We start from the raw sequence: 143,783 nt of genomic DNA, 5'->3' as shown, positions 1-143,783 counted from the left end.
GACAGTTCCTTGATGGAAGGAACTGCCTTAACTGCTTTTCTGATATAAAGTGGATTAGAACGCTTTCATTGATCCCTGCTAGAGCACCACACCTCAATCGAATTGTCCCATTAACAATATGAGATCAAGGGTGAATCTAGGAGAAGAACAATGGATGGAGGCAATCGACTTTGTCAGTTTCCTATTCCCTTTCAATCTGCTGGATTTAAAGTCACATTGTTTCACTGCAATATATATGGATCTAGTTAGTATTTCTATAATCTCTTTATCTTTGATTTCAATTTATATTGCTTGGTGCAATATATATATGTACTTACTGTTTCATAGGATTGCAATATCTCACGCATCCTAACTTAGGATCAGAGCAACATATCAATCCTATATTTGTCATAGTTGATCTTATGTTCATGTTAATTTTCAGACATTAGGATAAATATAGGTTTGCAGTCCTAAATTAGGATGCGACTACAACAGCAATCCTAATCTGCAATCTGCAATATATGTGTTTACATGTGCTTATTCTGAGATAGTTTATAGTACTCATTTTGTGTAACTTCTAACAGTTATGTCCTTGTGGTTTATGGACATGCTTTTGGAACTCTAGCAACTGCTCTTTTTGCATTTCTCTTTGAGAGGTTTATTTTTTCATTCTTCTTGGAATTCTTGGCCGTTAAGATTGAGTCTAAAGTCCCAAACAGTGTTAGAAATTCATGCTGACATCTTCATCATAAGTAACAACTCTGAGAAAAACTTATGAAGTTTGCTTGTACTTCTCATGGCAGGAAAAATGAGAGCAAAATCAATGTTCAGATCTTGCGAAATGTCTTTTTCTTAGGTCTGCTGAGGTGAGTAGAGGAAACCCTTCATGAGTCAGGCCACACTCATGAAGTTTTGAAAAATGCATAAAAGTAAAAAAAAATTAAAAAAAAATGCAAATTATCAAAGCTTGTGAATTTCAGAGTGTTAGGAAGTACACTGTACTACATGGGATTGGAATACACTTCACCAGCTTTTGCATCTGCCATGTCCAACATGATTCCATCGATTACCTTCATCTTAGCTGTTTTGTGCAGGTAATAGTATACTTCTAGTCTGTGGTCAACAAAACAATCAAATAAACACGGTCCATGTAACTTAAACTCTTTGCATTATGATGTGTTCAGGATGGAACAGTTTGATATTTCCAAGCCTGGTACCCAAGCCAAGATTGGAGGAACTCTTGCTGCCTTTGCTGGTGCAACACTCATGACCCTCTACAAGGGCGTTGCAGTAATTACAATGCACACCAAAAGCTCCTATCAAACTGCAGGTACCTCAAAATCATCTACACACGCAGAATGGATCAAGGGCTCCCTTGTCCTTATTGTTTCATATAGTTCAGTTGCAGCATCCTATATCTTACAGGTACTGCTTTGATCACAAACAATACCATATCATATATGAACAACTTTTTCTAAGAATAACGTACAGTTACTTACAAATACTCCTACGCATGCAGACATCAACAATTAAAATGTATCCAGCACCAATCACTCTTACATCATTGACCTGCTTATCTGGGACACTGCTCTCAACAATCATGGCAGCAATTCTAGATCACAAAGCATCTTCTTGGAAGTTATCATGGAACACACTTCTTGCTCCTATGTATAGTGTAAGAACTCAATCACACGTCTTCAACTGTCTATGGCCTATGATGTTTGTTTATGAAAAGTAATTTAATGAGGTGAAATATTTACAGGGAACTGTGATTTTCGGAGTCACATTTTATGTTCAGACCTTAGTAGTAAAAACAAAAGGCCCAGTTTTCATGGCAGCTTTTAGACCACTAGCTACCATTGTTGTAGCTATAATGGGACTACTCATTTTAGGAGAAGCTATATACTCGGGAAGGTATGATTGTTGGCTTAGTTGGACTGCAGAATGAATAAGGTATTATTCAATTACTTTACCTCATGAATTTTAATTGTTTTCAGTGTTTTGGGGGCTTTCTTGATAGTTCTTGGTCTGTATGCAACTCTTTGGGGAAAGAAAAAAGAGAAGGAGAAGAAGTCAATGGATCATGGTATATCTGAGCAAGCTATTGACATCAATTTAGAAAAGTAAAGAAGAAAATGAATCTCACTATTGAAGTTGTAATCTAATGAATGTATATTATAGGTTATATACCTCATGAACAGAGTGTGTCCTTTGTCACTCATCTGTATCAATCCTAAATGGTAATTACTTCAAAATTATATTGTCTTGGAGTCTTTTTAAGCCTACAAGTTTCATACTTGAATTTTTTTTTTTTTTTGTTGGTCAAGAAGGTAAGTTACTAAATTGTATTAGATGATTCAAATGGTCTACTAGAATACAAAATTTACAAAAGATCCCAGCGAAACGAGACACATAGGCCACAGAAATGAAAGGCACATAGCCTAGCAATAAGAGCACATAGGCTCAGCGTGAATAAAATAAAACTCATAATGGCCTTGACCTAATTACGAGACAAAAGTCCAGAAATAAAAAAAGATAAAAAGGAAAAGAAAACTCTTGTTGAAGGATGTCGACATAATGTGTGCCTCTACAAACTAGGGTTTAGAGTTGTAATTGTATTCAATTGTATTCGGATTCTATTACCTATTGTGTACCTTGTAACTCCCTATATAAAGGGCTCCTATTATCAATAATAAACACGATTACAATTCTCCTACAACAACTCTAAAAATCCTAGCAGCCTCCATGTCATCTTCGTCAGCCGCAAAAAACTTCTGCCAGAATATTCATGTCGTCCCTTAACGTGAATCCGCTGCCGAAGCACCAAACATACCACTTTCTCCACCAGTTAAGACACACGCAAGACTCAAGAATGCCCAAAAGTAACCGAGTAACCAAAGAGGGAGTGATGACGGAGTTTCATACTTGAATGGGCATGTATTCTCTTGGCCAAAAAAGAATGGGAATGTATATTTAGCCATGTATCTGTATCAATCCTACGTGTAGACGTTTCTTATGTATGCTTTTTCCAACTCTAGCTAGCAACTGCTCTTGTTGCATTTCACTCTGAGGTTATCATCTTTGTTCTTCTTGTACCTCCTGGTCCCTATTCCCTAAGGTTGAGTCTAAACATTCTATAACTAACGACTTAGGAAAACTGTATTTTCTTAGTTTCTTTCCCACGGCTGGAAAATGAGAGCAAAATGATTCTATGAAATGTCTTCTTTTCTTTTGTTAGCCAGCCTTGAAGAGGGAGATTGAATTTCCCCACCATACAAAGGGGCATTTCCATTATTTCTAATCACACAGAGACGGAGACTGGATAAAGGCTCCCTTGTTCATTCACTTCATTATCAGCTGACAAACAATACTGTCATTATCAGTATACTTGTGGAATAGGATTGGAGGAACAACCTTAGCATATATAATAATTACTTAAATACACATATTTTGCATGAACTAGAACTAGCTTTTCTAAACTCCATGAACTCCTCTGCTTATGATGCAAGGCTCGGGACCTTTTTGCTGTAGGCAACCGCACCATTATATGGTACTCTCCAAGGGCGCAGAATGGAAAGATATTCGTATATATATGCTGCATAGTGTGTCGTGGCATTCCTCACAAAAACGCCCTTCAGTTCCTGCCATAAAAAAATTAATCAATGGCAAGTAAGTGTCTGTAATCTGTACATGTATAAGGTGACAAAATGATTTCATTTATTTTTCTTGGTTTTCATAGGGTCGTACCAAGTTATGTAATATAATACCTGTTGTGGGAAAACACCATCATCCAATCACCATTCATCAAAACATAGGCAGCAGGATGAACAGGAGCAGATAGATTTTTTTTTTTTTTTTAATATTATAGACACATGCTTTGTTATATATCATCTGAATTGAGCCCTCAAATTCTAGCCATTTCTCTCATTGTTGATATGCTTTTAATTGGGTAAGAGGCTAAGAACAACAGAACAACAACAACAAAAAGTAATTCATATATTCCTGTGTATCCTTATTTATACAATTTGACGGAGAAAGGAAACTTAATTTGGAGTATGTAAAAGCAAACTACTTAATTAGCTCACCAAGGATACGATCACTAGGAGCACTTTTCTGGTACTTTGAATGGACTTCACAAAACAAAGTGTTATCTGGCAATAGTGTCTTCTTTTGCACTTCTGTATATTCTTCTCTTCTGCAGGGATTTCTGTATGCAAGATTTTGCAATCCGTCAAGCTTTATTTTTTTTTTTAGAGAAAATAAATTAAACAGTAAAACCTCTAGAGCAACCAGAATTTACATTGTCAAATAATAAAACTTTAGAAGCCTCCATCCTATTGGTCCAAAAAGTATTTATAAAGCTATTGTGACCTAAATTTGCAACTGCATCACCAACAAAATTTGCTTCTCTAAAAAATGTGTTTGAAAGAGATTGATGAGAAGTAAACAACAATCTTCTTTTATGTCTCCAATGGCTTTGATTAATCTCCAAGGCGGGGTTACTACTCCATTGATTGCATCTATGACTAACTTTGAGTCCCCCTTCCACTTCTACTTTCCTGTAGCCCTTTCTTTTCCACAAGTAAGGCTATCACGCAAGGCAATGGCTTCTGCGACCAGTACTGTTGTATTGCCAACACGTCGAGTAGCTGCTGTAAGAGGATTTCTAGAGGAGTCTCTAATATGACATCAATTCGTACAAATAGTAGCAATGCAGCCACTAAGCACTAAGCTAATAGGAGCATTCCACTTAGAAGATACATCAGATCGAAGTGCCATCTTATGCGTTGTTGAGTTGGACTCCCTAAAAACATGAGAAAAGAAAGCACCATGTATAGAAGTTAATAAATCTCTAATATTTTCCACAATCCTAACAAAACCAGAACCATCATCTAGGGTATGGCACTCTAGAGTTCATACTCCATCAAAAATGTTCACCTGATCAGTTATTGATTAAGAAAATAATGCTCAACCACCCTTAGATGTAAATCCAATGGCATAGAGAATTATTATTAAGTTGAGGTGTTTTGTTTTCAACCCTTGGATGTAAATCTAAGGGTTATTGAGCATAAATTCTTTTGTCAGTAACTGGTCAGGTGAACATCACTGCATACTTCATAGTCTATACTGACTTAGAGCCGGCCCTTTTCTTTTTCTTTTTGAAAAAAAAAAAAAAAAGATTGTTTCTGATGAAACGACATGTCGTTTATACAAACTATTGCGGGCAATATTGCAGACGCTTCCCTGCGCGGCTGAGCGCCAAAAACACCCGAACTCCTTCGACGCCGAAATCACAGCTAAAATTGTGGACTTATCGGTTCCTGTAACTAAAGATCAAATCTTTCTTCGATTAGATTGATGGAAGACTATGTTGAAGACGCTAATGGCTTTGCTCACGGTTCCGAGGAGGTGGAGGAGCTCACGGTTCCCAGAGGTGGGCCCCTCTACGTTGAGAATCTGACCGGTCCTCTCACCAGTGTCGGTCTCTTCCAGTCTTCTGTTCTCCAAGAGCTTCAGGTGAGCTTGGTTTTTCGTTGTGCATTGCTTGGTTTGTTGATGGAGTTAATGTAATTGAAGTTGTTTTGATTTTCAGGATTTGGAGGTGGAATTGGCTTCGGGTTCTTCCCAAGTCTGCGACGAAGAAGATATCTCGTAAGCAGTTGTGTTGGTTTTGAGTTTTTAGGTGGTGGGTTTCGGGTTTTTCCAAGTGATTAGTGTTTGGTTGTGCAGGGTGGATGAGCTTAAGATCATGAGTGAGGAGGAGTTGGTGGATATGGCTATTAAGGAAGTACTTAAGGTAATGTCGCATTATTCATGGTTATAGATGCCTCCTTTTGTGATTTGAAGGTGCTTCGAGAGGTAGTATAGTTATGCTTGGTGTTGAAAATTTATGGTTGTTTTATTATTGGGTTGATTGCAGGACGATGAATGTGTTCCCAAATCTTCGCCGGTTTCAGAAGAGCCCTCCGATGAAGGGTCAGTTGTATCTTTTTTTTAACCTAAATTTTTTATACTTTTCTTTACCACCATATTGCATATTGAAGTAGTCTGCACTCCTCAACGAAAGTTGAGTGGAACAGATATTGACTGCAAAAGAAGTTCAAAACAGCTTTGTACATTATGTTTGAGCAATCTGCCTTAGAATACTTTATATACACATTGACCTATAGCAGGTTCATGTGGTTTCTGGATTCTTATGCTTTCAATTATTTATCTATGCCTTTGGTCTTGCATTTGTTGTTTGTCATGGTAGGCCGGTATTTTGACAGATGTTCAATTTTCCTTGACTTTTGCATGCAATTTAAATTTTACTTCTCTCTTGGTGGCTTGAACATGATAGTAAAGATACTCTGTGATTGAAAACCAGTCTTTGCATGACTCTTGCATGTGTCTTACAATAGTCTTCTTTTCTATTTTGAACAAGTGTACTCTTAATCATTTATCTTTCATGTGTATTACCAAATTATGTAGTTACTTATCATTTGATTTTTATAAACACTATTCAGGATAGCAGAACATCCTGAGACACCAAATGGTAAACTCTGTTATACGAAGTCAAGAAAAAGAAAAGGAATGAAGGTAATAATCATACTCTTGAGGTAAAGATATATATATATTACTTCTTTGTGTCTGCTGCAAGTGTATTTATTTTTGGTGATTGTAGGATGATGAAGATCCTTCCGAACTTCCATCTATTCCAGAGGAACCCCCTTCTGAAAGGTCAGTCACATCAATACTTCTTTAAATAGATTTACCTTAAAATTTGCACACATGGTACCTCGTGTCATTGCAGATTCATCAAGGTACCTTATACACGTTAGCTTATGGCACCAATTATTTGTTTTCTAAATTCTTGCCCATTTAATTTTTTTCTTTTCTCTGCAATTGTTTTCTTGTTGAACAATGATTCTGAGAATTGTTCAAAGCATTCCCTTGACTTTTTCTTGCACTTCAAATTGCACTCTTGGTGGTTTTAACTGGATAAGGTTTATTTCACATTTGCGATAGTCTACAAGTGCTCTTGTCACTGATGAGTATTGTCTATATGCTTGTAATGATTGATCTACTATGAAAAGTTCCAAATTCTGTCATCTCTAATTGATTTACTTTTTTATATACGCCATATTCAGGAGAGGAGACAATCCTGAGACATCAAATGAAAAATATTATATAACGTATTCAAGGAGAAGAAGAAGAATATTGAAGGTAAATAGTCATGCTTATGAGTTATGAAAGATCCTTTACTTCTCTGTGTTTGCTGTTAGTGTAATTATGTTGTTGGCAATTGTAGGACGACGAAGGTGCTCTAAATGTTTTACCGATTTCGGAAAAGCCTCTCAAGGAAAGGTCAGCCATATTATTACATGTTTTAACAAATTTGCCTAAAATTCTACACATATTTCTATCATGTAGGGTCATCAGGGTATCTTGTATCACCTTGACATAGTGGGCATCATTATGTGGTTTCTGGATTGTTATCTATTTAATTTCCTATATAGGCATTTGTTCTTTTATCATGGTAGGCGATGATTTTGACATTTGTGCGTAGTAATTCCCTTGAATTTTTGTCGTGTATCAATTTTCACTTCTCTCTTGGTGATGATTCTAGATAGTGTTTACCTGATTCATGCATATGTCCTGTAATTGATTCTCTCCTCCACTTTGTACAAGCATTCTCTATTTCTTTTTAAGTCATTCATCTACTGTGTGGATTTTAAAATTATATCCATATTAATTATTTTGTTTTACATCATATTTAGGAGACCAGATGATCCTCATAAATCAGAACTTAGATCATGCAAAGGAAAAGAAGTGAAGACAAATTATCTTGCTATTAAGGTAAGAATACTATATCTTTCATATCTCCTTGTCTACTGCTAATTTGCTTATCCAAATTGTTGGTGATGGTAGGATGATGAAGATGCCCTCAATCTTTTGTCTATTCCAGAAGAGCCCTTTAATGAAAGGTAGGTCACATCAATACATGTTTGACAAATTTCCTTAGAATTCTTCACATGATATTTATTTTGTATCATTGTATGTCATAGTATACATGTTGATATGTCATAAGTGTATAGGATAATGTAGTTTCTGGATTCTCTGTCCTTAATTATATATATGACCATTCTGTTCCTGTGTCTTGGTAGGCAATCATTTTCACAATTGTTCCAACTGATTCTTTTACTTTGGTGGTTTTAAATTAGTTAGAGAAGAAATTCTATAATTTTAGCACTGTTTTCCTGACTCTTGCATCTGTTTTATACTATTTTGTAGTCTAGTATTCTCTTTGCTTCTGATATATGAATTTTCAAATCATATTCTTACTAATTATAATAATACATTAATTCAGGAGAGCAGATGATCCAGACACGTCAAATCATAAAATTTGTGTAAGGAAATCAAGGAAGAGAAAAGGTATGAAGGCAAATAGTCATTCTCTTGAGGTAAGACATTGTTCACTTCTCCATGCTGCCAAAGTCTTTATCCAAGTTTTCAGTGTGGTATTTGATAATCTAAAGTCCATACCTGGCTTTAATTTGATAGCTTAGGCATTGGGATGTTAAGAAGCAATTTTCTTTTTCTCATTATATGATTTGTAGCTGAAGTTATTATCTTCACTTTCCAGTATCTGTACTTGTATATGTCCATTACAGTGGCTTTGAAATCTTTTTGTGTAGGTCTGTAGTGTCTCTGTATTATCTTGTACTGAACCAAGTCAGCTGCAAGTATATATTGGCTAGCAAGGAAAAAAGTCCTGGGAATTGTATTTGCATCTAAATTTTTGTTCATCACACTAAACAAACATCTCGCTCCACTCATTTCCCCTACCTATTTCCCAAATCCCTCATTACCCTCCTTATCCCCCACCATGCCCATGGCCACTGCAGTGCATGCGTTGGCTTTTGTTGTTCTAAATACAAAGTTTAGAAGAACCCTAGGTGTGTTGAGCAAAAATTAGTTTGCAAATATAAGCTCCCAAATATTTTCCAATTACATTCCTAGTAAGTGTCTTGCAACTTAGGATTTATGTCATGGCATTATATATGTAATGGTCCTTGCTTATGTTTTTTATATCACATTCCAGAGAAATGATACGGAGAAGAAGGCTTTTTGGTCACAAATTGCAAAGAAGGTTGAGTATATTAAAAAAATCAAAGAAAAGCAGGATGAGGATAAAGCAGCTGTGACACTACATTCATTCAAGTTAGTAAGATATTTACAAAACTTAATCAATGATCTACCCCTTTGTTTTGAACTTATTGTTTTCTCTTATGGTGATCCAGCCGTAGTTTGAAAATCAAGGGTCGTGCCAGTGCATCCTCAGGGACAGCTGAAAGGATGAAACCCCTCAGATCTGCAAGTGCAGCAGTGAAGGTTTGCATAGATAATTAGCGCTTTTTGCTATTCCAAATTCACCATATTACTGTAAGAAAGCTTTGACCCCCCCCCCCCCCCCCCCCCCAAAAAAAAAAATCTCTGCATATGTCGGTTATAATTGCAAGCACACGAGATTAATGGAACTAACCCATCTTTAAGTTACACTTGGTTAAGTGATGTAACCTTGGTAGACAACTAGACATGCATTGTTGAAACAAATCTTTGCCTATTCACTTCTTATGCCATTGACCTTCTAACTATCTGTTCATGATGATCGGATGGTCTTATCAAACAGTGGCGTTGACTGTTTTATGACTCAGCTGATTTTTTTTTCCCTTTCCAGAAGAGGAACAATTTTTATTGATAAAAAATAGCAGAAAAAACATAGAAAGAAAGCTAGAGTCACACGTGATAGTGAACATTTTATCTGCTTAACGACTTTACCAAGACTTGATGTGGTCATTTTGATGAAGAAATTAACTTTGCCTATCTCAATTTCTTTGGTTTCTGATGTACAAGAAGTTATAAGTGATTTGCTGACCCTGACATCTAAGATGGTTGGCCATCTTTTCTTTTTACCCCCTAATGAAACACAGGTAAAGTTATCCAGCATTCAGGGTTGCATACCTGTACGCCATCCAGAAGTTGCTCTTTCAATTGAGGTTTATCATAATGTCCGAAACTGGGTCAAGGTATCTTATCTTTTCTGTTTTCTTGCTAAAGCAATATCTTTGGAGTTTATTTGAGTTGTGTGGATCTTACTAGTCAAGTACTAAATAATTCTTTGCATTTTTTTTTTTGGACAACTTGCATTTTTTTGGGCTCCTGTTTTATTGGTCAGTATATATGCGCAAGTGCAACCCATATGCTATATAATGTTAACAAAATGCAGTTCATAGGATTCAAACATTTATCAACTCCAAAGAGATATCCATGCTCAAATCTGGCTGGCTGAAGATGCTTCCATTCACAACCTCTTGACTGGGTACTTTGTTGCAGATTGCACTATTGACTTCCCATACAGAGATTGCAAATCATGGTATCTGTAATTCTGATGGAAAGCTCTCTGGTGTAAATCCTCTTTTTCAATTTGGAGTCGGTCTTGAGCTCATAATTAGCTAGGTTGTTGGGTGTAGGTTGCAGTAACCCTTGTGACTGAGCCATGTTTCCAAAGCTTCATATCCGTAGCAATTGAAGTAAAACCAAAAAAGTCATTGAATAGGAATGTGATTTTTTTTCTCACTCTTTTTGGTTATTATCATTAGCCTGTAATGAATCATTATCAAGCAAATATGACCTGAACAGACTAAAAAATATTCCTATATAATGGTGACTTGAAGAATTGCATTCACATATGATTTAGAAAATGAGATTGCTCAAATAGTAGAGGAAAACTTGAACAAAAAAATGCAATCCCAAGTAATTCACTCTTTTTGTTTCTTCCCATTGGTTTCTGTTCAAATTTCTGCTGTTACTGATACTAGTTTTGCTTGCAGACCCAAGAATTCTTGGTCCTAGGACAACAAACCTTGACTGAGTTGAGGGATAAGATATACTGTTTAACAGACAAGGTGATGGAAACAGATGGCCAGCATAATCATTCAGGATATTTCCTCATAGAAGTAAGAAGTTGTATTCGTTTAATGTTCAGTTTTAAATGAAGATGATCTTTCCACTTAATCCTAGTAAATTGCTTACCCTATGTAGGATACATTCTACAACGATCTGAGGGATCCTTCTGCAATAGATTATAGTGAACCAATATTTGATTGGCTTAGAAATTCAAAAGATGATGCTTTAAAAAAATGGGAGTGTATTTTAGCTGGAAAAATGCAAAAGCACAAAAAAGCAGTTGTAGGCGACATAACTGGCTCAAAATTGCCTCGTTTCCAAGCTGCTGATATGCACAAGACACAGTTTTGCAACTTGAAATTTCAACTTGGTGCTGGATATCTATACTGTCACCAGGTACACCCCTCTATTGCTTTTTCATCCCCTATATTTTGTGTCTTACACAATTTGCTCTATGTGAATATCTTCTTGATTGACGCATTTTATGTTCTATTTGACTGCTCTAGGTCAATTTCTTATAGACCTTTTGTCAAAAGAAACAATCTCCCCTCCACGGTGGTTGAGGACACAATTTGTTGTTAGGATTATATATTGTCCTTCTCTTATGGTGATGTCAAGGGAAATGTTCAATAGGTAGGCAGCCTATTATTATACATATAACAGTATAACAATGTACAATTCTAGATTGTTGGGAAAGTGAGAAAATTACCTAGTTATAGTTTTACCTCCTGGGTGCATTGTTTATGTTTATATGGAAAAGCATAAATAAAGGTTGTAGACCAAGCAACATTTGAAGTGATATAGTAATAAGACAATGAATATAGCGAGCATGAAAATCAATAATACTAGGTTACTAACATTAAGAAGTCTAGATTTCTGATACAAGATAATAGCACCACACTGACCATGGTTTATTGTATTGTTAACCGGGTGGTGACCGCACCACAACGATAATGTCTAGTTTCTTTATACATAATTCCTCTCTACTTGTGTTTATAGTTCTGTTCTTATAACGTGGCTATATAACTAATTGATTTGAGGTTGTTTACTTGGGACCAGGGTGACTGCAGACACACAGTTGTGATTAGAGACATGCGGTTGCTTCATCCAGAGGATATACAAAACAGGGCAGCTTATCCAATACTCTTATTCCAGTTGAAGCTACATGTACAGAAATGTAGAGTGTGTAGGATATATAGAGCTACAAAGATGACTGTCAATGACAAATGGACTCCGGAGAATCCCTGCTACTTTTGCGATAATTGCTACTTCCTTCTTCACTATACGAAAGATGGTTCTCTTCAGTATCAGGACTTCGAAGTGCATGATTATCACCATGATCAACCGCGTTGATGTTCTTGTTGTATTACTAGTCTTGCCCCTACTGAATTATACATCATCTTGTTCAATCATAGTTTTGCAGTGTTGTAGAAAGTAAAACAAAGGTCATCATCATTAAGCAATGAAAAAAGTGGAACTGCAAAAAACTGGCTGAGAATTAAAAATCAAATTCTAAATACCCATTTTCGGCTAATTACAATAGATTATACTCAGATTCTTGTAATCACTTTGTACAGTTGGTCTAATAAGAGCTTGTTAATTGGAAACTAGCTTCCGTTGGATGTAATAAGAATACACCCAACGTTTTACAGTCAAATTTAATTCATCCACTGTTACGTCACAGGACGCTTATGTACGAAGTCCCGAAATAATAGTCCCTACGTTTTATTTTTTATTTATTTCTTTAGGATTTCTGGTTTTCAAGTTTCAGCAAGCAAGGGAGAGAATTTATTCAATTTAAGCAAATATTAATCACATTAGGAAACATAATCAAAGTAGGGAATTTTATGTTTGCTTAGGACAGAGTGTTATCTAGTCAAACTAGGAACCAAAAGCACTCCTATTATATATAGTACAACCTATACAAATTTCGGACAAAGGAGTTGAACAGCTGAGCACAAAGTCACTCTTAAAAAATGACCGACTCTGTGATACAGCAAAGAAACGCCCTCTTAGTTTGCGAAGAGAAGAAGACGGTTACAAGAGACACTATGGTTTGTCCTAAACCTCGCCGTTTGGATGTCAGCATCCTCCTTGGAGAGGGTTCATTTACATAACAAATAGTCTCGCCTCACCCATTTACTAACGGGTCACCACCAAGCAGAGTTGCTAACCCATTAGTTCAGGATGTTCTATTTCGGGATGACAAGCTTGCTACAATGCCACCACTAATTTCGCCCGTCCCTCCTCCTCCTCGAGCCAGTTTTGGGAGCAAACCACGAATGAGGATCGAGGGGTTTAATTGCGGCTAGGTTAGGACTAACTCCCATCTTGACCCTAATGCTAGAATTCTTGAACAGCCCTAAGAATTTATTTATTTTTCCTTAATCCTACACACTGGGAGGAGTTCTGAGACCTGCCACCAGCTGATCTACATTTGGGAATGTTACCTTAACGATGTCGAGTCTTTAAGGATGTATTACTTTGTAAGCTGCTATAATTGAAAAGAATTCATTCATCTTTCTGCAATTTTCCTATGTTGGATTTGTTTACAAAGTAGAACTACCGCATTGTATTGTAAGTTTGGAAGTTTTCAATCATCTAGTTTGTATTTTATAAACTCACAGACCCTCTCTCTTCACTCTCTCTAATTTCACCTTTTTATTTTTATTTTTTGAACAATACTTGTTTTTTTTCTTCCTTATTTTAATCACAAAGTTAGCTACTACAGCTATTTATCCTCAAGGATTAGCTTGGAGTACTTAAGAATCTTCGAACCACTTGTTTAACCGACTTGGATAGTCATCACTCAAATACTGCCACCTATCCATCATTAAGTAGATCTGATGCAACGACATCAATATATGTTCATTATTGATGACCAATTAGCTTCACTTTCATCAAGGTAACTATGAGGAAGAAGGTAATTGGACCCTAAATTTTAGTCGGTTCCTTGCACTCCAAGGCAGTTGCTTAGACTAGCCATTATAAATTAACTGGACCATCTGAAACCTTCCTCACATTTTCTTAGTATACGAAGCCCTAGTCAATCTTCTTTCCAGAAACAATTATTTCCAAAAAACCAAGAAAACCAAGAAACATGCAGCAAGAGTTTGCAATGGAGGAGAGCAGAGGCAATCAACTCCCAGGCGAGAGGTTCTGCCCCATGGAGGACGAACTAGTCCTCTTCTACCTCAAGCCCATGTTGAGCGGACATAAGGTGCCTGGCAGAAACCTCGTGGTATTTGACTGTGACCTCTACGGTCACCAAGAACCTTGGGAGATATGGGACGCCTACAAGACCAGAAGACCAAACGACTTAAGGCTCAACAAGGACATCTACTTCTTAACCCAACACAAGAAGATGAGTTCCACAGACAAGCGCGTACGCCGTACCGTTGGAAATGGCACCTGGAAGGGCGATGACTCCGGCAAGCCAGTAAAATCTTTGGAGACTGGTTGTGTGGTTGGCTTGAAGAAAAGATTTACTTACAAGAACGAAGCATCGGTGCACAACGGTTGTTGGATCTTGTATGAGTTCTACCTTGATCGATCACTCAGAGACAAGAAACAAAAGGTGAAAGACTATGTTCTTTGTCTACTACGAAAAAATGGTGAACCCCAAACCAAGATCGAAAAGAAGAGAAAGCAACGTGAAGAGGAAGAAGTTCTTGAACACAATTATGCTTATGATGATGGAGAAAACTATAGGGAGCAAGAAGAGTTTCTTGAGCCACAAGCGAAGCGACAACAAATTGTACCATCCATTGATAATGCAACAGTACCAATGCCATCAGAAGATGATGCATTCGCAGCTGAACTAGAAGGGTTATTGCCATGCTCTGAAGATGATAATGTACCCTCAAGAGCTGAAGCAATTGGGTTTCAAGGTGAGGAGAATGGGGAAGTGCAACAATTAGCTTCCGAGGTGCAATCATGCCCTTCATTTGGAGATTATCATGGAATATTTAATCCACTACCAGCGGAAGATTTTCTCTTGGAGGAAATGGTAGAAGAAATGGGTATGGTAGAAATGGAAGACCTGCTAGTTGTTAATGGTGCGAATAGTAATATGGATGTGGCGGAAGAAAACGTGCTAAACAGCACCCTTCTTCACACTCCCACATCATCCATGTCTGCGGCCTATGATGGCACTGATATGCCATATTTATCCATGAAAAATGGTTGCACTGATCCAGCTGGAAGCAACAATATTTGTGGAGGATCAATTGGCTTTCAGGGTGGTGCGTACTGGCCTGAGTCTTTAGTGGAGGTCCCAACTGAAGAGAAACAAAAGACAGCTGATGGAGATTGTTCAGATTGGTTGGACTCAATCAGTTTTAGTCCTGAGGAAAACAACTTCCTTTGGAGTGAAGTGCAATGGTGTTCGTAGCTGACCTTGGCATGCAATGCTCTTATTGCGTAGCTCTTACGATTGACAACAATGTCAGTCAATCTAAATTTTGGTTTGTTGTATCTTTTTGAGGAACGTGGTACTCTTTCCTTTGTCCGGGGTTTTTTTCCCAAAGGGTTTTACCCGGAAAAGGTTTTAACGAGGCCACACAATTTGCATTTCCTCTCCTTTGTTACTTACAAATTGTAAGCCGGGTTCTACATTAATGAAATATTCAGAGTTTCATTACAATTAGTAAAAAGAGTCAATATTCGGATTCAACTGTTTTTAAATTCCAATATATCCTGTTACATGAAATATGTTAAGCATGTGATCACTTTTTAAATTTCTTCATATGACTTGCTAGAAGTAAAAGTTGTCTCACAGAACTGCTATTGTTCTACTAACTTTCGTTACGATAATCTTTATAAATGGTTTCCTTGATTTATTGGAGGTTTTAATGTAGGACGTGATTAATCTGATATTCGTATAGCAATTAAATTCATATTTAGTGTCTGAGTTCTGATAAACCATACCATTCAAATGATTCAAATTCAAATTAAAGCTGTTTCTTACCATCTGTTACTTCTGATCATATCGTTTAGATTCAAGTACCTCATCCTTTCTTATGCTTGTTTTTGAATTCTAGGATATTTTCTGTTCTGATAGAGTAGAGTTCTGTTTTGATAAGTTTGTAATCGTCTAGGACTTTATAATGTAAACGTCTATAAATACAAGCCTACTGAGCTTGATTTCTCAAGCCATTCAACACAAAAAGTTAAGTTCTTGACAAGCAATGATTCATTAGGAAAGACCACCCAGTGTACCCTCCCCTTTTCTTCCAAAACAGAGATGAATATTACAAGAGGCAAGTGAAATGACCAGACTAAGACTAGTGATTTGTTATTGTTTATGAGCTGGGGGTTATTACTTGCAATGGGAAAAATATAAAGGCTTAGACAGTGGGAATGTTTTGAAATAATAGGTGGGAGAGATGAGGTTGAGGGAGGGACATGATTGGCTTGTTCAAAAAGGTGGGAGAACAGCTTTCCTTTCCAATGTGCTCGAGCTTCTTACTCTCCCGGAGGCAAAAAAGCTGGGGAGGCCTGCAGGCTTTTCTTTTTCATACCAAAAAAATTGTCATGGCATGAAATAATTGTTCAAGAGCCCACTGCAGCTACGACCTCCTTAATGAAGACACAAGCAACAACTCAGTTCTTATAATGTACTTGTCCTAAAAGTATGACATTTAATATTCTATATGTTAAGAGAGTTGAAGTTTGAAGGTGCATTTAGCCTCCCTTGTGGCTTGTTGGCTTTGAGTGATTCTCTCAAGCCATCTGGACATCAGTGAGACAGACAACGAGAAAGGAAGTTTGAAGGTGTTGTAGTACTTTTCATAGAAAGAGGCTAGTCCAATTGAGTTATTATTTGAAATAGAAAGTTGGTAGCAGTTTTATTTAGAAGTTTCTTGAAAAACAGGAGATATTTTATTTTCAAAACAGATTATATAGCCTTCTCTTGGAGCTTTCTACATGTCAATAGTTGCATATCCCAAATATGTTTGCTGTGGTTTGTGCATGGCTATGTCTTGGATCATGTTTTCCTTTTAGCCAAAGTTTTTCAATAATGGTCTACCTCAACCAGTACTCTATCCACATAATATATGCCTATCAATGAACTAATTATTAATATATAAGAGAAAAGTCATGTATAAGAAATTAAATTGATATTTTAATTTGTACTTGAAAAAGCTCTATAAATAAGATTTCTGAAAGTACCTGCAACCCAATCGAAAACTTAATACAAATTTGAATAAATAGTACATGAACAGCTGTGGTTTGCTTTCCAAACGGGAATCAAAATAAACTCCCTGACCAAAAACCTCAAAAAACTGCAAGCTTGGAAGCATGAAACAAAGCTTTCAATATATATGCTGTGCATAGTTTATACCAAGGGACCACCGGTCCAGTAAAAAGTTCAACCTATCACAGATGGAGTTGAAATGTTTGATCCAATGTCCCGGGATTTCATTTCCAATCCTCTGATACCACCCTGCAGCAAGGTTGAATTATAAGTACCTTTACAACTTTTTGCTGGAATAGTTGGCTTCATGATTCTAGTAATTTTGTGCATGCCTGTGTTTTTTAGCTGGGAACCAAGTGTAAACATATCATCAATTTAATTTATTTTTTTAACGCGAGAGCCTTTTAAATTACGATCTCCTAAATAACTCAGTGTTATTCAAAAAAATAAAAATAAATAAATAACACATAGTGAGCCTCTGACTTAGTATCATTCTTTTCCCACTCCTTTTATTAGTACATGACATTAACTACCATATTCCTACACCCATCAGGTTTGTTGGGGATCTAGTGCTAGGACTGCTAGCTTATAAAGTCCTTGGGAAGGAATGCAAAAATCCTACGAAGGCCATTTTTATGCTTTAGGGTTTTCTTTCAAAGAAAGCAAGCTAGCTAGCGTCACCATTGATTAGCATGGCAGAGGCCCTCGTCCGGCAGCAACAACTGGTTTCCTTGCCAAAACGACCTCGTCATTACGACCACGACGAGGATGTCAACGATATCATAGTTGAGATACTGTCAAGGCTTCCGGTCAAATCTTTGTTACGATTCCGAAGTGTATGCAAGTCATGGAGGGCTTTAATCTCAGATTCTTATTTTGTTAAGAAGCACCTCGGCCATGCAGTCACAGACACATCCAACCGCTCCAGGCTTCTGAATCTCTTATATACTAGTCCCAGAATCGTAGATCTCCAAGGATTGGAGGATCATGATCATATTCGTCAGCGCGATGCTTTTGAAGATGACATTCTTGACCGGTCTCGAATTCTTGGTTCTTGCAATGGCTTGATATGTTTGCAAGCGACGATGTTTCATGGATTATACTGTGATGATATTTTCTTATGGAACCCTAGTACTAGAGTGGCCAAGAAAGTACCGGAACATAATTTTACCAAGGATTCAATAAGTATTCATGGATTCGGTTATGATTCCACCACTGATGATTACAAGCTTATATTGGGAGCTAGAAATAAAGTAGCTAAAAAAACCAAAATTGCTATCTTTACAGTTAAAACAGGTTCATGGAGGACCGTTCAAGACTTCGAGTTTGTTCATTATTTGAATGGGCAAGGGTGCTTTGTAAATGGAGCACTACATTGGCTAGATTCAATGTACAAGTCTACTAGAATCGTTTCTTTTGATTTGGCAGAGGAGAAATGTGACACATTATGCCGTATTGAGTACGGACCAATGTTTAGGATGGGAATTGGAACTATAAGAAATTGTCTATGCTATTACACTTACAGTAATATCAGATCTATGCCAATGACAATATGGGTGATGAATGAATATGGGATCAATAAACCTTGGACTAAGCTCATGAACATTCCTACCAATATTATACCTTACAAGATATCTCTAAGACCAAAGCATGTTGTGGAGAATGGTGAAGTTTTGATGATTTTGGATGGAAAGGACTTCGTAAAATATAATCCCAAAGAAAATAAATATAGGACTGTTTTTCAGGCTCCGACTATTTTGCACAGTGCAGCAGTAGTTGTGTACTTAGACACTTTAGTCTCACCAGAATTCGGTAGCTGAAACATCTGAAACTCCAAGAATTATTTTCAGTCTTTTGTTATCTGTTAAAATTTTGTGTACAAGAGCTTTGAATATTGTAGTTTCTGAGTTATGATCGAATTAAGTTGTGCCTGACATTTTTTTTTTCTCTTGATGATTTGATGTTTACCTGTTCTTTTCAGGAATTCAAGCAAAAGAAGTTCATGAGCTCTCTTAAAAGGACCAAATTAGTGTATTAATTTTTGAGTTTTGAACAGAAATGAAAAACCTACGGCATCAACTTGAGGAAATGTTATACATCAATAATTATATCTTTATCATCATTAACTGAGGTTGATGATTACAAAGTTGCATGTCCACAAGTATAATTCAACCACAAGTGTAACATTGATTGAGAGGAAATCTTTTGTTGCTCTTGATGTCAACACAAAAAGTTAGCAGATGTTAACCAATCTCATGACTTCTGCAGCTAGAGTTTCCAATTTCTTTTTAAAAAAAAAATGATATTTCTAACATTATTCAAAACTTACATCACCTTGTACATGTACTAGACTACTTTTGATGAACTTCTAACCCTCAACTATTAAAGAAACAAAGAAAAAGGGGGACTGGAAGGTGATAAAAGAAGTAAAAATCTCAAAATGATGCATAATATACTTCAGAACATTAAACCCATTCCTTTGGGTTGATGCACGCATCTAATAGTTTCCATTCTTCGCTTCCCTCTTCTGGTTTCTGCACACCAAACAAGATTTACTTGCTCATACATCAAAACTTCAAACCATTTCAGTAATATAGGAAATAGAGTATCATCCAGGAAGCTTACATGGTCGTATTCCCACCGAGCAGTCAGTGGAAGAGAGACAAGAATACTCTCAATTCGACCTCCTGTCTTTAGTCCAAAAGTTGTTCCACGATCATAAACCTTTCGTATACAAGAAAAACATCAGTTGGACCTCATTTACAAAATTATTGATTATTTGAATTTTTTTTTTTTTTCTTTTAACATCTTCAAGACTAGTTTTCATACCAAATTGAATTCAACATATCTCCCTCTTCGCAATTGCTGCCATGCCTTATGGTCCTCTGTAAATGGTGTATCCTTCCTTTTCTCTATAATTGGTACATAAGCAGGGACCACAGAGTTTGCACATTCTGCAAGTCAAAGAATGGATCAACTAGAATTAATGAAATAATTAGTGGAAAATATCAACAGGAAGAGCATCCTATGTTTCCAACCATTTACCAGTGGCAAAAGAAAGAAGCATCTCCTGATCATAGTCATTTAGATCATCAAAAAATATTCCCCCAAGCCCTCGTCTCTCATCACGATGCTGCATACAGAAATGATCATTGAGCATAAAGCAATACCTGATCAGATAACTCTGGCATCTTAAATAAGCAATTCCAAGTGCACAAGTACTTCTATTCATTCCATCACGACAAAAAACAAAACACCATTTTAAGAGTAATGGATGCATATTGGTACATATTCAAGCCAAGCCTCTGATGAATTAGGCAACCTAAACACTATCCTAGGAAAGGCCATATCCCACACTTCCTTGTTTATTTACATTTTACAAGAAACACCATAACAATGCAGTTGTTAACATCTAACATATAGATGCTCTGTAGTTCATATTACGAGGATATTATCAATATATCTGAATTGTATAACTACAGCCGACATGGTCAGCATGAGAGCTCAAAATGATACATGAAACAGACATTATATCCCTAGTTTCAGTCCTGTATGTTTATGTGTCTACAAGGAATTTCTAATGAGTAAACCTTAGTGAAATTGTAAGAGCCTGAGTGGTTTGACAGGACTTAATCACAGAACCACAACCCAAGCAATTGCACTACGATGAGAATTCAACAGACCAATTTCAAAGAACGATACCATAAAGTTTTTATATGAGTACCCAAAGATGATTATCAGTTATTTGGCAGGTAGATACATATTGGGTAGTTCCAAGAAGTTTACCAGATATAAGTTAGTTTACTTACTTATTTATTATTTAATTTTAATATGAGTGCATAATTGATACCTTATCATATCAATACCAGTTAAAGGTTTAATCAAAATACCTTGATATAGAAATAATCATCACACCATTTCTTGAACCGAGGATAGAAGGTAGGATCAAATTTGTCGCAAGCACTTTTCTGAACCTACAGAAGGCCAACATCACTCTGCAGTTAGTTAAAGCCATAACAATTTTCAAAATAGAAAGGATGTTAAAGAAGTGGAGCTTTAAGCTCACAACATCAAGAGGCAAGCTCTGTTATTGAGTACATACTGAATGAAAATGTTTAACATCCTCCTCAAAAATATAAGCAGGCGTCAAGTCAGTTCCACCTCCAAACCACCATTGCCTAGGTGCTCCAGGAGCATCTGCAGAAGGCGAGATATCAGGAGAGTTGAGCATCTTTCTTTTTCATATATTAGGTACATATGCAACTGATGTAAGGCAGATGCAAAAATTCAGAATAGAACAAGAGGAGAAGTATGCTTTATCTTCTCAGGGTACAAAATCAACATGTGTAAGAGCTGAAACATGTTATTGCCATAGTAAATGTTACCATTGTTTCTGCTGCCTCAACTGCTAGTATTACCATCAGTATTACAACTTGGAATAATTTATACAACCATGATCATTATTCAATGTCAACCAACCACGTAAAGGAAGCAACCAAGAATATGAATATTTCTTCTTTTCTTCTAGCATTTTGCAAGTGAGTGAGCACAGTATCCTACATCTTATGTTTTCTGCATTTTACATTATTCACTCCAATATTAACAATGTGCACATTTCTATCCAAATTTTTCTAGAGACAAGCATTTCTATCTGAATCAGCCTTTTGCGAGCAATAACTTATATGGTTTCGCATTGTCTAAACATGATTATGATAAACAATGATACAACCGGAATATCTACTTCATCAGTAACCCCTCTAGAACTGGATTCAAGCCGGCCTACTCAAAACAAGCAATGTACAGTATACAAAACAGTAACTACACACTTCATGATCATACCTTGGGGAGCATCTGTTTCGAAATACCGATAATTGAAATGCAAAGTAGGAGCAAAAGGGTTCTTTGGATGCAAAACCTGTAAAACAATCAAAACCAAAATCCAATTACACAAAATAAACAGCCAAAATGTGCAACATTTCTCACAAACAGAGCAAAAATCAAGCAATCACCGAGCTAATTCCGGCGGCGAAGAACGGCACCGGGCCGGGCTTGTGATCAGTGGGGGCGCCCTTGGCAGCTCTATAAGCCTCAGGAGGCATAACTCCATACACAACAGACACATTAACCCCAGCCTTCTCCCAAACGGCGCCGTTTTGGAGGACTCTACTGATACCTCCTCCGCCGCCCGGCCTCGACCACACGTCCTCCTTAAACTTGCCTCCGCCGTCCGCGGCGGCGATGGCCTCACACACTGTGTCCTGCGCCTCCCTTATCATCTTCTCGAACCGGGCCCGGACTGAGGTCGGCGACGACGACTCGCGGAGGAAAGTATCGGGCTTTTCCGTCTCCGGCGTCTCTTTCTCGATGACTGCGCATCGCGGAGCGAGTGAGCGGGCGCGGCGGAGGCGCGTGAAGCGCGTGGCGGAGTGGAAGGAGTGGTGTTTGGAGTGGAAAGAAGCGAGCTTTGGAGAAGGGGAGGGAGATGGGGAGAGGAGGGTGAAGGAGGAAGAAGCTGAGAGTGCGGCTGGTGGCGGCATTGCGGTGGATTTCGAAGTCTGTGGCTTTGTGTCACATTAGCAATGACTGAGAGGGAGAGAGAGGGAGCAGATTGGAAATGAGAGAGATGGGAATCGTGATATGATAAGGCGCGCCCAGTCAAAAACAAGGGAGAGACTTTGTTCTGTACCCATTGGATTATCCACTCCCAGATTACAATACTGTGGGATTTGGGTCTTTTACTGTTGGCTAGTCAAGGTCAAACAACTGGTAAAAAGTGAAAATTTTATTTTATATTTTTTAAATTTGCTGCAATTGACAAATAAATTTATTTCTAGATCCCCGTACACATTTCTTTATTTTACAATTCACACTTTATATTTTCTTTTTTAGTAATTTAATTTTTCTTTTATGAGAATTTTAAGAGAGTGTATTTCACTCTTCTTTTTGACATTCTTCAATACTTAGTAATGAATCATATTGATTTGTATGATAATTCATGTTCAATATTTGGTGAAGATTCTCAGGACTGGAAACATCATTAAAATCAAAATCAAATCAACTCGGATCAGGTTTCGAGTAGAGAGAGGCAGAGAGCGGCGGTGAAATCTTTTGGGATTTCGTGGTATCGATCTATTAGAGTGCGCCTCTCTCTGCATGGGGTTTGGGTGTTGACCAAAAGATCGTGTTGAGAAGACGATGTAGGGACAACGGAGCTGCGATCTTTCGATGTGTGTGCTCCTTGACAAAGAAGAAGATTTACAAGGTTGAATCCGGCTTTTCTACACGTCGGTGGGTCGGATTCAATTAGAAACCAATGGTGGCTCGACTTGTTTTGCGGAGTCGGTCAAAGAGACTCAGTGAAGGTAGCAGACTCAGGTGAGGCTATGCTTGGGTGCCACAGATCAGGTCGTTGACAATGCATTGAAAGAGCTGGCGACTGTGACAGAATAGTCCTCGCTATTTTTATAAACTAATATCGTCTAATTCCTTATTTAAATAAATAAACACACGTAATCAACTTTACCTTCCTCAATGGAGTATGAGAATTGCAGCAATAGAATTGGACAATAAAAAATTGTGTTTCTAGAAACCTCATTGTGACTCAAGGCACCGCAAGTATCAACTGATCTCTTATGCCAAGGTCTTATATGACCTGTTAAATCTAGCAAAGATGAAGAGCTTCTCATGCAGAAAAAAATTGTAAATATCGAATTGAGCAAGGAGGACATTGTCGGTTTCTTCAAAGACATTAGTATTACCACCACCATTACCACCACCTCCTGCTGCCACTCTTCTAGTCGAATTCCAATACAATTAAGTATCATGTGTTAGCGTGAGCTGGAAAAGCATCACGAGTGTGGTAGACATCATGAGTGTAGTTAGGATATAATGGTAGACATAATGAGTGTAGCTAGGTTTTATATTTATGTAAAACCCTCTATATAAACATATGCAAAACAGATGAATGTGAATTTCAGACAATTAAGTCTCAATCTTGTTATACTTGACTTGGTATCAGAGCAGAGATCTGAAAGGACTTTGTCTCCTTAGTTCTTTGTTCAGATCTTCGTCTCTTCCGAGACCGATCTTCGCCTGCAATCATTCATCACCCATCTCAGAGCAATTTGCTCTCTGCACCCATCAAGCCAGCAGTCTTCATCAAAGCAGGCAGCCTTCATCCAAGCAGATAGGCTTCTCGTCTGTCCTTCATCTGCCCCAAGATCAGACTCATCAAACCTCTCCAACTGCAGATCATTTCAAACCTCTCAACCTGCAGATCGTCTAGACGTCCTCTTCATCTTGTTTGTTCGCTCGACTTTGTCTTCAGCCACAGCCTTCGGCTTCGCTCGACTGCGTCTTCAGCAACAGACAGATCGCCCAGACCGGCTCGTCTTGTGTTCCAGACAGACAGATCACCGAATCCCATCAGTCAGGTGTCTCCCTGCTTCCGGTCGTTACTCTCCCTCCCATCAGTCCGGCGTCGCCCCGCTTCCGGCCTCGTCTTCGTCTATCTCCGACATCAGATCGGCCTTCGTCCGCTGTCGTTTACCGCAGATCGCTGAATCCCAGCAGTTCGGCGTCATCCTCCGTCGTTCTTCGAGGGCGGCGGTGATTCCAGATCATTCTCAGTTCGGCGTCATCCTCCGTCGTCATTCTTCCAGGGCGGCTTCATTCTCAGTTCGGCGTCGATCTCAGTTCGGCTTCATTCTCACAACAGCCAGTCGTGCCCAGACCAGACGCCGTCGTCGCTTTGCCCAGACCAGACCCGACAGATTACTTTAGGCACCCACCCAAAGACCGACAGTTCGGCTTTGTTCTCACATCAGTTCGGCTTCGTTCTCACATCAGTTCGGCTTCATCTTCAGCAAAAGACAGATCGATCCGGTCTGTCTCTGATCGCCGGCGCCCTTCTCCCTGACCTTCGTCTGACATCAGATCGATCTTCGATCTTCGTCTACCTGCTTTCGATATTCGTCCACCTGCTTCGTCTGACATCAGATCGATCTTCTGCAACGCCGAAGATCAGAGATTGGAGCGGAGAAAAGATAGGAGGAGAGAGACGGCAATACAGTAGTCCCTAGTCAAAAGCTGAAAAGGCCAAGCAGTGGTGGGAGTGTGAGATTAAGTGTGAGATCCAACAAACTCAAACCAAGCAAACCTTACAGTAAAAAAAAAAATAAAAAAATTTATTTGTTCTTCTTATTTCTGCTGCATACTTTGGGATTTGTGTGTTGTTTGCTATTGTACTATGGCAATGGGTGGTGATGACAGTGAAGGTCAGAGTTCCAAAATCCATGAGGTTCGGAAGGTTGAAGTTTCTGTCCCACAAAGCTTCACCAACCGCCCTCGTCCTCAATGCTCTTATTGCAATAACCTTGGACATGTTCGAGCGACTTGTTGGAAACTGAACGGGTACCCTAAAAAGAAAGGTTATCGTCCTAAAGCGAAAGCAGCTGCGGTTCAGCTAGTCCACGGACCAGACTTCTATGGTGTGGTCGGACAGAATCATCGTACGACAGGTGGGGCTACTCCTACAGCCTCTATAGCTGGTCGTGGTATAATTGGTATGGCTTTAAAGATTTCTAACTTTGTTGGTTCTGATACATGGATTATTGATTCTGGTGCCTCCGATCATATGACTTATGATAAATCATATTTTACTGAATTGTCTTCCCCACCAGTGTCCTATGTAACCAATGCCAATGGTGAGGCTTTCCCCGTGTTAGGGTCAGGGTCAGTTCGTATTACTCCTTCTTTAGAGCTTCATAATGTGTTATATGTACCTGACTTGTCTCATCACTTGATATCTGTTCCACAGATGAATACTGAGTCTAAATGCTCTGTAACCTTTTATCCTATGTACGTGATTTTTCAGGATCTTCTCACTAGGGAGATAGTCGGTCGGGGGTATATGAGGGGCAGGTTGTTCCATCTGGATCAGACATACGCAGGAGAGAAACCAGGAGCACAGTCCCGAGTCGCTTTGACTTCAAATTCTGATAAGATAAGTGAAATTTGGTTGTGGCATCGCCGTTTAGGGCATCCTTCATTTAGTCTTATGAAAACAACCATGCCTACTCTGTTTATTGGTGTGAATGAGTCTGCTTTACGTTGTGAAACATGTGTTTTAGCCAAGAGTCATCGTGTAACTTATTCTCCTAGAGTGTCTCATAAAAGTGTTATTCCTTTTGAGTTGATTCATTCTGATGTTTGGGGACCTTCTAGAGAGCCCACTGTATCGGGTATGCGATATTTTGTGTTGTTTATTGATGATTGTACGAGATTGTCATGGGTTGCCCTTCTTAAAACCAAAGATGAAGTCTTTCCAGCTTTCCAAACTTTTCGTACTCTTGTTCAAACACAGTACCATAGCACCATTAAAGTCCTTCGTTCTGACAATGGGGGGAAATATGTTAATCATGTTTTCCAAGAGTTTTTTAACACCCATGGGATTGTTCACCAAACCACATGTCCACAAACACCTGAACAAAATGGAGTGTCTGAAAGGAAAAACCGTCATTTACTTGATATGGCTCGTGCCCTTCTCTTTAGTGCTCATATGCCTAAGTATCTTTGGGGCGATGCTGTATATGCTTTCGCCCATCTTATCAATCGTCTTCCCTCTAGTGTCCTTCAGGGCAAAATCCCATTTGAGGTTCTTGCCTCTCACGTCTCCTTACCTTCATTTCATAATCTTCCAGCTCGTGTCTTTGGTTGTGTTGCTTTTGTCCATGTTCCTAAGAACCAGAGGTCTAAATTGGATGCTCGGGCACTTAAGTGTGTGTTTGTTGGCTACGGGGGGTATCATAAAGGGTACAAGTGCTTTCATCCACCTACTCGAAAGTACTATGTCACTATGGATGTTACTTTCTTTGAGGACATGAGTATTTTTCCTCTTCAGATACAGCTCTTCAGGGGGAGAATTCATTTTTTGAAGAGCTGTATCATGGAGAGGGGGAGGAATCAGAAGGAGGAGAAGAAGCAGGTGGTGTTTTGACGGATCCAGTTGAGTTCATTAGCTCGCCGTCTCCAGAAGCTGAAGCTCCAAACATCCAAGCACCAGTTTCTATGGCCGAAAAGGATGTTGAAGACACAACTGTCCCTCCTACCATTGCTTCTACCCCTGACCCACAACTTCCTGGTACTGAAGATCACTCATTTGAGGTATGTCCACCCATTAGTACTAGTAGTAATGAGTCTAATGTTGGGCAATATGTGTTACCAAATAGGATCACTCGGGGTCAGTCAATCAAAAGATATGAACCTACTCGTACTGCCAAATCAAAATACCCAGTAGCCAATTATATGTCCACTAGGAGGTTGTCTAAGTCATATGAATCTTTTGTGAATCAAATATCTGTTGTATCAGTACCTAACAAAGTGCAGGATGCATTGGGGGATCCAAAGTGGAGGAAGGCAATGGAGGAAGAGATGGAGGCGTTACAGAAGAGCAATACTTGGCAACTTGTGCCTCCACCACAAGGCAAGAAGGTTGTAGGGTGTCGTTGGGTGTTTACCGTGAAGCATAATGCAGATGGATCAGTGAATCGGTACAAAGCACGCCTTGTAGCAAAGGGGTTTACTCAGACGTATGGTATAGACTACGATGAAACGTTTGCTCCTGTTGCCAAGATGAACACTATTCGAGTTCTGCTTTCGTTTGCTGCTAGTTTAAACTGGCCACTCCGGCAGTTCGATGTCAAGAATGCATTTCTTCATGGAGAGTTAGCCGAGGAAGTGTACATGAGCCTTCCACCTGGGTATGTAGTTGCTTCTCCTGGTGATTTTGTATGCAAATTGAGAAAGTCTCTGTATGGTCTCAAACAATCGCCTCGTGCTTGGTTTGGGAGATTTTCACAATTCATGCGGAAGGTTGGTTACAAACAGAGCAACTCAGATCATACCTTGTTCCTCAAGCATCAACAAGGGAAGGTAACAGCTCTAATTATTTATGTGGATGATATGGTAATCACTGGCAATGATACTGTTGAGATGGATAGACTGCAGAGACAGCTAGCCTCTGAGTTTGAAATGAAGGACTTGGGTGAACTTAAGTACTTCTTGGGAATTGAGGTAGCCAGGGGGAGAGAAGGGATCTACCTGTGCCAGAGGAAGTACGTTCTTGACTTGCTAACAGAAACAGGTTTGTTGGATTGTAGACCTGTTGATACTCCTATTGAACAGAATCATTATCTAGCTGAGTATCCAGATCAGGTACCTACTGATCGAGCTCGCTATCAGATGTTAGTTGGGCGCTTGATTTATTTGGCTCATACTAGACCAGATGTTGCATATGCAGTGAGTGTAGTAAGTCAGTTCATGCATAACCCGAGTGAGAGTCACATGGATGCTGTTGTAAGAATTTTAAGGTACTTGAAGTCAGCTCCAGGGAGAGGAGTAATGTTTTCTAAACACAACAGCATTCTCGAGGTTTGTGGCTTCACAGATGCTGATTGGGATGGAAATATCACAGATAAGAGGTCAACTTCAGGTTACTTTACCTTTGTGGGAGGTAATTTAGTTACATGGAAGAGTAAGAAACAGAAAGTTGTGGCGCAATCCAGTGCTGAGGCTGAGTATAGAGGTATGGCTCACGGAGTATGTGAATTGTTGTGGCTGAGAAATCTGTTACATGATCTGGGTTTCAAACTCAAAAGTTCTATGCAGTTGTATTGTGACAACAAGGCAGCCATTGACATATCACAGAATCCAGTACAACATGATCGTACCAAGCATGTGGAGGTTGATCGTCACTTTATAAAGGAGAAGCTGGATGCCAAAATTATTAGCTTTCCTTTTGTTCCAACTGAAGAGCAACTTGCAGATATACTTACCAAAGGGGTTTCCAGGAAGGCGTTTTATGACTCACTAAGCAAGTTGGGCATGGTTGATGTATATGCGCCAACTTGAGGGGGAGTGTTAGCGTGAGCTGGAAAAGCATCACGAGTGTGGTAGACATCATGAGTGTAGTTAGGATATAATGGTAGACATAATGAGTGTAGCTAGGTTTTATATTTATGTAAAACCCTCTATATAAACATATGCAAAACAGATGAATGTGAATTTCAGACAATTAAGTCTCAATCTTGTTATACTTGACTTCATGGACACCGTTGGCTACGAAGATGGATAACATCGATCAAACGGGAGTACCTTTACAATCCATCGTCAATTGGGTCAATCACTAGTGTGGTTGTTTTTATGATGATTTTTAACGTTATGCAGATATTCCGCTCTTTCTTACTACAACCAGTAGCCTTCCAGTGAGCACTGATGCTTTTCACATATGTAATGTCTTCCTTGCACCTGTTGTGTAAAATGATAGAAGTAGTTTCTTCTCGTTCTATAAACTCTATTTGGAGATTGTTTATATTTTGAAATAAATTAGGCCAAGATTGTAATTGTCTTCATACGTGGCCTGAGTTTATCACTATATATTGTGTGATTCATAATTTCTTCTATTTATCACTACTGTGTGATTTATAATTTCTTTTACATCCTTGTTAACAGTGGCGGAACCAGGATCTAAAAATGGGTTAGGCTAATTTTTAGTACATAAAAATTTTGCGAACTTCTATTTTTTTGAGGTTTGGAACCCAGTGGGAGGCTCATCCTCACGCCTTTGTTTTTATCATTCAAAACATACAACGGGGGGGACATAAAACCAAAACCCCGTAAATTAAAAGTTACAAGCATAAATCCAAAACTAACTAATCCTCATAACATCATGCATCAAAATCAAGCAAAACACAAAATCAAAACGAATCATAGCCTTACCTACACTCTTTGCTTCTCCTTGTACTTTATTTGGTCCATTACCAACCAAATCTGCAAGAGTTGTTTTGGTCGCTCCAAATAATCTAATCAAACTTGAAATAGAGCGAAGATGTGAACCCCAACGAGTAGCCCCTGCCCGTTGCAAAGTGTTGTTTTGACATAACATTCTTCCAACCTTGAAACCCACACTCAGTGAATGTCGGATGATGGGAAGGATAACTATCAAATAGAAAACAAGGGAAGCAATATGCTTTATCCAACTCTATGGAATACTCAAGCCAAGGCCACTCTTTGAACCATTTGTAATTAAATTTTCGACCTTGACCTCCATCAAAAGAAGATGGATAACTACTTAAGTGAGGTTGATATGGCCCTAAGACCACATAAGCTCTTCGAATATTGTCACGATCATTCAAAGGATACTTGCATATTGGACGTCGTAATCCTGGATCCCGCTCAAGAGAAGTAACATCAAAATTTTCCTCTCTCTCAATTCTTTCATTATGACATTCTTCTAGAATAGATGGAGACGAGTTTAGAGGTACATCGTTCACAGAATTAGACGTCACATTTCTACTCCCACTACCACTTGGTGGAGTATCATTTGTAAACCATGACAAAAGATTTTTGTATCACTTGGGTTTACGGTGATCCGTCATTTAAATCAATACCTATAATATTATATATGTATCAATATCAGAATAATATGCAAAACAACAGATGATTAGTTATGCAAACCATGACATAATTATCCAATTAGTGATTGAAGACTCAACAACAGTTCAACAAGACAACAAATCAACAAATCAACAGACGCATAATCAACAAATCAACAGACGCATAATCAACAAATCAACAAATCAACAAGCCACATAATGACATAATCAAAGTATCAAACAGCAATTCAGCAAAGCAATTTCATTCCAATTTCCAAAGGAAGACTCACAGACTGACAGATCACACTATCACAGACGCACGCACGCACAGCCGCACAGGACCACACCTCCAGCCCAATTTCATTCCAATTTCATTCCAGACTGCCTCGGGCGGTCGGGCCTCCACTCTCCAGTCTCCAGTCTGAAATCTCAAAGCAGTCACGGCACTCACCAAGACACCGACTCGCCGGCCACCGCGTCGACCTCCGGAAGTCCGGAGTCCGGACTCCGACTCTCCGAGTCTCCGATCTGCTTCACGCCTTCACTCAATCTTCCGAATCTCCGATCTGCTCCTCAATTTCAAGCAAAACACATAGGTAAGATACTCAATTTCAAGCAAAACCCATCAATTTTAATATGAAATTGTACCTGTAAATCTGTGGGTTCGTGAAATTTTAGGTTGGTTGACTTGGTTCATGAAATTTCAGATGAGAGTCATGAGACTTGAGAGAGAGAGGACTGAGGAGTGAGGACTGACCGACTTAAGCTTGTTGAGGAATGAGGAGTGAAGAACTGAACTCACTGAAGTCTGAAGGAGTGAAGGACGAACCGACGAGGCGAGTCAGGCGACGAAGTCGAGGGCTTCAATCGACTTGGCCAAGGAATGAGGAGGACGAAGTCGCACAGGCGCACAGGCGGCACAGCTGTTGTCGACACAAGAGTATATATATATATTTTTTTTTTTTCCTATGGGCTTAGGGTAAGAATAGGTATACTTGAGACATTTTCAGCCTAAATCTCGTTTGGGCTACAGCCCAACTAGCCCACTACACAGTTCCGCCACTGCTTGTTAATCATTTTTTCTGGAAAGAGATCAATATGTAGAGCTTCAGCCATTATGTCACACGTACTGAACATAGCCTGCAATCATTGCATTCAAAGCAACCACATTTGTGGAAGTTGTACAAGCATAACAAAATATATATGTACTCTTTTCAGCAACTCGATCCCATCAAGAAGGGAAGGATCAATGAAACTTCATAGAGCCATTACAGCTCATAATTAGGAATCAGGAAGACACAAATTAAAAGCTAGCTGCCAAGGATTTGGTGTGAACCAAAGAGTCTGATTCAGTCCCGTATGCAACTGTTCCTTATTAGGAATATTCCAAGGTTTGATGCTCCTATTTGTCAACGAAAACACCCCAGATTCGCATGTTTTAGGCCAATCGAATGCAAAATAGACAGAGTTTCTTTCGAGTGTTTGATCATGTGAAATACTACCAGAAGAAATGAATTTGTTGTTGGTCTCGCCCATAAACAATACCTGATCGCCAAGGTCAACAATCTCTACCCACTGAGGACCAGTAGAAACATTATTCTCCAACTTCAACACTTGAAATCCTATGGTCTTGCCACGAATATAATCACCCTTATGCAAAATCAGAAACAAGTCTTTTGATTCAGAACCTTTTGCTAGGTAACAACACTGATAGTAGTATCTGTTTTCAACTCCAGACCAAAATAAATGTCTCTGTATTCAACTATTTGTAAAGCCTTATTAGAACTAGACATCAGCATTGTCTAGTTAAGCTGATATTTTTGAGAAGTTTAGAGTTCAAATAAATACTAATACGTTGTATATATAAACTTGTAATCGAAAATAGTTTTATATATATTGAAATCTGTTTGAATTTGAATTTCAAATGGTGTGGTTATCAATATCAATCCAATCTGACAATGATAAGGAAGTTATGCAGCAGTTCCTTAATGGATGGAACTGCATAACTGTTTTGTCTGATATAAAGGATAAACAACGCCTGCATTGATCCCTGCTAGAGCACCACACCTCAATCGAATTGTCCCATTAACAATATGAGATCAAGGGTGAATCTAGGAGAAGAACAATGCAAGGAGCAGTGAATCTAGTTAGTATCTCTACAATCTCTTTATCTTTGATTTCAATTTATATTGCTTGGTGCGATATATATATGTACTTACTGTTTCATAGGATCGCAATATCTCACTCATCCTAACTTAGGATCAGAGCAACATATCAATCCTATATTTGTCATAGTTGATCTTATGTTCATGTTAATTTTCAGACATTAGGATAGATATAGGTTTGCAGTCCTAAATTAGGATGCGACTACAACAGCAATCCTAATATGCAATCTGCAGTATATGTGTTTACATGTGCTTATTCTGAGATAGTTTATAGTACTAATTTTGTGTAACTTCTAACACTATTCTCTCGACATTGGGGTGAAGAGTAATAATCTTTTCAGTGGTGTAGGTATGAAGTCCGCCACCACTGGAATCTAATTGGATGTCAAACAACATTAAAACCTCTAAGGCTCTAATGGGTGTCTACCTACCGCATATAATTTCCCATCAATTATTTCTATATCTCCAAGTTCTAGATCCGCCTTGGCCTCAATGAAGGTCCACGATTTATCAGCGGGCGCACAAAAAGTCAAACCACCTTCTTTTTCAAAGTGAAGGCAAGACACATTACACATAACACCCCGGCCGTGGCAGCTGCCACCTTGTTATTGTTGGTACTGAAGAGGCTACTGCTTTCGTCTCGTAGGAGCACTCAAGTGTGGAATTTGGTGGGAGCATAATTCGAGCTCCTGATACCGGATTCAAGAGGAAAAAGCGAAAACTAAATGAATGTGTACTAGCAGCCATGATCAGCCAACCCTCAATTGATCCAACGCAACTCCCCAAGTAACGTGGGCGCCATCTGTGCCAATGCTCAATTGATACAACGCGGCACTTAGGGTTAGGGATACATGTATGCCATTTGTTTGATTCGTAAATTTGCCGATCACTCACAAAGTAGTCGTCTTTGATGTAGAATGAGTAATGGGAATTGAGTAAAAGCCATGGGAGTTGATTAGCAAGAAGGCAACGCTTGCTGTCAATTGCAGCTCGCCAAGAACGGCACACGTCACGGCAACTGAAATAATCTGACACGAGCAGTCTGTTTGTACCCACATTTGCATGGCCACTCGGACGTAGCTAATGTGCATAGTTATTGAATGATTTCTAGTTACAGTTTGCCACTCAACAAATAATTGGGCCGATTGCCAAAAATGTTGGCCGATGAATAATTGGACAATTCATCTGATCTAAGACGAGTCACATAAAAATAGGCCGATAGAGGGTTTCGAAAGTTTGGCCTTTGGTTATCGGCCGGCCCGTAGTCATTGGTTTATTGTCTAAAAGCCCATTGGCCAATACTCTAATTGGTTTCCAATCCGAACTCAACTTAGAAGGATAATGGCCGATTGTCAGAGAGGCCAATAAGCGATAAAGATGAAATTTGATCAAGTAGTATTTCAGTCGACTTGAAATTCATGTCAGCCGATAAGGAGAATTCAATCCAAGATAGCCTACTTCAAGATTAATTGCAGCCGTTGATGACGTCCATCAAAGCCAATCCGGATAGAGTCCAGCGTCAAGTCAGCCGACGATAAGTATTGAAGCCGAATCAAGATAGAGTCACTGAGGCAAGAAGAGGCCGAATTCCACTCAACTTCAAAGAGTCAAGAGATCAGTTCAAGTCATAAAGCAGCCGATATAAATAGAAGCATCGACAGAAAACACACACACAACTCCAGAAACTCAAGCCATCAAGCTTTTCTTATTTCGTTTTACCTTTTGCTTAGGTAGAATTTCCGTCTGTTTCCTTAGTTTATTTGCTCTGCTAGTTACAATCTCAGTTACTTTGCCTTTCTTGTAGCCTAGTATCGATTTTGAATTGTTCTCTTTGTTTTCTTTCAAACAATAGTTAATAATTTGCAGCCATTCTAGTTTTCAGTTTCGTTGTTATTATCTTTTATTTGCTTCTTATTGTCTTTATGCTTTACTTGTTTGATCGTGCTATTTACTGTTCGTTGTCGCATAGTAGCTATTAATCTTATATTTACTCATACTCTCACAACCGCACCTAATTCACCCGACCTTCAGCCACCAAGTCCTTAATCTAGAGGCATCGAACCACAGCCGAGAATAAGTTCCTTCCTCGGCTAACAATTGCTTGATAAGTCAGATTTACATCCACTACACCTACAGTTGCACACTTGGCCTTCTGGCCGTGTGCTGGCACGCCCCGCATCTATTCATCGAGAAGGACATTTGTTCCTTGATCCCTCGGCTGTATAGGCCGAGGTGATTTTCAGAGGCAACATCTTTTGGCACGCCCAGTGGGACGACATTGCTATTTTCTTAGTAAGGTTGAATGCAAGGGAAGGAGGTTAGTCAACAAAAACAAGACAACCCATATAGTGTAAACAGGGGAAAGAAGTGTCTTCGGTGTGGAGAGTCAGGACATAATTCAACTTTTTGTCCATCACGACCGAAGCTCGATCTTACTCCAATCAGAATGTCACTTGAGTCAAGTGGGAATGGGACTTCAGACGCTTCATCGGTTAAACAATCAGCCGATGAACATAGAGCTCAAGAAGCAGCAAAGACTGCGTCGGCCGAACTAGCCGCAAGACAGGAGGCCACACAAGCAGCGGCAGCCGACGCCGCTGCAAGGCAAGAAGACATGAGACGAGCGGCCGCTGACGCAGCCTTGGCCAGGCAATCTACTGAAAGTTCATCTAGAGACTCGCCACTTAATGCTTTTCAGAGTGCCTCGAATAGTGCAACCACTCCCGGTGCTATCATCTATGCAACACGAGACGGTAGAGTTAGAGATACTGTGGAAACTGATTATTTAGGACCGGCCGGTGTGTCAGCCGAGTATTTGTACAAAGCATTGAATGAGGTTTTTAAATTGCAGACGAATGAACTCGCTACCCGAGGAGAAATCAACAATAGAACGTTGGTAGATCAGTTAGCTACTGTTTTGGGAGAGAACACTAACCGATCTATCGGAGGATTGCAAACATCTCTTGAGCAATTGAACCAAACAATGGCGGCTATGGTGAATGGTCAGAACACTTTGCAAACCTTACTGATACAAAATCAACAAGGACAATTCAACCAAGCACTTCAACCTCCATGGCAGCAAGCTCATGCTTATGTTCCACAGCCACAGGCTCAGTTTCCTATTGGTGGACAGCCGTTTCAAGCTCAACCCCAATTTGGAATGGCCAATAATTATGTGCAACAGCCGATAAATAACAACAACGGTTTGGGAGGACAAAATCCACCTAGGAATGGGTTGACAGTCGAAGAAATAAGGAGAATTTGTGAAGAGACTGTAGGGCCGGCTCCTAGAAGAACGGCCAGGCCGAGATACACCAAACCATATCCGGAAAGGGTTGAAAACAGAGACTATCCGAGGGGATTCAAATTTCCCGACTTTCCTTTATTCAGTGGAGATGATTACCAATCAACTATAGCACATATTTCCCGGTTCACAGCGCGATGTGCTGAGCATTCTAGAGACGATGATTTGAAGTTGAAGTGGTTTGAGAACTCACTGACCGGCCCTGCTCATGCTTGGTATGTCAACTTGGCTCCTAATTCTATTCAAAACTGGGCCGACATGGAAAGAGCTTTCCATGAGCAATTCTACAGAGCCGAACCAGAAGTCACAATCGCTGATTTAGCAAAAATGTATCAAGAAGCACATGAGTCGGCCCAAGATTTCTTAGATAGATTTAAGGCCGCAAGAAATAAGTGCAGAGTCAATCTGGGAGAACTAGAGTTTGTCAGAATAGCTCAGCAAGGTTTGAATTATGAATTGCGCAAGAAATATGAGGGAGTTGATATTAGAGACATCTTTGAATTAACCACTAGCGTGGCTAGATACGAGGCAATCATCAGAGAAGAAACTCAAGCTAGATCAGCCTCAAAGGGAACTTATTATAAGAATCCTACTGTTCATGCTATGGAGGCCAATTTTGAAGGTTTGAAGGTCGAGGAAGAAGATTCGGCCGATATCAATGCTGCCGAATTGTTTATAAACAAACCAATGATTTGTAAAGCCCTTGCAAAGCCAACAAACCCAATCAAGGATAAACCTCAGCCGATAACCTACCATACCAAAGATGGCACACCTTTAAGATTGACACCTACCCGCACTTACACTTTTGATATCACAAAGGCTGACATAATTTTTGATCAACTTCTTGCTGAGAAAGTAATTAAATTGCCAAACGGCCATGTTATACCTAAGGCCGATGAAACTAGAAATAAGTCTTATTGTAAATTTCACAATTCATGGAAGCATTCTACTAACAATTGTGTGGTTTACCGTGATACTTTGCAGGATCTCATCGAAAAAGGAAAGCTGAAGTTTCCGGAGACGAGCAAACCAGCACAGCTTGTCGATACCGACCCTTTTCCAGTCAACATGGTGTACGTCAACTTCCCAAGAGGTCACAGGAAGAATTGGCCAAATATGAACTTGTCTGATCCTAGGGCCCGAAGGAGGTATATGTTTCGTGACCAGAGGAGGGAACCAGTTTATGATAGTCAGGATGAGGATGCATACGATATGACAATGCCACCGGCTTTGAAGGCCTCATCGTCATCTACATCAAAAGTACCGCCGGCCAGCGCTGTGATTCTGTGCAGCCGTTGCAACTGTGAGGTAACCCTCAATAATCTTCTGCAAATCAAGAACCAAGAGTTAGCTACTGATCGACAGGTAAGGCCTGGGTTAAAAGCTCCAACTAATTGTGAAGAAAGTAAGAAGAAAGACTCAGGAGGGAAACATACTGGCAATGAATTAGGGACTCCCACGGCCAATATGGCCGAGGATGAAGTACTTAAGCTCTTTGGCCCTCACAGTCCCAAGGGATGTTATCAGGGACAACAAACTTCCCAAAGTGTGTTTAAGAGGATAAAGGAATCTGAAAACGCCGAAAGCGGACGACTTTCGGTGAGGAGAAGGTTGACTTTTGAGGATGATGATCTTGAGGGAAATTTTGCGGATGGTTTCAATGGCCGAAGACGATCAGGTTTTGACCAAGATGATCGATTTTATGACCAAGATTATTTTGCTAGAAATAGAGGCCGAAGACCTTATAGGACATATCGGCCACCAGTTACTCATGATAATAGGTGGTATGGCCGTGCGGCCAGAGATCAGCCATTTTCCCCTTTGACAAAAACTCAAAAGAGACGTATGCAAAGGGAAGTGGCGGCCGCAAGGCAGCAAGGGTCAGAAGGGCAGGAAGTCAGACGCTCTACTGAAGCAGATAACAAAGAAGCCCCTATAATAAGAGAAGACTTTCATAAGGATTCAGGAGAACCTATGGAACTTGAGACCATCGGTGACCATTTTGAAAATGTCCTTAGCTTCCCAAAGCTACCCCATCTGCAGTTTACTGAAGGAGGGGTTAAGGTCTTCAAACATCTCAACCCTCCATTTAAGTTGGCTGAATTAGAAACAATGAGAAAGTTTCACCAGAAACATTCAGCCCTTGCAATTTATGGGCTTCCAAGGAGTCAAGACTATATTCTCAATACAATAGTAGCAAATTCTGATGCCGATCATGCTCTGATTCGGCAGGGTTTCCATAGCCGATTCATTACACCTGGTTTAAAAGCTTTGTATCAAGCACATCGCAAAGGAATCCAGAAGAAGGATATAGTAGCTCAAATTCCAGTTTCAGAAGCCGACTTTCATTTCCTTAGATGTTTTCATAGAAGTCACTCGGCTGAGGAAACCTATGGCATATCGCCAGAAGAGGCCCAGCTCGCAAGGGAACTTGATGATTATTTAGAAAAGAAAGACTTTGCAACTGAAGAGCAGGCGAAAGCAGATGCCAAAGCTAAGGATATTGAACGACAGAAGGAAGTGCAACAGGCGGCTATGGATAAGACGCCAAATGGAAAAGTCCCTACCATAAGAGTACTGAGAGGACAGGATCAGCCGTTCTCAAATCAAGATCTAGGGATGATGAAAAAATATCATAGGATGTACTCAGCATTGGCCACTTATGGCCTAACTGAGGAGGAAAGCGCGATGATGGAAATGTTAGAAAATGATATGTCTTCAGAGTCATACCTCATCACTGAGGATTCTAGCATCGGCTTAAAAATCAGTTATCAAGCAATGATGGAGAATTATAAACTGGAAGCCAATACTGATAACTTACCTATTTCTGATGCCGACCTGACTTACCTCCGCGCCCACCATAAACAACATCCAGCTGCTGAGATTTATGGATTCACGCCCGCCGAGAGCAAATTACTAGATAATTTGTCCAAATACCTGCGGGCTCGTGCAATCGAGTGGCAAGCAGAGACAGAGAAGGCGTCCACCAAGCTGACAACTGGGGCCATTGAAGAATTGAAGAAAGAGCAAGCCAGTCTCAATCAGAAGTTGAAGGATGAAGAAATGGTAGAAGGTGCTGCCACGAACAACGGTAAGCAAGACGATTATGGAGACGAGGGTGATGAGGAAGTCGATTATGGAGAAGAAGAAGAACAAGGTGACTACGATAATGAAGCTGGAATCGACTACGACATAGGAGATGACACAGCTTTTGACATGGAAACTTTATCCCCATTTTACAAGGGCGAGGCCGCCTTTGGAAAAGGAGAAGGTAATACAATGGACATCAACATGGTTTATGTCCTACCTTCCGAACTCAAAGCTCAACCAGGTCAGTCAAATGAACTGATCGGCGACTTTGTTGCCGATCAACAACCTCGATTTGAGATTGATGAAGCTGTTGCCCAGTTGAAGGATGAAGACGGTCGTGTGGTACTCACAAAACCAACGGCCAAAATGGCTCAGCATTTGAAGCCGTTATACATCACGGCTTACATAGAGGGATATCCAATAACGAAAGTTTTGGTGGACAATGGTGCAGCGGTTAATGTATTACCTACAGCCGTTATGAAGAAATTACGCAGAACTGAATCCGATTTGCTACCTTCGGACATCACAGTGAGCAACTTCTCTGGCGGAAAGAGCAGGCCAAGAGGTATCCTCCCACTCGATGTCACAGTGGGGGAAAAGACAAACATGACAGCTTTCTTCGTGGTCGATTCATCTGCTCATTACAATGCATTGCTTGGCCGCGATTGGATTCACCAGAACTTATGTGTACCTTCTTCCCTGCATCAAGTTTTGATCTTCTGGCATGGAGACAAAATTGAGGTCATTCCAGCAGACAATAATCCATTTCAAGCATCCAACAATGTAGTAGAAGCAAGGTTTTATGAGGACGATATTGGTTATTTCACTTTCAGTGGACGAGATAGCAAGGGCCGACCTACCCAAGTTACGGCCCAGAAAATTGTCAACCTAGGGAGTGAGGATGTTTTTCAAGATGCAGAACGTCCAACCCTGGTTGACCTCTTCAAGGACAATATCAATGTCTAGAGACCCAAGGTCTCTAGAAAGAAAGGCCGCAGTCCGATCTATTTTAGGACGTTTGCTGGCCTATTGGGCCGACAGGATTACCAAGTCTAACTCGGCCATCAACTTGATGGAATATATTGCAGAACAACAGGAAGAAGAATTGCAGTTGGAAGATATCGGCCCAGCCCCGGCCGAATTAGAAGATACTGAAGCCGAAACTCAAGATCCTGTAGACCAAATCAACTTGGGAGATGAAGATAATCCTCGGCTAATCTCTATCAGTAGACTTCTCGATCCAGAACTACGAGCAGCGATGGAGGCTTTATTACGAGAATATAAGGATTGTTTTGCATGGGAGTACCATGAAATGCCCGGGCTCGATAGACGCTTAGTAGAACATGTATTACCTCTTAGCGTTGATTGTAAACCTTACAAACAAGCTCCTCGGCGATGTTCCGCCGAGGTACAAATTGAAATGAAAGAGGAAATTGAACGATTACTACATGCTAAATTTATTAGACCTGCTAGATATGTGGAATGGGTTTCCACCGCTGTACCTGTAAGAAAGAAAAATGGCAAGATGAGAGTATGCGTTGACTTCAGAAACTTAAATTTAGCAACTCCAAAAGATGAATATCCTATGCCAATGGCCGATCTCTTAATTGATGGAGCGGCCAAACATGAAATATTATCTTTCATGGATGGTCATGCCGGCTATAATCAAATATTTGTAGCTGAAGAGGATGTCCATAAAACCGCCTTCAGGTGCCCAGGATTTGTTGGAACCTTTGAATGGGTAGTGATGCCTTTCGGCTTAAAGAATGCCGGAGCGACTTACCAGAGGGCCATGAATGCCATTTTTCACGATTTAATTGGCAAAAATGTAGAGGTGTACATAGATGATGTGGTTGTTAAATCAAAAACCCGATCAGGACATCTAGCCGATCTTGAGCAAACATTCAAACGTATGCGAAAACATAAACTTAAAATGAACCCCAAAAAGTGTGTTTTCGGAGTATCAGCGGGGAATTTTCTTGGTTTTCTCATTCACCAACGAGGAATTGAAGTCGACAAAAATAAAGCTAAAGCCATTATCGACGCACCCGCTCCTTCTAACAAAAAACAGCTACAATCATTCCTTGGCCAGGTTAATTTTCTTAGACGATTCATCTCTAATTTGGCTGGTAAACTACGGCCTTTCTCTTCTCTACTTAAGTTGAAAATTGGAGATGAATACAAGTGGGAGCCAGAGCACCAACAAGCTTTTGACAAACTCAAGAAGTATTTAACACAACCCCCAGTGTTAGTACCTCCACATAAAGGAAAGCCGCTGAAGCTCTACATAGCGGCCACAACTGAATCAATTGGGAGCATGTTGGCTCAAGACAATGATCAAGGAAAAGAGCAAGCCATCCATTATTTGAGCAGAATCCTCACACCCGTTGAGATAAGATATTCGCCGATTGAAAAACTATGCCTCGTGCTCTACTTTTCGGCGATTAAATTACGACATTATATGTTACCATCAGTTGTTCATATAATTTCACAAACGGATTTAATTAAATATATGTTGACTCGGCCGATCATCAAAGGCCGAATTGGAAAATGGACAATGGCGCTTTCTGAATTTACTTTCAAATACGTGGCCCAGAAGTCAGTCAAAGGCCAGGCATTGGCTCAATTTCTTGCTGACCACCCTTCTGTTGAAATTGAAGATATGGAGAACGTTGAAATAGATACTGCACAAGTCGGCCAGATGTATCACGAGCCTTGGCTACTATATTTTGATGGCTCAAGCACCAGCGACTCCGCAGGGGCAGGAATAGTGATTGAATCTCCAACCGGCCAAAAGCATCAATATGCCTTCAAACTGGACTTTAACTGTACAAACAACCAGGCCGAATATGAAGCCTTAATAATTGGCCTGGAAGTATTAGAGGAACTTGGAGCAACAAGAGTTAAGGTGTTTGGGGACTCACTATTAGTCATCAATCAAATGCTCCAGGTTTTTAGATGTTCAAATCTCTCGTTGGCCACTTATTATGCCGCCGCACAACAACTGCTTAGTTGTTTTCATGATGTGGAATTTCACCATCTTCCGCGAGAACTCAATCGTGAAGCGAATGAAATGGCTCAAATTGCTTCCGGCGTCAACATTCCAGCAGGCCAAACTAACAAAATCATCAAAATTGAGAGAAAATCGTTGCCATCTTTGGCCGAGAGAGGTATGCCGGCCGATGTCTTTGAGCTAGACGTGCCACTTAGCGATTGGAGATTTTACATAATCCAACACCTTTTGATGAAAACTGATGGCGGTGGAAGCCGAAAAATTAGAATGTTGTCTAGCAAGTTCACAATTAAAAATGGTGAACTGCTAAGGAAAAGTCCTGGTGATGACCTTCTTCTTCGTTGCCTCGGCTCCGAAGATGCCCAGCTAGTAATGGCCGAAGTTCATGAGGGTATTTGCGGAGCACACCAGGCTGGGATAAAAATGAGATGGCTAATTAGGAGACATGGTTACTACTGGCCAACTATTCTTAAAGATTGTATTGAGTATGCCCGAGGTTGTGCTCCATGCCAACTTCACGGATCCATTCAGAGAGTTCCTTCTTTCCCCATGAATCCAATAGTGAAGCCATGGCCTTTTCGGGGCTGGGCAATGGATATAATTGGCCAAATCTCTCCCCCATCTTCCAAGCAGCACAGATGGATACTGGTAGCCACAGACTACTTTACAAAATGGGTTGAAGCCGTTCCATTCACCTCCATAAGTAGTGCCGAGGTGATCAAATTCATTGAGCAAAACATCATTCACCGCTTCGGTATTCCAGAAACTATAACAACTGACCGAGGATCGGTATTCATAGCTGAAGCCGTCATCAAACGGATGGCCGAGTATAAGATTACAATGCAGCAATCGACACCCTATTATGCTCAGGCTAATGGACAGGCTGAGGCCACAAACAAGGTCCTCATCCAAATCGTGGAAAAGATGATTCAGGAAAATCCGCGTGATTGGCACAATCTTCTATCAGAAACTTTATGGGCTTATCGGACCTCCAAACGCTCGGCTACAGGGACAACTCCTTTTGCTCTGACTTATGGACATGATGCAATTCTACCAATGGAAATGACAGTTAGATCATTGAGAGTCACAATGCAAAACAATCTCACAGCCGACGAATATAGTCAGGCAATGTTGCAAGAACTAGAGGATCTTGACCAGGCGCGGTTGGATGCATATGATCGGCTTCAAGCTCAAAAGAAGGCTGTCGCTCGTGCTTATAATAAAAAGACCAAATACAAGAGTTTTGGCGAAGGCGAGTTGGTTTGGAAAGCAGTGTTACCCATCGGCACAAAGGATCCCAGATTTGGAAAATGGTCACCAAATTGGGAGGGTCCGTTTATTATCGACAAAGTTCTTGGAAAAGGAGCATATCATTTGAGAGATAAAGATGGTGAACGACACGCAATGCCCATCAATGGCCAATACCTAAAGAAATATTATCCCACAATGTGGGAAGCGCGAGCTGCTGAATAATGGTGTAACCAAAAGATGGCCACTAGTTTATAATGTATATATGTTTAGGCCATCTTGATTCTGGCCGATGCAATTAAGCCGAAAAGATTATTTTTATCAGATTTCCAGTTTGTTTGCTAGACCATTATGCTTCACTTGTATTTACTACTACAAGATACTATCTATCCATGACCCAACGATGTTTATGATAATCTACCGGCAAGCAAATAATTAATTAAGTTTTTCATCGGCCCATAACTTTCAAATGTTTATAAAAACCGGCCAATGGCCGAGAAAAGAGCCACATACATCAATCATCATTCCTCGGCTAATAAATCATTAAGAGCTCCCAAGGTACAACTAGTGGCCTGAAGGTCACTCTCAAGTTGCATACACCTAGGCTCGGAAGCTTTCAAATCGGCCTCTATCTTCTTCAGTTGTCCTTGGCTTTGGAAACACTGCTTACTCCTCTGAATGAGCTTTTCCCCCACTTCTTGTCTCTCTTGTTTCAAGGATGCCAATTGTCTTTCCAACTCATTTATCTTGCCTTCAAGAGACTCCACAACCCGTTTTTGTTCCATACACCACCCAAACTCGGGAACCAAGGCTTTCTTCATTTGCTCACAAGCCGAGATTTGTTGTCTCCTCTTTTCTATTTCTTGGTAAGAACCAGCTGCACGGGATATTTGTTGGGTCAACACTTCTAACTTCTCACCAATAAGAGCTACCTTGGGAGGGGCAAAGTATTTGGCTCCAAGTAACAAATCCATGGCCACTTTCACTTTTGATAGTTGGCCTGTTTCCACAAATTCTTTTAATGGCTGCGTTAACGCTTCCTTTACCACCTTCAAAGCCCCATCAATTTCCTCCCTTGATGTCAATTGAGTGGCCGGTAACTGCAAAATGGCTGAGTAGCATTCTGGTTGGATTAGAGCATCGGCCGAAAATGCCCTCATGAAAGCCTGAAGTTCGGCTTCAAACCCTTGATTACCTTCCTACAATGACAGCCACTAACAATCAGTTCTTCAACATAATAAAAGGGAAGTAATCACAAAACATGTTTGGTGCATACTTACTAGTTCGTTAGCCAACACCAGGTGTTGCTCACTAAGCGACGAGGAGGGAATACTGGCTTGCGTTGAAGTTTGGGTGAGCACAAGTGTTTCTTCCATATTCATTGTCACAACTTTGCTTTCAGCCATTCTTTCAAGAGAAATTATCTCCCCCACAGGTTCGTCACTACTTGGTTGGTCATCTTTATCAATGGTTAGTTCAACGGATTCCTCTGTTTCACTAGGAAGGGCATTTTGGACGCTGGCCTTCTGCAAATTCATCATATAAAGTATGTCATATTTATGCTCAAGCTAATAGCCAATTCTTCACTCTGGTGCTGTGTCATACCTTGAATGTCTCTAGGCAACTTCGTTTGGCCACGCACAATTGTTCTTCGCTCTCAGAGGATTGCTCGTTTTGTTTTGCCAGTTGTTTCGCTGGAGGAGATTGAGACGTTGAAGACATGGTAGCACCATCTGTTATTCAAAGGATACAAAACAGAAATGCCATTAGCCATCGGCCATGATTCCTTACATAATGGCCGAATGCAATTCAAATTGATTTCAGCCTACCTTTGGCCGCCTCAGTGGCCGCACTATGGATGGCCTTTCTCTTTGTGCTCCCTTTAGCACACTTCTTCAAAGACTCTTGGCCACCTACAATCAACAAACCCCAAGTTAGTGAACAAACTAACAACATGTGCATAAATGAAAGTACACTTGGGGGGGCAACAACTTACTTATAGTTGGGATTGATCTAGCAACTTTGCTTATTATTTTACCACGCCTTACAGCTTTCGGCTTCTCTTGTGCCCATGGATTCCCTGCAAAAGCCGATCGCCTAGCCGACACCAACCCATCTTTAAAACGGCTACCTACTCGTTTCGCCCACCACTCTCTGAACTGAGAGGAACTCTTGCTAGTTGCTACTCTTGTCTTCATGGGAAAGCTCATGTTGTACACAAACGCCTTGTTATTCTGCTCAATGTCATCCTTGTTGGAGAAAACGGCTCGCAATGAACTATATCGGTTTGACGATTCCGGCACCGGAGCCGGTATAGCTTGATAATATCCCAGCTGACGACTGAAATAGGATGGTGAATATAACTCCACTCCACACTTGAGTGTTTTACCAGACAAGGCACCCCAGAAGAGATCCCTCATACCTATTGCACTCTTCCAAGCTGAACACGCAGTCCCCCATCTCGTCTCACTTTCTGAGGCGTGTTGGCTGATATCCATTGCAAGGTAGGATGGATACTTCCTACTGACACAAACGGCAAACTGTTCTGCAGAAAACTCTGGACACTTGAACAACACCTCAAAACACTCTTCTGCCGAATGAGGAAGTAAATCAAGAGGAGCCAATTGTTGCCCAAGAGTGGTGTCTACGGCCAATGCTAAACCCGGCTGTCTGAAAGTGGGAAAGTAAGTGTGCAGCCACAACTGAAAAATCCACAATGGCCCAGACCAATTTGGGTTCAGTCCTTCGGTCACACAATGGTGCAGACATCTGTATAAGTGGGCAAGCACAAATGGACCAAGAGCTAATGGCTGATCGCTTTCTTGTACTTCTTTACTTGCTAATGCTTCAGCCAATTTGTAATACTCCACATTCACTTTTTTAGAAGTTGTGCACACTAAGTACTTACATATCCAAAAGGCAAGAAACGCAGCATGCTCTACATGAGTTACTTCCATTGTCTCCTGCTGGTTTTCCTCTTTCTCTTCTGGACTGCCAATACTATCAAGTGACTTATTTCCCAAGCCGCTGTTAAACACCTCAATCCATGTATTATAATTGGCAACGGCTGGTCTGCCCTTACTTCGATCTCTTAGCTCACCACCAAGATCAATGTCAAACTTTCCTTCTGCAAATACAATGTCCACCACATGCCCATGTGGCGGCAGGCCTATAATGGCCGCTATATCAATCAAGGTCGGACTAAGTGCACCAAACTGAAGCTCCAGAGAGTTTGTTTGTGAACTCCAAAAACACATAGCGGCAGCCATCAAGGAGCGGTCACAAGGAATAGTAATGGTGGATAGCTTGATGGCGTCATAGATCCCAAGTCGTTTCCATATTTCCCCAAATCGCTTCTCGACTCGTTCTACCCACAGAATCCAGTTGGCCGTTTCACCAGGCCATTTTCCTGGTTTTGTTCCCCATGCTCCCCATGCTTTTCCTTCACTGAAATAACTAGAATCATCCACTTCATGCTGGCTCAAAATTTTTTCCACATCAGCCGGTATATCACTCTGGAAACTTGGGCCAAGTTGACGTACCCCACCTTCATTCTGGACTCGTTGTGTTATTCTATTCATGAAGGCCGAGGCATTCTTTTCAGTGGCTTGACTTAGTGCTTCCGCCAATGCAAATGAGCGTTTGGTGATACTTTTTTGCTTGCCTTCATAATTGTCTTCTCCGGTCCCTTTCGAAGCCATTGCTTGGACAACCAAGTCCTACATGATATAGAGCATAATTGGTTAGCACACCATGTTTCTCAGCGTAAACCAAGTTTCTAGTTATTCGGTGCTATTCGCCGAAAACCACGAAACTTGGGGGGGGCAAAAGCATATTACATGCATATGAGCCAAGACATTCTCGATATAAAAAAAAAAAAATATATATATATATATATGGCCAATTGTACACGGGAATACAATTATGTTTGACTAATTGCATTAAAGCAAGTCTTGGAAAGGTTAGTCAAATGGGTGCAATTGTATGCAAAATGGCATTAAGTGTAACTTCATAGGTTTAGATAATTATGAAGTTATGTCTGATTACACTCTTCATATTTAACTAAAATATTGGTAAGTAAAATGGCCGACACATGGGCCATTGACCCAGGCTCCCATGTCTAATTACTGTGCAAAATGGCCGACTGCTCATTCTTGAGGTTTTTTTTGTTTTGACGTGCAAATGCAGCAGGCGCATATGTGTATATATATATATATATATATATATATATATATATAATGGGGACCAGGGTGAATTATGACTTAAAGGAGTGTGAGATCATGCTTTTGTGTATAAAAAAAAAAAAGAGAACATGCAGCAAGCATTTATGAGCCATAATTACATGGTGGGTCTCATATATTTGGATATTGATTAGAAGTTATGAGTAGAGAGCAAACATGCCGCCAGAAATTATGAGCAAAAGCAATAAAGCAATTATGAACAGCATAATTCAAATAATTGCTTTAATTAAATATGGGTGACTACGGGGCCTTTGAATGACAAAGTCAAAAGTGTTGTTTGGTTAATTGTATCAAGCTAAATCTGGGTACTTGAAAGTTATTGCAGCACATATATAATTGTGTGGTGGACATCACATCATTGCACTACATGTAATTGGATATTGGTTAGAAATATTGAACGGGAGCAATTATGAACAACGAACAGCTGTTATGGGTCAGTGCAAGCTTAATTGCAATCATGAAGTTGTTTATTTAGTTCATGGTATGTGCTTTCGATTGCTGAGAAATTAAAAAAAAAAAACAAGTGCAGAATGACATAATTGCATAACTAGATAGCCCAGAACATGAACTTGCTTTTGAAAACCCAGAGCCGTACCTGCAATTCAATGATGTACCCAGTCACTGTATAGCTCTGATAGAGTGAGATTACTCAAAATCAAGAGATTCCCAGCTATGATTTCATGCTCTGGAACAAAAGGAGGGGTGATTACGCAAAGCCAAATTTGAAATATACAGAGGGAGATTCATCAGATTTGTCAGATCTGAGTTACAAACTCGAATGCAAAATTCAAAATGTGTAATACCTTTCGTGGTCACGAGGATCCGCTCGACTTCATACCCAGATCACTATTAAGAGGAGGAATTGACGAATTTGAAGATATTGGAGCTGCAAGATTCAATTCCAAGCTTTGACAGAGGGCAGCTCGTGTTTTACTAGAAATGGAAGAGTTTATTTTTGTGGTGATAATAGTAGATAAGGAGATAAAGTGATATAAAAGGGAAAAGTGAAAATTGCAAATGGGTCGACCCATAGAAAAATGGGTGCACAGCCAACCCGAAAGAAAGAAGGGAGTAATTGGCTGCCAATTTTTCCTTGTGTTGGCTACCTATTCTTTCAATTGGCTGCCAAGCTTTTGTCTTTACGTTGGCCAACTTGAATTTTTCCTTGTGTTGGCTAACCATCTTTCTTTGTTGGCCAACTTGATATTTTCTTTTGTGTTGGCTGACCCTCTCTCTTTGTTGGCCAACTCAAAATTTGTTCTTGTTGGCTTGCTTTCTTTTAGTTGGCCAATTTAAAATTTGATCTCTTGAGTTGGCTGCCACTTTCAATTTGGGTTGGCTGTCATTTTCTTTTGTGTTGGCTGACTTGAATTTCCTCATGCCTTTGGCCAACTTAAAATTTGAAACCCTTTGTTGACCTACTCTCTCCTCACTTGAATTTATTGGCCAACTTAAGGTTTTCCATGGGTTGGCCAACAAGAGCAACAAATTGACTCCCTTGATGGCTTACTCTCTTTTGTTGGCCAACTTGGATTTTCTCACTTATTGGCCAACTTGAGCTTTTTCCTTGTGTTGGCTTACTCAAAATTTGTTCTTGTTGGCTTACTCTCCCTCAAGTTGGCCAACTTGAAAATAGTCTCCCTTGATGGCTTACTCTCTTGTGTTGGCCAAACTTACACTTCCTTACTTTGGCCAACTTGAAAATTATTGGCCAATTTGAACTTCTTCATGTGTTGGCTTCCTTGAAGATTTTTCATGTGCTGGCTCCCACTAGCCACTCATTTAATGGCTAACTTAAAGTTTTTTTTTTCACTTGTTGGCCAACATGAACTACAAATTTGGCTTCCATGAGCCACTCTCACTTGTTGGCCAACTCCAGTTCTATCAACCGGCTAAACTCGAGTAAGTTATTTGTTGGCCTTCATTAGCCGATTTGCCTCTTCATTCTTTTGTTGGCCGATTTGATTAATAATCATTGGCTTCCTTGTATCTATTGCATTGTTGGCCACCAAAAGCTATTTTTCCTTGTGTTGGCCTACTAACGAACAACTCACTTACTCGAATATCATTTTCTCAAGTTGTCCTGTTACTTACTCACTAGAACATAGGTATAGATGCCAACTTATCAACTTGGATTTCGGCCAATAAATTTGGTTCGCCAATTTAGTCAATTTTCCGAAATCCCATTCAACGAAGAAAGTATGTTCTAGCCATCAGGGAGGTCATGTGGAGCATTAATACATGAATTTTCGAAGTCGATTAGGGGCTCAAGTTGACTCAAATTTCTCAACCACTCGGCGACATTCGCCGATGCTTAAGAAACTTGGGGGGCAATGTTTGTACCCACATTTGCATGGCCACTCGGACGTAGCTAATGTGCATAGTTATTGAATGATTTCTAGTTACAGTTTGCCACTCAACAAATAATTGGGCCGATTGCCAAAAATGTTGGCCGATGAATAATTGGACAATTCATCTGATCTAAGACGAGTCACATAAAAATAGGCCGATAGAGGGTTTCGAAAGTTTGGCCTTTGGTTATCGGCCGGCCCGTAGTCATTGGTTTATTGTCTAAAAGCCCATTGGCCAATACTCTAATTGGTTTCCAATCCGAACTCAACTTAGAAGGATAATGGCCGATTGTCAGAGAGGCCAATAAGCGATAAAGATGAAATTTGATCAAGTAGTATTTCAGTCGACTTGAAATTCATGTCAGCCGATAAGGAGAATTCAATCCAAGATAGCCTACTTCAAGATTAATTGCAGCCGTTGATGACGTCCATCAAAGCCAATCCGGATAGAGTCCAGCGTCAAGTCAGCCGACGATAAGTATTGAAGCCGAATCAAGATAGAGTCACTGAGGCAAGAAGAGGCCGAATTCCACTCAACTTCAAAGAGTCAAGAGATCAGTTCAAGTCATAAAGCAGCCGATATAAATAGAAGCATCGACAGAAAACACACACACAACTCCAGAAACTCAAGCCATCAAGCTTTTCTTATTTCGTTTTACCTTTTGCTTAGGTAGAATTTCCGTCTGTTTCCTTAGTTTATTTGCTCTGCTAGTTACAATCTCAGTTACTTTGCCTTTCTTGTAGCCTAGTATCGATTTTGAATTGTTCTCTTTGTTTTCTTTCAAACAATAGTTAATAATTTGCAGCCATTCTAGTTTTCAGTTTCGTTGTTATTATCTTTTATTTGCTTCTTATTGTCTTTATGCTTTACTTGTTTGATCGTGCTATTTACTGTTCGTTGTCGCATAGTAGCTATTAATCTTATATTTACTCATACTCTCACAACCGCACCTAATTCACCCGACCTTCAGCCACCAAGTCCTTAATCTAGAGGCATCGAACCACAGCCGAGAATAAGTTCCTTCCTCGGCTAACAATTGCTTGATAAGTCAGATTTACATCCACTACACCTACAGTTGCACACTTGGCCTTCTGGCCGTGTGCTGGCACGCCCCGCATCTATTCATCGAGAAGGACATTTGTTCCTTGATCCCTCGGCTGTATAGGCCGAGGTGATTTTCAGAGGCAACACAGTCGTGGTAGAATCAATTGCATCACATCATCTGGGAGTTTCTTAGACCACCTGTCCTCATGCACAGTCCCGATCGTTTCGAGCCAGCAACGAATAAAATCAAGACACCATAACAACATTCTTGATAGGATTCTTATATTGAGGATCTTCATGCTTTCTTCACCCAATTTTAACAACACGGTCAACTGGACCCGGGGTTAATGCATAACAACAACACGGTCAACTCGACCAAGTTGTAGCAAACAATTGGTGATTTATGCAGGAAGTAACAGGGCCGGTCTTGCCTATGGGCATCGTTGGCGACAGCCCAGGCCCAACGTAGAGAGGGCACCAGATTTTATCACTAGGATTTAATATATATAACATATATATTTAATTATATATAATTATATAGGAAAATGCTTGAGACACCAAATATTTATATCAAAATTGAGTACCAAATGAATACAACACTTCATCAATATCATTCCATAAATTTCAATGACATGGATTTATTTATTTTCAATTTAAAAACAGAATCTTTTTGAGAAAATATTTTGTATATTATCAAAACCCTAATGTTTTACAAAAATCAAAGCAATTACAAATATAATTACACTGCTTCTCGTGAAGAGCAGCCAATGTTATTCGTTAATTGGCTTCATCTTGCTTAAATGGAGAAAATGATGAAGAATAAAACAGATAGAGAAACCAATATTGATTCTTATCCAATTCTTTATTTGAAGTCTATTATCCATCAGCATTCTCAATTTATGGACAACCTAGTTGATCTCATCCCTGCTCAGTTCTATTTATCCAATGATGACTGGAATAAGCCATGGTTTTAAGGCCTCATTAACATGCAAAAGCTTTAGGTAAGAAAGAAATAAAGAAAGACATTAAGAAAACTCGCAGAGATCGATTCAAAACTAAAATATCAAAGACCCAGGTATAATCTTTAATGTGGGAATTGTTTTTTTTTTCTAATATATATTTTGATCTGGGTATCAAGGTTGCAGAGAGCCAGATTGTTATAACAACTCCATCTATTCATTTTCTAAATTAATTTGGTATTTTGTTTAATTGTGACTTTTATTTAATATAAGTTTTCTTAAGGGGTCGTGACCACTTACCCAATTTCAGCTTAAAAATTGCCCACTTTCTCCACTAAGATTTTTTTAACCTCATTTACCCAATCTAACATCTACTGACAGTTTTACCCCTATAATTAACTCTCTCCTCTCAGACTCTCTCTCCTCCCCCTTCGTCTTTGATATATTGCACTTTCCTCCTCCTTCACTGATTTCAGTCTCAGTCTCTCTCTCTCAACTCGTCTCAGTCTCTCTTTCTCTCTCCATGTCTGCAGATTGGAAAATTGGTTTGGTTTGTCAAAATCGAGGGAGAGCCAAGCAGATCGGCGGCAAGTGTTTTTCCTATGCTTGCTGCTTTTCTCGCTCGTTCTGGTTCAGTACGGCTTCAAATTCAAAATCAAGCAGCTGCAGTCCAATTCAACGACGGTGGAGGAGATCAAGTCGGGCCGCCGACGACGGAGGGTCTGCTGGAGCGAGATCTAATTGAGGTATTCCTAGGCGGCGACGAAGGAATTTTACGCCAGTGGCAGGTATGGCTGCAAACAACGTGTGGCGGTGGCCAGCTGGGTAGATTTAGTGACCTGTTTTGGGTGCCCAGAGTAATCTGGGTTACCCGGATGGCTTGGTTGGGCTGATGTCATCAAGATAGTTTCTGGGCTGTTTTTTTTTTTTTTGGTAAATTTGGCAGAAGGATATAAGGAAAGAAGAAAGAAGAATGGAAAAAAAACTTCATTGAGTAGTTATACATGTCTATTGCGGGGCAATAATATGAGTATTTGGGGGCAATAATATGCTTATAAATTGATCAATTGTGACTGTAGTGTATTCATTTTGGTTTTGGGAATTTATGCAATTCACTAGAAGGCAATAATATGATTAATGGAGGCAATAATATGAGTATTGGGAGGCAATAATATGGTTACTGGGAAGCAATAATATGATTACTGGGGGGCAATAATATGGTTACTGGGTATTATTAGGGGGCAATAAATTCAGACGCCGAAATTCGGTCACCAGTCCAGTAGCCGGATTCCGGTCATCGGTTGCCGAATTCCGATCATCGGTTGCCGGAGTCCCGTCGCCGGAGACTGCGACAGGCCACTGGTCACCGGAGCACAGCAAGGTGGAGGATGACTTCTCTCTCTAAGTGAGAAAGAAGGAGAGGGCAAAAAAGTCCCCAAAAAAAATAAAAAGAATTAAATGTTAAAGTAAAATGACAATTGGAATTTTTCTACTCATTTCATTTCATAGTCCCTTTATATAGGGATATAATTACAATGGAAATAACGATTACATTAATGTTACTAAATGCTGATTGATCCGTAATTGCGTTGATTGATGGTAATCACTGATTCCTTTATTCCCTCTCCGTCAGTTGTTTTGACGAAGGCACACAATATGTTTTTCCTTTAACACTCCCCCTTGTGCCAAGTCAAAGACGAAATGGTGCATGAGTTGTTGCCTCACTAAAACCTTGCCAAGTAACAATAAAAACCCTATGGGACAAAAAATACACCTTGGTCGAAAGAAAAGAGCACAACGCACCTTTTACATTTGAGGATGACATGTGTGTGTTAGACTCCCCCTGACGTCTACACCGCCCCCTGATTTTTACATTAATCAAGGGAGCTTGGAAAGTCTTCGCATTCCTATGCTTTTCACATGTTTCTCAAATCTTGAGGAGGGCCTGTTGGTGCTGATTGCAGAAAAACTTTGGCGATATGTGTTTTGTATTATCACCCTTGATATATCCTAGCTTCATCTGTTCGATGCAAGCTGCATTATCTTCATACATGCAAGTAGGCTCTTCAGTGTTAGAACTCAAACCACTAGTCCCTCGAATATGTGTGATGATATCTCTTAACCATACACACTCACGAACAGCCTCATGTAGAGCGATGATCTCTGAGTGGTTCGAGAAGGTAGCCACAAGGGTTTGCTTGGTTGATCTCCAAGATATCGCCGTGTTCCCAATGGTAAATACATAACCAGTTTGGGAACGACCTTTATGTGGGTTAGAGAGGTACCCAGCATCAGCAAAACCAACCAAAACGTTATTTGGCGTTTCGGTGTAGTGAGTGGCGCTTTCGCCATAAATATTTCCTTTAGGGATTGCAGTTCCATCTGCGGTCCCTCTTGTGTCTCTGTAGGGAAAGAACAGTCTCAAGTCAATGGTTCCTTTTAGATATCGGAAAATGTTCTTGATACCATTCTAGTGACGCTGCGTTGGCGCTGAGCTAAATCTAGCTAACAAGTTCACTAAGAATGCAATATCTGGTCGAGTACATTGGGCTAAGTACAATAATGCGCCTATTGCACTTAGATAGGGAATTTCAGCTCCCAACACCTCTTCGTCATCTTCCTTTGGACGAAATGGATCTTTCTTTGCATCCAACTTCGACCGATCATGGAAGTGCTAGCAGGATGCGCTTTGTCCATGTTAAATTGCCTGACTTTTGGACATACGCAGACTGGTGGATTAGTATTCCACAAACTCGGTGTTCTAGTTCAAGGCCTAGATAGAATCAAGTTTTCCCAAGATCATTCATCTCAAATTCGGATTTCAAGTAGCTCACGGTTTCTCTTATTTCATCAAGAATACCTATTATGTTCATATCATCGACATATACAGCTACAATTGCAAATCCGGAACTTGTTTTCTTTATGAATACGCAGGGGCATACTTCATCGTTCTTATATCCCTTCCCAATCAAGTAGTCACTTAGACGGGTATACCACATCAGTCCGGATTGTTTCATTCCATAAAGTGAGCGTTTCAACTTAATTGCAAACGCACTCCGTGGTTTAGAGTCACTTGACTTGGGTAATGTAAGGTCATCAGGCACTTTCATATATATCTCTGAATCTAGATTCCCATAGAGATATGTACGCAGGAACCACATCCATAAGCTACATTTCCAGTCCTTCAGAAATTACTAAGCTAACTAAGTAGCGGAACGTTATAACGTCCATTACGGGAGAGTATGTCTCATCGTAGTCAATTCCAGGGCGTTGTGAGAAACCTTGCGCCACAAGGCGAGCCTTGTACCTCAAGACTTCATTCTTCTCATTACGCTTTCTGACAAAGACCCATTTATGTCCTACATGTTTTACACTTGGTAGGGTTAGCACTACTGGACCAAATACCTGTCTCTTTGTCAGAGAATCTAATTCTGCCTAGATTGTTTCATTCCATTTAGACCAATCTGCTCTTGTTCACATTTTACAACAGAGCGTGGTTCGATATCACAGTGCTCTATGATTCCTTGAGCAACAGTATATATCATCAATGTGTATGGAAGATCTTTCTATCAACTCATACGCACTCTCATAATCCTTTGATATTTCTTTGTTCTCTGGAATCATTTTAAACATCGGAGCATCCTCCAGTATTGGTTCATGGACATAACTATAATCAAAGACAATCTCATGAGAGGGATTCTATACATTGATGATTGGTTTGTGCCTTACTCGCCCTCTTCTTCCTTGGGTGAGTGTCAATCGAACCAAGTGGCCTCCCCCTCTTCCTTTGGGGAGCCACGGCCTCAACCACACTTCCACTAAGTGTAGTTGCAGTGCCTCTATCTGCAGCAACGTGCCCCTTGTTGGGGACTTCTAACCTTGCATGCATATTTGCAGCTGGTATATGTAATCTCGTCACTTTTGCGATATCAGTAAACTCATCAAGCATCGAATCTGCTATGTTCTGAAGATCGATTATTCTTTTCACTTCATTTTCACTTTGTGAAGTGTGGGGATCAAAATGAGACAGAATGGGGACAAACCACGACAATTCCTATCGTTCCCTTGGAAAATCCTTTTTCCTATCTCCCCCTAACGACGGGAAAATTGTCTCATCAAAGTGACAATCCGCAAATCTAGCGGTAAAGAAATCGCCTGTCAAGAGTTCCAAATAGCGGATAATTGTTGGGGATTCGTATCCAACATAAATACTTAATCCTCTCTGATGACCCATTTTAGTGCGCTGTGGGGGCACAATAGGCACATATACTGCACAACCAAATATGAGTAAGTGTGAAATGTCAGACTCATATCCAGTTACCAACTAGTATGAAGAAAATGGTTGGCTAGCAGTGGGTCTGAAACGAATGAGTAAAGCTGCGTGCAATATTGCATAACCCCATGCAGATATAGGCAGGTTGGTGCGCATAACCAATGCCCTAACCACCATATGTAGCCTTTTGATGGTGGCTTCTGCGAGACCATTTTGTGTATGTACATGGGGTACAGGATGCTCTACATCGATCCCGATAGACATGCAATAATCACCAAATGCTTTTGATGTAAACTCTCCAGCTTTATCAAGCCTTATAGATTTGATAGGGTGATCAGGGTGGTGAGCCCTTAAACGTATAATCTGTGCTAGGAGTTTTGCAAATGTAGCATTTATTGTGGACAATAAAACGACATGTGACCAGATTGTCAAAGCATCCACCAGAACCATAAAGTACTTGAATGGTCCGCATTCTGGATGGATAGATCCACATATATCTCTTTGTATCCTTTGTAAGAATGGAATGTTTTGTTTTGTATCTTTAGCATAGGAATGTCTCAATCCTGTTTTTGCTAAAGAGCAGGCTTTGCGAAACGAGTGATGTGCCTTTGAAATAGTCAATGAGGCATAATGGGAGGGAGGTAGTGCTTCTGGTACTTCAGAAGGCAATGGCTGCATTTGAGCAGTACTAAGACCGACACTTTGTAGTGTGGCGGACTTTTCTCCCATTTAATTTTTCACTCGAAAGAAGGGATGTTTATATGAGTTCTTTAAAATACGGATCATCATGTCACGACCGGGGTGCCCTAGGCGGTCATGCCAAAGCCTGTATGAGTCAGTGTCCCACATTTCATTGTTGGTGACAGCATAAGATTCAATGATCCGAATCGTAGTGAGGTACAGTCCACTAGATTAACTCATAAATTTCTCTAAAATGCTTTTCCTTCCACATTCATTAGAGTTAATATCAAGGTATTCAGTTTCATTCTCACAGTGTGTTTCTACTGGATAACCGTTGGCACAAATAGCTTTGAAACTTAACAAGGTTCGATTAGCTCTTGGTGCATATAGAGCGTCTGTGACTTGAAATGTTGTGCCATTAGCCAGCAAAAATTTGGCAGTTCCTCGCCCTTTTATTACTTGTGATGATCCAATCATCGTAGTCACAGAGGAATTATAGGCTATTGATTCAATGAATAATTGCCTATTTCTTAACATTGTGTGGGTAGTCCCACTATCAATTAAGCACTCAAGTTCTCCTCCATTCATTCCTACAAATAAATGGGAGGTATTTAGAAAATATAGCTCATATTCTTTAGAGTATTTCTATTTGCGTAGAATGGTATTCTTTTCATTCTAATAATTTTTCTCTAGATGTATTGCTTTACATCTTTATAGTGCTATGTCGAACCATGTAAATATATGTATAGTAAATAAATTTGAATAAATTTAGTGCTTCAGAATAAAATTCAAAATTTATTAATAAGCCAACGATAATCCAATCAAGGTCTTGTTTAGAAATCTTATTCATCAATCCATGATTGAAAATAAACTTAAGTGTGTATGGATAATGCGCATGAATTTTCATTATCATGGCCAAACGGAATTGATATGTTGCATTAAAAATAATCATAGCACATTTAAATATAGCATATAAAAATAAACTACATGGCATGCTCAAATTTCACAAATTTACAACAAATTATATACTACACATAATAATAGCAAGAATATATCATGCATAAAAAAAAAAACAAGAAACATGCTTAAGATTTCATAAATAAAAACATAAGCAAGAAAATATAAAGCATGCTTAAACATAATTATAAATCATGCTTAAAGATAATCATATAAAACATAAATAACAAGGCATGCTTAAAATGAACAAAATTATCTAACTAAACATACTCTATAACAAAATATAATAAAAGCATAAACAATAAAGTATAAAGTATGCTTAAAAATAGAAAATATAAATAAAATTCACATGCTTGATTAAAATCATAAAAACTAAATAAAGAAAACATACTTGACTTCGAGAAAATAAAACAATCCTAGCGCACGCGTGTGTTGATGCAGGCGTGCGTGGCGATGTTTTTAGGCTTGAGAAAAATTAGGTCTCTTCCTTTTTTTTTTCTTTTTTTTTTCGCGTCTTCTTTCCTCTCTCCTCTTTCTTTCTCCGCCTGTTCTTCTTTTCTGGTTTTCTGGGTTACAGGTGGTGGCTGGTTGGGTGCGAATAGCAATACAGATTGGCTGGCTGGTTGGGTGTGGAGGGCGCTGGGCCGAGGCTGGAGGGGTGAGCTGACGAAAGGTGAGGCCGGCTATGGAGCTTCGTGGCCGGGAAGGATCAGGCCGGCTGCTGGGATCAGTTGGCGGGGCGCAGGTTAGGTCGAGGGCACCCTGGGTCTATTCGACGGTGTCGGTGTGGATCCGGAGACTTGGGTGATCCGGTATGGCAGTGGAGTTGTCGTGCGTTGCTGGGTTTGAAGGGGCCGCGCGGGGATGGGCTGCTGTGTCGGTGCAACAGCAGGTGGACGCAGGGGCAGTACAAGGCTGGAGGTTGAATGATCGATCTGGCTATCCTGCGACGGTGGTGGGATCTGTGCAGCAGGCGATCCGACTGGGCAGGTTGGAGGCTGGGCTGTGGCTGCTGGGATCTGCAAAGGTGGTGTGCTTCGGTGGTGACGGCAGAAAAGAAAATATTTCTTTCTTAGGGTTTTTTTTCGACGGGAGAAAGAAACAAATTTGGAAATTAGATTTTTTTCTTGGGTATTTGCTCTGAGCGTGCTGATAACGTGTTAATGTAAAATGACAATTGGAATTTTTCTACTCATTTCATTTCATAGTCCCTTTATATAGGGATAGAATTACAATGGAAATATCGATTACATTAATGATACTAAATGCTGATTGATCCGTAATTGCGCTGATTGATGGTAATCACTGATTCCTTGATTCCCTCTCCGTCAGTTGCTTTGACGAAGTCACACAATATGTTTTTCCTTTAACATTAAATGGGTATTAGGGAAATAATCTCTTAGAGTGTTTTGGGTAAATGGGGTTTAAAAACTGTTAGTGGAGTAAGTGGGCAATTTTTAAGCTAAAATTGGGTAAATGATCATTTCCCCTTTTCTTAATTCTTAAAAAAAAAAACATGAAATTTATTTTATATCTAACAAGGAAATCCATGTCAACATTTAAATTGATGATATGGCATGTGCCATGTCATTTAGTAAGTAATTTTGGTATAAAGTTTTTGGATCCCTAGCACTACTCAATTATTTATGTATAGAGAGTGGAACGTGAAAAAAAAAAGTTTCAGATTTCTAGACGTAGATCGCGTCTTTACTTCTTCTTCTTCTTCCAACGCACAATGGCAGGCACAAAATTGATTATCCAAGTGTCTCTTGCTCTCTCCCAAGTCCCAAACCTTAAAACCCAGCAAATTTTTTTCTTTAAATTGGTTTCAATGGTTACTCAATTCTTCAGTTCATTCTCATCCGTCACCCAATCTTCCTCCTTTCCATGTTTATGTTATTCTATAGTGATCATACGAATTTTTCAGCTTTCTATCGATGTAGGCTGAGGTACAAATAAAAATAGGTATCGGGTATTCTTCAATTTTGATATCCCATGAAAATTTGGATATCAAAAGTCTTGTTACTTGTTTTTTGAGTTCTGTTGAGTTCTAACAACCTACTTATTCATTGGTTTTCAATTTTCAATATTAGGTGCAATTGGAAGTTGGAGTTGCAAGTCAATCTAGATCAGAAAAGAAAGAACAAGAAGGAGCAAATTCCAGATTTTCAGGTATTGTTCTAAGCTCCAGTGTTTATCAATTATCATTCAAAGTGATTTCTAACAATCTGCTCATTCATCGGTTTTCAATTTTCAATATTAGGTGCAATTAGAAGTTGGATTTGTAAGTCAATCCCGATCAGAAAAGAAAAAAGAAGAAGGAAGAAAGTTGATTCTAGATTTGCAGGTTTTATTGTTTTATGCTGAAGTGTTTATCATTCAAAGTTTAGTGTTTTGGCTTGCCAACTTTCAATTTGAAGCTTCAGCAAGATATCATATATATATTTTTTTTGGTAAGCCAGCAAGATATCATATTTGGCTTGGGACTACAATGCTATTTTTTGCTACTTTTCATGTCGTAAGCACTTTGTTCATTTGGGGGGTCAGCCACCATATTCAAGATGAGGTAAAATACTAGTGCTTTTTCAATTGGTTTTATTGAATATAAAATTTCATGCACATTACTAATCTTTTGGTGTAATCCATTTGATTCTGGAAATGGCAGCATACTGGGCGAATATATCTATAATTCTATATGGCTTCCTTGATGAAGCATATACTTCATAGCGGACGGCTATAAGTAAGTGCATATTCGATAATTTCTATTTTTTCCCAAGTAATTTTTTATTTGTTTGTTCAACTTTTGAATATGGTTTTTCTTTTTTGATTCATGAATTCTTCGTAAGTTTTACCAAGACACACATTACCATGTCGCTTATTTGTGTGATTGTGTCGAAGTGCTATATTATGTGTGATCTTTTGGATTAGCTAGGAGTTTTATGTGGCAAGAAAAAAATTGTATTCTTTTTTATACGGGGTTTTGGTTTTATGTCTGTTATATAATGTTTCTTTATGTAATAAAATCAGCGTGGGAATGAGTCGCCTAACTTGATTGGGTTCCAAACCCCTAAAAAAAAGGATTTAGAGTATGACTTTTGTAAGAATCACTACATGTCTATTTAGGCTAGTTGGGCACACACACAAAATTTCACCCTGGGCATCAAAAAGCTCAGGACCGACCCTGGGAAGTAATTGATATTAGTATTGGAACTCTTTCCTAGAGACCTTATCTCTTTTGTTTCTAATAGAGTAAAGGTCTCTAGTTATCTATAAGCTCGGTTTAATATGTTTCCAATGAATAGTATTTTTTAAGCTTAGGGTCTGCTCTAATATATTAGTTTTCAGCCTAGGACTTCAACTGATAACTTACGTTAAAAAAAATTAAGAAAAACTATTAGAAATAGATTTTTAATTTTTAATTTTTAAAGATATTGATATGAGAAGTTTTAAATACACACTCCTTACTCAATATACATACCATTTAATTTCTCATTCTAACATTTTACTAAATACACAACTCAAATTACCTAAAATATCCTTAAACTTAAAAATCATGAAATACACTATTATTTAACATTTGATTAGTATATATAATTATCCATATTAATTGCTTGTGTTAGTTATTGGGAAATCCATAAGGATTCATTATTGTTCCCTTCAAAGTTCAAATAGATGTGCTCAGAAACGAGTTTTGTATTATTTGAGTTCTCATTCACCAAACACCCTATTGATCAAGTATAAAATTTTGAGTCAAACATTCAACCAAAACTGTATCAGTAGTTTTTTCACAATGGTGAAACTATGAAGTTGTCATTGGATGGTCAAACACATTAACAATTACAAAGTTTTATACATGTGATGTTTTATATTAGATAAGAAATTGTCTAATCATCACTTTTAGATAAAAAAAGAAGAAGAAATTTTAAATACACACCACAAACTACTTAATACACATCCCTATTATTTTATATTTCAAATCAGATTTTATAGATAGGTTAAATGACCAAAATAGACATTTATGTATTAAAAGAAAAAAAAATCATATGTTCCTTATATTATTCTATAATTATAAACACAATGAATTTCTATACATGGCATCCTCATTTAAAACAAGAATAAAGTTAGAAACCATCTAATTTAAATTTTTCTTAAATGAATTGTAATTAAATGGGGTGAGATACCAAGTAATTTAGAATTTCAAAATCAATAGCATTAAATGTTTTTAAAACATATCGCTTTACTCCAACTTTTTAGTTCATTTTTTTTTATCTAAAAGTGATGATTAGACAATTTCTTATCTAATATAAAACATCACATGTATAAAACTTTGTAATTGTTAATGTGTTTGACCATCCAATGACAATTTCGTAGTTTCGCTATTGTGGAGAAACTACTGATACAGTTTTGGTTGAATGTTCGACTCAAAATTTTATACTTGATCAATAGGGTGTTTGGTGGATGAGAACTCAAATAATACAAAAACTGTTTCAAAGCACATCTATTTGAACTTTGAAGGGAACAATAATGAATCCTTATGGATTTCCCAATAACTAACACAAGTAATTAATATGGTTAATTATATATACTAATCAAATGTTAAATAATAGTGTATTTCCTGATTTTTAAGTTTAAGGATATTTTAGGTAATTTGGGTTGTGTATTTAGTAAAATGTTAGAATGAGAAATTAAATGGTATGTATATTGAGTAAGGAGTGTGTATTAAGTTATTAGGGGTGTGTATTTAAAACTTCTCTAGTTTTTCTTAATTTTTTTTAACGTAAGTTATCATCAATCAAAGTTGAAGACCTAGGTTGAAAACAAATATATTAGAGCAGATCCTAAGCTTGGCAAATACTGTTCATTGGAAACATATTAAAGCGAGCTTATAGATAACTAAGAATACCTCGCTCTCCTATTGCAAAATCATATTCTATCTACTATCACACTTAGTTGTGGTATGATGAAACAACACTTATAGAAGAGATTGTAACACATAATAAACTCTCAACGATAAACTAAGATAGTTACCAATTCTCAAAGAAATCATGATCCAAACATGTTGACAATTTGTGGACTAGTTCAACATAAAAACCAGGTCTAAAATGTCCAGGTCCAGACCAGCCTTCGAGAAAAGCGTTAAATGATACCACTCGGACTAGGTAAATAGAGCCGTTATCATGGGCCCCACACCTAGAAGACTGAAGCAAAAGTTCCATAATTGCCCAAATCTCATAGGCCTAACAAGCTTCATCGAGAATGACAAATTCCAAGTCGAACTATTAACCCTGAAGATTTTGAGCCAAACCCAAAAAACTCTAAGGAATCAATGGCAACAGCTGCAAGACACCTCTTCTTACCATCGCCATCATAGTCAGGTTCCACATCACTTTCACCACATGCAACAATCTTAGCAGACTCAGTACGGCTGTTAAGCAAGGAGAAGTCAATTGCCTTGTATCAGTGCCACATTCTAGATATTCTGCTTTGCCACTACAGTTAAGAGCACTAGCCACTGCAACAAGCCTTCTCCAAATTGTAATGAAAAAACCCTCCCACTGATCGCAACAATGACAAAGCCTTTGTCAATAGAAAATCCAGTGTTAGCAACTCAATCATTCATTGTGAATCCTTGACCATTGCAGCACCATTCACAAACCTGGGTAAAACCTTCAAGCCTCCAATAAGATTCAACTGCGAATAGATGAACAAGATTGCGGGAGTGAAGTGAGAAGGAAGAGAAGATTGACCAGATCAACTTGATGATGAAGAATAGCCTGAAAAGACATCAATGGATTTGCCAATTCTGAGAGAAATTGAGCCTAGGAGTAGCACCAAGAGTGGAGCCGCATTGGATAGAAAGCAAGAGCTCTGTATAGTTTTTTTTTTTTTTTTCATCCATGCCAATAAGTTTGGCCAATAGGTCTAAGTTTCATGGTAAATGAATATAATAGTTGAAAATAAATGCACAATTTTAAGTTGTTATAATTTCAGACTTTGAATTTTCATTACATATGACTAAAATCCCACAATATATTAAAATTATTCCTAAGGTGAACATGACCGAATGAAAAGACTAATAAAAAATATATCTCTATCTCGAACTAATGTTATCAAAGTTATAAGCATTAAAAATATTTAAAATGACCAAAATTTGTCAAATTGTCAGCAATAAAGTTAGCTTCTCATAGAATATGTATGGAAAAATATTATAAAAATATAAATAAGAGTGATTTGAGGTCTCCAAAATTGAGCTCCTTCATCACCAAAATAAAGTACCAATTTCTATTTGTGTCGGAGAATTTCTCTCTCAGTTAAAAAAAAAAAAAAAGCACTCTCTAACTCTAGCCACGTTGAACGAGGTCCAAGGAGCAAAGTTGGCAATTCTTCCTCCGTCCAGTGGCAGCTGATGTTGGCACTGGCTCTTGCTTAGTTGATGTTATGTCGCTGCCGGATGGAAAAGATTGTCCTATAGCCCTTTTGGCTTTTGGACTGCCATCTCTGAGACTTGATAATGGCGGTGGCGCAGTTCAGGCTTTCCTTTTAGTGGGATGGCTGCTGTGTTCACCATTTTCAAGGAGGAAGTTGGCAGCGCGGGTTAGATTCGAACCTTGTGTCCGGATTTGATCGAGGCGGCGGCGATGAAGATGGCATCTTTGGAGGGGACTACTAGTGGCGTACGGGGGTGGACTTTTTGAAACTAACAAGCTGCACTAAACTGACAGAAATTAACCAAAATCTAACTGAACTGATATAAAAGTATTAGATAAAAGTTGTATTTGTATTATAGGAAATTATATTTGTTTCTCTAACTATACATTAATTCCTATATGTGATTAATTATCTATTGCTACTTTTAATTTCTTTGAGTTGTAACTTAATTTTTAATTGTAATTAGTTTTATTTGCTTATCTGTTTTTACATTTCTCATAGCTTTAAATTATAGAATAAGCTATAATATATTCATATCTATTATCTTGTTGGTTTTTTTTATGTATATTTTCAGTTTACATTAAATTTGTAGATATTGATATTGTTTGGATAATTACTATATGTAAGATTACAATGGAAGAAATACAAATTCTTATTAGAGATAAGGATTAATTAATAATGTTAATGGAGTTGCAATTAACTGAAATCGAACCAAACCAAATCGATATATCGATTAACCGATACAATTGGTTAACCGAAAAACTGAACCAATGGAACCAAGTCAACTTTAGTGGCATGAGGTGCAGACGGAACCAATTTCGGATGGGTTGGGTCTAGTCTGTATGTTTTCAAGTCTTCATCAGGGTCTTCTTGTGGCGTCATGGTGGGGGCGGTTTCCTTCTAGGTAGTGGTGAAGGCACAGTTGTGGTGGCGGTGTCCGTGCATGGATCTGCATAGAGAGGTGAAGGCGGGTTGGGCTAAGCTTGTCATTTTGGGCTTTGGGGCTGTTTGGTCCATTTGGGATTGGTGATTTGGGTTGGGGTGTTTAGCCCTAGGCCTATAGTTAATATATATATATATATATATATATATATATATACACGAAAATGTTCTGAAGAGGACGTCCGCAACCCAGAAAAAGTGCGGATGTCGCTCCTCCGGCCTCGATCGAATGGCGACGGCGCGGCGAGGCTTGCCGGAGGGACGCCGGGGGTCGTGCGGAGGGGTATGCGGTGCGGTGGAGTCGCCGGCGACGGTTCTGCTGTGCTGCACAGAACCTGCAACTGCAGGTGAGGTGGCTGCCCAGAAACAGGCAAGCCCGACCTCCTCCGACCTCGAACGCCGCCCAGAAGAGGTCTGGGACGCCTCCGGCCTTCCTCCGGCCAGCTCCGCGCCGCCGTCGTCTCCTGGAACCCTCCTGCTGCATCGACGTCCGCACTTTAGCGAAGTGCGGACGTCCGCTTTAGAACCTGCCTGTGTGTGTGTGTATATATATATATATATTAAAAAAAAAAAAAAAACTTAACCCATCTCACCCTTACATATGTTAATGAGAATTCAACCCATGATCTTTATAATGTTGAAATTATAACTTACCAACAGGTCATAGCTCACATTATCCGTATGACCTTTACAATGTATGTTAGTAGTTTAGTTTGCTTTCAATAATTCCCTAATTTTAACCTTTAAGGAGTTATGTCCTTATTGTGCACTTTATGTGTTTCTAGCGAATAGTAATGAAGGATGATTCACGCTATTTTTATTCAATGGATTAGATGTCTAATGAGTAGACTTATTCTTATGTACCACTGTGAGTACTATCGCACATTTTTGTCTGTATATAGATGACAGTAGAATGATATGTAATGCATATTCTGACCTAAAATGAATGATATTGTTGCTCGATTTGGGTTTGATTGAAAAAGAAAGTAGCATCAAAAATTCAAAATGAGTGAGCTTGATGTTACAATACTCGGTAATTTCATGATATTATTCCTTCTTATTTCCTATACTTAGAAACAAGTAACTTGTTTTCAGAGTCCAATTGTCCCTCCACAACTATCATACTACAAAATCGGTACCATCGTCATCACCTGCATTGCTCTGGTCTCTCTCTGCGTATTCCAATTCGACAAAAATGGAAGTAGCCTCGGAACCCACCAGAGTTCAAAGCCTAGCCCAAGCTGGTCTCAGCCAAGTTCCACCGCAGTACATTCAACCTCCCCAGAACCGACCCAACCACCCTTCATCTTCCTCCAACGTTCCCTCAATCAGCCTATTCGGACTCGACCCGACCCGCCGCGACTCGGTCCGGGCCTCCATCGCCGAAGCCTGCAGGGACTGGGGCGCCTTCCACGTCACCGACCACGGCGTCCCCGCCACTCTAGTCCGCGACATCAAGCGCGTGGGTCTTACTTTCTTCAACGACTGCCCAGTCCCGGAGAAGCTCCGCTACGCCTGCGATCCCAGCTCCGCCGCGTCGGAGGGCTACGGCAGCCGGATGCTGGAGAAGGACGACACCGTATTGGACTGGAGAGACTACTTCGACCACCACACTCTCCCCCTCACGCGCCGGAACCCCACGCGCTGGCCGGATTTCCCGCCGGATTACCGCCGGGTGGTTACGGAATACAGCGATCGAATCGCTTTGCTGGCGAGGGAGCTGCTGGGGCTGATTTCCGAGAGCCTAGGGCTTAAAACGCAGCGTTTAGAGGAGGCGGTTGGGGGTTTTTACCAGAACATTACGATTAGCTATTACCCGCCGTGTCCTCAGCCGGAGCTGACATTGGGCCTGCAGGCCCATTCGGATTTTGGGGCCATTACGCTGCTGGTCCAAGACGAGGTTGGTGGGCTTGAGGTGCTGAAAGACAATGACTGGGTGCCTGTGAAGCCTTTGGGTGGTGATGCTGTTGTTGTTCTCCTAGCCGATCAAACTGAGGTACCTCATTTTCTATTTAAGTATCACTCACCTTCCTCATTTTCGTTATAAAGATTGAAGCTTTAATCTCTGTAAGCAATACCCAATTAGTTAAAGGCTTAAAGCAAGTTTTTATATGAAAAGGTTGAAACTTTCTGTTCAAAATGGAGGGAGAGAAAATGAAAGTAGGTTTATAATAGAGGGGAAACTTATAGAATAGAAGTGGGGAGGGTGAGGGACTGAGGTAGCTACTCAAAGTTTATTATAAAAGTGTCAAACTGCCATAATCAACTTTCATTTTGTTACGACTTGAATGAATCTATTCAAAGATTTCAAGTTTCTGTTTAATAAATTAAGAAGAGTGAAGTACCTTGTATTGTGTGCTTTCCATTTGTTAATGATAAAGATGAGGGTTTGGCAGGATTTGAGCAAAACGTTATTGATAATATATGTAGTCCAATTACCATGTTGATTGGGAAGATAAAAGAATGCTTGAACCCCAGAGACCCTTGAATGGATTGTGATGAGTGTATTTCTTAGTATTCTTTTGCTTATAGATTCTGATCATGACTCAATTTTCAAGTGGTAGTAATATGTTATTCTGTTTAGGGATTTTACTTTTGTTTGTATTATGACCAATTCAGTATGCTAGTTTACTAGGTAATTGATAATTGAGTTTTAGGGACCTGAGGATAACCTGACCTAGTAACCTCATGTTTCTTTACTCTGATTTGGGTTTGTTGATTCATAGTCAAGTAGGACGAGAGATTTGAGAATTATAGGTTAATATGGTCTGGATTGACTGCCACATAATATTGTAAGCTGACCCTAAAAGACCTACTGCCCTATTAGTGGTTATTGTTGCAGTTGGCATAGCACACTAAACATATTAGTGGTTAATAAGGTCTGGGTTGACTGCTGCATAACATTGTAAGCTGACCCTAACAGACCTACTGCTCCTATTAGTGGTTATAGTTGCACTTGGCATAGCACACTAAACAATTCAAATGTTGCTAAATCTGTCAACATTTAAGGAGTCACATTGGATTAGATATTGTTAGCCTGCTTTTACTTTTCTGCTAGGGGTCAAGCCATAATTTCTCTGAGAAGCTATTTTTGTCTTGAATCAAGCTACCAAATTGCCAATTGTTTGATGCCACTAATAACCACTGTTTGTAGCTATTGGCATGACATCATTACTCTGTTTTACTCGTTTTTGCTCTTCTTGTCTTTGTATTCATATGGTTTGATTAGGAATATATTAAGTTTGGCTGCAAGTTAACACATAGAGTTTAGTCATTGTCCTATCTGTTTTGTCCTAATGATTAAGCTTCAATTTAGATCAGAATCCGTCGGTGTGACATGCAAAGGAGCCTTTAATATTAATCCAACTCTACGAAACTGACTTTCACTGCTGGATTTGGCTTTGGATCAATACTCAAAGGAACGGAGTTATGTTGCATTAGTTTTTGGCTGTACTAAGTGTACTTGAGCTAGACAAATTGACCTAAGAGTGAAGTGGTTAAGTCATTAATTAATTGCTTTTTGCCCTAAGCTGACAACTGGAGGACCAACATGAGCTTCACAGGATTCTGTTTGTTTTGTAGCTAAACTGTAATTTTTCAATGTGAATTGTTTTCTGGTACAGAATAAATTGAACACGAAACTGATGAGGTCATTTTGTTTATTCTCTACCTGTGGATTATCATGTCTGCAGATCATGACTAACGGACAGTACAAGAGTTCTCAACATAGAGCTATAACCAACTCCAATCGTCCACGGCTGTCAGTGGCTACTTTTCATGATCCTGCCAAGACAGTGAAAGTATCCCCTGCTTCAGAGCTTATCAGTCAATCCACTCCTCCCCTCTACCGGGAAGTTGTTTACGGAGATTATGTGTCATCATGGTACACAAAGGGTCCAGAAGGAAAACGGAATATTGATGCCCTCCTTTCACCCCCATTCTCTTTCCCCAACTTTGCCCTCACATTGCATTCTTGTGATTCGAGAGAATTAGACACGTTTCTCTTACATACCTTCACCAGTTAATATAGTGCATATAGACAGTGAGATTTATTTCACTTGCTTTACAGTGACTATACCATCTTTACTCTGGTCTACTTGTACAAGCTTTCGTTATCAAATTCAAAGCAAAACGCTGTTTCGAACTACTAGTATCTGCAACCATCAACTTTCTTCTTTCCTCCTCTCTTCCTCCCGATCGAGACAGAGGAAATGGGAGGACGATACTGACCGGCGACTAACTGCATTGAATTTCGGTAGATCGACAGCGACCGGCGATTAACTGCAGTGATTTTTGCCATATCTCCAGAGACGGCAGTTTTTTCCAGGAAGCAACGTATGTAAAGATTTGTCAAAACAGAGCCACAATATCAACGCATGACAAAGAGCGTAGTACGCGACCCAGAATAGTAAAATGCGGATCAAATCACCAAAATAATTAAAACAAAATAATTAGAAAAGAATTTGACAGAAGTAAAGAACAAGATTCTACAATCATTTTAAAACCCAACCCAATGGCCCCCACCTGCCGTCCGATCAAGAAAAACAAAACCCCACACCATTTGAAAAAACATTATTAGGCTCTCACTCCCCCGAAACCCTCCAACCCCTTGCCTTGTTGGGTTCCTCTCAGCCCTATCTGCCTCTGACAGAGAGAGCGAACCTCCATTGGTGCCCTTTATTAACTCCCCAATTCAATTGATTCCTCGCTCACAATGAAGCGCTACAGGAACGGCGAAATCTGGGACTACGAGGAACAAATGCCGGTCTCCGACGCCGCCCGTGACGTCATTCTCGGTTTGGACGGCGGCACAACCTCCACCGTCTGCATTTGCATGCCTATTTTGCCCTTCTCCGATCCTCTGCCCCACCCGGTTCCCGTTTTGGCTCGCGCCGTCGCCGGTTGCTCCAATCACAACAGCGTCGGCGGTAAATTAATCATTTTTTTTATTGGTTTTGATTCCAATTTGGATAACTGGGTTTTTGAGTAATTTTGGTTGTTAATGAACTATAGAGGCTGCTGCGAGGGAAACATTGGAGCAAGTGATGGGGGAGGCGCTTGCGAAAGCCGGTTCGAACCGGTCGGCGGTTCGGGCTGTTTGTTTAGCGGTTTCGGGTGTGAATCATCCTTCAGATCAGCAGAGGATATTAGATTGGCTTAGGTAGTACTTGCAAAGTTTCTATCTTTTTGTTTCATTACAATGCCTGTGAGTTTGGGTTTTTTTTTTTTTTTCGAAACATATCAATGTCGATTTTGTTCTGAAAGGTTGGAGTTTGTGTTGGTGTAAACAGGGATATATTCCCCAGTGATGTGAGGTTGTATGTTCAGAATGATGCTGTGGCAGCTTTGGCGTGTGGAACTATGGGAAAGCTTCATGGGTGTGTTCTGATTGCTGGCACGGGCACCATTGCGTATGGATTCACCGAAGACGGTAGAAATGCTCGGGCTGCTGGCGCAGGACCTACCTTAGGTGATTGGGGAAGGTATCACCATGTGGCTCTCTACGCTTTTGTAGAAGTCTTTCTCTATGTGCTCCTAGTTTTCATAATTATATGGAAAAGTGTAGCCAGTGCTTTGTCCACATATGGAAATGTTCTCTTGTTGTCATTAGAGATTTTCAGGGTCTTTTTGCATGTATATAGACATTCTTAACTATATGAAGTGGTATAAGGGTTGCAATAAGAAACAATTGGTGGGAGAACTTAAAACCTCTCACCGCCTTAGTCCTCTTTTAATTTTCCCTTTCCTGCTCATCATTTCTTTCAAAGTCTGTAAGTAGACTATTGGAGATTTCCAGTACTGTTGTTATTCTTGTTATTTGACAGTTGCTCCCTGCCTGATAATGTGCTTTATGTAAAACGAAAAAAAGTTTCATGGCTAATTGATATACCAAACACATTAATTATCAGTTTTGAGTAGAAGTAAGACAGTCTTGCTCTATAAGGATGTAGGATTCTTTTACTCCATCTTTCAGATTTATATGACAACATTTTGTTTACTTGCAGTGGATATGGAATAGCTGCACAGGCGTTAACTGCAATCATAAGGGCCCATGACGGTCGTGGTCCACATACAGCACTTACCTCTAGTATTTTAGAGAAGCTTGGTCTTTCTTCTCCAGATGAACTCATCGGGTACCTATCTGAAACTTATATGTGTTATCATTGCATAGATGGGTCAAGTTACTAGTTGTCATATTGGGATCTCAGAGTCTGCAGAGAATGTTTTACGCACTTTTGGCTAAAATAGATGACAAGGTTTGTCCTGTATTCCCATATAATTGTTTGTCTGCAATCTCATGATCGGTCTTGGTTAGGTGATGCGAATGTGTAAGACGAGTTCCTCTTTTTGTGTACCTATTAAAACTCTAGAATCCATTTAATTTGATTTAAGTTTTTTGGTTCCCTTGCCATACAGTCTTTTTAGTAATTTTTTAATAACCTTTCTTGAAAAAACCATTTCCACACCCAACATTGCTGTATTTCTGTATCCACACTGTAAATATAGCTGTGATGACACCTACTGAGTCAAAACAAAGTTCATCTATGTGGTCACTTCCATCACCCATCTTAAAAATGAAAATATATGCACAGAATATTGTCTATTTAGAATTAAGAAATTGCTCCCTGGAAATCATTTTGCATTGGATTGCGATTGCTTGAAAAATGCAGTTATACCATTAAGACTTGTCATGCATTCTGGATTGCACAATACTATCAAAGGGGATTGGTGTTTGTAAATCATATGTCCTTGCAAACCTCTGCAAGAAAGAAAAATTAGAAAGAAAAATTGCAAGCCCATTCACATGATAACTTTCATATAAATGACTACCAGGGATGTATACAGAATGGGATATCAGATGACAACTAGCCTTTTCTATTGGATTTTAGGTGGACGTATGCAGATCCATCTTGGGCTCGCATTGCCGCACTTGTTCCAGAGGTTGTATCTTGTGCAGAGGCTGGTGATGAAGTCGCAAATAAGATCTTGTTTGATTCAGTTGAGGAGTTGGGGTTAAGTGTGAAAGCTGTTGTTCAGAGACTTGACTTGTGTGGCCCAGGTATGGCATACTGAACAAACAACTGATTAATCTAAAAAAATTTATATATTTTGTTTAATCTTTCATGAAATAATGAGCACATTAAATATTAATTGTTGCGTTTAGGATCTTTAATTCAAATCACTCTAATAGTTTTTCTAATTTGAGTGATAGTTCATACCTTATGTGTCATCTTCCCTCTGTCTTGTGTGTTCTCCCTTCCCAATGGGAAGTAATGTAGCTTCGTGAAAGTTAAGCCTAGTTGACTGACCTTACATCTTATCCATGTGTTTCATGAGTATGATGATGTGACAGCTCAGTGACCATTCCTATTTAATATTCCCTGGCACAGTTAAATAGTTATATTTACTTGCAAGTAATAATTGATGAGTAGGAAGCCCCTGTTGTGGTTTCTAATATCGAATTTCTGTTGTTGTGTTATAAATTAATTGCAGATGGAAAAGATTCTTTTCCCCTTGTCATGGTTGGTGGTGTTCTTGAGGCAAATAAGAGGTGGGATATAGGAAAGGAAGTGATTAGATGCATCTCCAAGGACTACCCAGGGGCAGTTCCAATTAGACCTGAGGTGAGGATATTTTATGCCGTACTATAGTCAACATCTGACATTTTAGGCAAGTGAGATGTTCAAGGTGATGAGCCTAGTAATTTCACTAATTTGCACATATTGCTTCTTGAGTACAATGACTATTGCTGGGCTTCTTTATCTTTCAATTCTATATCATCTTTTGAATGAAAAAGAAAATTGGCTGCATATCAATTCAGTTAGATTTGAATACATGGAAAATGGGACGATAGAAATAGATTATGCAAGGAATGAAACTTGGTTAGGAAAGGACAAGTGTTTTTATCTTCTTGTTATCTGGTTAAATTTGTGTTATTCTTTTTATAAACCCTGTGGTTTCTGTTTTTTTGAATCGACACCAGGTGGAGCCTGCAGTTGGGGCAGCATTGTTAGCATGGAACTGTTTGATGAAAGAATCTGTTAAAGAAGCCTTCAAGTGCTGACAATCGATGATTTTATATAAACTCAATTGTATAGTGGGAAGGATTAATAACGAAGTGAAAGGGAAACAAACAGCTTGAAATCAAAAATGGAAGTCATTATCAATATATTTTTTTGGTTGAAGTCATTACTCATCATCAATATTTTTCTACGTAGTACTAGTTACCCATCTAGCCTAATGTTAGCAAGGCTAATTTTTCAATATATCAGCTGCCGATTCTGGATACTGTGTTATTGCGTTTGCATGTAAAAGTATCTCTGTTTATAGTGATGTGAAAGAAATTCTTGTAAGTAATGGCAAGAACGCCTCGTGTGCTTTGTTGCTTTGTGAAAGAAAAAAAGATTTTGCTGGTGCAATATTTCAGCCCCTAGTGGCCTTGTCTCGCCGAAGTGAATTTTCATGACACAGACATGCTGTAAACCTAGTATGTGGTTTTACTATTTAAGTGGTCAACTTCCAGACATGAATGTATTGCGACTCGGCCATCAACGTTCTTCACGGAATTGAACTGTGGCTGGCAAGGCCGATTGGGACTCATCAAGCATTTATGAGGATACCTTATGGTCTGCTACAAACACAAGAACATGACTCACGCATCTAAGAGACAACGAGAGGTCGAGATAGATAGCATGCAAGAACAAGAAACCAAGTTCGATTACGTCTCCAATCACACCAACAATACCTTCACCATTTTGGATGCATTCACCATTGGCAACTATATATACCCCTCAAACCATACCTAACAGAGCAACAACTACTCGAGCTCTCGTAAATAAAGAAGCTCAAGTAGATCAATCGACTAGCAGTCCGCAATCTCAAACATATCAAAATGATGAAGGTGTTGTTGTAGCAGTGATGGTGGTACTAGCCGTTTTGGTCTTGGCAGCGCGAGGGGAGGCGTCTGTCAGTTGTGACTTGTGAGCAAGTAGAGTCATCCCTAGCCCGGTACCTTGTTGCAGAGGGGTGACGTCTCTCAAACATATTACTCCATCCACTAAAGACAGGCTTGAAGCCTGTGAATGCATTAAGACCGCTGCGAGTCACTTCCAAAACATCAAGGACTACGCCACCGTTGGACTCCCCGCGGGGTGTCACATCAAAACCGACATTTCCATCTCCAAGAATGTCAACCTCAATGAGCAAGTTTTTCTCTCTTCTCTACATGATTCTAATTGACAATGTAACAGTATATTTATAAAGTTATACATTAACATTCGTAATATTTTATATTCATTTCGGAATTAAATCGAAGTGATGTATTTTTATTATTGCTAATGCTTTTGTTTTATGGGGACAATCTTGAGCAAAATCAAGGCTACGGATCGAATTTAAATAAAGAGAACAAGTATGGGGGGATTGCTATCTTGTCAACGGCTACCACGGTACCACCCTCGCTTGGTTGAATGTGGTCAAGATATGGTTCTCACTAGAGAGCCATGCTCTAACTTAGTTTATTCAGCTACTTGTTGTGTATGAGATAATACTGTCTTTAATAAAATAAGAAAATTTTAATTAATCTGTTTCGGATCTCACTCTCTCTCTCAATTATTTTAGGTTGTTCTTACTTGGATTCTCCCAGATCACCAATCTAAAGCTTGGGGAACTTGAAATGAAGTGTGTACCTAACCTGAGCAAGAAGATTGGCAAAATGATTGTATACAAACACATCTCTCACAATACCCTACAACTGACGTGATCATGGTAAGTAAAGATTGTATCCATACATTTATCATCTGTGTCATAATTCTAAAACAACATTACCTAAGACCTATTATATTTTGCCGGTAAGCACAATATCATTTAGAAAATATGAACACCATGGTTGAACTATAACATCCTCATAATAATTAATCATCACTCGTGTGACAATAACTGGTAATTTAATTAGTATGATGTGAGAAATAATGTCTGATAATGATGAACTCATTCAACTTATAACTTTTTGGAGGAATATGAATTAAAACTTCCTTTATTGGATAGTAGGGATTTATTGAAGTGCCGATTTAGGTTTTAGGTGTTTGGCAAATTGCACATTGATGAACCCCAACCAGCCATTGTAATCCATTAAACCATTAATCAACAAACCTTCTAATGGCAATTGCCAATTGTGGGCACACATTGGAAACATTCCATTTAATTTAGTCACACTTCAGACTAAACCATCAACAAATTTTGGTCTCCCAATCTGACAATTAAGGAAGTTCGACCAAACCCTTTATGGGAAGAACAATAGGTGCCAAGGAATTCACTTTAAATGCAATTTAACCGATTTCATTTTCCTATTTATTCTCACCACAATGATAGCTCAATCATCTTTCTCTTTCTAGATCAAAATTTTCCCAAAAGCTACAGCAAAAGAAACTGTCAATTTCCAAAAGAGGAATAAAGAGAGAGAATTGAACGGTAGGGGATAAAATAGAAGAAAAAGATGCTTAAGTGTAGAGAAAAGTCATAGATAACTGACCTGTGTCACGACTCACGTATCGAGTCTGTCTCACCAAACAAAATCTAAAAATTCAAAACGTCACTCTCCGAGTGCAGCCTGAATCTCACATGAGTATCCGATTTGCCGCACCATCTACAAAATTCATACACATAGCTTCATTCGATTCACTTGATTGAACGGTCGGACTAACCTAGTGGTCCAACCGCTCGACCGGAGAGTTTCTCTTCCGACAAGGATTAGGGCAAAGATGGCTAAAAGGGGGAACAGTGGAGGGCAAAATAGAGAAAGTGGGTTAGATTTTGGGGTTCTTTGGATTTCTATTTGCTTCTGACAGCCATCCCTATGAACACTAAGATTACCCCACCAGAGCAATAATTACCACTGTATTAATTGATCGAAGACCAAACAAGCCCTCAACGAAGACCCAATAAAGGCTTCTTACCCAAACTCTCTCTTTCTCAGCTCCACAAGCAAGAAAGCCAAGTACTTCAGAGTTTCCAAGCTTACATCTTTCTCAGTCAAATCGGTTCTGCTGGGAATGTCACTTCCAGCTCACTAAGCTTTCTCCAATTCCCACCTCACTTTCCGGGTCACTGTTCAATTTCTGAGATCTGGCGCTTTAGGGTTTCTGCCAAGTGGTGGATAAATTTCCGAGCTTGGAGGCGGTGGAGAGGAGTTTAGGGTTTGTGTTGAGCTTAATGTGGTGGGTTTTGGCCGGGTGAAGAAGATCTGGTGCGTATGAGGGTGAGGGGGTTGTGTTTTGTATTGGGAATGGTTTTGGATGATAGTGATTTTGTGGTGTAGGTTTTGCTTGTGGTTGGGGTGGGGGTGGGCTTGTTTTCACTGCATTTTGTGGTATAGAGGTGAAGGGGGTTTAGTAATGGGTGCTTTGTTGGAGCTTTGTTGGTAGTTGGGGTTTGTTTTAGAGGGGGGTTCTAGTGGGTTGTGAAAGGAGTTTGGTTTTTTGGGGATTTTGGTAAGAATGAGGCTTTCTTCTTCGTCTTCGTCTTCGGGGTTTAATAATCATCAGCCTCAGGAAGGTATGAGCTTTCTTTTGTGCTTTATTTTGGGTACTAGATTGTTTTTTTTTTTTTTTCACTTGTGGAAGTTATCACTTACTTCAAAGGTTTTGGTAGTTTGTTGTCTTTGTATGTGCGTGTTTATCTGAGTTATGTATGCTCCTTTTGATTGTGCTTTAGTTGAAGATGATTTGTGTGTTGATGTGTTAATTCAAGGAGTAGGTCATTGAACACACCTAGCGCGTATCTGTTTCAGTAGTATTGTTGTGTATTTATGGAGTTATTGCAATAAAAAAGAAGCAACATTTTATGCAAATTTTGCTTGTTTGTTTGAGAAATTGAATTTGAGGTGATTAACTTAACTATAGTATGCTAAAATCATCTAGCTCCCAATGGTTGATGCTGTTTTAAGTGGAAATATGTTTAATGTTGCATCTGTAAGAGAATCAATTCCGTGTCTTTATTCATGTGAGCATGAAATCTATTTGCAGGGGAGAAGAAATGTTTGAATTCTGAGCTATGGCATGCGTGTGCGGGGCCTCTGGTGTCTCTGCCTGCTCTTGGTAGCCGTGTAGTCTACTTTCCGCAAGGTCACAGTGAGCAGGTCAGTACAAATCGATAGCTATCTCACTTATTATTTATTGTATTTTTTTTTCTTTCTGAGAAAAACCTTTGGTTTGGCCTACATTTTTTAGAAATGCAACTTTGGATCTATGAGCAAGTATGCAATTGTAATTTTTTTTTTTTTTCGGATCTGAAATGTCGATGCTATGGCTTTTTCATTTTAGGACTTGGGATCTTGTTACCATTGTCTTATATTTTTCAAATAGCTTTTAGTTTTTCAAGTCAAAACTAAGATGTCTATCTTGATCTTCTAGGAACAGTTAGACCACTGGGACTAGATCTCCTCAGGACAAGTGATTCTTGTTGTTGTCTGGATAAGAAATGTAGGATCTATGTCAATATCAATGATAGACATACTGTGTAATTTCTGTTTTTGAAACATACATGCCATTGTTTATAGGTCTATGCTTATTTATAGATGGTGATTTACGGTATTTGTTTGTTTGACACATGTCTAGTTTTTAGTTTCCATATTCTGTATTGTATACAAATTTGGTTACTGTTTATTTTCTGAAACTTTTGAGGATATTGTTGCTGTTTGAACAGCTGAAGCTTCTAATCAGTATAACAGGTCTCCTAGTTCCAGAATATATTCAGTGAGTTTTATTAAACCTTGGTGGTTTCTTGGACAGGTTGCTGCATCAACCAATAAGGAAGTTGATGCCCATATTCCCAATTACCCAAACCTACCTCCACAACTAATTTGTCAACTTCACAATGTGACCATGCATGTAAGTGTCAATCTGTTTGCATCTAATATGGACCAATTTCATGAGCTACTCCTTAAAATGAATGATTTGTATGGTACAGGCCGATGTGGAGACGGATGAAGTATATGCTCAAATGACCCTGCAACCATTAAGTCCGGTATTGTACTCTGTTCTTATCAACTCCAGAATTTACTTTTCCAATCTCTTTCATCATGTCTTGACGTAAACTGTTTTGTAGCAAGAGCAAAAGGATGTATACCTAATGCCTGCAGAGTTGGGCAATCCCAGCAAACAGCCAACCAACTATTTCTGTAAAACTTTGACCGCAAGCGATACTAGCACGCATGGAGGATTTTCTGTTCCCCGCCGTGCAGCTGAAAAAGTCTTTCCTCCTCTTGTAGGTCTCCTTTTCTTTTGTGTCATTTGATCATCACCTTGTTTTTCATGTGTTCATGTCAAGAACTTGGTCTCATTTGTTCATTTTTCATGTTCCTTCAGGATTACTCACAGCAGCCCCCAGCGCAGGAACTAATTGCAAGGGATCTTCATGATAATGAATGGAAATTCAGACATATATTTCGAGGTAAGTATGGATTGTTCAGACATCTTTTTTTTTTTATCTCCTGTTATTACTTTCATTGTTTTTCTTTTCTATTTAGCATTCTTCAAATCTGCTACCCTAGCTTTGATGTCGAAGTAAGACCAGCTAGTGAACTACTTCTCACACTTGCTGGCTCAAAATGTCAAAAAGTCAGTTCCAGTGAAATATTGTATTTCCTGGTATGAACAATATATGTGTCATGCATTTCTCCCATTGTCTTTTGCAATTGAACTCACAGGCCTCTAATTACTAGACCAGCCTGCTATGATGTTACAAAGAATAAAGTAGTCCTATATGAAATCTGACACTACCTCATTACTACATTAGTACTCATGAATTACTTGTGTCGTCTGTTTTTTTGCACAATTTCTCAGCGAACAAATAGGTCTTTCAGTTGGTCAAACTATATCTCGTTTAGATTCTACTTTACTCAGTTTCACATTCATTGTGATGTAAAGGCAAGAACCATTGTCATCGATCTTGATTAGAGTTTGGGCCGGCATACATTATTGATTAGGCTTGAGTGATTAATGATACTAAATGAAAATATGGTTAGAGACATCAAGCTAGATACTTGTGTCTTGTTGGGACACCTTGCTTTATTATAAACATGAACATGTTTTTTTTTTTAAAATAATTGTAATTGAATTCTTAACATGAAATACTGTAATCAAATTGGTTTTCTGATGAAATTGTGCAGGCCAGCCCAAGAGGCATCTTCTCACAACTGGATGGAGCGTGTTCGTTAGTGCTAAACGACTTGTTGCCGGTGATTCTGTCCTTTTTATTTGGTAGGCTTAAATTGTTATATAGTATATGATTGAGTTTTTTTTTTTTGGTTTTTTTTTTTTTTTGGTTGTTGTTGTGGGGGTGGGGGTGGGGATACTGAGACTTATTAATTCAAACAAAATGAGGAAGCTCAATCTTTTCCATTGTACCTGGCAAGTAATATTAGGCATGTATACTCTGCATATGTTATATGTGTGTTCACCAAAAAAAGCATTTACAGTGAATTCCTTCATTAATCAATTGATTCAGCAAGCTGGCCACATATAGCATGTCTTATATTCCCTTCTTAATTCGTGTTGTCTTCGAATCAGGAATGAAAAGAATCAGTTGCTCTTGGGTATTCGGAGAGCAAATCGTCCGCAGACTGTTATGCCGTCGTCGGTTTTATCAAGCGATAGCATGCATATTGGTCTTCTTGCTGCTGCAGCTCATGCAGCTGCAACAAATAGTCGGTTTACTATATTTTATAATCCAAGGTTAGTATCTGCTGCTGCTTCAGAATGAAAATATTGTGTTTACATTTTCTTATTTAAGTGCTTTCAATGCAGAGCAAGTCCTTCTGAATTTGTGATACCCCTGGCCAAGTATGTTAAAGCTGTCTATCATACACGTGTTTCTGTGGGAATGCGATTTAGGATGCTGTTTGAGACAGAAGAATCAAGTGTTCGCCGGTACGCGTTCTTTCTAACTATATATGAATTTACTAATTATTTGAATAGATTTTTACATGATTTGATCCATTTATGAAAAAACGCATGTTTCTGGAAAAATTATGAATTATAGGGGGGTAGATTTCAACTTTTCTGTTCGTTGTTCTACCAGTTTTTCGGTTGCTTGCTTTGTTTCATGGGTACATTATCAGATTGCGTCTTTGGATGCTTTTATGATAAATAAGCTGCGAGTAAAGGTTCCCTTTCCATCTTATCCCCTGGTTGGAGTGAAATTTTCATGAACAAAATCTAACCTCAGAATCTGGGTTGTTACATTTTGCGGTTCTTATAATGCACAGAACTTCATTTTGTTTTAGTTTATGTAGTCAACGAAAGTGATGCATGATTTAGGCTGTATGGTTCAAGTGTCATTTCTATGGTTGTTATGTTATACTTTTGCATTATAATCATGAAAAAATTACACATCGGGCTTAATATTCTATGCTCAAAGGGTCTAGTGTAACTGTTTGGTTATACTAACTGGGTTATTTTAATGTTTTTCCTTTGTTTTTTTTCTCACCAGATACATGGGTACAATAACTGGCATCAGTGATTTAGATTCTGTTCGCTGGTCAAATTCACACTGGCGCTCTGTGAAGGTTTGTTAGTTTGGAGTATTTGGATTTTTATTTTTTATTTTTTTATGCTTGTATAACTAGTAGTATTTAGCTAATATTATTTTAACAAGTTCCTGATAGAGATGTGGTCAGAATTTTTAATTTGTTAGATGATGTGTGGTTTACGACTTTATTCTGCTCATGCAGGTTGGCTGGGATGAATCCACTGCAGGGGAGAGGCAGCCAAGAGTTTCATTGTGGGAGATTGAACCGCTAACAACTTTTCCCATGTACCCTTCCCCATTCCCTCTCAGACTGAAGCGACCATGGCCATCGGGCATGCCCTCTTTCCATGGTATCTTTGTTATTTATTTATTTTTGCTCGAGGGACACATGATGTATTTTCTTTTGGATACTTTATTTCCCTTGTATATTCATGAGTACGTTTATTTCAGCGCTCAAAGACGGTGATATGGGCCTGAATGCTCCACTGATGTGGCTCCAAGGAGGGGTTGGAGATCCAGGGATGCAATCTTTGAACTTCCAGGGATTTGGGGTCACGCCCTGGATGCAGCCACGGCTTGATGCTTCTATGGCAGGTCTACAACCTGATGTATACCAAGCAATGGCAGCTGCTGCACTTCAAGAAATGAGGGCAGTGGATGCAAAATGTTCTTCGCAGTCGCTTCTACCCTTCCAGCAATCTTCAAATGTTTCAAATGGGCCTACTGCTATGCTTCAGAGACATAGTTTACCTCAGTCTCAGTCTCAGAATACTTTTCTCCAGAGCTTTCAAGAAAACCAAGCTCCTGCTTCTCAGCTGTTGCAACAACAGTTGCGTTATCATCCATATAATAATGATCAGAGACAGCAGCAGCAGCAGCATCATCAACAGCAGCTGCACCAGCACCAGCACCAGCAACAGCAGCAGCAGCTTCAACAGCAGCATCTTCAACAATCCCAGAATATGCACCAATTTTCTGTTCAGCAGCAGATTCCGAATGTAATGTCTTCTCTATCTAATTTTGCTACTCAATCTCAGTCTGCATCACTACAAGCTATTCCTTCACAAACTCAGCAGCAGAGCTTTCCGGAATCTGTTGGAAATGCTATATCTTCATCCGATGTTCCCCCTATACATAGCATATTAGGTTCACTATCGCAGGATGGAGCATCCCAGTTACTTAACTTGAGTGGATCCAACACTGGAATATCTTCTACTTTGTTACCCAAGGTTGAATCACAGCTATCATCTGGGGCTGCTCAATGTGTACTCCCCCAAGTGGATCAGTTGGGAACACCACAGTCAAATATCTCCGAGCTCACTGCCTTGCCTCCATTTCCTGGCAGAGAGTACTCTTTCCAAGGTGCTACTGATCCCCAGAGCAATCTTTTGTTTGGGGTTAACATTGATGCCTCATCTCTAATGCTACAGAATGGGATACCAAATCTGAGAAATATTGGCAGTGGAACTGATTCATTGTCTATGCCGTTCGGTGCTTCAAATTATACCAGTGCAACAGGCAATGATTATCCACTTAATTCAGATATGACTACTTCAAGTTGTGTAGATGAATCAGGTTTCTTGCCGTCTTCAGAAAATGTGGACCAAGTAAATCCACCAACTCGAACCTTTGTGAAGGTAAGATGGTTGTGATTGTGTTTTGAAAGCAATTTATCACTTTACAAAATGCCAATGTTTGGATATTGTCAGAGTTTTCATTTGGTAATATGAATGCTTCTTGATCATCTGATTACCTGTTCATTTTATCAGGAGCAGTACTTTTTCTTTGTAGTTGCTCGTATATTTTGTTAATTATAGTGGTGCAATTTTAACAGGTTCATAAGTCGGGGTCCTTTGGGAGGTCACTGGATATTTCAAAATTCAGCAGCTACGATGAGCTGCGCAGTGAGCTCGGAAGCATGTTTGGCCTTGAAGGCCAATTAGAGGATCCTCAGAGATCAGGCTGGCAGCTTGTATTCGTTGACCGGGAGAATGATGTTCTTCTCCTTGGTGACGACCCTTGGCAGTAAGTCAGATTTTATTCCATCATTTGCAGAACTTAGGAGTTACTCTTTGGATCTCTAGAACTCTTGGGGGATATAGTAATTCTAATTTTTTTTATTTTCAGGGAGTTTGTGAACAATGTTTGGTATATCAAGATACTTTCTCCGCTTGAAGTGCAACAAATGGGAAAGGAAGGCCTCAATCGTGTGGCTTCTGTCCCAAGCCAAAAGCTTTCCAATGGCAGCAATACCTGTGATGACTACGTGAGCCGACAGGACTTGAGAAATTCAAGCAATGGGATTGCATCGCTGGGCTCCCTTGACTACTAAATGCAAATGCTTTCTACATTAAATGTTAAGAAAATTTGCTGCTAATGAGTGCTTTAACTATGCTAGTAGTGTTTATCATAAGAGGATTGTTAGTATTCTACTTTTTTCTGTGGTCGGTGAGATGTACTGCATGAGCTAAAGTCTATTTGAAGCTAGCTTGCATGTCAGCTTTTCTATACTGTAAATTATAGTAGGGAGGGACCTTGTTTATGAAAACTACCACTACAGCACGTAGAACAACACTTGTACCCTAAGCTAAGACATCGATGTCAAATAGCATTTTGTATGCTATCTTATCTTGTAATGTATCATTATATGAAGCTAAGAACTTGCCATCATGCCATGAATCTGATGGGGTGAACCCGTTTGCTTGTTCATAATTTTGGACTGATATGAATCGCTGACTCATAATTTTGAACTGTGATATGAATCGCGAACTCTAAAGTTGGACTAAACTTACAGGTGCCCAATATGCTTGCCGGACTGGAGCTTTCCCATGAAGTTCGGACTGAAAACCTGTCGTTGTTTGGCGTCACCGAGAAGGGCCCGTCCTCATCACTTTTTCTTTTGGATCATTGATGAGCTCCGTCTCTTTGCGCCTCGTTGGCTTATAGTATAGACTACCAAACACGGAAACAAACAAAAGAATATATTAATCTCAAGACGTTTTGCAACACTAGCGAGTCATTTGAACGTACTAGTAAATATATTAAAGTGCATGGCACAAATATTGTAAAGCGAAAAGCTACCTGCAATGAATGTAATTCACAAAACTACACATTCGGATGTGAATTTCTCATAGGAACAAAATGAAGCACAGCGACCTTCATTTTCATCTGGAACTACTGCATTCAATTACAAAAAGATTGAAAATTACCCTATCTATATCGTAGATTCAAGGAGGATGCGAGGAGAGTAACCACAATGCAAGTTCATGATCATACAACAGTAATCATTACGTTCGATCTTATTTATATGCTGCATAAGTACACCTGCAGCATCATCATCAGAATTAGCACCACCGCCGTTGGCAAAGCTAAATTGCATGCACAACGCATTGCATGCCGAGGTGTTCCAGTCCCGTACTCATTCGGAATCGCGCCTCATAGATATTGCTACTTTGACGAGTGGTTTCATATTGACTGTAACGAGTCTACAGGGAACAAGCCTTTCTGGAGGCTCACTCAACTGGAGGTCCTGAATATTTCTAACGAAGGCAAGCTTCCGGTGAAAAGCCCTGTTATTTTCTTAAAGTGCAAGGGAAAACAAACTCGCCAAGTTGCAAACTAGACCGGAAGCCCTTTTGAATACTCTGAGATAAAGAATAAATTTACTGCAGTGGGTTGTGGCCTTACTACCGTCAGCTCAGATGAGAACACTGTAATTTCTGCGTGCCTGCCCATTTGTTATCATCGGTTTACAAACAATCGTTGCTGCGATTCTGATAACAATTATTGCCAGGCTACCATTCCTAAATATCCAAGTGTTTTCAGTACTAAGTTTTAACTCTACTTGGATAAAATCAAACAAATGTAAGATGAAATCAACATGAACACCAGAACATGTATATATTGCACTCAATTTAAGAACACACCAACACAAGTAATGTCTAAAGAACAATAACACTAACCTGAAAGAAACATGATTGATCTTCTACTCTGAGCAATCTGATGAATGCAATCTCAGTGATGGGGCGGAGAACTTGAATGCTTGTAAGTGATCGATTGCTAGAACAGGGATCAAGGTCTATAAATAGGCATTGAGGATTAGGTGCTCCCATAAAGGTTCCATAATCCTATTACATTTAGCCAACCTTACTCTTGTTCCGTATGCAAGTAGGAATACTCATAGCCAAGCAACCCTTTAATCAGTACTGATATCAAGAGGAAACAAACACGGTTCTAATGAATACTAGGAATGTCATATATGTAACAAGGCAACTTAGTTGTTGTGACTCCTAATAAACATTGATAAGTCATATTAAGTCTTACAGCAAAACCGGTGATTGTGGTTATGCATTTCTGGTTGAGAATGGTTTGAACTGTCAAATTTCAGACAGGTCGAGTATATGGAAACCGTTCCTGTGCTGTTCGATTGGAACTTGAGTTTAGATGATGTTCTTCATAGCTCGTTGATCAAGATTTTTGAAGCGTTCCCTAAAAAAAGGGCTTAAGTTAATATTGTCTCATCGACACGCTTCTTCGGAACAATAATGCCTTTTCTTCGACACACAATCTGTTACGAGTTCAATGGCGTTGTCCCAAGGGATTTGAAGGAAATTCCTATCTATTCCCTCCAATCATGTGAAGGTTTGTTTCTGCACAACTCTCTTTTTTTTTTTTTTTTCTGAGAAAACTGCACTTGATTTTCTTCGTCCTTCTGTCACTAGACCATAATGCAATGCTTCAAAGTTCAAACTATTATACATAATATTATAGTCAACAATGCGCATATCTATACAACCTTTTCATTTTTCTGGTCGAATATATATATATGCAATCGGATTACCTGAAACTTATGAACTTGGTACCTCTTTAATTTGTTGCTTCTAATCTTCTATGTTTCATTTTGGAACCACATAATCACCATATATTGATTACTTCTTTTTTCTCAAGCAGATATTGATGAATGCAACTATGCAAGATCTTAAAGCAGTATTTTCCTGATGACCGTATAATAAAAATTTTTGGTCCTCATAACCCATGGAATATTTGTAACACTATATGTGAGAACACTGTTGGGGTTCATGCATGCTATTTGAGTTTATCTCACACTTCATGTGAATTTAAAGCTGGTGATATGATGCTCTGCATGTCTTAGAAACAGAGAAGGTAGAGAGAAAAAGAGAGAGAATAGAAAAATAGAGAAGCTGCATTACTGAGCTCGAGAAGAGAAATAGAGAAATGTAATCGTACAGATATTTCTACCTAAGCTTAAGTAAGCGGATGAGCTACACGTGGCAACCAGCTGTAAGCCTCTAAGTAACTAACCATGCAGCTAACTCGAATTAGCGCTAATTACACTGTCTTAACTAATTAATACAGCAGACTTCTAACAGATTAAATGCTGAATTAGGCTAGCAATTACAGGTAACTGGATCTCTCTTAGCACAAGACAAGATCTATTCGAGCTGTTTTAGGTACGTACACCTCTTTTATGTAATAATTCAACTGGGCTTGCATGAAAATAACTTCATTCATCGGGACGTTTTTGTTTTCTTTTAATTTTTTTGTTCAATAAGTGGAGGAATATAAGACATTAGACTTACTTAAGAAAGGTTATTAGTTTGTTTAGGATCCAGATCCTACTCCTCGGATCCATTGTTTCATGAAAGATTTTTTATATATATATTTTTTAACTTTTCTTATTGTTCACTCAAATATAAAAACGATGGGCTTTTCATTACTTGCAAGTAATCTACCAATATTACAAGCTGGTAATATATTCATCATCTGACAGAGTAATCATGCAGGTCTTGGCGTGGGTCTCGGACTACTTGTAGGTTTAGGGTTGGCATGCAAGCTTCTAAAGAAAATGCAAGAAGATGTTTTTTTTTTTAAATTAATTAATTTTATTATTTTTATTTTTATAACTAAATAGTGGTTTGTTGTTGTTTTGTTTGATAAACCTCATTTCGGATTGTTCATGGTATTCTAAAGGTTTCTTAAGTCCAGAAATTAATTCATTGGGATCCGTACAGCCAATAGGGCATTACGTACAGTCCATTTCCTGGTCATGTTTATAATTCAGTGAAGGGAGAATTCCACAAATGGTCACTCAACTATGACTTATTCGACACTTTGGTCACTGAAGTTTCAAATATATCACACACTGTCACTCAACTATTTCACTGTCATGAGTGACCAAAATGATATATTTGAAACTTCAGTGACCAAAGTGTCGACTGAGTTATAGTTGAGTGACAATTTGTGAAATTTTCCCTTCAGTGAACACTAAACTAACCCAACTTTCAAACGCAAGATGTGAGGGTTCAACATCTTGAATGTTTCCATTAGAGAATTTAGTGCATTCACTAAACCACTTACCGTGGTTGGTGGTAGGCCTCATCATGGGCCGGGCTAGGGCCAGCCCTACCTTAAATTTTAGGGCTTAGGGCAGGGCCAGGCCGGGCCAAGGCTTCAAAATGCAAGCCCTTACCCGCTCTTAAAGCCCATTCCGCAAGGGCCGGGCCGAGCCACCCTTTCAGAATAGGGTCAAGCCGAGCTTTTGTTTAACTCACATAAAACCAAATTTCGCTGAGTATAACTGTAAAAGATAAAAAAAAAAATGAAACTGATTACTTGAGATTTCAGAACCTGAGTGGCTGAGTTGATTACAAATAATTACAACATATACTCACATTCTCAGTGTCCTCTAATTGAAATTGAAATTGCATAGCCACTGACTCACTGAGGGTACAAAAAGTGAAGCAGTGTTTGATACAAAAACTGATGAATTGATCAAGTCTTCACCAATTCACAAAAAGTTGTTATTTTTGATACAAAAACTGAAGGATGGCTTGATTTAACACTAGCAAACTTTCCTTCATCTCTTACTGGTATCCATATTCATGGCAACCAAACAAAGAACCTGCACAAAACCAAATAGATAATTTAGCTACTGGACATATATATTTCATTTCAGCAACATCAGCATACAAATACAACTAGATAAATATCTGACTTTAGTTCGGAAAAATATATATATAGACTTCAATCCAACTGAACAGTTTGATAATTAAAAACTATATCAATTGCAGCCATGGATATAAGAAATGAAATATATATCCAAAGTCCCCAACCATTGTCATCAAATATTAAAAATAAAATCTGAACAATCAGACCCAATAACACACAAGGATAACAAGATTACCAGACAATGTACAATTTTAGGTTGATTTTGCAGCAGTCACACCTTTCAAACCAAAAGCATTTTAACACAAACAAAACATACCACATCCAAAAAAAAAAAAACACAAAGAAAACATACCAGATCCAAATAACAGTCACACACCTCTTCCTCAATCTCCAATTGACTCGACGCCTTCCGTGTTTGAATTAGCAAGTTCAAGTGCAATCATCCATTTCGGTCTTGCTAGTTTTGCATTTTGTTCCTCTTCAGCTCGGAGCTCATCTTGCTCTTTGTCTTGCTACCTTGCTTCCGCCTGCTTCCAATCTTTCAAGCAAATCAGTGCTTGAATTGTGTCTAGGTTCAGACTTGCTCTCTTCTCCGATACAACCCTTCCACCAACACTAAAAGTTGCCTCTGATGCTACTGTTGAAGCTGGAATCGATAGCAGGTCACGAGCTATGAAAGAAAGCACTGGATAGACTTCTTCATGAGATCTCCACCAACCTAAAGGTTAAATTCAAATCCATCAGCAACTTCAAGTGTAGACATATCAATATAATATTATAAATCAGAATTTGAAGAGGTGTAAGTACAAGTTGCTGTTTTAGCTTTTTTTAAGACCTCTTCAGCAAAGTCCTCATCTTCATCATTAGGTAAAACAATAGTACAAGAAGAAGATGCAGGTAAATTAGAGTTTATACTAGAGGTTGGAACTGCAGGCACTATATTATCCTTGTACACTTCGTGCAATTCAAACAATTGATGCTTTATACTAGAGATAGAACTTTCAATTTCCCAATCTTCAACACCCATACTTTTCATCCATTGGCTAATTGCAAAAACTTATATCTAGGATCCATAGCAGCAGCAAGACAAAATACGGTAGGAAATCGTTTCCAATACTTAGCAAATTTAGACTTCATGTCCACCAAAGCAGCAACAATTACAGAATATTTAGCATATTTATTAAAATCTGCATTGATACTTACTAAGCAAGGAATAACACAACATGATGTCGGATAATACACACCACACAAGGTTTTTGTTGAAGAATCAATTTTTTTTAAAAAGCAACACACAATTGAAGCAACTAACCAATCTTCATAAGTGGGAAGTGCTAAAGTGGAATGGCGATTAGATTGGTTTAGTTTTTGAACATATCGATTCAAAACAAATTTATACTTTTCAGCTACTTGCAGCAAATCATAGGTGGAATTCCACATATGAGGAACATCATTATCGATATTCCTCTTTGGCATATTCAAATCTTGACAACAATTAACCCACAACTCATGCCTCTTAATTGAGCTATTCATGTTACAAACTATATTTGTGATTTTTTCAACTGATGGAGATAACAAATGCAGACCATCTTCAACAATCAAATTCAAAATGTGAGCACTACAACGCACATGAAACAACTTTTTAAAGATAGAATTAAGCATGAGAAAATCAGGCAGTATTTCAACAACAACGTCATTATTTGTCGCATTATCTAAAGATATTGAGAATATTTTCCTATAATGCGCCAAGAAATCAGTTCCTCATATATGTGACTAGCAAGTGACTCACTGGTGTGTGGGAACTCTATCATTTTAAAAGTAATGATTCTTTTATTCAAATTTCATTTTTTATCAATAAAATGAGCAGTTAAAGACATATATCCCCTCTTTTGACGCGATGACCAGCAATCAGAAGTTAAACGTACATATTTTCCCTTCAAAAGTTTCAAAAGTTTTGAGCAATTCATTTCTTCCTACAACAAAGAGCTTCATCACATCTCTTTTGCAAGTAGAAGCTGATAATCCCACAAACTGAGGTGCAAAACCTCTTTGAATCATTCCCTTAAAATCATGTTTGTCTACAAATGTAAACTGTTGTTCAGCCCTAATGACATAATCGACAACTTCCTTTCTAGCACAATCTTTATTATAAGACCAGTTTAATACATTCCCACTAGAATCTGAATCTAATTGCATTTGAGTCCTAATATCAAGCGATTGACTGCTTATATGACCCTCCCAATGCCTACGTAAATGGCTCGTTCCATTCTTTCCTCCACGTACCAATAACTGAGCACAAACACTACATTTAGCATATTGCACAGCAACATTATCATCAACTATTTCAACCTTTTCATAAAAACTCCAACCAAATTTTTTTTTTTTCTGTTTGTTTTTTAGGTAAAGGAGGTTTTGAAAGAGTTTGTAAGGCTGTTTCAGACTGAGGTGTTGGGTTTGGGCCTATGGAAGCATCAACCATGGGACCACTTATTGAGTTAGACATTTCCTCCATCACACTCGGGGGAATTAAGCTAAGAACCACTGCTCACTAAACAGAACACATCTCCTTCTCCTTGCAAGTCTGTTACTGCTCCCAGGTCTTCCACTGTTATAACACATAGAAGAAAAATTCCGTAAAGATGCTGATACTGAATTGTAATCAAGGGAAAAATATGTTTTTTGAAAATACTGGAAACTCTTACAAGTAGTTCATAAATCAATACTAAATATGTGTTTATGTTTGGAAGAAAGAAAGAATGTACAATACTCCACTACTTATAGTTATAAAGGCCAGACAAGAAAGAAAAGTGCAACGGACATATTTCTATTTTTAACGGTAACTTAAAATTTTGGAAATCTGTGAACAACGATCAAAAGTCTCTATAGTCTATACAAACAAACCCACTGTCACTACATAGCCTACAGTCCTACACTCACCAGATTAGTCATAGTGTTATACACAGTTACACACCATTGCCGCATCTTCATGAAAGTTGAGAATCTTCTTCTTCCTTCTTTCTCTCAACCCAACCAGAAAACCAAAAAACCACAAACATCAATCAATAATTATAATTTCAACCGTAAGTGTGTAAAAACAATAGTACCAAATCTTACCATGTATCGAAGAAGCGATGTTGGCTAAGGGTTCGGACTGAAGGCGTAGGTTAAGTGTTGGATGTGAGGCTAAGAGAGAAAGGGAGGGAGATCCAAACCCGAAGTATTGGCTATGTTGACCGAGGACACAGTCGTCCACTCTCCCACACAGATCGAGACCTCGCCGATAGAGGATGGATTCGTTCACCATGCCTCGCAGATCGAGACGGAAAAGTACCAAGCCTCGCAGATCGAGACAACGAAGGGTTCAGACTGGAGGCGGAGGCTAAGTGTTGGCTGTGTTGACCAAGGACGCAGCCGTCCACTCTCCCACGCAGATTGAGACCTCGCCGACCAAGCCCTCTCTGATAGAAGACGGAGTCGTCCACCACGCCTCGTAAATCGAGACAGAGAAGTCCACCAAGCCTCGCATATCGAGATGGAGCCGTCCACCAAGCCTCACAAATCGAGACGGAGCCGGCCACCAAGCCCTTGCCGACCGTCTGATTGACTCATTAGGAATCGGAGGCGGTGGTGGTGATTGTACACGCAGCGAAGGAGTGTGGGTTGGGTATCTGAAGGAAGATAGGGTTTTGAGTCTGTGAGAGAGTGAAAGAGAGGCGGAAGTAGGTTTTGATCATACTTTGATGGCATCTAGGTTTTGATCTAGGTTTTGCTCGAGTTGGACTTGGATGGTTGGGCTTCATATCTTTGGGCCTCAGACGGACAGACTCAACTTAAAAGACCCATAGAATATGACGGATTGAAATGATTCAATACAAGTTCTAATGCTCTATGCTTATATAGTTTTATACACATATAATAGAAAATAACAAAAATAAAATATAAATTTTAGGGCTTGGTTAGGGCCGGGCTTTGAGGGTCGGGCCGGGCCTAACCCTTACGGGCTCAATCGGGCCGGGCTGTAGGGTAGGGCCGGGTTTTATTTGTATGACCCATATCCTACCCTATTTGAGAAAGGGTAGGGCCAGCCCGCCCTGATGGAAGGGTCGGGTCGGACTTTGGCCCTTTGGGCCGGACGGGTGTAGGGCGGGCTTTGGGCCCGAAGGCCATGAGGCCTAGTTGGTGGTTTGTTGTTAGAGCAACTATTATTGTCACACAATTGGAGAAGTCAACAAACAACTTTAATGGTGATAGAATTCTTGGCCCGGGGGTCAAGCTACTTTTTACAAAGGCATGATATGGATGATGGGCGAATTATTGATGTAACGAAATCTAGGATGGATGATAAGGGTAAAATCTCAGAGATCATTAATGTGGTTGTCATTTTTCAACAAATCATTCATAGAAATGTGGTTAGATTATTGGTTTGTTGCTTAGAGACACTGAAGTTCCACTTTCGGTGTATGAATTTATACCCAATGGAACACTTTCACAGTACATCCATGAGCATAATGAAGAGTTCCCACTTACATGGAAAATGTGCCTAAGAATTGCTATTAGATATTACAGGAGCTCTTTCTTACTTACACACTTTAGCTTCCTGTCACATTTATCACGTAAACATCAAGTCTAAAAAAATACCCTTAGATAAAAAGTTTAGAGCAAAAGTTGCTGACTTTGGAACTTCAAGGTCAGTTGTCATGGACCAAACTCATCTAACCACACTTATAGTCTTATACAGGGCACATTTGTTACTTGGATCCAGAATATTTTCAGTCAAACCAAATAACCAATTTACTGAAAAAAAAAAGTGACATCCATTGTTTTGGAATGGGCCTAGCTAGTTGAGCTCTTGACTGGACTACGACCAATTTCTACACTAAAGTTTCCACTTAATTATTTCATTATTTCCATGGAAGAAGGTCGTCTATTTTCTGTTCTTGATACTCGACTTATTGAAAATGAGATCATGGTAGTTGCTAACCTTGCAAGAAGATGCTTGAATTTAAATGGAAATTAAGAAACGACCTACAATGAAAGAGGTGACGTTGGAGTTAGAGGTCATCCAAATGTCAAAAATAACTTCTATAATTAGTGTTGCTCAACGAAATTGTGAAGGGGGTAGCTGAATTCGGTGAAAATGATTCTGTCGAGCATTGGGATGTTGTTTCAAGTTCCCTGGGTGAGCTCCTAATGGTGGTTTCACTTGAGCGTTGGTTGAACACCCACAATAACCTTTCAGCCACGGTCGGCGGTGAACAAATTGTATACTAATACTTCTAATATGTATTATTTGATGTTGTAGACAATTTGTGATCTTTCTTTTAGTCCCGTTGTAATTATGTCTTCATCAAATTGATAGACCTAGCTAATTCACCGACAATTTATTAGGCTATACTCCCTGCCTTCCTCTTATCAATCTACAGTCAGTCGACACAGATATATATTTGTTACTCAGTTCATGAGTCCAATCTAATTTGTCCGTTCAATAATTTCATTTTGCTTGTATGCCCCCGACTTACCTTTTAACTCGTAGGTAATCTTTTCGGAACGGCATGGACAATTCTGAAGCCGCAATCGTTACTCAACAGTCAAGCTGACATTTCTAGACTAATAGTTGTCAAATTTCTGTTAGTGAAGTATGACAGCTGCAAAAACAGACACGTTTCTCCACATAGAATTCCTTATAATCTTATATTATGATCATTTTAGTAGGATTATCCCCCAATTATTGTACGTTACTTGTATAAATCTTATTTTTGGTCAACACGACTCTATAATAGATAATTACATGCAAAGGTACGTGCCAAGAACTCTCTATTATTTACGGATTTTTGACTTCGGTTCTCATTTTATTTTCCATGATGTACTTGGATATCAATATCAATAATTTAACTGGCATATCCTTCACAGACACCATGATACTTTTTCAGAAAAAAGCTACATACCTACAATGTTAGTAGTAACCAACAGCTGAGAGATATAGGAGAAAGAAGAAGACAGATCTCGAATGGCAGTAATATTATTGCAATTGCTAGTTCGTATCACCCTTCTGTTAACGTTCTGGTCAATTAGTACTATGGCAACATCATCATCCTCAGAATTAGCATGGCCGATAGCAAAGCCTAATTGCGAAACTCATTGCGGAAATATTAGCATCCCATACCCTTTCGGGATCGGACCCAACAAAGATTGTTACTTCGACGAATGGTTTGAAATAGAGTGCGCCAACAACTCCACCGGTCCTCACAAGCCTTTCTTGAAGCACACACAGCCGAAGCTAGAGGTGCTGAATATTTCAATGGAAGGCACGCTTCTAGTTAACAACCCGGCCACTTTCTTCTACGAAGGAAACAGAACTCGGCAATTGGCCCCGAATTTGACAGAAGGCCCTTTCATATATTCACAGACATATGCATACAACAGATTCACTGCAATGAGTTGCGGATTCTCGGAGCTGGTAAGGTCAGATTATGACGAGCGTGTGCTTGGTGGGTGCTTTTCAGCTTGTAATACAGATAGTTCGAGTATATACAATTATGGATATGATTGTATTGATGGTATTAACTGCTGCCAGGCTACTCTCCCTCCATATCTCACTTTGATCACTACAAAGATACAATATTCCGAAACTGATGAAGAATTGTTGACTTATTACAACTACGCCTTCCTGGCTGAGCAAACATGGTTTCAGAATAAGAATTTTAAGAATACCACTATGGAGCTCAAGAATGCATGGTTTGAGCAAAACATATCGAAATTCAAGGCTATAGAGGCGAGTATGGGCATGTTTCCTGTGGTTCTTGATTGGAGCATAAGATTATATGATACTAGTTCATATTTCGCAATATTTAAAGGGTTCATCGGATCACACTCGAGCTATAATGACTCAAGACCCTAATGCGAGGCTGCTACTTCGTCGTACAATAATGTTCCAAGGCTTGACTGCAGCTGCGTCTGTCCACTGGGTTTTGAAGGAAATCCTTATCTTCTCCAACCTTGTCAAGGTACGTGATCGGATTTATTTTATTACTTGTTTCTTTGACATATCAGATTGGAACTTTGAGGTTATACAAGCTCAGAGCACTACCAATTAGCTCTATAGTCTACGGGTACCCTCTTCTCATTTAAAGATGTTCCAACTTGACTTCCCACTTCCTCATTTATCATTGAAAAAAAAAAAAAAAAATCACAGGCAGCATTTTTTTGTCATAATAAAAATGTGTATATTTTTTTGTTACATTGGAGGGATCAAATTTAAGACCTATTCTAACTTAACTCACCACCCCCTCACCACTTGGTTAATCTAAGAATTCTATTTTCATTTTTATGAAATCATATATAATTGTTGCGCAGAACTTTGCATAATGATGTATAATCTCTTGAACTATATATGTTCGATACCTAGATCTAAATTGTAATATGACAAGAGAATTCGCGACACAATAATAAACAATATCTCTAGACTCTCCGATTCATGGCCATGTCTGATCCATTTTTTCTATCTATTAATACATTTCAGATATTGATGAATGCAAGGGGAGTAATCAGTGCGTGACTCTGTTGGTAAATATGTCGGTCTAATTGCTATGTTTATAAGAAAATCAAAAAACATTTATGCATATAAATCTAACCAAAATAAAACCGATAAAAGTTAGAAAAACCTTAAATAATATGGTCGAGTCTAGAACTTGGTTCTATGTCCTTAACACGAAATTGCCTCCTCATCGGTGCTTAAAGGATTTTAATGGCAAACGTCTCAGCGGATACAACGACCTTCTTCTTGCAGTAGTAGCACTCCAAACCTCAAGAACAGCGAACTTAGATTGTGTATGAACTCTCTCTTGAAAAGACTCAATTGATTTTCATGACACTAGGAAAACTCATATGTACTCTCTCTTGAAAAGACTCACTTTTGAAGGAGAGATGACTTTTCACCAAAAGTTATCTTTTGTGATCAGCCATGATTTCTCATAACGTAGTCATTTACAAATATTCAATTTCACACATTTTCACTAATTATTTATCCACAAATTATGGAAAATAAAATACTTAATATTAAATTTTCCAACAATCCCCCACATGGATGAAATAATTAGTTAGAAAGGAAAATTTCAAAGACGACGCGCGCGGACATATAAGAGAGTTCGGTTGAAATGATATCGCATCGGGATAAGTAGGGTTTGGCTTGGAACTTTCCTTAGTGAAATACCATCGGATTTACTAGCTAATTAGTGAACTTGATGTCTTGAACTATTCAGCCATTTATGTAAACCAAGACAATGGTATTCACACAATATCTTTTCATACACATCTAGTTCTACGGTTGTGTCCTTCCGGCCATGGACAACACCCGGTATTCATGAGTGCTTTAGAGAATTCAGCCTTCAAAATTCTCATAGAAACGGCCTCATTTCACACTCATATAGGTGGCTTCCTATGAAGAGTATCTTTCTATATTCCACTTGAAAAATCAAGCTATAGGAACCATTAAAAGCAAAGCTTACCCTAACTCATTATGCATTGTTTCATCATCATAGGACATGGGAAGGAGATTTATCTCCACAATGCTACTTCAAAATCATCCACCATTTAGTTGTCCCTTTGAACCTAGATCTTGGGATCTCCAATCAACTAGGTTGGGTATCCATGCATGATGACGACTTTATGTTTTAGGCTTATATCTCATTCCTTTCGATGATCAACTTACTCTCTAGTCAAATCTCAATACAAATAATTGGACCCACTTGTTTGACTATAACTTCATTCCAAATCAAATTCAATACATGAAAATTAATTCCATTCGAGAGTAGTTGTTACCAAGTCAAGTCTTCGGTACACCAATTGGTCGAGACTCACTACTTGTATTGACTAAAATTCATTTAGCCACACCCCCACAATTTAGAGATACTTTCTTTGTGATTAGCAAAGCATCTCTCCACGAATCTATGATGCTTATTAACTATTTAGCAGAGCGTCCTCCATAGTTTTCTAAGTCTTCAAGACCGCTAATCACCAAAATCTGTCATTCTGTTGTTCTTTCAAAGAACGTTCCATTTATCTTCTTTAGTGGAGATTTAATTTTAAAGAGAGTTTACTGACTACCCCCACTATTCTCTCATTATTATGAGATATGATATATCCCTTAAGAAGTAGGAACTTTGAACGGTCTCACTACCGTTACATTTCTCACTTTGATGGTTTCATCACAAATTACTTTCTATAAAGAAATGGGATATCTTCACAAATGGTGTATGAACTTTAGGCCATTCTACATTTTGGTGTACCAACTTTCAAAACTATCAGAATGGTGTATCAAGTTTGCTCCAATCTTTCATTTTGGTGTACGCCGTTAAATTTTCCGTTATCTTTGCAAAAAAAAAAAAAATGCCGTTATATTTCCTTTAGCTTTGTCAGTTTTTTTTTTTTTTTTTGTAAAGATAACGGAAAATTTAACGGCGTACACCAAAATGAAAAATTGGAGCAAACTTGATACACCATTATGATAGTTTTGAAAGTTGGTACACCAAAATGTAGAATGACTTAAAGTTCATACACCATTTGTGATATTTTCCCTAAAGAAATCTTCGTAGCTTAAATGTAACAAGAAATCAACAGAATTTTCTTTATAAGCATTTTTGCACCGCAAACATATATGGTCCTCGGTTCAGATACTTATTGTAGTCGATCATATTGGGTTTTAAAGCAAGCAGCACATGAAGGCTTTCAAAGACACAGACTCATGCACCCAAGTCAATAATTCAGAATGACAGTGAGGACTATATATTTAACTTAACAATTGAATAAAAAATTATTAAATCAAACACAATAATAGTTGCACATATGCACACGACTTCGCAGATATTGCATCATTTATATATCAACCACCGTGACTGTTCAGAAAGTCAAAACCCAGATTTTGTCTATTTGTATGATCAAATGCATATATATCATCACATTAATTGACAATTTCTAAATCACTTGTAAATATATGCATATACGTTAATACGTGCGTAAGCAAATAGATACAGACACATGCATTTTCAATAATTAGGCATGAATTAATGCCGCATCATATCGATGAATTACATATAGATATATGCATATTCTGGAGACTTTTCATTTTGTGATATATGCATATCCGTATTCTTTCCACCATACGTATAGCAACATATTGCTATCTCTTTGATAGAAATCAACCTGGTCAATGACCAGTTGCGCATGTAAATACATGTACCAGTTCCCAACAGTTATGGCTATGTCAATTAAGCCATATATGTAGCATTATTGCTTTATTATCAGTTTCAAAATAACATGCAATTCAATCGGAAAATTAAATAAATTGGTCATTGAACTGTAAGATGCAAATTCAACCATACCTCTTCACATTTAAGCCAACTAGTACCATCTGCAGTTATATTTATAATTGATTACTCATATTCAAGTGCGCAACAGGCAAATCATATACAATTAGAATCAAATATTAATTCTATCCTCAAGATATCAAAATAGAATGTTGACATAGTCAGTAATGCATGTCCAGGTATATACAGATATAGCAAATGACCAAACGCAAAGGTTTCGTCTTAAGATTGTTGGTAAATAGGTTGGTCTAATTGCTATATTTATAAGAAAATCAAGAAACATTTATGCAGATAAATCTAACCAAAATAAAACCGATAAAAGTTAGAAAAACCTTAAATAATATGGTCGAGTCTAGAACTTGGTTCTATGTCCTTAAGACAAAATTGCCTCTTCATCGGTGCTTAAAGGATTTTAATGGCAAACGTCTCCCAGGATACAACGACTTTCTTCTTGCAATAGTAGCACTCCAAACCTCAAGAACAGCGAACTTAGATTGTGTATGAACTCTCTCTTGAAAAGACTCAATTGATTTTCATGACACTAGGAAAACTCATATGTAAAAGAAGAGGACGAAAGATCAATTCAAGAAGTTATTTTCAGAATATGGTGTAGCAAGTGTTTTATAGATGTAAAGTGACTTTTGAAGGAGAGATGACTTTTCACCAAAAGTTATATTTTGTGATCAGCCATGATTTCTCATAACGTAGTCATTTACAAATATTCAATTTCACACATTTTCACTAATTATTTATCCACAAATTATGGAAAATAAAATACTTAATATTAAATTTTCCAACAAACTCAAGGAGAAACATGCGAGAATTTTGTTGGAGGGTACAAATGCTATTCAAATGTAACTGGCGCTACATGTGAATACTTTGCTGATCGTTATGGTGTAGCTATTACTTCATCATGCCACATAAATAGCAGTCCCTTTGCTAGGGCCGATAATATCAGAACTATTCTTCTAGGTATTCTCCAAAAGAGTTCCCTATTTTTCTTATAACTATTTCCATATATCAGAAAAGAAATCGGTTGTATATATCGTTCAAATTGTACTGATGCAGGTCTTGGTGCGGGTGTCGGGCTATTGCTACTACTTATTGGTACATGGTTGGTGTACAAAGTGGTGAAGAAAAGGAAAAAGATTCAGCGCAAGCAAATATACTTCAAACGAAATGGTGGTTTATTGTTGGAACAACAATTATCGTCAGGTGAAGTTAATGTTGAGAAAATTAAGTTGTTCAAGTCAAAGGAATTAGAGAAGTCTACGGATAGTTACAATAATGATAGAACTCTTGGCCAAGGAGCTCAACGTATTGTTTATAAAGGAGTCTTGGCAGATGGAAAAATTATTAATGTGAAAAAGTCGAAAATAGTCGATGAAGGAAAGCTTACAGAATTCATCAATGAGGTTGTCATTCTTCACAAATCAACCATAGGAATGTGGTTCAACTATTGGGATGTTGTTTGGAGACGGAAGTTCCTATTTTAGTTTATGAATTCATACCGAATGGAACGCTTTCAGGGTATATCCATGGACAAAATGAGGAATTTCCACTTACATGGAAAATGCGCTTACGAATTGCTACAGAAATTGCAGGAGCTCTTTGTTACTTACATTGTGCAGCTTTATTTCCCATTTATCACAGAGACATCAAGTCTTCAAACTTACTCCTAGATGAGAAATACAGAGCAAAAGTTGCTGACTTTGGAACTTCAAGATCAATTGCCATTGACCAAACTCACCTAACAACACTTGTACACGGCACATTTGGCTACTTGGACCCTGAATACTTTCAGTCAAGTCAGTTTACTGACAAAAGTGACGTGTATAGCTTTGGAGTTGTCCTTGTTGAGCTCTTGACCGGTCGAAAACCAATTTCTGCAATAACAAGGCCATAAGAAGAAGAATATAGAAGTCCTGCTACTAATTTCATTGTTTCAATGCAAAAAAATATTCTATCTGCCATTCTCGAAGCACGAGTTAGGAAGGAGGGCAAAGGAACAGAGATTAGGGTAGTTTCCAACCTTGCACGAAGATGCTTGGAATTAAATGGAAGAAATCGCCCTACAATGAGAGAGGTCACAATGGAGTTGGAGGCTATCCAAATGTTGGGAGAAAATGCTCAAAATGATCGATGAAGGTGTTGAATATTCAGAAAATGATTCCGTTAAGCGTTGGGATGTTGTTTCAAGCACAACCGATCAGTCAGCTTCTTATGGTGGTCCGACTTCATCCTTACTGGAGCATCAACAACTAACCACTAAGACCTGGTGAAGAAAACATTTCTTGTGCTGTAAGTTTGTTTGTATTAGCCACTACAATAATTGCATGTATATTTTTTTGGACCTGTGTCTTGACTGTCTTCTCTAGATTTTGGGAATTTTAGTACGTTTTGCTGAGGTTTCTAGTCAAAGAGGGAAAACTATGGTAATTAATTAACATCTACCGCATGTCGTAATTATATCAATGTTTGATGCGATTTCAAGTTCAAAGCTCTGTGAGTCTGTGGCTTTCAAATTGGATAGGTCTGTACGTATCTGGAATGTGTGTGTGTATATATATAATTATATATATATGTCTTATATTTTATATAATTAAGTCAATTCTTGAGGAAATTGTTAAATTTTTGAAGTACCATATATGTCCTCACATTATACAAATATTAATAAACAAATTATTTCTATATGTGAATAAGATAGTCAATAAACTATGGAGCGGCATCTTCCTTCTTTTAGGGATTGGAAGATTTTCGATGGAGGCACAGGAATCAGAATCTTCCTGTGGTGGAAGGTATTGTGGCTGCTGTGGCTGCAGACGTATGGCGGCGATGTTCGTACTCAAGCACTGAATCTGGGCATCTTGTTCTTGGGATTTCATATCAGTGCGATGCGATACCCACGAACTCTATGGCAGATCTGGATTTGGGACCCAGAGTCGATGGCTTGGCTGATCGGATCCTTCATCCAGGGAGGCTGGCGGCTTTGTTGGGTGCAGACGAAGCTTTGGGTGACTGACGGACGACGGCCATCTCTGGGTGCCCGACGCTGGGTGCCCATATCAAATCTGGCTTCCAGAATGTTGGGCTGTTGTGGGGCCAAACTCAATTTTCTGTTGGGTCAAATTTCTCTTTGGGCTTGGATTTGGGACCCGGGAGAACTTATGCAAGATGTTTGGTTCGATTACACTATTTAGTGTCTCTCGGTCTAGCATCTGAATATGGTCTCTTGCTGTTAAAGTTTGCTTCACTAGCTGTACACCAATTGAGGTCTCTAGGCTGCTAGGGTTGCTATTACAAGGATTTAGATAGTTTGGACTTGTGTTCATATGATTAGGCTTATAAGTGAGCGAATGTGTTAGCAGTGAAGGTCACCTGTCCTTTGCTCGGTAGCTTATGCCATTTATGATTTTGGTGTAAGACAACATTTTATGTAAGTGCCTTCTGGCCATGGATAAATGAATGAAGTTATCCCTTTTCCTCAAAAAAAAAAAAAAAAACTATATCATATTTGAAAAAATTGTAATACATCTCATGAAAAAAGGAGAAGGTTTCATAAAATTAGGAGAGAAATTGTTATAACTTTTTTAATTAAAAAAATAAAATAAACAAAAGCCAATCCGCACATGTTAAAGGGCTAGTACATATATTAAGCAAACAATAAGGCTTTTAAGGAAAGATGATAGTTATCATTCAAGCATCCCGGCCCTCCCTCAATATTTTTCTTCTTTTCTTTTTGGACAAATTCCCTCCTTCATCAAATATCTCATTTCTTGTTTGATTCCATGATCGATATTGATTCTTGTGGGAGCCAGTTTAACAGAAGCAAAAATACAAGACAAGAGAATGTGCATGCCTTTTTAATAAGACAGCCACTAATATGTGTTTTAATAATCGAATGAGAATGTCAAGTGGACCTTCACTAAAACTAAATCATTTTTCATTTCGGCCCAATACCAGCTTACAGTAATGTGCTATAATGGTGAAGTCGTCAATTAATCAAAACTATACATTATCTTTGTTGCCTCTGAAAATCACCTCGGTCTATACAGCCGAGGGATCAAGGAACAAATGTCCTTCTCGATGAATAGATGTGGAGCGTGCCAGCACATGGCCAAAAGGCCAAGTGTGCAACTGTAGGTGTAGTGGATGTAGATCTGACTTATCAAGCAGTTGTTAGCCGAGGAAGGAACTTATTCTCGGTGCGGTTTGATGCCTCTAGATTAAGGACTTGGTGGCTGAAGGTCGGGTGAGTTAGGTGCGGTCATGAGAGTATGAGTAAATATAAGATTAATAGCTACTATGCGACAACGAACAGTAAATAGCACGATCAAACAAGTAAAGCATAAAGACAATAAGGAGCAAATAAAAGATAATAACAACGAAACTGAAATCTGGAATGACTGAAAATTATCAACTATTGTTTGAAAGAAAACAAAGAGAACAATTCAAAATCGATACTAGGCTACAAGGAAAGTAAAGTAACCGAAATTGTAACTAGCAGAGCAAATTAACTAAGGAACAAGCGGAAATTCTACCTAAGCAAAATGTAAGATGAAAACAAGAAAAGCTCGATGGCTTGAGTTTCTGGAGTTGTGTGTGTTATGTCTTCTGTCGATGCTTCTATTTATATTGGCTGCTTTGCTACTTGATGTGATCTCTTGACTCTTTGAAGTTGAGTAGAATTCAGCTTCCTCTTGGCTCAGTGACTCTATCTTGATTAGGCTTCAATACTTATCGTCGGCTGACTTGACGCTGGACTCTATCTGGATCGGCTATGATGGTCGTCATCAACAGTTGTAATTAATCTTGAAGTAGGCTATCTTGGATTGAACTCTCCTCATCGGCTGACATGAACTTCAAGTCAACTGAAATACTACTTGATCAAATTTCATCTTTATAGCTTATCGGCCTCTCTGACAATCGGCCATTATCTTTCTAAGTTGAGTTCGGGTTGGAAACCAATTAAAGTATTGGCCAATGCGCTTTTAGACAATAAACCAATGACTATGGGCTAGCCGATAACTAAAGGCCTAGCTTCGTCTGACTCATCTTGGACCAACTGAAGTGTCCACTTATTCACCAGCCACCATTTCTAGCTACCGGCCCAAATTACTTGTAGAGCGGCTTCTTGTAATTAGAAATCACTCAATAACTATATATATGCACATTAGCTATGTCCGAGTGGCCATGCAAATATGGGTACAAACATTCCCCCCCCCCCCCCAAGTTTCTTAAGCATAGGCCAATGTCGTCGAGTGGTTGAGAAATTTGAATCAACTTGGCCCCCTGATCGACGTCCGAAAAAACTCATGAGTTTATGTCCCTCACTACCTCCATAATTGTCGTGGTAGAACTAGATATCCGGAAATCGACTAAATTGGTGAACCAAATTGAGTAGCCGAAATCCAAGTTGATAAGTTGGCTGCCACACCTACGCTTTAGTAAGTAAAGTAACAGGACAACTGGAGAAAATGATATTCGAGTAAGTAAGTGAGTTGTTCCTTAGAAAGCCAAACCAAGTTAAGTGAGGACAACAGAGAAATGACTATTAATTTTCAAATCGGCCAACAGAAGAGCGAGTAGGCAAATCGGCTAACGAAGGCCAACAAATAACTTGCTCTAATAAGCCGATTGATAGAACTGGAGTTGGCCAACACATGAGAATGTCTCATGGAAGCCAACGAGTGAAAAATGTTAAGTATTAGCCAACAAACAAAAAATATCATAAGAAAACCAATTTGTTGCTCTTGTTGGCCAACACATGAAAATTTTCAAATCGGCTAAGTAAGATAGAGTAAGCAAAATGGCTAGCAAAGGTCAATAAAGAACTCCATAAAGAGCTTATTCGAGTAGCTGATAGTAAAACTCGAGTTGGCCATTAAAGGAGTGGCTAGTGGGAGCCAACACATGAAAAAATGCCAAGAATTGGCCAACTCAAGTGAAGACATTACAAGAAAGCCAAAGTGTAGCTCATGTTGGCCAACACATGAAAAAGTCTCAAGAAAGCTAACAAAGCTATTTTGGGTAAGCCAACACATGAAAAAATTCAAGTTTGCCAGTAAGTAAGAAATCCAAGTTTGGCCAACAAAAGAGAGTAAGCCATCAAAGGAGACTATTTTCAAGTTGGCCAACATGAGGGAGGGTAAGCCAACAAATGATATATTCTTAGTAAGCCAACAAATGAGAGAGGGTCAGCCAATACATGAAACAAAATTTAAAGTTGGCCGACACGTGAGAAAGTTAGCCAACTTAAAGAAAGCCACTGAAAAGAAAAGTAAGCCAGCCAAAAAAAAAAATTGGTCAGCCAACTAAAAGAAAAGTTGGCCCCATTCCGTTTTTTTAATAACAACGAAATTGAAATCTGGAATGGCTGAAAATTATCAACTATTGTTTGAAAGAAAACAAAGAGAACAATTCAAAATCGATACTAGGCTACAAGGAAAGTAAAGTAACTGAAATTGTAACTAGCAGAGAGCAAATTAACTAAGGAACAAGCGGAAATTCTACCTAAGCAAAAGGTAAGATGAAAACAAGAAAAGCTTGATGGCTTGAGTTTCTGGAGTTGTGTGTGTTATGTTTTCTGTTGATGCTTCTATTTATATTGGCTGCTTTGCTACTTGATGTGATCTCTTGACTCTTTGAAGTTGAGTGGAATTCAGCTTCCTCTTAGCTCAGTGACTCTATCTTGATTCGGCTTCAATACTTATAGTCGGCTGACTTGACGCTGGACTCTATCTGGATCGGCTATGATGGTTGTCATCAACGGCTATAATTAATCTTGAAGTAGGCTATCTTGTATTGAACTCTCCTCATCAGCTGACATGAACTTCAAGTCGACTGAAATACTACTTGATCAAATTTCATCTTTATAGCTTAACGGCCTCTCTGACAATCGGCCATTATCTTTCTAAGTTGAGTTCGGGTTGGAAAACAATTAGAGTATTGGCCAATGGGCTTTTAGACAATAAACCAATGACTACGGGCCGGCCGATAACCAAAGGCCTAGCTTCGTCTGACTCATCTTGGACCAACTGAAGTGTCTACTTATTCACCGGCCACCATTTCTAGCCACCGACCCAAATTACTTGTAGAGCTGCTCATTGTAATTAGAAATCACTCAATAACTATATGCACATTAGCTATGTCCGAGTGGTCATGCAAATGTGGGTACAAACAATCTTCTCATTAAATTTTGAGCTTTTAGGCTTAACGCTTATTGCATGTAGAGAAGTGGGCTCTGTTGATGGAATTGTTTTTATTAATATTGTAGTTTTTGGTAATTTTCTATTTGCTTAATTAACTTTAATTAAACAAAAGTAATTACGCTGGACTCTATCTGGATCGGCTATGATGGTTGTCATCAACGGCTATAATTAATCTTGAAGTAGGCTATCTTGTATTGAACTCTCCTCATCAGCTGACATGAACTTCAAGTCGACTGAAATACTACTTGATCAAATTTCATCTTTATAGCTTAACGGCCTCTCTGACAATCGGCCATTATCTTTCTAAGTTGAGTTCGGGTTGGAAAACAATTAGAGTATTGGCCAATGGGCTTTTAGACAATAAACCAATGACTACGGGCCGACCGATAACCAAAGGCCTAGCTTCGTCTGACTCATCTTGGACCAACTGAAGTGTCTACTTATTCACCGGCCACCATTTCTAGCCACCGACCCAAATTACTTGTAGAGCTGCTCATTGTAATTAGAAATCACTCAATAACTATATGCACATTAGCTATGTCCGAGTGGTCATGCAAATGTGGGTACAAACAATCTTCTCATTAAATTTTGAGCTTTTAGGCTTAACGCTTATTGCATGTAGAGAAGTGGGCTCTGTTGATGGAATTGTTTTTATTAATATTGTAGTTTTTGGTAATTTTCTATTTGCTTAATTAACTTTAATTAAACAAAAGTAATTACGCTGTTGCTCTGTTTTGATTTCAAAAGTCAAACCCATTCAATGAAGCAACGTGCACTTAATTAACCAATTTTACTTACTTGGAATGGAAAATAATCATGAATCGGAGACAAGTGGAATGAGAGAAGAAAGGAATCGGTATTGATTCTGGAGGAATGATTCCTAAACCCATCTCCCCCATTCATAATCGAATTCCTGAGTATTTAGGAATCGATTCATGATAAGGAGGTGAGACCTACATCCATTCCGATTCCTTCATGAGTTAGTAAACGCATGAATTCTTTTACCCGGAATCATTGCGATTCCTTTATGTGTTAGTAAACGCAGGAATGTTTTTACCCCGTAATCATTCCCTTTCATTCCAAGTAAGTAAACGTGCCCCTAAAACTAATGGTTAATTAAGTTGTTATTATTTATTTTTTTTCCAAATCACTTTCATGCTTTTTGACTGCCCCAATTCATGGTTGATTTAGAGCTGATCTTCTTGTCATATAGTACAAAATTCTCATTTGTTTTATTTTTTGCATTAGTTGTCCTGATTTCCCAACTCCGCTTATTTTTAACGAATAAAATAAAAGTGAATTAGTTACATGATGATTGTCATGAGAACCTTAATTCCGGTATTCTTGATACAACTACACACATGAAAAATGTGTATAATCAACCGCAATCAGAGAGGTCACAGATGAGTTAGAGGCTATCTAAATGTTAGAAAAAAACCTCAAAGGGTCAACAAAGTTATGAATTTGTTGAAGGTAATTCAATTGACAACTGTGATGTTATTTCAAGTTCAACAGGGTCATCTTTGGGTTCCAGCTAATTCATCTTTTGCATGAACTTCCGCTATTATCTTCATGGTATATAGAATGAAGAAAATAATCAAATATTACTAAAGTAGGAGAAACCCTAAAGTCTCTCTATCGGTTGGGCACTCGAACTCCTCCGCACCCAAACACCACTTATTCGAGCCGCCGCGCCGTTATCCCCACCTGAAACCACCAAGGGCTCCACCAAAGCTTGATGGAAGAGAACATTCCGGAGAAGGCAGCTACGTAATAGACCTGGGAAGCTCTTCAACGTCGATTCAATCTGCAAATTCTGCCAGAGTCGGCCCGAATGCAACCCCTCCAACCCTCGTCGAAGAAGACTTGACCATCGTTCCAACCTATCATGCCGGATGGGATCAGTCTCACCATGTACCGATTCGGTGACAACGCCGCCTGATCGATCCGGTCTGGGCATGCCCCGAACATCCAAGCACAAACCAACCTGACCTACCTCACCAAGTTTGAGACTTGCCGGCTGAGGCCTCGATGAACCACGGCTTGGAGCTAGGAGCTAGGAGAGAGGCAGGGGCAATTTTGACATTTTTCCTGATAGGTGGGGCCCACATAATCTGACATGGCATGCCTCGTCAGCGAGTTAACGACTCCAATTGACGGATTATTGACGGAAGGACCTATTAGATGAGATTTGGTAATACAGGGGTGTTTTTGATGAAATTGAAAGTCGAGGGACTAAATCGATGTTGGACTCAAACCACAGGGTACTAAACAGTAATTAGCCATTTTATTTATTTATTTTTTTAAATAAATAGAGGAATAGCCTGGAGCATTCCAACTCATCCTCTATTAAACTTTAGAATTAATTTTAGTTTACCCTCCTGAAGTTTAGGGGTGTCATCATTTCACACCCCCCAACTCTCAATTTCACTTTTTTACCCCCTGAACTTTCCAATTTTTGTCTTCTGTGCCCAATGTATCATTTTCCGTCCAAATTGGACTTTAAGTCCTTTAATGGGGCCCACGTTGAGGGCTAAAATGGTCATTTCAAGACAAAAAAATAGAATTAATTTCAGTTTAACCTCCACTATGTCGAAGTAAATCAAGCAACGACTTAAATTTCAAACATATTAGGTGCACCCGAATTTACTAAGGCCACCCAATATGTTATTTTCCTTCCCTTACTTATTATCAATTAACAGCATACACAAACAAACTATTTACCTATTCACATCTTTTACCAATTCACTGGAATAACAACAATCTAATTCACCAATCTCAGCAGGGTTCCGATTCACAGCAAGCACACAACATAGCAACCAATTTCAGTCCAAAATGGCGATACCCATAACAGATTCCTCACAATTCCAACTCCTTCAAAATTAAACTCAACTCACACAAAACTAGGATAATTTGATTTCAACCAAACCAACCAACTTAGTTCATTAACAATGTAACAATAGTTGAAATTCACCAAAACTAGATGTAACTCAATTCACCTTAGTTCGATCTCGGAACCAAACGTTTTCCAGAAACTTGGATGACGATGAACTGAGGATTCAATAACACCCACCTAGAAATTTCAGACTTTAGCTCTCAATCGAAGTTAGGCTTCGTCCAGAGAAGCAGTCGAACTAGAAACCAAGCCTAGAAAGGCTGGGGAAGTCATCAGCGTCAGTGACGGTGTCGAAGCCAAGAGGAACCCAGAAACGAAATTGTCAAAACTTGACCAAATTCAAAATCTAATTGTACAGGCTTATAGAGTATGACGAGGAGATGAGATTTCATACCAAATGCAGCCCATAAGGTAGCCGGAGTAGCCGGAACTCAAGGAAATCGCCGGAGAAGTCTCGGAGCTTATAGTCGTTGATTCTCCGTTCACCGTCGATGCATTTACGATTAGAGACCGTAGGGACTTAGGCGACAGTTAGACGAGGCTATTGTCGGTGGTCCACCTCAGAGAGGTGGTCGGAGAACGGCGTTCTAGTCGGATTTCTTCCTCGGGTCGTTGACTAGTTTTCGGGTCAGAAGCTTCGAGCTTCTCTCGCGTCTTTTAGATCGACCACACTTTCAGTTGGAGGTGGCCGGACGGTGGAGTACCACTGGGTCGCTGGTCAAGGCTAGGGAGCAGGAGAGAGAGAGAGAGAGAGAGAGAGAGAGAGAGAGGAGAAATGGTTTTTAGGGAGAGAGGGGAGAGAGGTCGAATATTTTTTTTTTTTGAGTCATAAAATGACCAATTTAGCCTTCGAAGTGGGCCATATTATCGGATTTAACCTCCAATTTGGACGGAACATCACAAATTGGGCACGGCTGAAGAAAATTGAAAAGCTAGGGGGTAAAAATTCCAAATTGAAAGTAGAGGGGGTGAAATGATGACACCTCCAAACCTCAGGGAGGTAAACTGAAATTAATCCCAAATTTTATTCGGTTATACCTGTACTTACATGAGCATTTGCAAGCATAATTAGCTATTGTGTGCCACGCTCATGCTACCACCAGCGGTACCAACTCCCACAAAGGAGTGACTTACGGGAACACAGCCAAGCAGACTACCGCCTAAGCCCCGGCTTACCCCCAGATCACCGCTGACACGCCACGCCAAGAGAGCATCAGAAGCTGGAAACTGAAGCATGTCAGTCCCATATAGAAAACATGGAGAAGATCAGCTCCCTCCTCACCTAGAAAAGGCTCTCTCCTCTCTCCTCATTAATTACGCATTTACTACTTACCTACTGTTATTCTGTCAACATAAATACATTGACTAACTTAGGCATCAGAGAAGAGAAGAGCGCCAACGTGGTCTCCCTTTGACGCCCTTTGTAATTTACTTGACAGGTAACGACAACACCAATCATATCCAAGTAGTGGTCCGCCCGACGGACCAGCGTTAACCAAGGTTTAGCTATCGCTGAACTTTAGACATTAACATTGGCGCCGTATGTAGGAACCCTTGGACAAAAGACCATCCCACCACATCCACCATGACTAACGGTAGCGGGGAAAATGCTGAAGAGCTAGCGAATCAATCTGCCAACCCCCGTCCCACCAACCCCGAGGCAAGCATTGACCCAGAGGTTAATGTTAACCGCGCACTATTCAGCACCCCGGTCAACCCCAGCGCGGAACCCCAGGGCTCATCCCAGGTCTCGCTGACCCAACCTTCAGCGAAGACCCGACCGGGCAGCAGTCGCCCACCAGGTCAGGATCTTGCCTCTATGTATAAGCTGGCATTGGCAGATCTCCACAAGGCAAACATGGAGTGCGAACAGGAGCGCAGAGAGAAGGCCGAGGCCCAAAAGGATATGTCCACACTGATGTCAAAATTCGACGAACTGAAAAAGGCTCTGGAGGCAAACACTGACCCAACACAAAGCGAGCAATCGCGGAGCACTAGACGTAGTCGACCCAATATAGGCGGATTAGTACCCGTACCAATTATGCAGATGTAGGTACCGCTGAACCCACCAAAAATTTTGGGAATGGCCCCACCTCCTCCGCCTCGCCCAATACTGGAGTAGGAGGCAGAGTCACAGCCATACACCAATTGCTAGGTAACCAGGGCTAGAACTGAGGGTAATCCACCTGTCCCTAGGAGGGAGCTGGCACAGCGGAACCTCCAAGCAGGGCTAGCTGGCGACGCAACCGCCCTAATCCTGGAAAGGATGCAACAATTAGAACAAAGGCTAATCCGGGCGAAAGCAGACGCCCCAGTGCCAACACCAAATCCGCTCTTAGCATCCAGGCCAGGGCCATTTACTGCCAGGATCCTTCAGGCCATCAGACCAACACATGCAAAGACACCAAAGATGTCACACTACAGCGGCACGACTGACCCTTTCGTTCACATGGACACCTTCAAAAAAGTGACTAACAACAAGGGATTTGATGACGCCACCTTCTGCCACTTGTTCAGCGAAATGCTAGATAGTGACACAATGAGCTGGTTATTTGAATGCCCACCTGGATCCATTGACTCATTCCATGCAGTATCAAATGCTTTCCTCTCCTGGTTCATCCTGCTAACCGCCGGACACCACAACACAAGTCAATTGTTCAGCGTCAAACAGGGCACCGAGGAAACATTGAAGGCATTCATCACTAGGTGGCGGGCGGCAGCATCTCAGTGTCGTTATCTTGACAAAACAATGGCATTGGCAGCCTTCAAGCAGGAACTCCTTAAAGGGCGATTTCTCTATCATCTCAATTACAATCATCCAAATGCTTCATATGACCATGTCATGAGCGAAGCCATCATCCATGCACAGGCAGAGTTCATTACATATGGAGAAACCCCACCATCACCACCAACCCGGGCAAAAGCCACTCAGCCCTCCTCCAGCCATCAGGAGACCACTAACAAAACCTTTGCCACACCGCCAACTGATTAGAAGAGAGAGTGACAATAGGGTAATTACCAGAACAAGCGGCAAATGGACCAGCATTACAACAAGGGCAACCGCTCATCCCACGTGGATAACCGTAACAAACAGAAGGAGTCCTCCCAGTGGTACGCGGTGTTTACAGTCCTCACGGCCTCGTATGAGGAAATATACAACTAATGCAAGGACCAGATCCCGCCACCACCCCTAAGAAAGTACCCAAGGGTGGGAAAACCAAGAGAGACTGGCAAGTGGTGTAAATACCACGAGGACAGAGGTCACAATACCAACAACTGCAACGCTCTCAAAACGGCTATCGAGACGTTATATCGCGATGACAAAATGGATCAGTTCAAGGTGCGCCAACCACCACCTGTGGTAGCCAACATCAAGCCCATGCGTCGCATCAACACCATCGACGGCAGCGCTCCAATCACCAACATGTCTCGCATGGTAAGAAAGAGCTATGCACGCGCCAACCATCCCAAGGAAATTTGCAACATCCGCTATGAAAGATCCACTAAACTCCCAAAATCTAGTTGGGAACCCATTACCTTCTTCGAGGAAGAAGAGCGCGGAGTACATCTGCCCCACGACGATCCATTCTTGATTGACGCCATGCTCGGTAAATGGTAGTGGGAAGGGTCCTTATTGACAGTGGATCCGTTGTCAAGGTCATATTCAATGGTTGCTATAACTAACTTCAGCGAAATCGAAAACTACTCCAAGATCACTAACCCTTGCTCAGTTTCTCCGATGGCGTCACGCAACTGCTAGCTTTTGACTAAATACGGCTACTTATCGGCCCTAGTCCATGTACAGCGGAGATACATACGGAGTTCATTGTTGTTGACTGCTTTAGTTCATACAACGCCATCATTGGGAGACCCGCGCTCAACAAATTAAAATGCATCATAGCACGTTATATGCTTCTTATGAAGTTCCCCACACCTAATGGGACAGGCTGTGCGACATGAAGCCAACAATTGGCATGAGAATGTTATTCAACGACTGTGGCATGGTCAACATGCCGCCATGAGATCCTAACGGTAAGAAACCATGCACCGGCACCAAATATCTTTGAGGACCCCAGGGATGATGAGGAGAAATATGTAATGAACGAGCCTGTCAACCCAGAAACATCATTAAAGGTTATAAGCATTTCCGACGACCATCCTGAGAAGACAGTCCGCATAGGCGCTCAACTAGCCCCAGAGGTAGCGGCCGAACTCACTCAGTTTCTACTTGACAACGCCGCCGTCTTTGCATGGTCCTACGCTGATATGCCAGGCATCTCCCCTGAGATCATCACACACAAGTTAAGCATCAAACCGTCCTTCTATCCTGTCAAGTAGAGGCGAAGGGCCTTCTATGAGGAGAAGTATCGTGCAATTGGGGAGGAGGTCGCCAAGCTTCAGGGCATTGGGTTTATCCGCCAGATCATTTATCCTAGTGGATTTCCAACCTGGTCATGGTCAAGAAGTCCAGCGGAAAGTGGCGGATGTGTATCGACTTCAAGAATCTTAACAAAGCATGCCTAAAGGATAGCTTCCCTCTCCCCCGCATTGATCAACTGGTTGACGCAACCGCTGGGCACGAACTACTCAGTATGATGGACGCCTTCTCCGGCTATAACCAGATCAAGATGCACTCTGGCGACCAGGAGTGCACCACTTTCACAACCGATAAGGGCCTGTACTATTACAATGTTATGCCCTTCTGTTTAAAGAATGCTGGAGCAACATATCAGCGGTTGATGAACGCCATGTTCACCGAGCATCTCAGAAAAATCATAAAGGTATACGTGGACTACATGTTGGTCAAAAGCATCAAAGCCAGCGGACACGTGGCCAACCTCTGCATCATATTCGCCATTCTATTGGCCTACGACATGCGCCTCAACTCAGAAAAATATTATTTTTTACGTCACCGCTAGCAAATTTCTGGGTTACATCATCTGTGAGAGGGGCATAGAGGCCAATCCTGACAAGGTATAAGCCATCCTCAACATGAAGGCTCCGAAATGGAAAGTGTACGTTCAAAGCCTCCAAGGAAAACTAACCGCCCTCTCTCGGTTCATCTCCAGACTCACTGACAGATGCCTCTGATGTCCTTCTAAGCGAGCGCATAATTTAACCCTGAAATATCGTTAGTAGTAAAAGCAAATAGGGATCGTTCTATTCCGGGGATTGAGGGTACACCTGTCATTGTGAAACAAATAAAGAAAAGTATTATTTACAAAAATAAAATAAAGAATATAAATATATACAAGTGAACAAAAATAAGGGGGGGGGTTTAGGATTCTTAAAATTAAAATTAAAATAAATAAAATAAAGAAAACGTAAAAACATATATACAAGGGTGGAATGCAAGGAACAAAGATCAAAATCAATTCCATGTAATCAAATTCGATTCAAACCCTATAATTGTTCTTCCAAGTCATGAGAGAGGAGTTGATCATGTGAAACATTCGAAAGCAAATGATTTCCCATATTTTACTTTTCAATGCTAATTAACCTAAGCGAAAGCACCTAGATTAATCCTATCAAACATGCAATCAAACCCTAGAAAGCTAGTCAATCATGTCATGTTTAACGCATTACACATAGAGAAAGGCTATCAACTCAAGTGTACAACTTAGTATGAATAAGTTCACCTAATTGCAATCCTCTTCAATTGAATTCGATTTTTGTCCAAAACCTTTACTACTTTGATTCAAGTTTACACAAAACGAAAAGTCGATTTCATGTTCTTAAACCTAGCACCAATTACATGCAAATCCTATAAGTGTCGACCCAAATAAGATAAACATATAAAAGTTTTCTATCAAGCAAATTTAATCGAACAAACTCACATAAGCAACTTAGAATCACAATTATAGAATTCGAAAACTTTATTTAAACATAGAAATTGGGCTTAAACTTTGCCCTAAACATTATTGTTAACTAGAAACAAGTTCATATGAATTCAAACAAGGAAAACAAAAGATCATTACAAGGAAAAAGAATGAATTACACCGTGAGGGGAGATGGAGATGGAGAGCTAGATGGTTGGATCTTGAATCTTGGAAGCAAGCCTTCAAGGTGGATGATGGAGGATATGATCTTCACGGCTCCTTCTTCTTCTTCCTCTCCTTGCTTGAAAACGCAGAACTTTGCAACTAGAGAATGGAGAAGGAAAATGGAAAGGAAATGGAGAGACAAAGAAGATGGAATGGATGAAGGAATTTGTCTAGGAAAATGGAAAGGAAATGGTGAGACAAAGAAGATGGAATGGATGAAGGAATTGGTGACTAAGGAAAATGGAGAGGAAATGGTGAGACAAAGAAGATGAGATGGATGAAGGAATTTGTATAGGAAATGGTGACTAAGGAAAATGGAGAGGAAATGGTGAGACAAAGAAGATGAAATGGATGAAGGAATTGGTGTGACTAAGGAAAATGGAGAGGAAATGGTGAGACAAAGAAGATGAGATGGATGAAGGAATGTGTGGGAAAATGGAAAGGAAATGGAGAGACAAAGAAGATGGAATGGATGAAGGAATTGGTGACTAAGGAAAATGGAGAGGAAATGGTGAGACAAAGAAGATGAGATGGATGAAGGAATTGTATTTTGAGAGTGAGAGGAGAAGTGTATTTATAGCCCAAAAAATGATGAATGGAGGGTGGAGATGAAGATAAATGAAGGGCTAGATATGTTAGACAAATTTGTAAAAAATATCTTCCCGCTTGTTTATCACTTGTTCAACTTGAATTGATTTTCCTCCTCAAGATTTTCCACTTGGTTGCAACTTTGATTTTCCTCCTCAAGATTTTCCACTTGGTTGCAACTTTGATTTTCCTCCTCAAGATTTTCCACTTGCTTGGAGGTCCTAAAAATAGAAACTAATAAGAAAAATATAAACTTTCCTAAAATGAAAAATGGCAACTTACTAAAAATGATAAATAGAAACTACAAAAATATAAACTTTCTACAAATAGGAACTTTCCCAATCAAAGAATGAAAACTTTCCTAAACAGGATTTTAATAAGGAAATAACGTAAGAAATGTAGGGAAATGCAGTTAAAACGTCGCATTAAAATGCTCCTATCAAATTCCCCCACACTTAGCTTTTTCTAGTCCCTTAGCAAAATCACACTAAGACACACACTAAGACTCAACGAAAATTAAAGACTCTACAAAAACAATGACTCGACTGCCCTTCAACTTTTTGTCTCAGAAATCTCCTACTTTCACAACATCAAGATTAGCACTCAACCAAGAATCAATATGTAGATATTCAAGAGTTAATTAAAACATATAATCCACACATACACAAGTAGGACTTGGTTGTAATAATGGTGATGGTTTCTGTTAAGCATGCTTCGAACAAGTATGATTCATATCCTCACAAGGTATATCCACTCTTTCTTCTCTCAGAATTCAAGACAATGCTTAAAAGCTTATAATCACTCAATTATATGTGAGAGAAAATATTTTGAGGCAATCAAATAGCTCACATATATAAGAAACGAAAAGCACTTTGTGAATATAATTTTTTTTTTTTTTTTTTGAAAAGATCTCATGAAGGATATCAATTACTTGCACGGATGGACTCAAGCCATAGGTTCAACTCTTGTAACTCATCTCCACAAATCAAAGGCTGTCCCATCTTAAGGATCAAGAAGGTCTTATTTAGGGTTGTAATGGGGCCAAGGCTCAAGGTTTTAAGAAACGAAAGGTAAGGAATTTCACAAAGTGTCCTAAAAACCTAGCAGAGCTCATGTAGATGTAGAGACTTCTAGAAATCCACCAAGATATATCAAAACGTCACATCCCATAGAGGTTTTATGAAAGGGCCAAATGTCTTCATGTTAGGCCCAATCTTCACTCTAAACTTCCCTCGAACTAGTGAATTGGACAAAGACCAAATTTTCCAATAGTGGGTCTTCAATTCAAAACAAACTCCAAACTCACCACGTATGGAGGACTAAAATCCATAAACATTTTTCTTTCTTTTCTTTTCTAGCCGTACACAATTTTTTTTTCTTTTCCATTTCTTTTTCACGGCTTTCACATAATTTTTTTTTCTCATGGACAAGTCTACCCCCACACTTGAACTTTCACCTCTTCTCAATCTTCTTTCTCAATGCCAAATCCTCAAGTAAAGTCCCAAAATATAGCTCCACTAAGTTTTTAGAACAAAGGGTAGGAGTGTAGCTATACTAAGGTTCAGGGTTAAGGATTTAAGGGTGATGAAAGAAAAGGCTTAATGTAAGCTCAAAGGGGTTTATCTAAGGGAGTCCCATGACGGGCACAAATAGGGACACATGCTTATTTGGCAATGGTGATAATTCCTAGGTTGCCTCTATCCCTTCCAGAATCAGGGCCATGTATTGACAAACGTCTCAACAAGCACAAGAGCGAATTCTAGCATTCTCTAGTCCATCAAACTTAATCTATGGCAAGCAATCAATCAAATGAAAGAGTAATGAGATCATCAAAACATCGCCAAGAAATTAAGAATATATTTTTCAATTATCACTCCAAGAAAAAGGGACATGGCTCAAATATCTCACATGAGCTTTTATGAATCAAAACTCATCCTAACATGCTCATATTCTGTACCAAGGTTATGAAATCCATATCCACTACACATGCATGCATTTTTCATATATCTCAATTAACCAAAGAATACCATTTTAAAAATTATCTCAATTTTGTGATCCTCTTTTAATCATGATTTCAGAGATATAGAATCATCCTAGACAGTTGAAAGGGCATCCTAAGACTCAAAAACAAAAACAAAAGTAAAATTTTTTTTTTCTTTTCTTTTTCAACAATTTAATTTAATTTCAACACTTAGCTACGGGAACAAGGAGTCTCGATGTGCAATGGGACTGAAACAGCTACCCTTTTTCAAGACTATGTTTAATCCAATATACCTTAGTGTATCACAACATCAATTAAAAACACAATCCAACATCAACTATTTTTTTTTCTTTTTCTTTATATACTAACTACTAAAAACACAATAAAGCAATAACCCTCCCCCCATACTTAATTCATGCATTGTCCTCAATGTATAAACAAATATAAATCATGCAAAGCATAAATCAAGCATAGAAGAGAAAATGAACACAACGAAACCTAAAACAACTTAAAATTTAAGAAAAAAAAATAGAAGGAAGAGTTCAAGAAAGCCAATCTGCGTTTGATGGCTCCTCCACAGCTACAGTTGAAATGGGTTGCCTCCCATGCAGCGCTTAATGTTTAAAGTCTTTCAGCCTAGACTTGTACCTCCATTTACTCCTTTGGAGGAGAGGTATGCGGGCGAGTGGCAGCCCTCTTGCTGGTTTCAGCCTTCGGAGGCGGGTCCTCATGTTGTGATGCAGTAGCGTCCTTGCGAGGAAACCCAGGAGGATAACTCTGCAAGTTATTGACTTCCTGAGCAAGCTTGTTTATTGCAGTGTGACAGCAGATCAAAGAGCAGTTCATCTCAGAGATGTAATCGATCATGCAATTGACTCTCCAATCTGTCACCATAATACCATCGCGGAGAGAGGAACGCAAATCATCAATCGAATCCGACAAGCTTTCCAGGGTGGCCATAGGGCGAGGAGCACGAGCAGCTGGTGAGGAAGAAGACTCTCCGGGATGCAGTCTGGGAGAGCGACGAGGCAGAGGAGGGGGACTGCGGGTACGCTCACGGATAGGACGATGGTCCCATGGACGAGTAAGCCCAGCTCTAGTGGCCGCTTGACGACCTTCTTCTTCCAAAGAGAGAACACGGCGTTGATTGACGCCCCTGCGAGGGGTAACCTTGGTTCGAGCCATGAGGAAGTAGAAGGAATTTGAAACTGCACGTTTAGACAAACCTTAGTAAAATCTGGAGGAGACAAAAAAGGATGTATATATGAAGCACAAAATAGGGTAGAAATCACAACAAGCACAGGGTTTTAACAAAGCTTCTCCGGGAAGGAGAAGAGTTATGACAGTTCACGGCCCAAGAAACACGTATGCACATGAAAAACTCCCCCACGGGTAAATATTCCTTTCTTTTCCGTGATTTACGGCAATTAGGTCTGCTTTCTGCTGTAGCTTGTCTGTCACAACTCCTCGAGAACCGTTTGGTTCCCCCACACGTCCTTTCTTTTCCTTAATTTACGGCAATCATACCTGCTTTCGGCTGTAGCTTATCTGTCACAGCTCCTCGAGATCAGTTTGGTTCCCCCACGTGTCCTTCACGAGACAACAGCTTTTCCGTGTTTTCGGGTGACTTTAATCCAACGCGTAGATTTAATCTCAGAGATCGTCGATCCAACGGTGGAGATCTGCTCACTCGTTCTATAAATAGGTGCATTCTGAGCGACTGTTCACTCCAAAAGAAAATTCTTCTGAGTTCCAGCCTTTCTCTCTCAACCCTTCAGCCTTTCTTTCGAAACTCAAATCCTTTCTTCATCAACATGGAACCACGAACTCTGCAACTAATGGAGTTACAAACCCAGCAACAAATGGAATTACAAGCCCAACAACCAACCGAGGAGGGAGGAAGCATCCAAGCAGCCGGGAGTAGTAACCGGTGGGCTCCCACACCGCCTCAACTAAGAATCCTCAAGGGCCTTTACTATGATAAGGGTTTTAAGTACCCAACTCCAGAGCAGATTCAAGAGATCTGCCTTCATCTGAAACAGTATGGGCAGATCAAGGACAAGAACGTCTTCTTTTGGTTCCAGAATCTCAAGGCTCGTGAGAGGCAGAAGTTGAAGGAATTTCGGAACGTTCCGGTTGGTGGATCTCTCGATCTCAATTTTGGATCCACTAGTTCTACTGATGATGGTAGATCCATTCATCTAAACTTTGGGTCACGTGTCGGCTATGGTGTTGACCCATATTCCTCCTCACCCTTCAACACTAATACCAGTACTACCTCCTTTGGCACAACAGGAGGACAATCTTTCATGGAACAACGAGGAGGAGATCACCAGGAGATTGAAACCCTTCCACTATTCCCCATGCATGGTGAGGACATCTTTGGCAACATGAAGACTACTTCCGAGGGAGGTAGCGGCTATGGCGGTGACTCTCGCATTTCCCTTGAGCTCAGCCTCAACTCCTACGGAGATGCAGACATGGTTTAGTATAGTGTATAATTTTTTTTTTATTTTATATTTATTATTATTATTTTTTTTTTTAAATTTTTTTGTTTGTAAATTGCTGAATTTAATAAGACTGAATGAATGCAGTTTTTTTTATTTATTTTATTTTATTTTATTTTATTTTATATAAAGGACTCAAAAATAAAAGACAAATATAAATATATACTGGACTCAAAATGAAAGACAAAAATATAAATCCCTTCCCCCACACTTAAATATTGCATTATCTTCAATGTAATCAATTAAAAGCATGCAATGAAATAAGTAAGCATAGATAGAAGACATTTACAAAAACAAATCCTAAAATAAAAACAATAGAGAAAAATTGAAAAATAAAAAGAAATAGGGAAAGAGAAAGCAAATCTGATTATATTCTGAATTGGGTTGCCTCCCAAGTAGCGCTTGTATTTTACGTCTTGCAGCCAGACGGTACCTACATTAAATAAAGTTAGTAACTATAATTAACAAAGAAATACAAAATAAAAACAAGTATAACTATTAATTACAAACTACAAGTATAATTAGCAAGTATATTGTACATAAGACACAAGTTAAGTACTCAAGTGAGTATAAAACGTGAAAAGTATTTTTACAAGTTTAAAGTGTGAAACAACAAAATAATTTACACGTATAGAGTATTCACAAGTATTTCTTTTATTATAAACATTATTGATATCGAATCAAATTCCAAGCGGTAAATCAAGTGGACGTGCGGCCCAAGTATAGTCGCCTAGACACAAACTCCCTTTCAAATCGTTTGGGCAACCTTACTGAAATAGCCAGGTGGGGGTGGACGAACACGAGAGGAAAAATCCATTTTGGCATGAGCTACTCCCACATAGTGGTTTAGGCCCATTTGCAAGCACTTCTGGATTCAAAAACCCGTCATGAACGTTGTCCCCTTCCTAGACACCATTCCACATAGGCTATACTTACTAAGATGAAAAAGTTCATAAGTGTGAAGACAGTTCAACAAGTGTTAATAAAGGCCGCCCTCAACCTTAAGGGACCTGAGCTAGGTACCAATAAGGGGTTTAGGCCAATATTAATAAAAGAGACTTCACCTATTCCTCTCAATTTACAACCTACAATTAAAATTCGTGTTCAATAATATAAATAAAAATTTAAACTAAGTTTTAAACAATTTATATACAACAAATATATACAATAAATGACACAATTTAGCAAGTAATTTTTCAATCCCCGGCAACGGCGCCAAAAATTGATGCCGCTCTTGGGAAGCGCATAATTTAACCCTGAAATATCGTTAGTAGTAAAAGCAAATAGGGATCGTTCTATTCCGGGGATTGAGGGTACACCTGTCATTGTGAAACAAATAAAGAAAAGTATTATTTACAAAAATAAAATAAAGAATATAAATATATACAAGTGAACAAAAATAAGGGGGGGGGGGGTTTAGGATTCTTAAAATTAAAATTAAAATAAATAAAATAAAGAAAACGTAAAAACATATATACAAGGGTGGAACGCAAGGAACAAAGATCAAAATCAATTCCATGTAATCAAATTCGATTCAAACCCTATAATTGTTCTTCCAAGTCATGAGAGAGGAGTTGATCATGTGAAACATTCGAAAGCAAATGATTTCCCATATTTTACTTTTCAATGCTAATTAACCTAAGCGAAAGCACCTAGATTAATCCTATCAAACATGCAATCAAACCCTAGAAAGCTAGTCAATCATGTCATGTTTAACGCATTACACATAGAGAAAGGCTATCAACTCAAGTGTACAACTTAGTATGAATAAGTTCACCTAATTGCAATCCTCTTCAATTGAATTCGATTTTTGTCCAAAACCTTTACTACTTTGATTCAAGTTTACACAAAACGAAAAGTCGATTTCATGTTCTTAAACCTAGCACCAATTACATGCAAATCCTATAAGTGTCGACCCAAATAAGATAAACATATAAAAGTTTTCTATCAAGCAAATTTAATCGAACAAACTCACATAAGCAACTTAGAATCACAATTATAGAATTCGAAAACTTTATTTAAACATAGAAATTGGGCTTAAACTTTGCCCTAAACATTATTGTTAACTAGAAACAAGTTCATATGAATTCAAACAAGGAAAACAAAAGATCATTACAAGGAAAAAGAATGAATTACACCGTGAGGGGAGATGGAGATGGAGAGCTAGATGGTTGGATCTTGAATCTTGGAAGCAAGCCTTCAAGGTGGATGATGGAGGATATGATCTTCACGGCTCCTTCTTCTTCTTCCTCTCCTTGCTTGAAAACGCAGAACTTTGCAACTAGAGAATGGAGAAGGAAAATGGAAAGGAAATGGAGAGACAAAGAAGATGGAATGGATGAAGGAATTTGTCTAGGAAAATGGAAAGGAAATGGTGAGACAAAGAAGATGGAATGGATGAAGGAATTGGTGACTAAGGAAAATGGAGAGGAAATGGTGAGACAAAGAAGATGAGATGGATGAAGGAATTTGTATAGGAAATGGTGACTAAGGAAAATGGAGAGGAAATGGTGAGACAAAGAAGATGAGATGGATGAAGGAATTGGTGTGACTAAGGAAAATAGAGAGGAAATGGTGAGACAAAGAAGATGAAATGGATGAAGGAATTGGTGTGACTAAGGAAAATGGAGAGGAAATGGTGAGACAAAGAAGATGAGATGGATGAAGGAATGTGTGGGAAAATGGAAAGGAAATGGAGAGACAAAGAAGATGGAATGGATGAAGGAATTGATGACTAAGGAAAATGGAGAGGAAATGGTGAGACAAAGAAGATGGAATGGATGAAGGAATTGATGACTAAGGAAAATGGAGAGGAAATGGTGAGACAAAGAAGATGAGATGGATGAAGGAATTGTATTTTGAGAGTGAGAGGAGAAGTGTATTTATAGCCCAAAAAATGATGAATGGAGGGTGGAGATGAACATAAATGAAGGGCTAGATATGTTAGACAAATTTGTAAAAAATATCTTCCCACTTGTTTATCACTTGTTCAACTTGAATTGATTTTCCTCCTCACGATTTTCCACTTGGTTGCAACTTTGATTTTCCTCCTCAAGATTTTCCACTTGGTTGCAACTTTGATTTTCCTCCTCAAGATTTTCCACTTGGTTGCAACTTTGATTTTCCTCCTCAAGATTTTCCACTTGCTTGGAGGTCCTAAAAATAGAAACTAATAAGAAAAATAAAAACTTTCCTAAAATGAAAAATGGCAACTTACTAAAAATGATAAATAGAAACTACAAAAATATAAACTTTCTACAAATAGGAACTTTCCCAATCAAAGAATGGAAACTTTCCTAAACAGGATTTTAATAAGGAAATAACGTAAGAAATGTAGGAAAATGCAGTTAAAACGTCGCATTAAAATGCTCCTATCAGCCTCCCATTTTTCAAAGTCCTGAAGACGACCCACAAGAAGGTAATCGACTGGAACCCAGACTGTGAGGTGGCGTTCCAGGGTTTGAAAGAATACTTCGCGACAGTCCCACTTCTTGCCATTCCCCTGCAAGGGGAGACACTATACATATACCTAGCGGTATCACTATCAGCAGTAAGCTACGCCATTGTCCGGCGAGAGGGTCAGGAAGAGCTCCCAGTGTTCTACGCTGGCAGAGACATGAATGGGGCGGAGACAAGAAATACACCCCTGAAGCAACTCGCTCTGGTACTCATTGTCTCCGCTAGACACATCCGCCAATACTGTAAGGCCCACACCATTCATGTCCTAACAAACCAACCGCTAAAGCAGGTAATTCAAAACCCCGAGCCCTCTAGGTGCCTAAGCAAGTGGGCCATTGAGCTCAGCAAGTTCGACATTGACTACAAGCCAAGAACCGCCATGAAAGGTCAAGCAGTGGCAGATTTCATCGCTGAGCTTACCGAGCGTCAAGATGAACCCAACCTAGGGACACAAGCGGTCAACACAGAAGTGATAACTATTGAGGAACCAGCCCCCCACCAGTAGTCATACTGGAACCTCCACGTTGACGGCTCCGCTTATGCCAAGGCCAGTGGCGCCGGAGTCATCTTAATGGGACCAGGGGGACTGAATGTGGAATACGCGGTAAAGTTCAACTTCAAAGCCTCAAACAACATGGCGGAGTATGAAGCGCTCATTGCCTGCTTACTCTTCGCCATCGACTCAGGGGCTGATAGCATCAACATATTTAGCAACTCTCAACTAGTCGTTAACCAGGTCAACGACAGCTTCCAAGCCAAGGACCAACAATTAGCGGCGTACTTGGGGTACGTCAAGACACTCCACAAAAAATTTAAATTTCACACCATCTCACAGATCCCCGGAAAAAAGAACGTTAAGGCTGATTCACTGGCACGACTAGCAATCGCTCAACCACACCAGAGTCCAGCGGACACAAGGGTGAAGTGCCTTGACAAGCCAAGCATCACAAAAACCCTAACGGAGATTTTCAACATTGAGGTCAGTCCCAGTTGGATGGATGAAATCATCGATTATAAGCGCAATGGGACACTACCAATGGATAAGGTCGAAGCACGACAGCTTAAGCGGAGAGCAACTCGCTACAACATCCAGAATGGTAAGCTTTACCACTAGGGGTTCACCCATCCCAACCTCCAGTGTCTGACCCCAGATGAGGGAAAAGACGTTCTTGCAATGATATACGCTGGGGAATGTGGAAACCATTCGGACACCAGGTCTTTGGCCAAACGCATAATGCGACATGGATACTTTTGGCCCACGCTAGGCGACGACGCCAGAAGGGTGTCAAGGTCTTGTCACAAATGTCAACAATATGCTGACTTCCCCCATGCCTCGGCGGAACCTCTGTCCATTATCATTGGCCCATGGATTCACTCCACGTGGGGCCTGGATTTGCTGGGAAAATTCCCAACCTCCAGAGGTCAGTTCAAATACATCATTGTCGCCATCGACTATAATAGCAAGTGGATAGAGGCAGAACCGCTGAAGGCAATAACTACCGCCAAGTAGTTCACTTCCTCTGGAAAAACATCTACTGCTGCTACGACATCCCCCACACCATCATCACAGACAACGGCACACAGTTCAACAACAAAGAACTCATATCTTTCACCACTAATTTGGGAACCAAGATGAGCTTTACATCTGTAGCTCACCCCCAAACCAACGGCCAAGTCGAAGCAGCAAACAAGATAATCAAGAAGCTGCTGAAAAAGAAACTCGACGACGCTAAAGGTTTGTGGGCGGAGAAACTCCCGGAGGTGCTCTCGGCCATCAGGACAACCCCAACTTCCACCACTGGTGAGACACCATTCTGTATGATGTACGGCACTAAGGTAGTCCTACCCATTGAGGTCACCCAACCCACCGCTAGGGTCGAGGGCTACTGCTCTGAGACCAACGGTGAAGGCATTAGCCTCGACAAAGACCTCCTCGAGGAGAAACGACACAAGCGGATATAAGGAGATTGGTGAGCATTACCAATATCGGGACTATCATCGTAGTCATTTCCGCAAGACCATTTGGGTGTGTACATGGGAATATGATGTCCAATATCAGTCTCATTGCAATATCCATCGAAAGTCTTTCGATGTAAACTCTCTAGCATAGTCAAATCCAATTGACTGAATATGATGATCTGGGGAGTGAGCCTGTTGTCATATGATATGTGCTAGGAGTGTAGCATAAGCAGCATTTATAGGTGGACAATGGCACAACATGTGACCAGCGTGTCTGCGTGTCAACCAACATCATGAAATTTTTAAGCGTCCACAAGTTGGTTGAATCAATCCACAGAATCCCCATGGATTCTATGTAAGAACAGAATGAGTATGTTAATTTCCTTTGCATAGGACGGTCTTAGTCCTAATGTCCATAAGGAACAGACTTTGTAAAACGAGCGAGAGGCTTTAGAAGCAACCAATGAGTATTTTGGTTAGGCCTGAGCGTCTGAAACGCTATTTGAAGCAAGTTGGTGATTGCAACATCACCTGGGGCGCCATCACCATGATGGACGCTATCCATGGCGTTATAGATAGGGACTGCACCAGCCCTAGGCTGGTGGTGGACGGAGCCGGTCCCCTAGGCAGCTGTGTCGGTCACACTTAGTCCAGAAATCAACTTTTGATTCATGCTTCGTTTCGCTCAAAAGAAATGATGTCCATGTGAAGTCTTTAGTAGACGGATCATCATATCATGACCAGGATGACCTATCCTGTAGTGACAAAGCCAATATGTGTCTAAATCCAAGAGATCTTCTCTCGTAACTTTATTGGATTTAATAGCTTGAATAGTGACATAAAGTCCACTAGAGAGACACATAAACTTCCCTAAGATGCGCCTTTATTTGCAATCATTAGAGGTATTGCAAAGGAACTCGTTTCCGTTCTCTACATGCGTTTTCGCATGAAATCCATCGGCTATTCATAGGTGTGATTCCCTAAAAGCGTAGAGAGTTTCTGTGACAGTAATTAAAGTGTCATTTGGCAAGTGGAACTTGGGCTATTCCATGTCCTTGAATTAATACTAATGACCCAGCCATCATAGTCACAAAAGTCATATGCGCAGAATCAAAATGGAGTCATAAATAACTCAAAATTTTACATAAGCCAACGAAGTTACATCATTGTCTCTTTGACTAAACAAAATCTAATCCAAAATGATAGCTAATTAATGCAAAACAATGGTAGTCGTCTAACTTCTTTCGGTAATTCCAAAATAAATGTGACCAGGTGAGTAGAGAGATGTCGGTGGAGTAAGGCTCGCTTAAGTACCACTAATCTCATAACCTTCCTAGACTTCACACATACTTTGAGTGAGCCTACTTTGAAGAAAAGCTAAACCATTGGCATTTACTACAAAAATATATGGCAATTGCCTATTACATCTCTTGGAAAAATAAAGACTTAAACAGAATTGGATATCTATTTATCCCAGCCAGATTTGTAGTCTTCAAGCCTTCACTCTAGATCATCTTCTTGATCTTCTTGTTCCATATAGTGAGCTTCTCTTGCTTCACAATATGCTTTGTAGGTGGTGACAATTTCTTCATGAGCTCTACAAATGTGTACCCAATGGTCAGACACTCCACATCGAGAACATACATCTCTTTGCTCAAAATCTATTGATTGAGGCGCTTTGAAAGTGTCATTTAGATGGCTCTTAGTGTTGGTGGCGCCACCAACATGGCCAGAGGCGTTGCCTCCCTCTCTCTTTTCGTGTTTGCCTATTTTGACGGTTACCTTCCCATGTAGAGCGATTATATGGACCAGAACGTCCAAATGTATTCCTAAGATTAGGGTTTCGCTCTTGGAGCCCTCTTTTTGGGGTGCGACTATAATTGGATTCCGGAATATACTCTGTTCCCACGGATCTCGAATTATAGTTCTTCACAAGGATGTTGTCATGCTTTTCTGCGACATTCATAGCTCCAATGAGCTCATGAACTTGTGATTCGTCTTGCAGTAACATCGATTCGATAGTTCTTAGCAACCATCAATGCAGAGTCGGGGAAAGTAGAGAGAGTCTTCTCAATCAACATTGCATTTGTGATCTCTTTACCACATAATTCCATTAAGGATCTAATTCGAAGTGCTTCCGAGTTGTAGTCAAGAACTGACTTGAAATCACAGAAGCGGAGGCTATGCCATCTCACTTCTAGGTCAGGAAGCAGGGAGTCACGGATGTTGCCAAATCTATCTTTGAGTGAGACCCACAGCCTTCTGAGGTCTTCTTCATTCATACACTCATACTGGAGCGAATAATCCATATGACGAGTCATTAGGATGATGGCTTTGACCTTATTTGCTCTAAGGCTGCTCTATTTGCTTCCAAAGGTTGAGCTTGCTCAACAGTTAGCACGTCCTAACTAGGCTCGGGAATCATATCCAAGATTCCATCAGCCTTGAGATACTGACGGATATCACGAACCCACCTGTGATATTCAAAGCCAGTTGTTCCCAATGGAGCAAAGTCCAATTTGTTCAGGTTACTCATCCTAAACGAGAACAAGAAATTAGGGTTAGTTTCGGAGCGAAAAAGGTTACCACAAAAACAAATAAAATTTCTGAGCGTAGTCGCTTCCAAGAAATTAGGAATTTCCGAGCGTAGTCTCTTCCAAGAAATTCAATTCCAAGAGGGGTTGGATTAAATGGAAACAATGATTTTTGCGGTCGATCGTTTTATCTCAACAAACTCTAAGTTTGGAGAACTTTACAAGCTCCAAGCTTGGAGTGAGCACGAACCCCCACAGTTCAGCTTAATTTGGTCTCCCCTATGATAAAGAAAGGGGGTAGAAGAAGGGAGGTTGCAAGTCCCCGAAAAAGAAGAGAAATTAAATTTAAAAACTCTAAAAAAAGGGAATGTTTAGTTAAAAAAATATCTCGAAATAGGTCGCCGGAAAATTTGATGAGAAAAAGTCGCAGGAAAATGGCTAGAAAAGTAGTTGACCGGGGGTTGACCGGAGGGCTGACGTGGCAGTTGGTCCGGCTGCTGACGTGTAGTGATGATGTGGCAGTGCTGATGTGGCAGTGGGTCCCTGTGCAGACGTGGTCGTGGGTCATGCTGCTGACGTGGCAGTGGGCCTGCGTCAGTGGGCCTCTGCCTTGGGCTTCTTTTCCTTTCCTTTTTTTTTCTTCTTCTTTTCTGCTGGTTCAAGACGCAGATGTTCAGGTGGCCGGTTCAAGTATTTTTAGGCCTGTTTTTGAAGTTTTTCTTCCGGTTCCTGAAACTTCATATCAGTGGGCTTTTGCTATGAAAATTTGGTAGAAATTGGTGGTCCGGAAGATGGTGAACCGGTGGAATATTTGCTGCCAGATGTATGGAACTTCCGCTGGCCGGTTCGGTAGCTTTCCGGCCTGTTCTTAGGGTGCCGCCACCGGTTCTGGATTCCTGGAATCGAGTTCTTCAATGTGTGAGGTGGAGGCAGAAAAGGCTTCAAGGTTTTGTATTCGGATTCAAGGTTTTTAGCTTCTTGAATTAGGGTTTGGCTATTTGTTTCAGGGTTAGGGCTTCGTGCTGATAACGTGTTGTAGAGAAACTGAAATTGAGAGGAAATTGCTGTGTATTCTTATTGATAATAGGGGTCTCTTTATATAGAGGATTACAATGTATAGAATCTCAATCATACAAGGAAAGTAATCGTACATTGAATAGAAATCTAGATCTTTCTAAGTTAACCCTATTACCACTAGATCAAGTAACCTAGAGTTTGGGTCAAACACAAATTAGGGTTTACTTGAACAAATACATTTTTCACTCCTTAATCACGGGAAAAAAAAAAACTTTTCAACTTTTTATCTTAGGTCAATCGATGAAATTTTTTTTTTTTTTTGAGATGAAGGTCAATCGATGAATTTTTGTTGTCACAAAAAGAAAATCTTTTTCTTTCTTTTCCACTCGATCATTTTCCTTGAATTAATTTCGAACACGTTATTACCAAACAAGTCCTTTAGCATTACAGCAAAATAAAGCTTTTAAAAGCAGGAGTTGAAACAATAGAATTGACAATGGAAGGACAAGTGGGCCAAAAGAGATGAATCATGTGAGGAAAAGCAGATGCAGGATGAAGCAGAAAACCAGGGAGTTGGGACACTAGTCAGTACAATCGCTGTCGTCTCTAGCTATCTCCATTAATGTGGGCGTTGTGGATTTGCACATGGATCTGGAACAGAAAGCAACTTAATTAATACTAATTAATCTCATTATCTCTCTCAAGGCTGGTGTTCTGTGTTCATGAACCATAGAGTCCCGTTAATAAATGAAGCTATTTATACATCAGCAATGAAACAGTAATGACATGGTCAGCATCACCAGTCGAGTTTGGTGAAGTTCTTTAATTTTGTCATGGAGTCATTCGAATACGTACAAGCATGCGCATTATTCATTCAATTGAAAATCTAATTTTCTGCGGCTGGAAATTGAGACCCATGACAGTAAATGCAAAAGGAAAGGACCAAATTAAGTAACACACATGTCCACTTGGGTACTCTTCAGTTTTCGTTTACTTTTCTGTTTCACTTTTCTCTGCGTAATTACCATATATAGATAAGTACGCAACAGCCTAACAGATACGAGATTGTGGAGGAAGAAGGATACATAGAATGCAATCCCTAGTTCATCATATGATATCTATTATGGTTTTATGTTTATGGAGCTTGAGTACTACACCAGCAGTAGCAGCAGAATCAGGAACAGCGCTGCCGATAGCAAAGCCGAATTGCCAAGAGAAATGTGGAAATGTCAGCATCCCGTACCCTTTCGGGATCGGGCCTGATAAAGATTGCTACCTTGAAGAGTGGTTTGAAATAGACTGCAACCAGTCTACTAGGCACAAGCCTTTCTTGAGGCTTACACAACAGGAGGTACTGAGCATTTCTATCAAAGACGGCACGCTTCAGGTGAACAGCCCCGTTACTTTCTTCTGCAACGTAACAGGAAGTAGCCAGCCCGCAAATCTGACCGGAAGCCCTTTCGTGTACTCTCAGAGACAAAACAGATTCACCGCAGCGACTTGCGGCTTTGTCTCCTTGGTGAGCTCAGATCAATCGGTGGTTGGTGGGTGCAGGTCAATTTGTGATAAGCAGAATACCGGTAGATACTCTGATGGCTGTGATATTGGTACTAATTGTTGCCAGACGAGTATTCCTCCGTATCTCAGGGTTGTCACTGCTAGCGTAATGGTGGATGGACCAGCCAACATGACCGGCCGAAATGACAGTGGAAAGCCGGATTGTAGTGACTACGCATTCCTGGTTGATAAAGATTGGTTTGAGACTGCATCAAACTATAGCGCCATTAGGAATATGCTCCATGTTCCTGTGGCACTAGAATGGAGTGTAATCAATGACACTAATTCGTCGTCTGCATTTCAAGGAAATAAGAAATGCGATTTTGATACTTCTTTGGCACTTAATCGGTCAGTGCTTTCTTGCCGCTGCCCACAAGGGTTCGATGGAAATCCTTATCTTCTCCAACCTTGTCAAGGTGATAAATATAAAATTATGTTTTCATTTTTGAATAGTAATGATCATATCCTGTTAAACTGGATCTATGTGATTGAGTTTTGATTTTGATACATATATGCAAGTGATTTGTATGATAACTTAGTTCCCCTGTCTAGCTAAACAGAAGCCACCCAGATATACTTTTCATTAATTTATCACCTTGTCATTTAAATTTCAGACATTGATGAGTGCATAGATGGTACTAAACGATGCTGGCCCGGCAGCAAGTGCATGAACCTTCCGGGCTCGTTCAAATGCGAGGACGAAAAGGATACAATTAAATTGGCACTTGCAGGTATAAGCCTAATTACTATGAAAATCCGTACAAATTTAAAATGAAAGAGTACATATCTTGATTTTGATTCGAAAATCATGAATGCAACAACTAACTATTCACAGTGGAGTTTTCATCATTTATCTTTTTACCGATTTCTGTAGGTCTTGGCTCGAGTCTTGGACTGTTATTATTACTTATTGCTGCATGGTGGGTACACAAACTGGTGAAGAAAAGGAAAAGCATTAAACGCAAGGAAATGTCATTCAAAAGAAACGGAGGTTTGTTGTTAGAAAGACAGTTATCATCTGGTGAAGTTAATCTTGAGAAAATTAAGTTGTTCAAATCAAAAGAGTTGGAGAAGTCCACTGATAATTTTCATGTTGATAGAATCCTTGGCAAAGGTGGCCAAGGGACTGTCTACAAAGGTATGCTAACAGATGGAAGAATCGTTGCAGTAAAAAGGTCTACAAAAGTGGACGAAGGTAGACTTTCACAGTTTATAAATGAGGTTGTTATTCTTTCACAAATCAACCACAGGAATGTGGTTAAACTATTGGGTTGTTGTTTAGAGACAGAGGTTCCTCTCTTGGTCTATGAGTTTATTCCGAATGGATCCCTTTCCCAATATATCCATGAGCAGCACGAGGATTTTCCACTTACGTGGGAATTGCGCTTAAGGATTGCCACGGAAATTGCAGGAGCCCTTTCCTACTTACACGGTGCAGCTTCAATTCCTATATTTCATAGAGACATCAAGTCGACAAATATATTGCTAGATGAAAAATACAGGGCAAAAATTGCCGACTTTGGAACTTCTAGATCAGTTGCCATAGACCAAACTCACTTGACCACACTTGTATATGGGACATTTGGTTACTTGGACCCAGAATACTTCCAGTCGAGCCAATTTACGGATAAAAGTGATGTGTATAGCTTTGGAGTGGTCCTTGTTGAACTCTTGAGTGGACAAAAACCAATCTCTGTGACAAGATCACAAGAAGAAGGTCGGAGTCTTGCAACACATTTCATTATTTTGATGCAGGATGATCGGCTATTTGAAGTTGTTGATGCTCGAGTTTTGAATGAAGCCTCTAAAGAAGATATCTTACTAGTTGCCAACCTTGCAAGAAGATGTTTGCATCTGAATGGTAGGAACCGCCCCACAATGAGAGAGGTAACAGCAGAGCTGGAGGGGATTCAAATGTCACAAAAAACAACTAATGGTGAGCAAAATTATGAAGAGGTTGATATTGTCAGGTATGATTCAATTGAGCCATGGGATGTTGCTTCAACTTCAACAGGGACAGTAACAGGAACAAGGTCAGGTGTTGCTGCTGGTCCGTCTTCATCACCATCGCAAGGAATTGCACTGTTATCTTTGTAGTCGATCACTATCTACGTACAAACTTAATTCCTGAATATCTTCATATTGTAATGCATGATAATTTACATATAATATTGTGTAAACATCATATACATGTGTCCTTTTCGATAGTAGTCTTATGTATATATGCTACTAAGATATAGTAATATTGTAAATCTTTGGAGTTATAAAACTCGGTCCCCTCATTTCAAAAAAAAAAAACTTGCCAAGAGATGTAATAGGCAATTGTCATATACTTTGTAGTAAATGCCATTGGTTTAGTTTTTCTTCGCTCATCCAAAATGAGTGTGATGTCTAAGAAGGTTTTGAGATAAGTGGTACTTAAGCGAGTTTTGCTCCACCGACATCTCTCTACTCAAATATGACGTCATATTTATTTTGGAGTTACCGAAAGAAGTTAGACGACTATTATTGTTTTGCATTAGCAAGTACTTGGATTAGATTCTCTTAATGGTTAAGAAACAATGATGTACTCCGTTGGCCGATGAATAAAATTTCGAGTTCTTTTCATTATGACTCCATTTTGATTATGAGCATATTACTTTGTGACTATGATGGCTGGGCCATAAATATTAGTTCAAGGACCTAGAATAGCCCAAGTTCTCATTGCCAAATGGCACCTTGATTACTGTCACAAAAACTCTCTACGCTCCTAGGTCAAATCGCACCATATGAATAGCCAACAGATTCCATGCAGAAATACATGTAGAGAACGAGAAAGAGTTCCTTTGCACTACCTCTAATGATTGCGAATAAAGACACATCTTAGAGAAACATATGTGTCTCTCTAGTAGATTTTATGTCACCACTATTCGAGCTATTAAATCCAATAAAGTTATGAGAGAAGATCTCTTGGATTTAGACACATATTGGCTTTGTCATGACAGGATAGTCATCCTAGTCATAATATGATGATCCGTCTACTAAAGACTTTACACGGACATCTATTCTTTCGAGTGAAACGAAGCATGAATCAAAACTTGATTCCTGGACTAGGTGTGACCACTGCCGCTGCCTTCGGCGTCGCCACAGTCTACCACTAGCCTAGGGCTGGCACAGTCCCTGTCCATGACGCCATGGATAGCGTCCATCATGGAGATGATGCCTCAGGTGATGCTGCAATCACCAACTTGGCTTCAAATAGCGCTTCAAACGCTCAGGCCCAACCAAAATCCTCAGAGGTTCCTCATTGGTTACATTCTCAAAGTACAAAAATAATGTAAATCCGGGTTAGGGCATTCACATTCTCATCACACACTCACTAAAACTGAAACGAGCTCATAACATGACATATATTAACATTTTGCTCTTGACAAATGCTCATTCATAAAATTAAGCCTCTAATTAATGAATTTCATGATAAAGACAAGAATAGTCATAAAATTGGCTAATTTCTATAACAAAGTCTCATAAAAAATTACGCAAAGTCATGAACAAAAATCACAACACACTTTCATTAGGTATAAAAAATTAATGTCTTTATATGATAAAAATTGCTAAGTGTTCAAGCTCTAGACCTAAATAAGAAACACACTCACAACCCATCAACATACCCACAGTGAAATTTATAAATTACAAGAAATTAAAGCAATGAGAGAGAGAGAGAGAGAGAGAGAGAGAGAGAGACCAACACTAGCAAATCACAACAATACTAGAGAGTGAGTGTGACTAGCTTGGAATTATAATCTCTCCCGTAGCTAAATTCGGATCTTTGATGAAATGATGGAATTTGATTAATCTATGGTGATGGAGAAAATGAGAGGAAAGTGAGATAGGTCTCGGTGGTTAAGGGAAGAAAAGGTAGGTGGGGCACTGTTCGTGGTCTTAGAGAAACTGAGAAAGAGTAAAAGGAATGCAATTAATCATTAATGTGTGGTGGGCTGGTCGTGAAAGAAAGAAAATATAACGGCGACGTGGCAGCCCAAGATAGGAAGAGAGAAAAAAAGGATAACGAAGAATGGTACGTGCAGCACATGTTGATCAAGTGCTGACAAAAGAAAGAAGGATTCGGATCCTCTCTTATTCTGTCCTTGGCTTTTAATCTTGTCCGTTGATTCAAAATTCAAAGGCCACCATTTAACCACCTCAGCATTTATGTATTAAATATTTAAAATTTTAGTTTCCGAATACAAACAACTCCATTTTCCTATTTTTCTCCTTTTTCATTTATGGGGCCACTGTATACTCCTATTGATGAATGAATCCAATTTCGATCAAAAAAAAAAAACAACTCCGTTTTCCTATCTTTCTCCGTTAACAAATTGAGTCGCAAAAAAAAAAAAAATTACCGAGATGTATCTCTGACACCTCATTTTTCTATTTACATCTCTATTGTTCAGCTCAGCTTTGTTCTCTGACTTCAATCTCAATTCTCAACAACCATAGCTATGGCAATAAGCTATGTAAATTTGTTCTTAGTTCATATTATTGAACCCAATATTTTTTTTTAATCTTCTCGCTTTCATCTCTTCTTCTCCGTTTTCCCTTCCTTAGCCTCAACGTCTTTGCTGCACCATCAACTCATGAAGTGAACGAGCAGACAATACCATTTGTTGTATTTGAAATTTCTCATGAGAGAAAAATCTTCAGTTAATTCGATCTCGACCACATATGCTCAGGGGAGGAACCAGGATTTGAAACTTGGGGGGGGGGGGGGTCCAAGTGATTGAATTAAGGTCAATGTTATACAGTTCTATGAGAAATAGTTGAACTAGTGAAGAAATGGATACATGTTGGTAGGCCTGGCAACGTGCGAGTACGGTGCGGGTTCTTAACGGGCTGACCCGGTAAGAACCGGTTAGCTTAACGGGTTTCGCGGGTCAAACCCGGCTGGTTTGCTGGTTTTCCATTGGAACCCGTTAAAACCCGTAAACATTTTTTTTTTTTAAACTTTTTATTAAAGCAATTAAAACCAATTAAGACTTATGTATATAACCCCTCATTTGCCATTTTCTCTATATGAACGTTTTTGATTTTCTATTTTGAAATTTTTTATTTTCTATATTTTTAGATTTTTTTTTCCTTTCCTTTTTTGACAAAAAATAATTCACAAATCACAATTATATGACGATCCAACGGTCGGCCTCACAGATCACCTAGAGGATCATCTTTACCGATTTATACGATGATCCAACAGTCGGATCCTCAGAGATCGCCATTAGGTTCATCCTCTCAAAATTATACGAAGATCCAACGATCGGATCACCTAGAGGATCATCTTTATCGATTTATACAATGATCCAATGGTCAGATCCTCACGAATCACCCTTAATTTCATCCTCTCAAAATTATACGACGATCCAACGGTCAGATCCTCACGGATAACCTAGATGATCATCTTTACCGATTTGTACTATGATCCAACGGTCAGATCCTCACGAATCACCTAGATGATCATCATGATCATCTTTACCGATCTGTACTATGAACCAACGGTCAGATCCTCACTGATCAACCTTAGTTTCATCCTCTCAAAATTATACGACGATCAAACGGTCAGATCCTCATGGATCACCTAGATGATCATCTTTACTGATTTATACGATCATCCAACGGTTAGATCCTCACGGATCGCCCTTAGGTTCATTCTCTCAAAATAATACAACGATCCAACGATCAGATCCTCACGGATCACCTAGATGATCATCTTTACCGATTTATACAATGATCCAACGGTCAGATCCTCACGGATCGTGCTTAAGTTCATCCTCTCAAAACTATACTAAGATCCAACGGTTGGATAGCCCTTAGAATCATCCTCACAAAATTATATGACGATCCAACGGTCGGATCCTCACGAATCTTCTTTTGAATCATCTTTGCACAATTATACGAAGATCCAACGGTTGGATCGTCCTAGATCGCCTTTAGAATCATCCTCACAAAATTATACGACGATCCAACGGTCGAATCCTCACGGATCTCCTTTTGAATCGTCTTTTCACAATTATACGAAGATCCAACTGTCGGATCCTCATGGGGAATAAGAACAATTATAAGAATGCCCTGGTTGAAAAAAAAAATGGGGAACCCGTATGGGTAATGGGAAATGGGTTTTTGGGAAGGATTTTGAGTTAACGAGTTCCAACAGGTTTAGCCCGCAAAACTCGTTAATTTGCTGGTTTGTTGCGTGCGGGTTTTTTTAGCCCGGATTAATAAACGGGCGGGTTTTTAGCGTGCAGGTTTACGGGTTAATGCATGGTTTAAATGCCAGGCCTACATGTTGGGGGGGGGGGTCCAAACCACCTCAGGCCATACTTAGTTCAAGTGATTGAATTAAGGTCAAATGTTATACAGTTCTATGAGAAATAGTTGAACCAGTGAAGAAATGGATACATGTTGGTAGGCCTGGCAACGTGCGGGTATAGTGTGAGTACGGTGCGGGTTCTTAACGGGCTGACCCGGTAAGAACCCGTTAGCTTAACTGGTTTCGCGAGTCAAACCCGACAGGTTTGCGGGTTTTCCATTGGAACCCGTTAAAACCCGTAAACATTTTTTTTTTTATAACTTTTTATCAAAGCAATTAAAACCAATTAAGACTTATGTATATAACCCCTCATTTGCCATTTTCTCTATATGAACTTTTTTGGTTTTCTATTTTGAAATTTTTTATTTTCTATATTTTTAGATTTTTTTTTCCTTTCCTTTTTGCCAAAAAATAATTCACAAATCACAATTATATTACGATCCAACGGTCGGCCTCACAGATCACCTAGAGAATCATCTTTACCGAAATATACGATGATCCAACGGTCGGATCCTCACAGATCGCCATTAGGTTCATCCTCTCAAAATTATACGTAGATCCAACGATCGGATCACCCAGAGGATCATCTTTACCGATTTATACGATGATCAAACGGTCAGATCCTCACGAATCTCCCTTAACTTCATCCTCTCAAAATTATACGACAATCCAACGGTCAGATCCTCACGGATCACCTAGATGAACATCTTTACCGATTTGTACTATGATCCAACCGTCAGATCCTCATTGATCACCCTTAGTTTCATCCTCTCAAAATTATACGACGATCCAACGGTCAGATCCACATGGATCACCTAGATGATCATCTTTACCGATTTATACGATGATCCAACGGTCAGATCCTCACGGATCGCCCTTAGGTTCATCCTCTCAAAATAATACGACGATCCAACGGTCAGATCCTCACGGATCCCGTAGATGATCATCTTTACCGATTTATAAGATGATCCAACGGTCAGATCCTCACGGATCGTCCTTAGGTTCATCCTCTCAAAATTATACGAAGATCCAACGGTTTGATCGCCCTTAGAATCATCCTCACAAAATTATATGACGATCCAACGGTCGGATACTCACGAATCGCCTTTTGAATCATCTTTGCACAATTATACGAAGATCCAACAGTTGGATCGTCCTTGATCGCCATAAGAATCATCCTCACAAAATTATATGACGATCCAACGATCGAATCCTCACGGATCTCCTTTTGAATCATCTTTTCACAATTATACGAAGATCCAATTGTCGGATCCTCATGGGGAATAAGAAAAATTATAAGAATGCCCTGGTTGAAAAAAAAAAAAATGGGGAACCCGTATGGGTAATGGGAAATGGGTTTTTGGGAAGGATTTTGAGTTAACGGGCCCGCTAAACCCGTTAATTTGCGGGTTTTTTGTGTGCGGGCTTTTTTAGCCCGGATTAATAAACGGGCCGGTTTGTTCTGGTTTTTAGCGTGCGGGTTTACGGGTTACTGCATGGTTTAAATGCCAAGCCTACATGTTTGGGGGGGGGGGGGGGGGGGGGGGTCCAAACCACCTCAGGCCTTACTTAGTTCCGCCCCTGCATATGCTCATAGCGTAGTCAATTACGGCAACTTGGAATCAGTAGATTCTTCCTTTTTCTTCCATCGATTGAAGCACGAAGCTGCTAAGAAATATCTCAATTTAATTTAATTTAATGGTACGTAAAGTGAAAATTCTCCTAATTTTTTCTTGGATTAAATTCAGTTTACTCCCTTGAACTTTAGGCCTAAAATCAGATTGGTCCCTCTTTCTGAAAATCGATTACGATGGTCCCTATACTCTCAAATGACATCACCCGATTCCAAAATTTGAATTTGGCTCGAAACATGACGTCAGCTGCTGAGTTGGAGCCGACATGGGGGCCCACAATGAGGGCAAAATGGACATTTCAAGTTTTTCTAATTTTTTCTCTCTTTTTTTAAAATTTTTTTTCTCTCTCTCCCCAATCTGCTATCTCACTCTCTATCTCTCTGTATCTCTCTCCCTCCCTCCCTCCAATGTCGAGTTCCACCCACTCCTCCCTCCACCTATGTTTGAACCGTCCGACTCCTCGTCAGTCAAAATCAGAATCTCCACCCTGCTAACCGGGCCAGGGATCCGCTCATTGAGATCGATGCCGAGTCCGAACCGCATCGTCGGCTCAGTTCCGGAGTCCCGGAGTTCGTCGATACTTGAATCAGTGAGTTCCATTACCTGCGTTGGGGTTCAGAGATCGAGGTCATTGTCGTCAGTGCCGGTACCATTGTTCACGGTTCAGATTTTTCAATCTCTGCTCTCTCGAATCTGAAGGCTCAAATTCTCCGGCGAGGTTCTGGTTTTATGAGACATATCAACCCAGTCAGAAGCATGTTGGTTGTGGGTTTCGAATCACCAGTTCATCATCAGCCCAGTCTCGACAAGGAATTCTAGGAAACTGAGTTGGTTGCAGTCGGTTCTCGAAGCTATATTCCCAACCTTTGAATCAAAGTTTTACTCTTATGGTGATAATTGGAAGCAAAGCAACTAAGTTTGGTTCGATTTGGTTGAAATTGAATTCTCCTTGGTTATTGATTTCATCAGATTGTCGTAGCCTTGGTGGTTAATTGAAGATGGGAGAAAATTTGGATGAGATGATGAATCTGTTATTGGTAATAGGACTGGAATTAGTTGCGCCATGTTTTGGAAGCTTGGCTCGATAGTCTTATAAACAACTGATCGAAATCGCTCATGGGCTTGAGAATTCTAAGCAAGTTTTTTTTCTGGATTATTGGGAAAGTGTTTGCATCTAATAATGAGGATCATGAAGATGAGAAAAATTGGCTTGTGGGTTTTGAGAAGAGAATCAGGGAGAGTCAGAGGGTTTGTTATAAAGGGATGGGCTCCTCAGATTTTGATGCTGGAGCATAAGTCTGTAGGTGGGTTTGTGAGGCACTGTGGGTGGAACTCGACATTGGAGGGAGAGAGGGAGAGGGAGAGGGAGAGAGATACAGAGAGATAGAGAGTGAGAGAGCATAGATCGGGGAGAGATAGAGCAGATCGGGGAGAGAGAGAAAAAAAATTAAAAAAAAAGAGAGAAAAAATTAGAAAAACTTGAAATGTCAATTTGCCCTCATTGTGGGCCCCCATGTCGACTCCAACTCAGCAGCTGACGTCATGTTTCGAGCCAAATTCAAATTTTCGACTCGGGTGATGTCATTTGAAAGTATAGGGACCAATGTAATCGATTTTCAGAAAGAGAGACCAATCTGATTTTAGGCCTAAAAATCATAGGAGTAAACTGAATTTAATCCTTTTTTCTTTATAAAGTTTGCTAATGATCATCAATTGCTTTTCTCAACAAAAAAGAAAAGAAAAAACAAAGATCGTCAATTGCTTTACAGCTCTTATTGACCATACATGTTCTAGCTATATAAAGTAGTACTTCTTAGATCATAAGAATTAATGATGATGCAAACGCTAGTTCATCAAATGATCTTCATTTTGCTGTTATCCATATGCCGCGCAAGTACTGCTGCACCACATATGGCAAACCGTGGTTGCCAAGAGAAGTGTGGAAAAGTTACAATCCCATATCCTTTCGGGATTGGACCTGATGAAAGTTGTTACTATGACAAATGGTTTCAAATCGACTGCAAGTCTGCAACAACTCTACCGAGTGGAAGCCTCTCTTGAGGCGTACCAAATTGGAGGTGCTGAATATATCGACCGAAGGAAGGCTTCAGGTGTACAGCCCCGTTACATTCTTCTGCGAGGGAAATAATAGGAGCGAACTGGCGGATTTAAGGGACATCCCTTTCTTCTCCTCTCGAAGATTCAACACATTCACTGCAGTGAGCTGCGATTCCTTTGCCCAATTGAGTTCCACAGACTTTGTTGTTGGCGGATGCAGGTCAGTGTGTGATCAATCTGGATACCTGAATTACGATATCGGTATTAACTGTTGTCAGATTAGAATTCCTCCATACCTCAGTGTTATTAATACTACCTTATTAGATGAGACTACTACAAATTGCACCAAGCTTGCCTTCCTGATTGGGTGGAGAGAATCATAAGTTTATCATCAATAATTTCGGGCCTTGCAGCCAGGGGCGGAACCAAATAGAAGGCTATATGGGCTCAAGCCTAGACAATATTTTGGGCCAAAAACCCCTAAGTGTGTGTGTGTGTGTATATATATATATATATATAGGGAAAATGCTCATTTACCCAATTTTAGCTTAGAATTTGCCCACTTGCTCCACTAACTGTTTTTTAACCCTGTTTATCCAAAACACTCTAAGGGATTATTTCCCCTTTACCCAATTAATTCTTTTTTTCTTCTTTTTATTTATTTGGGGACTTTTTTGCCCTCTCCCCCCTCACCGATTTCTCTCTCCTCCCCCCGTCTCTCTCTCTCTCTCTCTCTCTCTCTCTCTCTCTCTCTCTCTCGCTCTCTCTCTCTCCAGACGACGTCGGATTTCTCTCTCTCTCCCTCCATCCCTCCAGCAGGTCGCCCACGACGCCTGCTCTCACCATCGCAGCGCCGAAACTCGTCGTCGTGCTTTCCGCGGCCAGGCTCGAAGCCAAGCCAAAGGTCCTCGTCGCTTAGAAGCTCGGCGAGGCCGGGGTTGACCTTCTGAAGGAATCGACGAAGGACTGAAGACTGCTATCTGGGACTGAAAACTGCTATCTGCTATTGTGCAGTCATAACCATAAAATTTGTTACATTAGTGCCCCCTAGTAGACTTTGTATTAGGGACCAATGATGACTGCTTTATTTATTGACGGACTGAAAACTGCTATTCCAACGTAAATGTAGTGTTAAATTGCAGTAGTCGATAAATGAAAAAAATTGTTTGGTTTGTGTCAGTCTAGTGGGGGGCAGTAGACAGAATATTGACCCTCAAAATGTGGGTTTTTAGACATTATCTGTTGTTTTGAGTGTGAATAACTTCTATAATCTGTGAAACATAGGAAGCGGTGTAATGTTTGATGGTCTATTGGGGGGCAGTAGACACATTAGTGCCACCCAATAATGTCTTTCTTAGGAGACAGTAATCATCTCTTGTTTGATTTGTTTGTGATAAAGTGCAATACACTGTGAATCCTTGAATCTGGTGCAAGTTTTAATGGTTTAGTGGGGGGCAGTAGACACATTACTGCCCCCAAATAATGTCTTCATACGAAGTCAGAACCCTTCACTTAACTGGTGCAAGTTTTAATGGTTTAGTGGGGGGTAGTAGACACATTACTGCCCCCAAATAATGTCTTCGTTTTAAGTCAGAACCCTTCACTTAACTATCATTGACAGATTATTGTACTTTAATAAACTCAAAACAACATAAGACTTATCAAAACTCTAATTTCAGTGATTAATTAACCACATTTAAGAAATTAGTGGGGGGCAATAATCTGTCTATTACCCCCCAATAGACCACAGTTTTGACTTCGTCCGAGACCTGTAAGGGAAGCCCAGACCCGATTCCGGCGTGGAGAGCTTCCCGGACATCTGACGAACAAAACCGGCGATTCGGCGAAGCCTAGAGGGGTTGGGATCGTGGAGTTAGATGGCGTCATCCTCTGGTGGTCCGACGGTGGGACGGAGCGGCGATGGTGGAGGTCGACATCGACGGTGGAGTGGTGGGTGTGGTGGCTCAGAGAGAGAGAGAGAAAGAGAGCCTGAGACGAGGTTAGAGAAAGAGAGAGAAAGAGGGAGAGTGAAATCGATAAGGGTGAGGAGAGAGAGATATAAGTTTAATTTGTTAATTAAAATGAGGGTAATACTGTCAAACACTGTTAGATTAGGTAAATGGGGTTTAAAAACTCTTGGTAGAGTAAGTGGCCAATTTTTAGCAAAAAATTGGGTAAGTGGTCACAGCCCCATATATATATATATATATATATATATATATATATATCTATATATATATATATACCTTTAGCCTAGACTAGCCCTGTTACGTCCCGAACCTAGAATTTACGATTTACTTTCGTGTTGGACGGTAAATTGTTAAATATTTTCAATTTGAACGTTTTGGATGTTTTAGTGGCCCTAAAAGTTGACTTTTTGTTCGGGTCAAAATTTGAGAAAATGTTCTTCACGAAAGTCGTAGGGGACGTTAAACCGAGCGCGTGCATATGTGGTTCGTAAAAATCGGATTTCGTATGCAAGAGTTATGGCCGAAATAGTAAAGTTACTGTTCACGGTAATTTTTGATTAAAATAGAAAGTTACCTAGGGTAGGTTTCCATTTCCGGAAACCCACCCTTCCCCTTTTCTCTCTCCTCCCCCCGAGCTCTCTCCTCTCCGGTTCGGCCTCCACCGCACCTCCTCCGATTGCCGGCGATTCCGGCCACCCCAGGACGTGCCACCGGTCATCCCAGGTTCGCCTCCTCCCTCCGAGCACGCCTACATCCTTGGTTTTCCACGATTTGGCCGGAAAACCACGGATCGAACGAAAGACTCCTCCGGCTGCAGTTGACGATTTCCGGCGATTCCGGCCACCTCCGGTCCCCATCTTTCTGTCGAAGGTTTGGTTTTCATCACTGATTATTTTCCCTATGGTCTTGTAACACGATTTGAAGTGTAGAGGCCGGATCGAATTAGGGTTCTTGAATTTTCTGGGTTTGTGTTCTTGGTTTGATTTCGACTGTTTCTAGTTGTTATTTGGAATTGTTGTAGTTATGAAGTGGAATCAGTGTGTTGAGTAGGTGTTGTAGCTGGAATTTGGTGGCCGGAGGTGGAGGTTGGCCACCGGCGCGTGAAACCCACGCACTGCCACTGTAGGTGGCGCGTGAAACAGGGTTTTGGCCGGAAATTTGTGACTGTTGAACATGTATTCGATCCATTTTACATCTAGTTAATTAATCGAAGCTTGGAAATCGAGTTGGAAGTGATTTGAATATAATTTTGTTGGTTGATCAAGAAAATTGGTGAAATTATTAAACGAATTATGAGGAATCCATCCATCGGATTTCCTCGGTTTGGCCTTTGAGCCTATATATTAGGGAGATAATATTTTTGAGGAAGATTGGAAGAAATTGGACAATTAAAGTGGATTTTGGGGGTTGATTTTAATTAATTCAATTTAATTTTCCAACCCGAAATTAAAGTTACGAACGTTCTATTGTACAGGACGTGAGGAGGATTTCCTCGAGGAGGGTTTGGATCGACGGCAAGCTTAGCCGTACTTTGTGAGTGGACTTTTGTTTTCAAACAAGTGATGCATGCATTTATTTATTAAAGCTTGATTTATTTTATTAACGTATTTTTACCGAGCATATAAAGATAATTGTGAGTTCTCTTATGGAATTACTTTTAAATATTGTTTCTCATGAAGTATTTATGATTGGTAACGGTTGTGAGTTTTGGATATAAAGTATTTATGCTCGGATTCGAATTTATATTTGAGATTTTTGAAGGATTTTTGAAATGGGATTTCGATGGAGTAAGTCTCCATATTTATTTACCGACTTTCGGTTTAGGCATTGGGAATACCTCGTTAATTTATACGGCTTTTTACGAAAATCATTGTACGGTTGGGAATCGTACCCGTATTGTTCCTTATACATGGG

General features: G+C 39.6%; 9 protein-coding genes and 2 pseudogenes across 12 annotated transcripts; 9 read left to right on the top strand and 2 right to left on the bottom strand.

Annotated features, from left to right (window-relative positions):
• The first annotated feature begins 461 nt into the window (after positions 1 to 461).
• LOC112184896 (WAT1-related protein At5g07050) lies at positions 462 to 1,717 on the top strand. The gene is made up of 5 exons (XM_024323132.2): positions 462 to 635; positions 783 to 845; positions 960 to 1,073; positions 1,164 to 1,404; positions 1,499 to 1,717. The coding sequence occupies exons 3-5, from the start codon at positions 985 to 987 to the stop codon at positions 1,715 to 1,717; spliced, it is 549 nt and encodes a 182-aa protein (XP_024178900.2). The 5' UTR covers positions 462 to 635; positions 783 to 845; positions 960 to 984.
• Positions 1,718 to 5,208: 3,491 nt separating this feature from the next.
• LOC112190969 (snRNA-activating protein complex subunit) lies at positions 5,209 to 12,493 on the top strand. 2 transcript variants are annotated; one of them, XR_005805281.1, is made up of 18 exons: positions 5,209 to 5,496; positions 5,573 to 5,631; positions 5,710 to 5,776; positions 5,900 to 5,955; positions 6,486 to 6,558; positions 6,644 to 6,699; positions 7,110 to 7,185; positions 7,271 to 7,326; positions 7,740 to 7,818; positions 7,891 to 7,946; positions 8,330 to 8,423; positions 9,065 to 9,183; positions 9,264 to 9,354; positions 9,954 to 10,049; positions 10,854 to 10,979; positions 11,065 to 11,325; positions 11,436 to 11,562; positions 11,989 to 12,123. XR_005805281.1 is itself a non-coding variant. In XM_024330486.2 (17 exons), exons 1-17 carry the CDS (start codon positions 5,338 to 5,340, stop codon positions 12,280 to 12,282), a joined length of 1,818 nt encoding a protein of 605 aa, XP_024186254.1. In that variant the 5' UTR covers positions 5,209 to 5,337; the 3' UTR covers positions 12,283 to 12,493. The 2 variants fall into 2 exon arrangements, 1 of the variants encoding a protein (XP_024186254.1); XM_024330486.2 differs by lacking the exon at positions 11,436 to 11,562 and having other exon boundaries at positions 11,989 to 12,493.
• A 6,878-nt stretch (positions 12,494 to 19,371) lies between these two features.
• On the bottom strand, positions 19,372 to 22,773 carry LOC112190033 (coproporphyrinogen-III oxidase 1, chloroplastic). Its single transcript, XM_024329447.2, has 8 exons — positions 22,138 to 22,773; positions 21,968 to 22,043; positions 21,231 to 21,325; positions 21,019 to 21,102; positions 20,174 to 20,261; positions 19,958 to 20,082; positions 19,754 to 19,852; positions 19,372 to 19,662 (listed from the first exon to the last, which is right to left on the bottom strand). The coding sequence occupies exons 1-8, from the start codon at positions 22,663 to 22,665 to the stop codon at positions 19,594 to 19,596; spliced, it is 1,164 nt and encodes a 387-aa protein (XP_024185215.1). The 5' UTR covers positions 22,666 to 22,773; the 3' UTR covers positions 19,372 to 19,593.
• Positions 22,774 to 43,787: 21,014 nt separating this feature from the next.
• LOC112184249 lies at positions 43,788 to 48,581 on the bottom strand. Of its 3 annotated transcripts, none has more exons than XM_024322514.2 (7): positions 48,426 to 48,581; positions 48,218 to 48,307; positions 45,378 to 47,100; positions 45,211 to 45,294; positions 44,987 to 45,114; positions 44,662 to 44,907; positions 43,788 to 44,580 (listed from the first exon to the last, which is right to left on the bottom strand). In XM_024322514.2, exons 3-7 carry the CDS (start codon positions 47,080 to 47,082, stop codon positions 43,903 to 43,905), a joined length of 2,841 nt encoding a protein of 946 aa, XP_024178282.1. In that variant the 5' UTR covers positions 47,083 to 47,100; positions 48,218 to 48,307; positions 48,426 to 48,581; the 3' UTR covers positions 43,788 to 43,902. The 3 variants fall into 3 exon arrangements, with proteins under 3 accessions (XP_024178282.1, XP_024178284.1, XP_024178283.1); XM_024322516.2 differs by having other exon boundaries at positions 45,420 to 47,100; XM_024322515.2 differs by lacking the exon at positions 48,218 to 48,307.
• Positions 48,582 to 66,240: 17,659 nt separating this feature from the next.
• LOC112184894 (probable 2-oxoglutarate-dependent dioxygenase ANS) lies at positions 66,241 to 69,316 on the top strand. The gene is made up of 2 exons (XM_024323131.2): positions 66,241 to 67,255; positions 68,952 to 69,316. Exons 1-2 carry the CDS (start codon positions 66,455 to 66,457, stop codon positions 69,282 to 69,284), a joined length of 1,134 nt encoding a protein of 377 aa, XP_024178899.1. The 5' UTR covers positions 66,241 to 66,454; the 3' UTR covers positions 69,285 to 69,316.
• A 476-nt stretch (positions 69,317 to 69,792) lies between these two features.
• LOC112188143 (N-acetyl-D-glucosamine kinase) lies at positions 69,793 to 73,681 on the top strand. The gene is made up of 7 exons (XM_024327188.2): positions 69,793 to 70,187; positions 70,273 to 70,420; positions 70,551 to 70,742; positions 71,265 to 71,393; positions 72,150 to 72,319; positions 72,754 to 72,884; positions 73,244 to 73,681. Exons 1-7 carry the CDS (start codon positions 69,974 to 69,976, stop codon positions 73,322 to 73,324), a joined length of 1,065 nt encoding a protein of 354 aa, XP_024182956.1. The 5' UTR covers positions 69,793 to 69,973; the 3' UTR covers positions 73,325 to 73,681.
• Positions 73,682 to 76,129: 2,448 nt separating this feature from the next.
• Positions 76,130 to 83,463, top strand: LOC112188142 (auxin response factor 6). The gene is made up of 14 exons (XM_024327187.2): positions 76,130 to 76,809; positions 77,280 to 77,392; positions 78,045 to 78,143; positions 78,223 to 78,279; positions 78,361 to 78,519; positions 78,621 to 78,705; positions 79,424 to 79,514; positions 79,824 to 79,988; positions 80,061 to 80,183; positions 80,746 to 80,821; positions 80,987 to 81,134; positions 81,235 to 82,421; positions 82,619 to 82,809; positions 82,912 to 83,463. The coding sequence occupies exons 1-14, from the start codon at positions 76,752 to 76,754 to the stop codon at positions 83,114 to 83,116; spliced, it is 2,757 nt and encodes a 918-aa protein (XP_024182955.1). The 5' UTR covers positions 76,130 to 76,751; the 3' UTR covers positions 83,117 to 83,463.
• A 7,513-nt stretch (positions 83,464 to 90,976) lies between these two features.
• On the top strand, positions 90,977 to 92,595 carry LOC112184893 (annotated as a pseudogene).
• Positions 92,596 to 93,720: 1,125 nt separating this feature from the next.
• LOC112184892 (wall-associated receptor kinase-like 8) lies at positions 93,721 to 95,326 on the top strand. Its single transcript, XM_024323130.2, has 2 exons — positions 93,721 to 94,754; positions 95,270 to 95,326. The coding sequence occupies exon 1, from the start codon at positions 93,758 to 93,760 to the stop codon at positions 94,646 to 94,648; it is 891 nt and encodes a 296-aa protein (XP_024178898.2). The 5' UTR covers positions 93,721 to 93,757; the 3' UTR covers positions 94,649 to 94,754; positions 95,270 to 95,326.
• On the top strand, positions 94,677 to 100,961 carry LOC112184891 (annotated as a pseudogene).
• A 28,266-nt stretch (positions 100,962 to 129,227) lies between these two features.
• LOC112186025 (wall-associated receptor kinase-like 1) lies at positions 129,228 to 132,166 on the top strand. Its single transcript, XM_024324377.2, has 3 exons — positions 129,228 to 130,280; positions 130,479 to 130,595; positions 130,739 to 132,166. Exons 1-3 carry the CDS (start codon positions 129,398 to 129,400, stop codon positions 131,959 to 131,961), a joined length of 2,223 nt encoding a protein of 740 aa, XP_024180145.1. The 5' UTR covers positions 129,228 to 129,397; the 3' UTR covers positions 131,962 to 132,166.
• Positions 132,167 to 143,783: the final 11,617 nt, after the last annotated feature.

This window comes from Rosa chinensis, chromosome 2 (assembly GCF_002994745.2).
Source record: "Rosa chinensis cultivar Old Blush chromosome 2, RchiOBHm-V2, whole genome shotgun sequence".
Lineage (NCBI taxonomy): Eukaryota > Viridiplantae > Streptophyta > Magnoliopsida > Rosales > Rosaceae > Rosa > Rosa chinensis.
This window is presented reverse-complemented; position numbering and strand designations above follow the sequence as displayed.

Coding starts and splice junctions, on each gene's coding strand:
- LOC112186025 (XM_024324377.2), top strand. CDS start 129,398: ATGCAATCCCTAGTTCATCATATGATATCTATTATGGTTTTATGTTTA. Junction 130,281..130,478: donor TCTTCTCCAACCTTGTCAAG/GTGATAAATATA, acceptor TTTAAATTTCAG/ACATTGATGAGTGCATAGAT. Junction 130,596..130,738: donor AATTAAATTGGCACTTGCAG/GTATAAGCCTAA, acceptor CGATTTCTGTAG/GTCTTGGCTCGAGTCTTGGA.
- LOC112190033 (XM_024329447.2), bottom strand. CDS start 22,665: ATGCCGCCACCAGCCGCACTCTCAGCTTCTTCCTCCTTCACCCTCCTC. Junction 20,262..21,018: donor ATGATTATTTCTATATCAAG/GTATTTTGATTA, acceptor TTCTGTATGCAG/CATCGTGATGAGAGACGAGG. Junction 19,853..19,957: donor GATATGTTGAATTCAATTTG/GTATGAAAACTA, acceptor TGTATACGAAAG/GTTTATGATCGTGGAACAAC.
- LOC112184892 (XM_024323130.2), top strand. CDS start 93,758: ATGGCAGTAATATTATTGCAATTGCTAGTTCGTATCACCCTTCTGTTA.
- LOC112184894 (XM_024323131.2), top strand. CDS start 66,455: ATGGAAGTAGCCTCGGAACCCACCAGAGTTCAAAGCCTAGCCCAAGCT. Junction 67,256..68,951: donor TCCTAGCCGATCAAACTGAG/GTACCTCATTTT, acceptor TCATGTCTGCAG/ATCATGACTAACGGACAGTA.
- LOC112188143 (XM_024327188.2), top strand. CDS start 69,974: ATGAAGCGCTACAGGAACGGCGAAATCTGGGACTACGAGGAACAAATG. Junction 70,421..70,550: donor AGGATATTAGATTGGCTTAG/GTAGTACTTGCA, acceptor TGGTGTAAACAG/GGATATATTCCCCAGTGATG. Junction 72,320..72,753: donor ACTTGACTTGTGTGGCCCAG/GTATGGCATACT, acceptor AATTAATTGCAG/ATGGAAAAGATTCTTTTCCC.
- LOC112190969 (XM_024330486.2), top strand. CDS start 5,338: ATGGAAGACTATGTTGAAGACGCTAATGGCTTTGCTCACGGTTCCGAG. Junction 10,050..10,853: donor ATGTCCGAAACTGGGTCAAG/GTATCTTATCTT, acceptor TTTTGCTTGCAG/ACCCAAGAATTCTTGGTCCT. Junction 11,326..11,988: donor GATATCTATACTGTCACCAG/GTACACCCCTCT, acceptor ACTTGGGACCAG/GGTGACTGCAGACACACAGT.
- LOC112188142 (XM_024327187.2), top strand. CDS start 76,752: ATGAGGCTTTCTTCTTCGTCTTCGTCTTCGGGGTTTAATAATCATCAG. Junction 80,184..80,745: donor GAAGAATCAAGTGTTCGCCG/GTACGCGTTCTT, acceptor TTTTCTCACCAG/ATACATGGGTACAATAACTG. Junction 81,135..81,234: donor GGGCATGCCCTCTTTCCATG/GTATCTTTGTTA, acceptor CGTTTATTTCAG/CGCTCAAAGACGGTGATATG.
- LOC112184249 (XM_024322514.2), bottom strand. CDS start 47,082: ATGGCTTCGAAAGGGACCGGAGAAGACAATTATGAAGGCAAGCAAAAA. Junction 45,295..45,377: donor TAGATCAATCCCAACTATAA/GTAAGTTGTTGC, acceptor TGTTGATTGTAG/GTGGCCAAGAGTCTTTGAAG. Junction 44,908..44,986: donor GTTGCCTAGAGACATTCAAG/GTATGACACAGC, acceptor ATGAATTTGCAG/AAGGCCAGCGTCCAAAATGC.
- LOC112184896 (XM_024323132.2), top strand. CDS start 985: ATGGGATTGGAATACACTTCACCAGCTTTTGCATCTGCCATGTCCAAC. Junction 1,074..1,163: donor ATCTTAGCTGTTTTGTGCAG/GTAATAGTATAC, acceptor TGATGTGTTCAG/GATGGAACAGTTTGATATTT. Junction 1,405..1,498: donor CAGCATCCTATATCTTACAG/GTACTGCTTTGA, acceptor CTACGCATGCAG/ACATCAACAATTAAAATGTA.